Genomic DNA, 144,179 nt, shown 5'->3' on the forward strand with positions numbered 1-144,179 from the left:
GAGTGCAGTGGCACAATCATGGTTCACTACAGCCTCGAATATCTGGACTCAAGTGATTCTTCCACCTTGGCCTCCCAAAGTACAGGGATTACAGGCTTGCACCACCGCACCCAGCTATCCTTTTTCTTTTCAAGCAATAATTTTAATTCCTTCCCTTTACCTCCCAGTTTCTGTCCTTAAACTCTCACATCCTCTAGGGCTTGGCTATAAAAGTTAATGAGGTGGCAGTTGCAAACATTAGCAAGACCCTTTCGGCAGTTCACCAAAAGCCAGAGAGCCCATCTTGAAAAGAACATCATCACCCCTGCCGTCGTGAGTGGTAAAGCCCGACTCAGGAACACAAAGCAAAGGACAGCATAGCTCACACAGGAACTTTTGCCACTTTTGTATTTTATTGTGGAACTGAGTTTTGTTTTGTTTTGTTTTTTTTCCTTTACATCAAATATCCTCAATGGAAGAGGGGATATTGCACACAAATATCATAAAAGCACTACATATTACTTTCACTGGAAACTAATTTTCTACATTAGATATGACTGGATAGGATAGAAGTGATGCAGGATTATAAGACATAATACCATACACAGCTGCAGACTGACACAAACACCATTCAGAACAAGAGAGAGGAGTGTGAAGTGCTTCTCGGCCGGGCTCAAGACCACTTCTTCCCAGTGCTGGAAAGAGGCTGCATGCAGTGCAGGAAAAGCATGTCTCTGAACTGCCACAGGGTGTTCTCGTAAGGGCAGCCCGGTCTCGATGCCACTTCTCCGTGGCTCCCATTTTGGGGAGCTCCAAACAAGTGCAGAGAAGCTGCTTATTTTTTCCCTTCCTTTTCAGTTTTTGATGCTGCCTTTAAAAATTAACTTCATGAAGTCACAGATTTTTTTAACAGTAAATAGTTTGAATACCAGGTGAATAACCTAATTGCTTTCAAAGAAATGCTCATCCCTAGGCTGCTTTTGGTGTATTGTTCAGTTGGTTAAAAGATAAAAGCTTAACAGTTCCTTTCAAATGGAAACAGGATCTTTTCTTCTAAATCCGAAGCGCAAAAAAAAAAAGTTATTATCCTAACTCACAATATCATTACTGAGCAGGAACCTCCTGTGACAGGTGACTACAAGAGAGGCAAGAAAAGCAATTTCAAAATTGTAGCAGCTCCTAAGAGCTGAAATTTGGTAACAGAGGGAAAATGAAAGGTGGTAAGATTTCCATTAGCAAATGATTAAATCTTAATTAAATGAGTATTTGGAAAGCTCCTAGACTGTACGCTATTGGAGACACTTAAAACATTCATATACACTGGGGAACCATTCACTATGATATGCAACATTAAGAAAAAAATTTTTTTGAACTCCATGGAAAATGGTGTTTAAGGGGGGAAGGGGAAGTTAGTCATTGTATCCAGTCCCACCACAAGACTGAGAAAGCATGCACAGGGCTTGGGGTTTTGAGAAAGGGGACAGAATTGGTTAAAATTGAAAATGGAGGATCATCTCTAACATTTAGTCTCTGTAGAATTTTATTTAAGAATATTACCAAAAAGGTCATGATCATGAGTGCTATCTTGATAGAATCTCATCATTTAAACAGAGTATAAACTCCTTCCACTCAAATCTTCAATCTATACAACTGGATTAAGTAATCAGTATGAACAAAGCTCCTAGAAGTCTGTGTCGATCTTTTGCTCTCACCATGAAGGTGCATTGTGATGGCTGTAACCAAACTAATCGTGTATTTATGGAACTAGCAAAATTAGGTTAGTCACACAGGCAGGAAAGGTGTCTGGAAGGACAGGAGCAAGCTGTAATGCAAATATTGGTTTTCTTGGTATACTCAGGCTCTGTGGTTATCAGTGAGAACAATGGATGGAGAAAGGTACTGATAGATTTCATAGGAAAAAGAGCCAGCTGACTAGTGACAGTTTTTATATATTTTTCCCATTAAATCCCATAGCAAAAAAAAAAAAAAAAAAGTGAGAGAGAGAGAAAGAAAGGGAGGAGGGTGGATTGGTTGTAACTGAAGACTGGCTATAATTCTCCTAAAATGTTTATAGTTTTTAAAGTAAAATAATATATATGTTAAATACATTTAATTTGGGAAATTGGAAAATAACTTCATCTTCTGTCAAAGAAAAATCAACCAGAGGTCTGGATTTGGCAAGAGGCTAAATATCTGCTTTTCTTCCCATGCATTATGTAGACCGACTCAATTTAAAAGCTAACCATTAAATAATTATCTTGAGTATCTCAGGTTTTCTTATACAATAGGTTTGAAATAGATGAGTTGATACTCAGTGAAATTCATTTGCGTCACAATGACTTCCATCATGTGTTAATTTTTTGTACCCTTAATACGTTATTTTTCAAGGACTTGAAAGAAGTGGGGTAATAAATAAAAGCTGCATTTCTAGAGAAGCCTAACAAAAATAGAATATTAATTTTCTTTAAAAAATTAAACATTTGAAAAATGTAATTCACAGCATTAAGTAGACTGCACAGGTCCTCAGTGAAAGGACCCTGAAGAAGCATTTTTTAAAACCCTCATCGTAGTTAGCAGTGCAAAACACACACTTATCCGACAAAAATAAACTAAAATGTTAATTTTGAAATAAATAACTAACATAGAGAATAAAATGAGGTCATTGTTCTCTACTCCGTAGATCTTAAGAGTCTGTAAGAAATGTAACGTGACAGAGCACAGCACAGTTGTCACAGAGAAGTTTGCCGCATCTGAACACTGGGTGCATTGATCTGCAACTTGAACTTGATGTCAGTTTTAATCATGGTCTGGCTTCCCAGGTTCACAGTTCAATGATGACAATGATGGAAATTTTCTCTAAACTCTACATGAACCGTAGGAGTTGAGAATTCATTTGTTTTCAATGTAATTTTCTTTCTTTTATTTTTTTTCCAGAAAAGAAAATCCCAAAGCAAATTTGTGCTAGCTTTGAACTTGGCTCTTTTACCTCATGGTTGAAGATCTTGAAAGAAGTATGTAGGATACCACTGGGTGATGTACTCGTCAAGGCCCTGAAAAGTAGCCTACCATGCCATTCTCCCCACTCTCAAGAAGCACATATTCAGATTTTTATGTTATGGGAATCAAGGGGTGGGAGGTATCAATATTCCTGGTAGTTACGGGTTTTTAATAAATATCATCACTGCAATATCAGACTTCAATCTTGCTAGAACTTCAAAAAACATTATTCAATTTTTGTCTTACAAAACACTTAAAAAAAAAAAGGACTATCACTTGAGAATTTTCTTTGCAATTTCCTGTAAATGAAAATATTTGTTAAAAAGTTCATCTATGAAAAGTTCTCACATATCTTAAAAAAAAATTCTTCTGTACACTTGTTCCCATAATTATCTTGAAATTAATGGAAAATTTAAAAAGCCAATGTAAGACAAAGGAAGGTAAATACTGTACACTTGCTGAGAACCTCTTCCACCATAAGATTCACTGTTTTCCCAGTTCTGATCATAGAAGCCATTTCAGTCTTGAACTTGCAGTAGTAAAGAAGCTGTGAAAGGCACAACCTGTTTGACTGAGAGGCCACAGGTGCACGGAAGTGGGATTCAACATGCATGACTCAGCATCAAACTGTTGGACCAATCAGATCAGCTTCTAGACCCCCACACACGCTCACCCACGTGCTCCTTTACGTATCTATAATCCTATATGGATGTTTTATAAACTTGCTGTCTCACATTAAAAAATAAGTGCATCAAGTATCTTTGTACATTCAAGTCACTTCCTAAGGCAAATTGTCTACCGTATGTACTCCCAACTGCTTTGGTATTTGCTTCAGTTAATTGGGGTGGACTTGGGTGTTGCTGCATGCAGGTGAATCGACTCAGAGTGGACTACGTGGGTGGACAAATGCTGGGAGCATGCCTTAGATAAATCTACTTGTGTGTTTAGAGTCTGAGAGTTCTGAATGGGGCCCAAACCACTTGCATGGCCGGTCTATACTCACTACATTATGTCAGTGTGCAGGCTTCAAACTGAAGGAGCCTAATTCAGATGTGAAAATATCACATGCCCTCATAACAAATTTTGTTCTTTTTACTTTCTTCTAGACAACTTGTTTTAGAAAATTAAGACTCTTTGATGACTCAGACTGACAAAAAACAGAAAACTTTGCCTATGTAGACTGAAGAATGCCTACTGCCTGAGAAAATGCAGACCTAATAGTTGGTTATTTTCTCCTCCTTACCCCACCCTGCTCTCTCTTTTTCTCTCTGGGTATCTCACCAGAACTCTCTGTCATTACATCTCCTTCTCTTGCATTCCTTTTCTTTCTCATTCTCTCTCTCTCCTGCGTTCTCTTTGTGCTCTCACTCTCTCTCACTCTCTCCCGCGCTCTCTCTCTCTCTAAGACAAATGCCTCTACCTAGCAGAAGTCAGTTGGGTTGGCTAGTGCATGGTTTCCAAATGTTCAGCAGAGATGAACTGGGGTAGGTAATTTCGCAGGAACTTGAACCCTATTGTGGGAATACTGTTACTTCCCTTAGCAATCAGCAAAAACTGAGAAATTTAGTGACTTGCATCACCATGACACAGTATAGCATTTGGCAGGTAATTGTTCAGCGACTTAACTAGATGAATTGACTTTTTAGAAAAGGTGATTTCAAATTGAAGAATTTCTGGAAACAAAGTTCAGATCCTGTGGTGTGGCTGGCCTTGGTTTTTACAGTTCAATCTTGCATGCAGGGAAGGATTCATCTTGCATAACCACTGTGCTGCTGCTTGCTAAAACCATGATGTTGAGGTCTTGCTGTTTCTCATGGGTCTCCTGGTACCATTCCCTCATCACTTCTGAGTCATGAGTTGGTATCAGTGTCACCTGTGGGTAGAGAATAAAATAGCTATTTAAGGGCAGAAACAGAAACCGTATGAAAAAAATGGAATAGCAAGGTATTAGATCACTGGAAGAAGAAGGGAAATGAGAGAAAAGTTTTCTATTTTCCTCAAGAAATGCAAAGGACTTTTCAACATATATTTTCCAGGAGCCAGATAAAGCTGCAAAGAAAAGCTATTGTTTCTAAGGGAAGTTGAAGCCTAGAACCAAAAGCAACTAATCACTTGTCAATTAGTTCACCTAGATCCACTGTCAGTTTCTCAGTTCTTTACCGTTCAGAAAACTGCTTCTGTTAGGGTACAATTTCTTGTATTTCCTTTAACACAACTGGTAAGTTTTGAATAAAAGGTACTGCATATTTCATCCAAAGAGTTTTATCAAGCACTTTAAAGCCCTCAAAAGCCCACTCATTGTGTGTAACATTTTGTCCTGAGAACAGATCTGAACCTTTACTTTATGTATGTGGTTGGGGATAGAGATATGGGGTGGGTAGGTAATGTCCTGAATAGTATAAATTCCATCTAGTATTCAGTAAGAAGCCACTGGGTGGGTGCCTCTCATTAGATTTCATGTGATTAAATAACAAGTAATTCTGTACAATATCAAGCACAGTTTACTAGGTAATTCTGTACAGAACCACAAATAAAACTTAATAAGCAAAGATCACAGCTGAATTAATAATGGCTAGTTCTAAGAATCATTTAAGCCCAGGAGTTCGAGACCAGTCCAGGCAAAATAGGGAGACCTTGTTTCTAAATGAATAAGGAATGGTCTGTGGTCAGGCACGATGTCTGGGAGTTGGGAGTGTCCTGTAAGTAAGGGACTCTATTCAGCAATGCTCCTACTGTGGAATTTCACATGGACAGCTTGTTTTCCAAATGGCTATATTCCTCGCTGCAGTCTACTCATAAAACACAAAGGAAGAAAGGCAATTCCTCAGCAGCTCTCATATGGAAATATGACTGCTTTGATTCACACACACAATACTTTCGGCACACTGGAGGGACAATTAATCTTGGGCCCATTTTGCGAATAAACAATTTCTGCTTTAGTTAAGGTGGCTTTCCTCCAAAGCTATGGTTGGTGGTGGTGCCAAAAATATTATTTCAGACTACCTACTGTGTGTTAAACTGACTTTGTTCTCAGGATATTTCATGTGTGGCAGACACAGGAGACACATCCTGTGGATCCACAACCATCTACATGAGGTGCCTCTTTAAACATGATTCTGTCCCATTGCCTCTGGACACAGCTCGATCTGTGGTGCAGACACTGTTGAGGGGCTCTCACCTGCATGTTGCTGCCCCACTGGGCCTTTCCTTCCAACAAGGCGTCCAGGACAGCCCGGCTGGGCTCCTCAGCAGCAGGGTCATTCCCACTCACCACGTAGTAGGACGACCGCACTCTCTTGAAAAATTCCACATCAACGTTCTTACTATTGCTGTGGTTAGGAATGTAGCACAGGTCCAAATACACAGGGAGGCCCGGAGGCACCGCGGAGGACTTGGTCGTCTTGGTGGTTCCTGGTCCTTGGATAAATACACAAAGACAAAGCAAGGTCATAGCAAGGTGAAGAGACCATACATCCAGCACACCTTCCCTTTTCTATCATACCTTCCCTATTAAATCACAAGCAGGTGCTCTGGGACATGCAAAGAGATGACAGCATTTCCATCTTCCTGGTAATCTGTCAAGGGCATTTATACTAGCAATGTGAGAAAACATAACAAGGTTGTTTACCATCTCAATAGGAAAAATGAAGAATGGGACGGTTTCCCTTGTGGACAACCACCGTTAGGAAGCCTGAAGGCGTTTGCCAAGAAGGCACTAGATGTAATGTCCCTCCTAAAGAAGTTGCTAATGTGCTTTTTTATTTGATAAGTGATCTAAGAAGTAGATTTTAACAGTCAAAAGAAAACTTCTGAATTTGGCAAAACATTGCTAAGTGATCTGAGTAATCCACTTTAGGGTCTCGTTTGATAGCAATTTTGTCCACAGCTGGATATTATGCCCTAACATTCTACCTAGTAAATAGTTTTGATCTTAACCCCATATAATTTCCAAGGCCCTCAGCACCTCAATCTCATTCGTAAAAACTGATGAAACACTGTATTCTCTCTCCTTAGCACAGTATTCTGAAAAGTGATATTTCTTTCCTTAGACAAGGCTGGATGCCAAACTTGGGCAAAGGAAGGTTCAGAAAGACCAGGCTTTCTCTAACTAATCAGGACATATCAGACTGCAACCAAAACCCTCAGTCAAATCACAAAGGCCTGGGAAAACTTGTTCCCGTTGGGAAGTTTAACGCTTTTGAAACATTAATAGAACGAGCATTTTGAGGCAGTGGTTCTTCAGCCTGACCACATAATTAGAATCACCTCGGATGCTTAATGCTGACACCCAGGCGTCATTCTCTAGAATCTGACGACTTAAGTGAGCTTGGGTTGGGGCCTGGCACCGCTGTCTTTAAAAACCACCCCAGGCGATTCCAATATGTAGCTAGTTTCATTGCTGTAAAGCCAATTAAAACGCCAGTTAGATTCTATATGCTTAATCCTCTTTCTCCATAGGATATTTAAAGACTAGCATCCCAGATTCAAAACCACCAGCTAATTCTATCAACTGTCCAGTTTTATTTTTAGAGGGGTAAGGAAGTGGTGAGAATCAGCCAAAGTAATAATTGGATAAACTGATTCATTCTATGAATAGATCAGTAGGTTAGTTTAATGAGTCTGAGCTGAAAGCACTCAAAATATCCAATGGCAGCCTCCTAAAGGATTCTGACCTGTAGTAGAAGTTTGTGAGTTACAGTTCTTCCAGGAATTAAACATGTGTGCAATTTCCCCCTGTACTCTAAATCACTACCATCAACACCAAATGAATATTGTTCATAGAAGCACAAGCTTACAAAACTGCCCAAAGTTGGCCCCAGTTTGTTTTAAAAGTCAATTCGTACTGCAACTTTGCCTTTTTAGAAATCTAAAAGCATCTCCAAAATAAATGAAAATTAACTCATTTTCACTTATTACTTTGCCTTTAAATTATCTCTTTAAGTGTCCCAAAAAAAGGTTTTTTAAAAAAGTCAATCCTATGGGCTAGGGTGTATATGTTCTGGCAAATCTGGGAGCTAATTTCGGTTGGTTTTATCTGTTTAAACGGATTTCATGTTTTCTCCTAAGTGCAGTTCCGTTGTCAACTCTTTCAAATGAGGGTTAATTATCTGGTGGTTTTTCATTCATTTTAAACATGAAAAAATTCCGGGACTTTTTTTTTAATGCATGTAAAAAGGCCAAATGTGCTGAGAACTGAGTCTTAAAATTGACACTCTATGTTGTTTAAAGTAAAAATTTGCAGTTGTAACAAATGTATCCTAAAGTGTACTGAATTGGAGAGCTCCAAAGACTACTCTCAGATTTTCTCTAATAAATCAGGGCAATGTTATTTAAATTATGTTGTGCCTTGCATGTTTGGGTCCATTTATATTACTTTGTGAAGTGTAATCTAAAATCTCTGAACAATTATCTAAAGCAAATAACGTCTGAATGCCAATCCTTGTGACTGATGTGAGGCAATGAAAGGAAGCAATACTGCCAGAGACCAGTTCCATCAAAAGCCCGGGTCACTGCTGAGAACCTGACAGATCTGGGAATCATGACCAAAAATCAGGGATATCTGCTCTTGCCAAGTGGAATTTCATTTGCTTGTTTATTTAATTTATTTATTTACTTACTTTTGAGAGACAGGGTCTTGCTCTGTCACCCAGGCTTGGAATGTAGTAATACATACAATTATGGCTCACTGCAGCCTTGACCTCTTTGGCTGAAGTGATCCTCCTGCCTCAGCCTCCCAAGTAGCTAATACTATAAGCATGTGCCACCTCACCCAGCTAATTAAAAAACTTTTTTTTTTGTAGAGATGGGGTCTTGCTATGTTGTACAGGCTGGTCTCGACCTCCTGGGCTGAAGCTAATCTCCCATCTCAACCCAAAGTGCTGAAATTACAGGCATGAGGCAATGCACCCGGCCTCCAAGTGGAATTTTAATCTGAAATAGCATTGAGTCTCTACAAATGAGGCCACAGGGTAAGAGAAGGGTAAGAAAAGAGCCGTCAAATGTTTTTCTCTCAATTTTCACTGGGCACTCACTGGTCAGCTGAAACTATAGTATTTTTTGGTTGACAAGAAGATGGAACACTGCCTTTAGTGAGGATTTATCTCCAACTTGGTGATGTTTTAAATGAAAATGTTAAAATTTTTAATTTTAGAATTTAATTTTTTTAAAAAAGGACTCTAAATCTTGGGTCTAGATTGGTCACTCCATTCTTGGTGTGGAATCTCTGGTTCTCCTTAGGCCTTTGGGAGCTCCTAGCCTGTGTTACCCTGCTGGATTCTAGGGCCAGCATGGCTGAAACCAGTCTTCCAGAAGCACTTGAAAGACACATCCTTGATTCTGAAGATTTAGAACAGGGCTGCAGTTGCTTTGTTCCAAAATGGCACAAAATCAGGAATCTCATGTGATTAATCACAGCTGCTATGAGCCATACACTGAGGTATTTCCAAGCCTTAAGGCCACACTGGACTGAGATATATATAGCTTTGGGCAGAGAAGAAGAGTAAAGGGAAGGTAAAGCATCAATTGTGCTCCCTTATCTTCCCAGTACTAAGCCAAACAGGGTAATATAAAGGCTGCAAATGCAAGTAGGATGGTTGTGGCCTATGTCAGTGCCCAGCCTTCTTAACCTACCTGCCGTGGCGGTCTTCGCCGACTTGGATGCAGAGGCATTGGCAGCATTCTTTGTCTCCTTGTCTTTCTCTTCCCCGCGTGCAGCTTTGACCTCAGGAGTGGTGGTAGGTTTTGCTGCCTTTTCCACAGATTCTTTCTTCTTAGGAGAAGCCACCCTGGACACCTTATCTGAGGATTCTTTTAAGCCTCCTGGTTTTGGTGAAGCTGCCAAGGGCTTAGACTTCCCGTCGCTCTTTTTGACAGGTGAAGATGACTTGGTCTTTGTACCTGGCTTTTTGGTTTTGGTCTTCTCTTTCAGATCTTTCTTTAGAGCTTTGCCCAGGTTCTGCTCAATGGCCAAGGCCTCTGGGTCTACCATGGACACATCAGGGTGACGTGGCGAAGGGCTGCGATCTTGCACGGGAGCTGGAGGTGGGTCCATGTGTTTGTACGTGACAGTTTTGTCTGTGGGAATGGTTTCCGACTCATCTTCAGAGTCGATGTTGGCATCAGCCGTGATGGAGGGGCACTCTTCAGTCTCCGGGGGAACATCAGAGTCAGTCTGGGATGGGGCCGACTCGCTGACTGAAGTGGGAGGGGTTTCATCACACTGTCGGCCCTGTTGCTTTCCTCCTGGAGGTGGTGGGGCTCCCCCTGATTGAGTGAGGGGCTTTTCAGATTCTTCAGTGGGCTCTTCACTGGCAAACCACTCAAGAGGATTGGGATTAATGAAGGAAGGTGAAAGCTCTGTCTTAGGGTGCTTATATTCACAGGAGGACACGAGGCATAAATCGACATCCTGGCGAGCTTCTGAGGGGGACTTCTTTTCCGCAGTGTAGCATAGGTCTGAAGTCTCGTAGGAATACGTGGACGCCTGAGGGGTTCTACTGATTTTCTCTGTAGTCTCGTAGCAGTATGTGGATGTATCAGGGGTTCGTGTCATCTTTGCAGATGTCTCATAGGAGTAACTTTCAGACTCAGGGTAACTGGTAATTTTCTCAGTGGTCTCATAAGAGTAGCTGGGATCCCCAAGTGTGTGGCCACCATCCTCAGAGTCATCATAGCCATTGCTGATGTCATCCAGAAGCCTTCTAGACCTCTCAGTCTTTTCATAACTGTAACCACTCATTTCGGGGGGGCTGGTGGTCTTTTCACTTATCTCATATGAGTATCCACCCTCTTCAGGGGTCCGTGTGGTCTTCTCAATAATTTCATAGGAATAGTCACCATCTTCAGGGGTCTTGGTGGTTTTCTCAATGGTCTCATAGGAGTAGCCACTGTCACTTGGGGACTTTGTGGTTCTCTCTGTCTTCTCATAGTAATAGCTGCCCACATCTGAGGTCCGGGTGGTCTTCTCATAAGACTCATAGTTGTAATCTTCTTCATCTGGGGACCTGGTTGTTTTCTCAGGCTTTTGATAGGCATAGCTAAAGTCACCAGGTGTCTTCCCTCCACTGTCCTCCATGCCAGGTGTGGCCAAATCTCTATTCAAGGCTAGATGGTGTTGCATTGTATCGAATAACACTGAGGCACGGAAGCCATAGGGCTCTGCGGATGCTGCATCTATTGGTGGAGAAGAGGAAGTGTGGCAAGCTGCTGTTTTCTCTTTGACTGCAGAGGTAGAATCTGAAAAAGTAGGTGAATATAAAGGAGAAGACTCTCGTGGGGTGAGTGGAGAGATATCAGATTTTGGAGAAAGCTTCTCTCCTTCCAGACTTTGCACTTTTTCAGAGGTGAGTGAGGCATATAAGGACATATCTCTGGGAGGAGCAACATCGGATAGAGTATCTTCTTGGAGAGGAGAAGCGATCTGAGACGGGGTATGAGCAGAAGAGGTGGATGGGGAGGCCTCTACCTGAGATACGGAGATGAGCTCAGAAAGATCATTATCTTGGGTGTAGGATGGTTCCTCCATTGGTGGTATCTTATGTGATAAACTGGAGTCCTGCATGTCAGAAGGACTGTAGTCCACTTCAGTTGGCCCATTTTCAGTGATGTGAAGCACACCTGCACCCACTGTAGGGTGATCTGGAGATTGTCGACTGAAGTCCATAGCAAGGGAGTGCTCAGGAGATTCTTGGCCAAATTCAATAGACATTGAGGACTGTTCAGATCTGTGATCTTGAACTGGTGTCCTGGACTTTGCAGTTTTAGGGGAGAAGTCTGGTGGAGAAATTGACATCGGTCGTGGGCATTCTTCTTTAGAGGGAGACATTTCTGTTTCCTGGAATGTGGTAGGTGTTTGCACAACAGACACTGAAAGGGAGTCATCCACTTCTGTAGAATGTGGAGAGCCAACCTCAGCATGCAGAGAAGGAGACACATCATCTGTTGTTGGCTCTGGAAATGAGCTTGTAGCCACTGAGGCTGTGGATACTGAGGCCACACCTTCCATATGAGAGTATGTGTCTTCTGCTACTCCCTCATCAACAGGAGTAGCTGACTTGTCTGAGACAGTCCCTTCAGAAATGGACATCTTAGTGTCTTCTTTAAGAGATCCAAACTGACTGACATCTATTTGTGTTGGAGAAACATCTCCTAATTTCCTTTCATCCAGAGCCAGTGCTGGTTGAGCACTCATGGCCTCACCATCATCAATTTTCTTTTCTTGGCCAAAGTCTTCCTTTATTGGTACAAAGTCTGTGCTTTTCCCTTCCTGTTTGTCTTGGTAAAGACTAGTGGCAGTCGTTTCAGAAACTGGACTTATTTGGTCTGGAGAGCCTTGTTTTCCACTCTTTTCTTCAAAGGGGCTTTCGGCACCTCTACCGGAAGCCTTGCCATCAGCACTTAGAAAACGTTCATAGGCAGACTCAGATCCAATGAGGGGCGGGCTGCGTAAAGGAGACAAAACTTTTTCAATAGGAGACTCTGAGTCAGGCACGGGCTCATCCATGGGGCTTATGGAAGCCCTTTCATTCTCATCTTTGGCATCACTGAATTCAAAACTCACTGGAACTGCTGGTGGTTTTTCAATGACTTCTGTAGGTAGGTGACTGGATTTCTCCTCGGTGGGAGATTGGTAGTAAGGTGTGTGACCAGCACTGCCAGTCACGGACTGAGATGGCGACACCACTTCCAGAGTCTTGTCCTCGGGACTGGCACAATGTTCTTCAACTACTTCTTGGGTCACCTCAGGAGACACCGGGGCTACTTCTGCCTCTGCAGAGACTTTAATCTCATTGGGCGTCAGAGAGAAGTTCACACTACGTTCACCCAGTGGGGTCTTTTCTATGGGTGATGGTGGAGATGGACTCAGGGATGGGCTCTTTGATGGGCTGAGCTTGTCACCTGAAACTGCTGAGATGGCATCTTTGATGTCCAGCGTAGTGCTGGCTTTCACTTCAGAGCAGTAAGCATCACGTAGAGCAGATCTGCTGAATTTGTCTTCCTCCATGGAAGAGGGTGGTGATATGGTAGAGGCTGAAGCATTGTAATCCTTGCCATCAGTGGCATCTGTTTTTGATCCTTCAGAAAATCCATTGAGTGGTGTAACAGCAGCAGGTTTGGAGTATTCCTGAGAATACAATGAAGACTCGTATTTGGTGATGTTTACGAATTCCTGAGATGGGGACTCAGTCTCTTCATTGTTGGTCTCATCACTCATCACGTCTCGAGGGGTAGACATCTCATCCATGGGGGTGGGCTCACTGGATATCTCAATAGTAGACTGAGTGTAGCCAGAGGTGGCGGTGAATTCCTCAGGCTGGTCTTCTCGATTTTCCTCGTCAGAAGCGGTGGCCTCACTCTCTGAGCCTCCAGGTAAAGTCTCATCGTGAATTGAAGATGCAGGTTCTCGGCCAGGAGACTGGGCTCCTGGTTGCTTGGTTGGTGTGGTGAGGAATCCATACTGCTCCTCGGCACCACCAGCCTCTGCAGCCTTGTCGACCACAGCCATCACATAGTCTTCAGCTTCTATTTTTTCCGGCTCATATTCCTCCTCTCTGGCATCTTCAGCTTTGTCCTCCTCATCAGCCTCCTCCTCAGATTGTTCAGCCTCCCCTTTCTCAATGGCCTCATCCATGTCTTCTTCGGCTCGGTCGTCCCCACTGGCCACAGACTCCCTCTTCTCCCTGATGTATGCATCGGCCTCCGCCTTGGCACTTTCCTCATCCTCAGTGGGGCTGTGCTTGGAGGTGCTCACACACACATGTTCCTCCCCATCTTCTTCTGGCTCCTCAGCCTCCTCAGTTTCTGCCTTCTCTTCATAGTCTCCAGTCTCTGAGGATTCTTCGAAACCGGCTCCTTCGTCTTCAAATTTTTCAATGTCATCTACTCCCTGCTTCTCGACAGGCTCCAGCTCCTCAGGTGTCTGTTCACATTCACCCTCCCCTTCAGTGGTGGTGATTCCCTCATCTGGGGACTCGGCAGAACCTTTGGTGACTTCTGTCTCCTTCTGGATGACATACGCTTCGACGGGCTCGGTTTCCTTCAGTTTCCCTTCGTCTTCAATTAGCTCCAGCTGAGGCTTGATGTCCTTTGTTATATCGACCTCTTCAGCCTTTAACTCTTCGAAGTCCTTGGTTAGATCCTCAGGAGATGACATAAGGGACCTCTCGGCTTCGAGTTCTTTGGTAGGGCCAGTAGCCACAATTCCAGCTGCCACGGCTGCTGTGGTGGCTCCAGTGGCGACAGCCGCGGCGACAGCCTCTGCGGCCTTGCCTTCCTTCTTAATGACTTTTATTTTCCCCTTCTCCTTTGGCTTCCCAGTGGCAAGAGAATCTTTCTTGACGGACTCTTCCTTCTTGGGTACTTTTGGTTTTAAAGCAGCTGGTTTTTTTGCTTCGGACAGAGGAGTCGATGATTTCTTTGAGTCTTTAGGGAGCTTCTTAATTTCCTTTTTGGGCTCCTTTTCTTCCTTTTTCATGTCCTTCTTCTCTTCCTTTTTAACCTCCTTCTTGGCTTCCTTCGGCGGTGTTTCTTTCTTAACCTCTTTCTTGGGTTCTTTTTTCTCTTCTTTTTTGATTTCTTTTTTGACTTCTTTTTTCACCTCTTCCTTTTTTGGTTTTTCCTCTTTCTTGAGAGGTGTTTTGTCCTCCTTTTTAGCCACTTCTTTCTTTGGCTTTTCCTTCTCCTCTTTCTTGTCTTCAGGCTTTACCTTTGCTTCCTTTTTCACCGTCTTCTCCTTGGCGGCTTTGGGTTTGACATCTGTGGCTTGCTTCTCAGCCACCTCGGCTTTCACTGGAGATGGCTCTTCTTTGCTGGGAACCTCCTTTTCGGTCACTGAAGGTTTGGTCTCTGTTTTTACTGGCTTGTCTTTTTTCACTGTTACCTTTTCTTTGCTTTCAACTTTGGGTGGCTTTTCCACGTGATTCACTTTTGTGACCTCAGGCGTTTCTTCTTTCGACTCCTTGCGCACGGTTTTGCTTGGAAGTGGTTTCGTGGCTGGCTTCAGACTTTCTCGGCTGTCAGCCCTCTGTTTCAGCTTCGTTTGTTTCACCACAGGAGTGGGCACCTGGCCAGTGAGATCCTTTTGGGTGGCCAGTGGCTGCTTCAGAAAGTCTAGATGTTTGAGCTTTTCCAGTCCTTCCAGGATGTTGTATTGGGTGCTGTTTCCAGGAAACAGGACTCGGATGATTTTCTCCGCAGGGTTTGCTGGATGCCACACGATCAAAGATGAGACTGAAGTTAAGTAGGAAATAGGGAGATCTACTTCTTGACCATTAGGCAGGATGAATTCAGCCTTGTCTTTGTTGGTGCCAGTCCACTGCTGCATAAAATACTGCATTTCCTTACTGCTCTTAACTGGATTAAGCACATACATCTCAAGTTTACCCACTCCCATTTTTTGGAAAAGAATGACAGGATCAATAGTATTGCCTACACTTCTAAACAGAGGTTCCGGTTTCATGGACAATTTGTTTAGGTACTGGAGAGTGAAGCAGGCTTCTTCTATGCTTCTCTTCATCTTGATGTTTGGCTCTGGATTTTTGAGATTTTCAGGTACATTGAGAAATACAACTCCTAAATCAGGGGAGATGAGGTTTTTCATCCAGTCACTATTTGTGGTGGAGCCCTGTGACTGTTCTTCCTCGAGCTCTGCGATTTTCCGCTGTAGCATGCTGTTTATTCCAGGCAAATTGTCATCCCCAATGTGGGTGAGCAGGATGGAGTCCACTCGGTCTAAGTGTCGGATGAGCTTCCAGAAGCAGGATTTTCTCTCTGATCCACCGTTGATGAGCATATTGAAACCATTCACTGCAAACAAGGCAGAATCGCCCCTCCCTCCTGGAAAAATATAACAGCAGGGCTTGGAGAGCTTTAGAAATCCACCCGATGTGGGAGGTTCCAGGATGTCAAAGGGAGATGGGACTTCTACTGATTCTGAGAGATACTCAGTAAACTCAGAAAGTCCTTCCATTTCTGGCAAGATAGAAGCTGAATTGAGTTTAATATTGATAAAATCTTGGAGATTGTGTCTGTCAAGATTGGAGTTCTTCCAGTCCCCTTCTTCGGGACAGAACAGAGTTAAGCTGGCTTTGTTGGCAGGATGGGTGGTGCTTAGTAACTCCCCAATCTGGGTTTTAAAAAAAGAAAGAAGGAAGGAAAAGGTATAAGTGATTATCATCACTGATCCATCACCTCCAGCCTTAACTACGTGTTATAGGATCACAGGAGGCAATAGGACCAGTGTCAGACATGCACTCATGTAGCAATGCTGGTTGCTTAAATGTTGAAATAATTCCCTACTGGAGGTGAACTGTCTTGGTCCTGAGCCCAGCTACTACCGGTTTCTACCTCAACCAGCACCCACTCACCCCAGCACCTCCCCAACAACCCCTCCACCATCCATTCCTGCCCAATAGGGGAAGGCCAGAACTCTGCTCCAGTTCTAAGACCAGTGACCACCTGGGCGATTGAGGATTGTGCTGCAGTGGTTATGAAACATTTTGAATATTACCCCTAGAGACTTGCCATGCAAAGACGCCCTTTAAAAAAACATTAAACTATCACAAGAGAAAGCTGTCTGAGTTATTTCACCACTAATAAAAAATGTTTTCTTTTATTCCACTACACTTGGCAAAAAAGGCATGATTGACACATTAAAGAAATTCAGATCAACAGGGCATTTGTTGTGGCCTCCTTTTAGAATTTGGTGTGTAAAAAAGAAAAAAGCATGGTGAGTTTTTCCCCATAGGAGACAAGTTATGGATTGCCTATTACTACAAAAAATGACTGGCTTCTGGCATCAGTGCACACTGATTAAAACATGAGTGGTTCATCCAGCAGATTCTCAGCAAATACAAATGCTTCTTCATTAAAGCCATGACATTAAAGTGGTTGGGTAATTATAAAAGCCAGTGGCCAAATTCTTTCCTCATCTGTTCATGTTTAACTCCATGATGAGCCACTCTGTTCTCTTACTGCTCCCCTTCTTTTCAGGGCAAGTTAGGTGTGAGCAGCTAAGATCAAATGTGGCTGAAATGTTTTTCAACACATTGTTTAGTACTTCCTAAGGATGCAAACATAGAAAAGCAAATCAGGACCAAAATAGAAACTGTGGTTTAATAACAACACTACTTTCTCTCTCACTCCATAGTATGGCCGTATGTTTCATGGTCTTAGCCTAGCAAACTAGTGATGGAGAATCATGCCATCAACTCCAATCTTCTTTCTGTCTCAGTAAAGCTCACAAATCAGCTCAGAGTTTCAACTGAAAAGGGCTCTATGTCCCAGATGACAAATGATCAAGGGGCAAAGACAAGATATCATTTAGTCCAGGCATCCTTAAGCCAGTAGGTCTGAACTCTGACCTTCTAGTATTCGTTTCCTCTGTCTCATATAACCTCCTGACTGTAAGCATTCTGAGGCTACTATTATGTATGTGTGTAAGGGTAATTTATAGAATCACAATTTTCCTACAGTTGACTGCAATATTGCAGTAAAACTGTCATTTTGTTTTGTTAGTGTATCAGTCCAAAGCATAACATTTTATGTGAAGGGTCACAAAATAATAAAACTTTGTTGTTTTTCTGTGACTTAACTTCACAATTTTCTATTAAAAAAGATAAGAATCAACTCCTGTTTTAGGAGCTAAGAAAAGTGAAAAGGCAAATGGGAACCATCTTTGGGTGGAGGGAACAGGCAACTCTGCTCAAATGATTTTTCCTGTTCAAACACAGGGTACCAAATATGGTTTCTTGTACAATAATTAGCAGAGACCCTCATCATGATCACTATAGCACAATGAAAAGTCTCTAGATCCCAATTTTCACACAGAGCACATGCAAACTATTTATCTTTTATACTATATTTTAGGGGGGAAATCCAGGATAACTGCTGAAACTTTAATAGTGAAACTTAAAAAATTAAGTTTAGTTCATTTTAATTTTTGAAATTCCACCCTAGCTGAGAGGTGTGGCAGCCAACGGTATAATCCAGCTGTAAGGGACATTCAATCACTAGCTCTTTTCACGTAAAGTGTGTAATCACCAGGCTGAAACAGAAGGTAGAACGACTTACGGAATGTCTCTCTCCTTTCCATCTTTTCACCTCTATTCAGAGACTTTCGATTAAATGCAGGAAATGACCCAAAAACCAAATGAGGTTGCACAGAATTCTGAGAAGTCAGAGGTCATGAAAGATGAAAAACCGTGACGTAGAAGGGAAAGCAGAAAAGAAAGCCAGCATTGCTCAGACAGGTTTCTTTCCAGAGAAGGAAAATCTGGTCCCTCTGGAGAAACAGCTGCACACTCTGAATGGTAAGGTAATAATGCAGAGTCGGGGCTGGACAGAGCCCTCAGTCACAAAACAGACAGATGGAATTGGGCAGAGGAGAGAGGAGGAACAACTCCTACATTCTTGGAACTACACAGCAGAAGGAAGCCCCCGTTTTCCCCCACAGCCTCTTTCCAGACCTGTGGGCCAACAGGCACAGTAGAGTGCCTCACCGGCAAAGACCGAGTCTTAAGAGTGGCCAGCCCACGGCAGCACCCAGTCAAGCTTATTCAATGAATAGATGAGAAGCATAAGGAGGATCCAACAATGTTAGCAGCGGCAAGGAAACTTGTGACTAGTTCTTAGACTTGGAAACTGAGGCATCTTTTGAACAAATTGAGAAATCATCATCAGAGTAAACTATTATAACCCACTACTCTAAACATTTCTGATAGCAGGAAATATATCTTCTGCATCTTTGTATCTTAGCTATCTTTGTTTCCCTAATATATCATCAGGATCAGTAGATATTTGTTGATCTGTGTGCCAAACTTGGCTAGTTCAACACACGTTGTCTTCCTGGAGTGGGTACTTCAGATCTAACCATACTGACTGCTACCTTGGATCTTACAAAGTTGGATGACAGAGGCAACCAGGAGAAATACTGCTTTGGGACAAAGATAATCTTTTTTGTTAATTACTTTTTCCGATTAAATGCAGGCATACTGGAAGAGGAAGGAAGATATAAGAAATAAATGGTTTTGCTGCAGATGATATTAATGAAACAAGATTTGAATTTCAAAACCATGGTCCACTAACTACATTTCCTTTTTGATTAGGTTACTTGCTTGGCTGATGAGGAAATACAGTAGACAGTGTATCTCTGGGCTTTAGCAAGACATTTAATAGGATCCCTGAACAGTGTGATAGCAGAATTAGGTGGATTTCCAGCCAGCCATATAAATAGTGCTACTTAATGTCAAGCTGGAGGGAGGTCTATGATGGGCTGCCTCAAGTTTCATTTTCTGTCCTGTATTCACTTGGATGAAAATGGTGAAGTCCTGTGTATCCTATCTGTGGGTGGCATGAAAATGGGAGACATAGCAAAACGTGGGGTGGCAGAATTAAGGTATTTATAAAAGCTCTTGACATTGGGATGATGGTGGCTAAGTCAACTCTAACAGGATGGCATTCTAAAGGGATAAATGTAAGGTTCAATAAGCCAGCAGGGTAAACTACAGGATTGGGAGATGTGGCTTAACAATAATATCCATGGAAAAGACTCAGGGATTTTAGTTGACAGTCAGATGGATTTATCATGAAGCCAGAGAAGCTTAAACTTCAAGGTACCTCACTGGCATGGCCCTGTACTTAACTGTGTAATAATAATGTTTCTTTTTCTTAAAAAGCATCTTAAAAAATGTAAATTGCAGAGCCCTTCCAAGGCTGCATCTTTTCCCCATTGACATTTAATGGTGTATGGTGATGGTCAAAAGTCACTTTTAGACTTCTTTAATAGTGTATTGAAAACTGTAGACGTCATTGACTCTCACAATCCTAATCTGGTCAAATGACCCCTAATATAGTATGTCCAGTTTGAGTCATGACATTTTAGAGAAATTAGACCAAAAACAAACAAGCAAAAACCTGAAACAAGTTTCCCTTACTGGCTCCTGCCTCTTGGCTTTATGACCTCTAAACACTGGACCTGGACACTTTCTCTTCCACTAATATGTTTCTCACTCTAGGTCACATCACATATCTTCTTGGCTTTATATACGTCTAATATGCTAATGGATTCCAAATTAATATCTCCAGCCCAACTTTGAGTTCCCTGAGCTCTATTATCATAAATCCAACTGTCTGATTTCATGGCACTAAAACATGACCAGAACTAAACCCTTCATGCCCCTCCCATCTCCTCTTCTTTTTATTTTATTTTATTTTTTAAGTTTAAAGCCAAGTTGGTTTATTTTTTAGAGACAGGATCTTGCTCTGTTGCCCAGCCTGGAGTGCAGTGCAGATTACAGCTCAGTGCAGCCTAGAACTCCTGGCTTCAAGTGATCCTCCCACTTTCGCCTCCCAAAGTACTGGAATTACAGGCATGGGCCATGGCACCTGGTCTTCATCTCCCTTCCTTGACAGAGGAACAAGTTTGAAGGACAGTGAGCAGGGTTCTGAAGAACTGTGGGTAAAAGTGAAGATGATTAATCTGAAAGGGGAAAAACTGGCAGTGTTGGTGAAGGGTATCTAAGACACTGTAGGTGGGAAAGGGATCACATTCCTTCCTTGAAGACACAATGAGACAAATAAGGTAACACTTTCCAACACAGAGACTGAAAAATGTACCAGGAGATGATGATTTCACCATCCCTGGATTTCGGGGAGGAGTGGGGTTAGCCAGACAATTGTACCGTCTCTACTTCTGATTTTGTTAGTTGATCTCAGGTGATTAAGACTCCAAACCCTGAAGCTCAAAGTGTACTGATAGTTCTGTTTTTTCAGTCCATTTATTTTTAGCTGTTCTTGTATTTTTTTTTAAATGCATCATTTTTGTTTGTCTCAAATTGTGGTTTTTGTTTCCCTGGTTAACTAGTATGTTTCAAGGACTGGATAAAAGGGACAGAGCTGAACACCAAGTGGTCTTCAAGGTCTGTTTTGTTATTCAGTTACTCAACCCTTTTTCCAAGGCAACAATGGGCAATCCTAGCTCCACAAGGCTGATAACCACTGGTCCAGTCCAGTGATTTTCAATTCACTTCAGCTGTGGCATCCCTTCTTCAAAGTCCACAATGTAAAACAGAGGCCGAGTTGGTTTGGTTGGGGCAGGAGGAAGAGTGAATTTGACCCAGTGTCCTTCCTCTTCCCTTGCCTTCCCCCACCACACGGACACCACTGATCTAGTCTGATAGGGAAAATCCTAGAGATCCTTTCCCATATATATTAACGATTACTTTCTCCAAAGTACCAGCAAAGGGAGGTTCTGGGTGGCAGAAGAGAATATAACAGTCTCTGACTGTAATGAAACCTGCCTGAGTATAATGAAAATGTGTGTCCTCCAGAACCTACCCCAATGATTATAAACCCCAGGGTTTATAATCCCAGGGTTCATAAACCCCGGGGTTTATAATCATTGGGGTAGGTTCTGGAGGACACACATTTGATTCTGCCCTTCCATGGAACTCGAGTTCTTCAGTTAGGGCAATTAGTTTCTTCTGTAATTAGTGGCAAAATCTGATAGGTGCACATTCCATGATGCTAAAATTTTGCTTCCACAATCTAGTAAAAATGATGAAGCAGCAATATTCATAACAACCTTATTTAAAGAAGGGGAAGAGATATATTATTTGAGATGCAAATATGCTGAATCATGTTACTTCTTTATTTAAAATCTAAGCATGACAAACACTTTTCTTTATATATTTCCTTTGTTTGGTTTTTCAGCAAAAAAGACAAACCAGTGACTTGGGTAGAAACCAAGCACTAGAAAGTAACTACAGAACTGCACAGGAATGTGGAAAGGTGCCCGTGTGCATGTACATGAGCTACAAGCAGGATACTTAACTGCTCACCGTGTCACTGGGCCACGTCCAGCCTTCTGCAGCTTTCTCTCTTCCCTGAGGCAAGATGCTAATAATATGTGTGACCCCAGAGCTACTAGACAAATGCCCACCTGCCTCTGGGTACAACAAGCACACGGGGACATAATCTTGCAAAAGATTCTGGCATTTTAGTGATCAAACAGCAACTTCAGGATAGTAGGCAGAGAGAGAATTCTAGTCCTAGCTTTGGAATTTCAATGCAATCGAACAGTGGTTTATTAGGCCTTCACTATGTGCAGGTGCAATGGATACTGAGATGAATGAGATACATGGAGGGTAAACTCTAGCGGCTTCGGAGAAAGACAGGGCCAAAGCTTGCATTTTGAAGTGGTAAAGATGTACCAACTGTGAGTGAGCCCTGAAGCCTCCGAGAAAAGAGTTGCCTGCCTGGAGGATCCCGTCCTGGTGTGTGTTTCAAGATGCAGATGACACCACACCTTCTGAGAACTGGCTTCAAAATGTTCCTTTTCACGGGTTTGCATTCTCCCCTCCCCAGTGGCTGGAGAGTGAACATTATTATGCCATCTGATCAGTGGTTTGTCTTTTTTTTTTTTTTCTGAGGCAGTCTCACTCTGTCACTCAGGCTGGAGTACAGTGGCACGATCTTGGCTCACTGTAACCTCTGCTTCCCGGGTTCAAGCAATTCTTCTGCCTCAGCCTCCCGAGTAGCTGGAACTACAGGTGTAGGATGCCACACCCAGCGAATTTATTTTGTATTTTAGTAGAGACAGGGTTTAACCGTGTTGCCCAGGCTGGTTGTGAACTCCCAAACTCAGGCAATCAGCCTGCCTCGGCCTCCCATAGTTGCTGGGATTACAGGCATGAGCCACAGTGCCTGGCCTGATCAGTGGTGGTGGTGGTGTTTTTGTTGTTTTGAGATGGAGTCTTGATCTGTCGCCCAGGCTGGAGTGCAGTGGTACAATCTCGGCTGACTGCAACCTCTGCCTCCCGGGTTCAAGCAATTCTCCTGCCTCAGCTTCCCGAGCAGCTGGGACTACAGGCGCACCCCACCATGCCCAACTAATTTTTTGTATTTGTAGTAGAGATGGGGTTTCACCATATTTGCCAGGCTGGTCTCAAACTCCTGACCTCATGATTCACCCACCTCAGCCTCCCAAAGTGCTGGGATTACAGGCATGAACCACCATGCCTGGCCTGATCAGTGTTTTCAAAGAAGCCTCTAGGTGAGCCAGATGAAGTTGGGCAGTGTGCTTACAGTTCTTGCCAGTGATGAAAAGTACAAACAGAGCTCTCTGTGAACCACAGGACTAAGGAAGATTAAATGCAGAAGGACACACGTGGCCCTTCACAGTACACATGAGACAGATAAGCCACCATCTCAGGAAGACGGTTCTAAACAGACGTGGTAACTCTTCTTACCAGAGCACCCTCAGTCCCTCCATGTACAAAACTGCTATCCACCACAGGCAGGCCCCTACCTGCTATGGGGATGGGTCTGAATTGTTTCTGTAACTGCTATAAACAGATAAGCTAGATAAACAAGGTGCATTACTTTGGAAAGTTCCCCGGCCAGGATAAATTCCCAAGCAGAAATAAGCACATCAAAATACTTTATCTCATTTTACCAAATACCACTAATTTCACACAGTTTTCAATGTGTCACATGTGTCATCTTTGAATAAGATAGGCATTAGAAATACAAATGATCCAGCTTCGGTCCAGCTTCAGTCCAGCTACATTAGCCATCTTTTACTTGAGTGACAGACGTGCCCCATTTTCCTACGTGCCTCCTTTTCTAGAGCCCTCTCTCTTTTGTGAGCTGTTCAAAGAGTCCAAGTTCAAACACTGGAACCAGGCATTAAAGTAAGAGAAATCTGAAATAATTAGGCCTGGAAAAGGAGGTGCCAAAAGCCCAAGATGTCTTTGGAGTATTCTTTCAGAAAACAGGAAACATAGGTTTTCTTTCGGGCGCTGACATTTCAAGTTTCTCCATCATTTTTACCATCTGTAAAGTGTTGACTGTTCCAGCCCCTCCCCTCTATATCTCAGACACATTAAGAATGATTCCAATTAATTGTAAATGAGTGCTCTAAATTCTTTTGGCAATGAGCCATAGAACTAAAGTATTTTGGATCACGCAGTCTTGCTTATTTCAGGAGAGCTGCGAGGCTTCCTCCCCTTCTTCTGTCTCCCCCAGTGCTCTCAGAGAGTAATCTAAGGCAACCAAGCAACTAGAAGCACAGATGTTCTCAGACATGAACCTACCTCTTGATCAGTGAAAATCTCTATGAAGTTCTGGAAGGAGAAAGATCCGGACTGGAGAATGAGTTCTCCGGTATTTTCAAAGCACTGCCCGGTCAGCACGAGCAGCTTGTGTCGGGCGGCATCAGTGATCATTAGGCGCACCTGAAATAAAGCACAGCGCGTACCCTGAGCCATGGGCAGGGCTGCCATCCTACCTTCAGGACAGGGCTAGCCTTTGCAGCCATGGGAGTTTATTACCAGCAAAAAGCATTCATTCCCCAAAGGTCTAATTTCTCCTGGGGGCCAGAAGAGCACCAGGAGGGTTGAATGGATCCCTGGCTATAGGATCATCCACAAAGCCAAAAAGTGTAGTTATCAGTTTGCCCATGAATGCCATTTTCAACGTTTCTCTACAATGAAGACAGTAGTGATAGTTGACTTTCTCCCCCTACTCTCTTCCTCCTTTTTAAAGCAGTCTTCACAGCTGGTAATCATTTGTTCCACAGCTGTTCGGAAATGTCTGCTAGCAGCATGTAGTCTGCAAAATCAGGGAAGACGTGGAAATACCTCACAGGCTGAGTCATCATGTATGGTCCAGGTTCCCCAGTGGCCTCCTCAGGAAGAATAGGGTTCCAAACCAACCCCTCCCAAACAGCATCTCTTCCCTTCCAAGGTGTGCAGCAAGCATGCAGCTCCAAGTGCAGTCTCCAATGGCACCAGCAAGGTGCTTAACATTGAAGATAAAGAAAAGGCGGCCCCTAAACAGCAATCTTTAAAACAATTGCAAATAGTTTGTGCTAAAGAACTCTCTGTGAACTTTCAAGTGGCAGGAAGCCAGCTGTCCTTCAGCAAACACCACTCTAAGCACCAAGGTATCCGTTCTGAGCCTGGTTCATGAATGTGCAGAACATACTACTTGCCAGGCATCGTGTTAACCACTGAGGGGAGGATACAAAAGTAAACAGACCATGACCCTTTACCCAGGCACCCCATAGTCTAATCATGGAAAAACACATGTACCTAAGTCATTGTTTCAGTCCCGCCTGCTCCACTGGCAAGCCTGAATTCCTTTTATAAAATCCTTATTTTTCCTTTCTCACAACTCTTTCAGGCAGTTTGCCTGGACCTGTATTCATTCTCCAGCTTTTTTTCTGAGACAGGGTCTCACTCTGTCACTCATGCTGGAGTGCAGTGGCACCATCTAGGCTCACTGCAACCTCTTGCCTCCTGGGCTTAAGCGATCCTCCCATCTCAGCCTCCTGGAATAGCTGGGACCACAGGCACACACCACCATGCCCGGCTGTTTTGTATTTTAGGTAGAGACAGGGTTTCCCCATGTTGCCCAGGTTGTAATTCTCCAGCTTTTTTCAAGTTGTAATTACTTCCTGATTCTGTTAGTAACAGAGATTGCTATCCCATCACTTTCCTCAACTTTGCCGCAGCATGTCAGAGGTCCTGCTGATCTAAAGCAGGCAGAAGTAAGTCAGAACAGGTGACATGTGACAGCCAAAAAGTGGAAGCAACCCAAGTGTCCATCAACTGAAGAATGGATCCACAGATATGGGCTATCCATACAATGGCATTGCTCAGCCCTGAAAAAGAATGCAGTACTGACACATGCCACAGCAAGGGTGAACCTTGAAACCGTGAGGCTAAAATAAGCCAGACATAAAAGGCCACCTAGTACATCATTACATTTATATGAAATGTCCAAAACTGGCAAATCAGGACAGGCAGTTTCGTGGTTGTCAGCATGGGGAGGAAGGGAGAGTAACTAACTGCTGATGAGCTCAGGGCTTTTGGGGCATGATGGACATGTTCTGGAATTAGATAGAACATGTGATGGTTGCAAAACTTTGTAAATACACTAAAAACCACTGAATTACATACTTTAAAGGGATGGATTTTATGGTCTTTGAATTATAGTTCCATTAACAAAAACAGGATACAGTCACAGAGATGCTCAAAGCGTGGGCAGAAGGGATACTGCAGTTAATGGAGGCTCCCAGGGACTCTGGCTACTTTAATGTCCAAGAAGCAACTCAGTTTCAAAAGCACTCAACTATAATAAAGGAAGTGGAAAGTGGAGCAATAGCAACTCCTCTGGCCTGGATGATCAGGTGCTCTTGGCTTCAACCAAGTTCTTATGTCACACTGGGCTCCAAAATACCCAGTTACTCACTATAGCAACAATTTCATATGGTGGTCATAATAACAATCACAGCTAATATGTATATTTCAGTCATTATGTGCCATGCTCTTGTCCTAAGTACTGGGCACTTCTAAGTACAACATTAAATATGAGCATTAAATGTAGGAACTATTATGACCTCCATTTCACAGAGGTGCAAACTGAAACAAAGACAGTAAATAACTTGCTTGAGGCCCCCAGCTAGTAAGAGGCAGATGTGAGATTATGAACCCAGGCGACCTGGTGCCAGCCCATGCTCCTGACCATTATGGTACCCTGTCTTTCCACAGGAGTGTGCAGGAGAGCTCTGAATGGGGCTTGCATCTGAGACGCCATTCTTCTCCAGGTTTGTTCTGTATGTCCTGGCCTGAGGGCTTGCAGTCTATTTCCCCTAATACATCCCTACCAGACTCCATCCCGGCAGCACTCCCCACCTCCCCCCTCGCCCCGGCCCCAACCCCGCATAAATACCCCAAATTCCATACTCCCTTGCCTGGACAAAATCTTACAATTCTAGCTATTGTCTTCCACTTTGTCTTCACCAAGAGGAGCATCTGGGTGGCACCAATGCAGGGAACCAGCCTCTTATTGGGGGTGAAGAAAGAGCTCTGAACCCAGGACTTCTCTCTGTTGTGTCCCTCTCCTGCCCCCCATTTGCCTAGCCCTTCTAATCCGCTGGGTTCCTGTCCAGGGTGTGGGGCCCAGTCCCAGATTCTGCAGAGCTGAATGCTTACCTCGGTGCTGACTGCTTCATCGGAAGGGTTGATCAGGACAACCGTTTCTAAAATGTCACTTCGGTGATGAAGGATCTTTTGTCCTGCAGGCACAAAACACACACAAAAGAGGAGATCTTTAGCTTTTCCAGATGAAAACTGCCCTGCCTGCTCCTGGGACAGCAGAGGAATTTCTGCCTCCGAGGTGGTACACAGCACCGGGACTCTCTACATCATCCTGGGAAACACAATTGGTGCTATGAAAAAAGAGGGTGTAGCCACCAGCAGGTTCCTCCCGGAGCTGGGTTTGCGTGGCGGGGGCTCCTCCCGCTCTCACACTCTCCAGTTTTCAGGGTTGGTCTAGGCAGCCTCCTTGCAGTAATGGCGGTTTTTTCATCTGAGACAAGGGTGGGTGCCAGGAAAACTCAACGGGGCTCTTGACATTTCCTTTCTCATGGTAATTGGGGATGTTTCTCCATATCAGCCTTTCTTCTGGTGAGAACTGCACTGAGATTAATTAGGAGCCTTATTGTGAAATGAATGACATCTAGGAACCCCAGCTAACAATTAGCCCAACAACCAGAATGGCTGTCTGAGGCAGGCTTACAGTCTGCTGGAGTATTCATTAATTAATTCACTTGCTCATAGGAAACTGGAGGCACTGTAAGCAAATGGAAAATGAAGAACAACCCTCCCACAAAACAGAGTGGCCAAAGTGCCCCCTAAAAATATGCACAGTGGACGGAGAAAAACAAAGCAAGGCACTGCATGTGATGACCGCCTGTCTAAGATGGGCTGAAACCCTGCAGGGCTGTGGCTTTACATCCCTGACTCCCCACTCCCCATTACAGGTCCTAGGGTCATCTGGTGGCTGAATCAGCCCTTCAGCCAAAGGGGACAGAGACCTGCACATGACCTTCTACGAAGACTCTCCCTCCCTGGACAATGGGATGAAATGATCAGGCAGATGTGTGGCTAGAGTTGATGATACATGCTCTGGCAGCTGCTAAGGACAGGGAAGGGGGTGTTCCCTCTGAAATGTGGGAGGGAGACACATGGTTTTGAGTAGATACAAATATGTCTGCTGCTTGGAAGTACAGTGACAGTCAGGCAACAGGAGGAAATGGAACAGAATCTGAGGGAGACAGACACCAGAGGAGAGAAATACGAGAGGAGTGACCAAAAGCAACTGTTTTCCAGAAAAGTACTTCAGCAGTTCTTTGAAAAGCTAAAATAGAATTACTACATGACCCAGCAAATCCCACTTCCATATGGAATTGAAAGCGGGAACCCGAACAGATGCTCGTATGCCAGTGTTCATTGTAGCACTGTTCACAATGGCCAAATGGTGAGACAACCCAAATGTCCATCTATGGATGTTGGGTAAAATGTGGTATGTCTATACAATGGAATATTATTCAGCCATAAAAATGAATGGTGTTCTGATAATACCAAAACATGGATGAACCTAGGAAACATTATACTAAATGAAATAAGCCAGACACAAAAGGACAAATATGGTGCTTCCACTTATATGAAATCTCTAGAATAAGCAAGTTCACAGAGAGTAGATTAGAAGGTACAAGGAACTAAGGGAAGGGGAATGAGAAGTTATTGCTTAGTGGGTACAGTTTCTGTTTGGAGTGATGAAAATGTTTTTAAAATAGAAGCGATAAAGACCAGATATAGTATTTCATGCCTATAATCCCAGCACTTTGGGAGGCCGAGGTAGGAGGATTACTTGAACCCAGGAGGTCAAAACTACCCTGGGCAACAAAGTGAGACCCCATGTCTACGAAACATAAAAATAAAAAAATTAGCTGGGTAGGTGGCACACACCTATGGTCCCAGTGACATGGGAGGCTGAGGCAGGAGAATCAGCTGAGCCCAGGAAGTCGAGGCTGCAGTGAGCCAAGAACATGCCATTGCACCCCAGCCTAGGTAACAGAGCAAGACTGTCTCAAAAATAAATAAAATTTAAAAAATAGAGGTGATGGTTATACAATCTTGTGAATGTAATTAATGACACCAAATTGTACACTTTTAAAACAGATAAAATGCAAATTTTATATTTTATATATATTTTATCACAACTTAAATAATTAATAATATAATATATCAAAAGCATTCACTAGTATACTATAAATGGGTAAATTATATGGTACAAAAACTAGAGCTCAATAAAGCAGTTAGAAAATATGAAAACATAAAGCAGTCCAGGATACACTGGTTCTTTTTCCTTTAAATTGGGAAGGATCAGAAGCACTACAGAAACAGCAACATGTTGAAATACTCACTACCTACCACCATCACTGTTACCAAGCCCATTCTCCTCCACCATCTTACTTTCCCTAACAGCTAACATTTCCCAATAAATCCCACATCCCAGATAGAAGCCTAAACAGAACAATAATGGTGTCAAGCACTGTTCTAAGACTTCACACACAACGCTTCGTTTAATCCCCAGAGGAGCTCTGTGACATAGGTACTATGATTATCCCCCATTACTGTTGAGAGCAATGAGTCTACAGAAGATAATTAACCTCCCCAAAGTCACACAACTAGTGAGTGTTTGAGCCAGGCTTTGGACCCCAGTCATCTGGATCTAGAGTCCTTCTGCTTCACTGCCTTATGGGGTTGGCTACTGGAACTAGGATTTGGAAAAACAGACGAGGCACAGACACTAAATGCCAAGGGACAGTTAGGGAAAGGGCCAAAGGAATAAAATCAGAGATGCACTTACAAAAGCAAGAAACCAGAAAATATTAGAAGAAGAATATTGGCCAAAAAAGGCAAGGCTGGCAGAATATCCCACATACAAGAAGTTAAAATTGAGAGAAAATATGTGATGCCTTATTCCAAAAGCCTAAAAATAAATATCAAAACAGGACAAAGTCCCACAGTTTGAGCAGACAAAAAACTGAGGCTTAAGAAAAATAAACCACAGGAAAGAAATTTCATTTATTATGAACACTAAAGACTGTCATTCAATGGAAATTGCTTTCTGGCTTTTTGGTTGCTTTTGGTTTTAACAACCATGTACATTTAAAGCTAAAACAAAAGAAAGTCAAATTAAATAAGCAAATGATAAAATGAAAATTGGCAAAACACATGAAACTGTCCTCTTTCTAGGCCTTTCCTTCAGTGGTCTCCTTGAAACAAAGATTTCAAGTCTGCTGGAGTATTCGTTAATTAATTCACTTGCTCATAGGAAACTGGAGACACTGTAAGCAAAAGGCACCAGGTTGAGATGAAATTAAGCAAAAGCTTCAGATGAAGGCAAAGGAATAGTCATTTATTTGGTCACAATTTTGTTGTGAGCACCCAAAGCGTTTCAGGCAGCGCGCTATCCGGGTATGACTGTCATCATGTCTATATTCTGCAGGAATCCATACAAATAGACTTGAACAAGGTACATGAAGTGGCTCCCTCTGCCCCTGATGGCAATGAAATCAGAGCCTCCTTCTTTCTGAAATGATTCTACCAACACCTCAGCCCTACTAACAGCACCCTTCAACACCCACGTCCAGGCGACCGCAGCCCACCTCTTGCCTCTACAGCACGCCCTTCCCCAAACACACAGTGAGCTCGCCTGCTGCCGAGGTGGCCCCTGGCAAGAAGCTTCTTACCATCCACCAGCAGTTTCTTTCCTCTTTGGCTTCATCACTTGCAAACAAAACAAATGCCACGTGACAGCTGCCATTTACCTCCACTCCTTCCAAGTCAATCTTCAGACCAGTTTGCCCAGGAATCCAACTAAGGATGTTCTCTTTTGTCCATCTTTGGAAATATTGAGAGGAATGGCACAGACGTGCACCAAGATGCCATGGCTGCTCCTTCAACAAAAGCCTTTTTATAGGATCGGATTTGAATAAAGGAGGGGATTTAAAGGAAGAGAGAGAAGCTTCTAGCTCTTGTCAGGGCCAGACTGTTGGCCAGATTCTTTCCCGGGACGACGTAACCTGGGGCTGCGCCGCCCCAGCATCTGGCCAAGCCTGGCACAGAGAGGGGCCCTGACTCGCCCCCACCCCTGGCATCCCTGTGGGTGCCAGCTTTCCTGCGGCAGGCAGGCGGGTTCTCAGCGCAGGCGGCTGATGCTCACAAAGTTGCATATTTGAGGAATGTTTCACACTGGGAAACGGGCCAGGCATTCTGAAGGGAGGCCACCACCCGGGCCTGTAAAGGTCTCATTCAGTTGCTTCAGAAAAGAAGTTCCCAGGAAAGAAAGGCAGCCGGTTCCAGTCTCTCTCCCCACCATTGTCATCTGCATTCTCCTTTCAACACCTCACGGGGAAACCCTTAGGCAGCCCCATGAATAGTTAACTTTCCTCCGCAGCGGTCTGAGGGCAGCAAAAGCGGGGGCTCGACCTGGAATGATTGTGTCACTTATTGCTTCATAAGAAAAAGCCTTTGAGTGCTTCCCCCACAACTCGGCATGATTGTGAAGCCTCGACCTGGGTGGGGGGGGGTGGGGGCAGTGGAGAAGACTGTGTGTGACAAAAGGGGTCTGCGCCACCTCAGAATCAAAAGAGGACGGTCTGGGGACCCGCGACGCAGCAGGGGCCTTGCAGACAATGAGACTTTTGTTTGTGCTCTCCCAAAGCTGTGTTTGGAACTCAAAAGGAAGCCTGTAGTTTTCAGTTATTGCTGGGATTTTCTTCCTTTTAGAAAATGCTACAGATTAATTGAACCTATGTGTCTTCTAAGGTTGGGCTTTTTTAGTAGCTTATGTTTTACTATATTCAGGTGATTCTGAAATCTCTTAAACCAGAATATTATTTTCTATGTATGTAAATTTCTAGGATACTTGCAGGATCTATTCTCCACTGCATTTAGGATTTATCTACACGCACGCACACACACACACACACACACACACAAACACACCCCTCAGAGGCTTCACCCTGGTTTTGGAAGAAGGAAATAGAAATGGTAATTGAAGAATAAAGCCTCTGATTTCTCCTCAGTATGAAAGGGAAATGATGAGGAGGGTCCTGAAAAATTGGTAACCAGGGCTGAGGGGCAGGGCAGGGGCAGGGGCTTTAGCCAGGAGAAAAGCCCTCCTGCCCCCATCTCTGCCTCTCTGCTCTGTCAGCTCCTGCTGCCGCCCTGTCTTCACCTACCAACCCCTTCCAGCCCCCTGCCCAGATTCAACATTGGAATAACTTACAATGTGAAGATTCTGAAGTTAGAGAGAAAAATGTGTGAGATAAAAAAAGGATTGGGTTGATTTGGCTAAAAGTAAAATGTGGTTGATCAAGAAAGACCACAAGCACTAAATATATTGATTTTAAAGTCTGTTATCAGGCCGGGCGTGGTGGCTCATGCCTGTAATCCCAGCACTTTGGGAGGCCGAGAAGGGAGGATCATGAGGTCAGGAGTCCGAGACCAGCCTGGCCAACATGGTGAAACCCTGTCTCTACTAAAAACACAAAAATTAGCCAGGCATGGTGGTGCATGCCTGTAATCCCGGTACTCAGCAGGATGAGGCATGAGAATTGCTTGAACCTGGGAGGCAGTGGTTGCAGTGAGCTGAGATTGAGCCACTACACTCCAGCCTGGGTGATAGAGTGAGACTCTGTCGCCAAAAATAAAAAAGTCTGTTTTCATTAGAAGGAAGGAGGAAGGGAAGGAGGGAGCAGGGAGGAAGGGTGGCGGGGAGGGAGGGAAGGAAGGAGGATAGGTTGGGAGGAAGAAAAAAAGGGAGGGAGGAAGGAAAGTAAGAGAAAATGACAGTGGTCAGATTTATTCAACTCAACCTTTTCACCAATGTGGAATTTTTTGATAGGAAACCTCTAACCTCTAACCCCATATACAAAAAACCACTCCCGAGGCTACAATTTAGCCAAATGGATAAGAGCAAGAAATGAAAGGTGCTGGGCATAGCAACTAAGAATTATTAACTAACCAACAGGTCTCCCTGCAGCTTTTGATAGCAGCTTTGGGTGTGAAATCATATCCAGGCCTCCTTTCTGCAGAAACCCACATGACAGGTAGAGCAAATGTGGGGTTGATTTGAAGAGAATGGGAGAGGGTGAGGCAGAAGGGGAGACTCTTTGAGCAGCAGAGTTTTCTAGTGAATCTTTTCTTCCAGAGCCTCTCAAAGGAGTCCTCTCTATGCCTGGGAACTAATGTTGGGGCCCAGAGGCCTGGCAGGAAGACATCTCCAAAACTTCCTTTTCAAAGGGAGGAAAGGTACCAGCAAGTAAGGAAGCCTCACACGCAGCACAGAAGCCTGTTCCTGGGAGCCCCAAGGGGTTCTCCCTGTGCCCCTCTATCCCACCACATCATTTCTAAGCAAGGAAAACAGAGAGAAAGAGTAAAGGGTAAACAGAGGCTACCCAGTAACCATGCTCTGAGAAGCTACAATGAGCCGCTCTCATCCCCGGTACTGTGGCTTAGAGCTCTGGAGAGGGTCCAGGAGAACGATGGAGTCAATCCAATCTAACAGAAGCCTCCCTTGGCTCCCCTGGAGCAAGAACTCACCTCAGCCCTGAGGAGGATATGATCCCAAGGCAGGTGAGATGCAGAAGCCTCACCCCTGCCACAGAGGTGCTCTTAGAAAACAAAGGTGCTAGGAGACTTGGTTCTAATTCCATGGATCCCCAAAGACCAACAGCATCAGCACAGAAAACAGAAAGCCAGCTGTGACCAGGAAAATGCACAGAATCTGTCTCCAGGGAAGTAAAACTCCTAGCTCTGGAGAAAGCTGGATTTCTCAGGGGTCCACCACATCAAATTAACGACTCCAATCAACTCACTCACCTTTTCACATTCATCCGCTCTTGCATGTCTCAGTCGAGGCTTGGAAAAGAACCTCTTCTAGGCTGGGTGTCTCAGAGGCAACAGGGAACATGAGCAAAAAGGTGGCAAAAGCCTAATTCGACATGCATCTGGTTTTAAGGGCATGCACACATTGGAGCACCTGTGTGACAGGTGTCATTTCACCTGGGTCCAAAAATGACTGAATGCAAGGCTAATACACAGAAGTGGTTACTGACAAAATCTAATCCTTTGAACACCAGAGAGTCCATCACCAGAACACAGCAATATAACCTTACATGTGTGGAGTGCCTTAGAGTTCTTTGAATCCTTCAGGTAGTTCTTTGTTTAGTCTCACAGCATTCTTACGATGTAGTGGGGACAAATATTATCATCCTCTCTTCATGGACAAAAGATATGAGGTCTACTTACTTGACAGTGTGGAAGAACAGGCCTGGGGACCCTTGTCATGTTTCATGAGGCCACTCAAGGGCAAGGTCAGTGCTGTGACACTATTCCTTTCTATTTTCCTGATCCACTGCCATCCAAAATAAATATTTTCAAGTTGTGATGCCAAGATTCTCCTTTTAAGAGGTACGTGTGCAGCCAGGATAGGCTGCTGGTCAGCCAACACCTGCTGAATTGTGTGTGTGCGTGTGTGTGTGTGTGCATGTGTGTGTGCGTGTACCCAGGAGGGCACTATGGCCTCCCACACACACCCTGAGGCCAATTCCTTCTTGGTTTCTGCTGAACCATCAGCCAAGTTCTTTCCCACCTTCCCCCAATATTTCTAGAAATGACATTTGTTTTCTGTGTGAAATAAATTTTTGTTTCTGCATCTGTTTCACCTCTGATATATGTTCCTGAATCAATGATTCTCCAAATTTTGAACACTTGTTTTTTTAAGAGAATAAAAAACTCAAATTCCATCGTAAACGATTTCAGGAGACCGTAAATAATTTTTTTTAGTTTAAATAAATTGCATTGCTTGTGAGTTAGGCAACTATTTTTTTAACCTTGGATATCTTTTGTGTTACAGAGACTTTAGTTATCACCTAATATGAGTCTATATCTCATTTTCTCCACACTTCCTGGACCTTGTGGTTGTTAGTTTTCTTTTTTGTTGTCATTGGTTTCAGTTTGATTTTCCACATGCAGGATTCTCATTTGACCTGCTTTCTAAGTCCTTTCTTTGGTGTTTCTCTCCTACCCAGTCCCATTCTCTCAGGTTCTCCTCTTCCTTTTTATCTTCTCCCTTTCAAAACTTCTTAAAGCAAAGGGATGAGAATCAAGGCTATTAAGGGTTATGGTGAAAGACAGTGGAAGGAATAAGTTAGCTCCCTTTTCCCCTGTGTTATCCTCTGGCTGAAAGAAGTAGAAATAAATAATATAGATGGTCCTTCTCTGGAGTGACACCTAAGTAGAACCAGTAAAGCCTGATCCTGGCACCAGCTGTGGTTGATAAAATAGCCTGAGGGTCACATCTTCAACAAAGTACAGGAGCTACAGATTAAAAATAAAAATATAAAAGGCACATGTGAAGGGCGATGTAGTAACCTGTCAGGGGAGCCAACTCCAGGTCTCTTTAAATACAGTGACCAGCCTGGGCAACATGGTGAAACCCCATCTCTACAAAAGATACAAAAATTAGCCAGGCATGGTGGTGAACGCCTATGGTCCCAGCTACTTGAGAGGCTGAGGTGGGAGGAATACTTGAGCCCAGGAGGCTGAGGCTGTTGTAAGTTGAGATGCCACCACTGTACGCCTGGGCAACAGGGTGAGATCCTGTCAAAAGAAGGAAGAAAGGAAGGAAAGAAGGAAAGAAGGAAGGAAGGAAGGAAGGAAGGAAGGAAGGAAGGAAGGAAGGAAGGAAGGAGGGAGGGAGGGAGGGAGGGAGGGAGGGAGGGAGGGAGGGAGGGAGGGAGGGGGGAGGGAAGGAGGGAGGGGGAGGGAAGGAGGGAAGGAGGGAGGGAGGGAGGGAAGGAAGGAAGGAAGGAAGGAAGGAAGGAAGGAAGGAAGGAAGGAAGGAAGGAAGGAAGGAAGGAAGGGGAAGGAAATAGAGATCAACACCTGCTCGTATTGGTGTTTGCTTCACCGTTTGCAAAGCACCTTCTTCTGTGTCCACTCCCTTGGCTCTAACGACAGGGTTCCAAGTCTCTGATCTGGTTTCCTCCAGACTGACACAAGGTGGGATCTGTGAGTGCCCTGTTCTCTAAGTAAAATCTGCTGCAGACAAAGGAAAATACTCATGCCCCTGAAGCACAAGAAAGGAGTCTCTTCCCCTGCATGTAAGCTGTGCTGAGTCCAGCAGCCAAGAAAGAAATGTGCTCCCCGCAAGCCTAGCAGGATTTGTCATTCTTCCAGTGTAAGAAATCAGAATTTCCTCACCTCACAGAATGGAAAGACCTGCAGGAGTCTTGGTGACAATCTTGTTCCCTCTCTCCCTCTTATTTTACAGAAGAGAAAGCTGAATCTCAGAGACGTGCAATGGCTTGTCATAGGCATTTCCTATGCAGATTACATATTGTGGTCAGTTCTACTGGAGAGTGGGTACTAAAATACTAACGCCACCTTTCATTTGTGATGGACTTTATGGTTCATACAATTTTTTGTTTTCATATTACCTCACCTGCACATCACAAAGGTCAGTGCTTATCCTTCTTCCTATTTTATAGATGTACAAATAGACTCTACTAGGACAGATTGCTTAATAAGGGTTAGCTGTCTTGTCCAGCATCACAGAGACAAAATAAGCTACTGAACTAGGTTTTATTTATTTACTTATTTTGAGACAAGTTGCTCTCTCTGTCACCCAGGCTAAAAGTGCAGTGGTGTGAACATGGCTCACTGCAGCCTGGACCTCCTGGGCTCAAGTGATTCTTCCACCTCAGCCTACCAAACAGCTGGGACCACAGGCACACGTCTCCATGGCTGGCTAATTTTTTGTACTTTTTGTAGAGAGAGAATTTTGCCATGCTGCCCAGGCTGGTCTCAAACTCCTGGGCTCAAGCAATCCTCCCGCCTTGGCCTCCCAAAGTGCTGCGATTACAGCTTGAGCCACTGCGCTCGGCTGGAGCCAGGTTTTAAATCCAGTCCGCAGAACTCCTGAGCCTCACTCTCTTTTCACTTTCCCTCACTGCTTCTCAGATTGTTGTGTTTACAAGGTCCAGATCCTTAATTGTTAAGAATAAGATCTGAGATGCATTACCCTCAGAATGTTATAGAACGCTCCCAGCATTCGGGATATGGATCTAGGAATTATTTTTGTTTTGAAGAAACCCTGCAATATGCCAGGTGCCCTGTCCAGTATTAGGCAAAACCAGGAGACTACCAATATCAGCTATTTTACCACAGAAAAACCACTTTCACATAGTTCAACAATTAGACCTGACTTTCTTGAGACTAGAGTAGGTTTCAGAGATCTTTTAAAAAAAAATGTTAATGATCTTCTCCTGCTTTTGCATTCCCTATTTGTTAAAACAATATGAATTACTTATAGAGGACATGGTTTTCTGGAGTTTAATTCAGGCAAATTAGTGCTACGTTCATAAATGGAGCACGGAGATTAAAACATGAATGAGATATTACCCCTATCCTGAAGAGATACAGTTTATAGAGACAGTGTTTTGGCAGTTTCTAAATCAGGAATTGTAAGTCATAAGTAGGATCTGATACACAGCAGATGCACAATCAATATTTCATAAAGGAATGAATGAGAAAAATGGCTAAGGTATATTCAAGACCTGCCCTGGGTCAAGACCTGACTTAAGCTCTTTATGTCTGTGATCTGATGTAATGGCACACTAATGCCATGAGGAAGCCATTCTTCCCATTTCACGGAGGAGGAAAAGGCAGCACAGGGCAGTGAAGCAACAGCCCAATGATCTGCATTAGTTAGTAGTGGAGCTGGGATGGAGACCAAGAAATCAGTTTCCAAAGTCCAGGCTTTCAACTAATAAGCAATTCTACAGGGAAGCAGGTAGGCAGATGACAGAGTTTGCTTGGGTGCATGCTGAGTTTGAGGTCCCTGCAGAATCTCCAGATGGCTCTGTCCAATAAGCAGGCCAAAATGTGGCTCGCATGCTTGGAGCTAAGTTTGGCCAGAAACACAGATGATGAATACTTTACTGATCAATAACAACATAATAAGTGACCTCCTTCAAAATCATCCTCACATGGTATTTACGTACGACTATCCTAATACCTGAACATACTGCTAGCGTTATTTCCCTTGGGAGCAAATGTATCATTAAAGGCTCAAACAACTTTTCCCAGTAAATATTGATTCTTCCAGTCATTTGACAGGTTTATCTGACATTTAATTTGCCATCAAACTCCTGCCATTGATCAAATCTAGGGAAATGGCTGAACTTTCACCTTCATCTCTTACTATCAAACCAAATCATCAAACTATTATTCGGTCTCAAAGCCAGCTGCCTTTGAAAAACAAAAATCAAATTAGTCTTTTTTGATATTTGGCTATTGAAAAGAAAACAACAAAAAAATGCAAATGGCTGACATAACACATATTAAACCTAGAATCTGAGAAATAGTATGAGTTGATTTTTCCCCAGTAAAGCTGTGAGGAGGCAATAGCATTGGTAGTAGCAGCATCAGGCTGGGCACAGCAGCCAGCGTGGTGATCGGCCAGGAAGGGACTTCTTAAGGTCAAGATCCTAACCAAAAAGGACGTGGCTTAAGGCCTGAGCTCTGGTCCTGCCGAAGTGGTGCCTCAGCTGCCGCCATCTGTGATAAATAACGTACAGTCAGGTCCTGCACCCCAGCTAGGATGAGTAAATCTGGTCATATCGTTAAAGGATTTGACATAAAGCCTTAGCCCAACCCAAACAACCTGTGATTTTTGTTGTTTGTATGAATCGTGTTTATTCCTACAATTATGAGATGGAGATGGCTCATCTGTAAGTGCCAATGGAATCAGCACCTGTGCCTTTCCATATTACACAGTGCCATGTTGTTCAGTCATGGCTGGATGCTTGGCTGCCCACAATGGCACGCCCAGTTCCCAGTGACCTCGGTTCTTCCCTCTCCCAGGCGTGAAGGGTGATTCTCGGCACACCAGGGTCACAGCCCTGATTCCTCTTTACTTTCCCGTTCTTTACCCTCAGTTACAAGCCCTGTCCAGGAAACCAAAAATGATGTCTCAGTTAAGGCCTAATTCTCAGCTTTTCTCATTTGGGTTTGATTGAATCCCAAACACGTTTCCTCTACTTACAAAAAAAAAAAAAAAAATTAGCCAGATGGAGTGGTTCATGCCTGTAATTTCAGCACTTTGAGAGGCTGAGGCGGGTGGATCACCCAAGGTCAGGAGTTCGAGACCAGTCTGGCCAACAGGGTGAAAACCCATCTCTACAAAAATACAAACGTTAGCCAGGCATGGTGGCAAGCGCCTGTAATCCTAGCTACTCAGGAGGCTGAGACAGGAGAATCGCTTGAACCCAGGAGGCAAAGGTTGCAGTAAGTAGAGATCACACCACTGCACTCCAGCCTGGGTGACTGTGTCTCGAAAAAAAAAAATTTTTTTTTTGAGAGAGGGTCTCCCTCTATCACCCAGGCTAGAGAGCAGAGGCATGAGCATGGCCTTCTGCAGCCTCGACCTCCCAGGCTCAAGCTATCCTCCCACCTCAGCATCCCAGGAAGCTCGGACTACAGGTGCGCACCACCACACCTGGCTAATTTCTTTGATTTTTTTTGTAGAGATGGGGTCTCACTATGTTGCCCAGGCTAGTCTCAGACTCTTGGGTTCAAGTGATCCTCCCACCTCAGCCTCACAAAGTGCTGGGATTACAATTATGAGCCACTGCAGCTGTTCTTACACTGTTAAATGCCTTTCCTTTAAACTCTTGGCCCAGAGATAGTCTTTCAAGACCTCTACTGTATCTTCAGGCGCTATCCTTTGCTATCTTAATATTAAAAATAGCCCCAGAAAAGCCGTCATATTTGCTCATGTTTTCCTCTTTACCTTACTCTGACCAGGGAAGACTTAAGTCTTTTATCCCTTTCACTTTACCCTCTCCTACTCTCTTTATGTTGTCCTGACACATAGCAGCAGGAGAAGGGCATCATTTTTGAAGACTTTGATAAGCTACATGAACATAAACTTTGGGTAGATATTTTAGCCCTATATACTAAACATTATTTTTGAGACGGAGTTTCACTCTTGTTGCCCAGGTTTAAGTGCAGTGGCACAATGTCAGCTTACGGCAACCTCCTGGGTTCAAGCCATTCTCCTGCCTCAGCTCCCCGAGTAGCTGGGATTACAGGTACCCACCACCACACCTGGCCATTTTTTTTGTATTTTTAGTAGATATGGGGTTTCAACACATTGGCTAGGTTGGTCTCGAACTCCTGACTTCAGGTGATCCACCCACCTCAGCCTCCCAGAATGCTGGGATTGCAGACATGAACAAGTGCCCAGCTATATTAAACATTAATGAAGACCGTGCAACAAGGTCTTGGCAGGTTAACTGTTCTGACCACCTCTTCAGAGGCTGTGCCACAGGGGATAAAGGGAATCTGAGCCACTGTGTATGGGATCGTCCCAGCTCCTCTTGGTGGGCAGAAACAGGAAAAATCTATTAGAACTAAACCCTTCACCACTTCTCCCTCAACCAAATCCAAACCCTGTGTTTCAGCAGTAAAATATTTATTAAAAGGCTAAATAAAATATTTAGTAAAGAGTAAATTCTTGCATGAACTAGTGAGTATTCTCTTGGAAACATCACAGAGTTGAATTTCTTGCAAGCTTCCCTTCATACCATTGTTTTTAGAGCAGATAAAAAGATGTGAAATCCAGCTTGCTGCTGACTCAGGTCTATGGAGAATCATACTTTCATGGGTAGAATGCAGGCCCTTGGCTTTTAAATTAGCCATTGAGTTTTTCATTTCACCTAATAGGATTCAATTTAAAGCTTATGTGAAATAAGCCGGTAATTTGCAATGCTGATGTGTTCATTTAATTTCCACTAACAGGAATATAAATTTTTAGCAAATCAGATAGTCATGCCAGTTGGTCACTGCATTCATTTTTTGCCCTCGTGGGATACTTTGCTTGAAGGTTATTTTAAATAAAAGGTGCTGTTTGGTGATGGAATTTACTGTGCAACAAATATAAGGCATCATACCTACTTAAATCTAATCCATTCCTTATAGGTCCAGCTCATATTTTTATTTCCTTTAGGAATATCTTCCCTGTCCACTTCACTTCCCAGAGTTGTCTCTTACCCCAAATTCTGACAGCAGTTAATAGTCTCTATACCATATAACTCAATTAGAGGAAGTACACAGTATTTATATGAGCTATTGCCTCCAACCAACTAAGAACACTGTAGTTAACAAAATGCTTTCACATACTTTCATGTACACCTCATTGAACTTCCTGTGAAGGTGGCAATTTCTACGTAAATCTCACAGAGCCTAGCTCTAAGCCTTCCACCTATAGGGATTTTGGTGATGACACTCTTTTGCAAAACAGGACAACTAAAAATATAGATACTCGCAGTTACACACACTCACTCCACTTTGTGAAAGAGCACACACATTTCAGACACACATTTCAAACCTCACTATTATGTTAAATTCCACTCAGAGAGATTTAACAAGCAAAGTAAGCAATCAAAGTGTGATTTGCTTACCTTGTCTTTATAAGTAAGCAAATCAGGTAAGCTACCTTCAGGATCTGAAAAACACACACCTGGGCCATCATTAGCAGAAAGCCCACTGCCATGCATAAATAATTCAAAAGGAGACACTGCCTAGCTCTTTTCAAGTGATTAGGGCCAAAAACTGCCCCAAAGTGTCAGGAGTTGTTTATGTGTTTGGTTTTCTTACAAGCACATTGGATTCTGCCCGTGGTCGTTCTGCTACCCGTTAAGATCTCTTAAGGAATTAACACTGGGCATCATTAGAAGTAGTTCATTTTGATTTTATATTCAACTACAAGGTCTTCACAAGGTCACTGTTAATGGGGTGCCACAGCAGGTCTTCAACCACATTTTTTGCTGAAGGTTCATTTCTTACTTTAACAATGTATTTTTAATTTATTTTAGATGAATACCATTGACCTCTGGGAGATTATAACTGAAAGAATACATCTGTTTACTTAGGAAAATGTGACATAGTAAACCAAAGGAATTAAGTTCTGGGCCATATATTTAATTAATGGCTTACTTAACAGATATTTTGCTTTTGAGGCAATTCAACCAAATCTGGCCAATGGGCATTTTCAAGGCATTGATAAATGGACTGTGAACCAAAAGATACAGCTCCGCTGAGAAACAGGTCTGAAACCCATGAAGGAGAGCAAGTCAAACAAGCTAGTCAAATAAATTCTATCCTCTTCTATCTTCTTTTAAGAAAGACTAAAATTTCAGTTTAAAGTGAGTTTACGGAGGGAAGGAAATAATCTGGGGACTTTGGGGAAACTTGCCCTTGAGCAAATCGCCAGATTTTCATTTCCATGAGAAGTAACAGGTTCTCGTAAGAAAGGCAGCATGCATAAAATCACTTTCTACATTCCTGTCTTGCATTATTCTCTACTGGGTATTTTTTATGTATTTATATACTTGGAATATATGCAATTATGCATATGTATGCTAATAAAAGTTCTTACAATATATTACTCTTTGCTCTTTCACAAATAAAATAGTGTAAACTGGAAGCATATTTTGTCCCTGTAAAAATGCCAACAGGTTAGCCGGCCCTACAGAAAAATGGACCAGATCAGGCTCTGCCAGAGCTCCAGAGTGTAACTGAAAGAAACAGCACCTGATTCCTGCCCAGAAAGCAACACTAAACACCTCATTTATTCTGGAGCAGAGGCTGTCTCTGGAGAAGCTGGAATGTAAGATGGAGTATCCTAAGGTTGCAGAGGGTACCACTAAACACCTCATTTATTCTGGAGCAGAGGCTGTCTCTGGAGAAGCTGGAACGTAAGATGGAGTATCCTAAGGTTGCAGGGGGCACCACTGCTCAGTGTAAACTCAGATATCTGGAAATGCAAGGCTTCAACTTAAGGATTGGAAAGGCAGACGCTGAGGAAGCCTGAGGCTGTCCTCAGCTCAGGGCTTGGCGGAGCCAAGAGCCAGACAGGGGCAGGAGCCAAGTGGAGGAGCAGTGCTTTCTGTGGGTCAGCTATCCCTCCAGGGGAGAGCCTAACCACATTCCCCGTTCCAGTCCACTTTTTTCTCATGATTCTTAAACAACAGAAGATGATGCCTTAATGTGTTACCTATATCATTCTGAAAAATACCTGCACTGCCTTCTGTCATATCTAATCAGATTCATTATAAAATTTCCTGTTTCATATCTACAAAACTATTCTATAAGAATGTTAGTTTTTTATTTAAAAAATTAAGGGTTATTGGGGGAAAGATAGAAAGTCAACTTATCAATACTACTTTTGATTCCAATGACAAAAATATATTTCTCATTTCTGGTCCATCTTCGTTCAATATAAAATGTCTGTGCATTCTTGCTTCATTAGACAAAGCATTCCTTTAATATCTTGGTCTGTCTTTACTTGATTTAAAGAATGACATTTGCAAAAGGATATCTAACGGAACATGAGAGGTACACAGCTTGGCACATACAAAATATTCTGCGTGAGTCTTTCCTTATAGATGGATGATTCTTTTTTTTTTTTTTTTTGAGACGGAGTTTCGCTCTTGTTACCCAGGCTGGAGTGCAATGGTGCGATCTCGGCTCACCGCAACCTCCGCCTCCTTGGTTCAGACAATTCTCCTGCCTCAGCCTCCTGAGTAGCTGGGATTACAGGCACGCACCACCATGCCCAGCTAATTTTTTGTATTTTTAGTAGAGACGGGGTTTCACCATGTTGACCAGGATGGTCTCGATCTCTTGACCTCGTGATCCACCACCTCGGCCTCCCAAAGTGCTGGGATTACAGGCGTGAGCCACCGCGCCCGGCCTGGATGATTCTTTTAAGTGGGTTCAATTGTGTGCTCTCCCTAGCTTGCATCTGAGTCTTGTGGTCAACTGAGAAGTGTCTTGTTCAGAACAGTAGTAGAGAAAGAACCAACTCATACTATCTTATTAGTATTTTCTGGAAGCTCTGATAATTACTCTGGAGTTTCCTCTTAACTTGCTAACTTTCCAGTCCTTGGGGGTAAAATTTTTGCTTTTTGTTTTTAAAAAATCCAATTAACAAATTGCAAATCTCATCTATCTATGAGACAGATGCAGTGAAAATCAACCCAAATAAGAAATTCTGCTTACTTATTTTCCATACGACTTGCATGGACCAGGGAGTGCTGATTTAGCAGAACGCTAAGCCATCATGTAAATTTGGATCCCCTGTTTCCCTTTGTTCCTCCTCTCTCTGTGTAATGTCTGCATTTTGGCATTTCTGCATTGCCTCTTTGGTTTCAGAGCTTTCTCCCCAAGCCATTTCCCGTGGAAAAAAAAAAGGGAGGAATATAGCAATTAGCATACATTATGTGGCAGTATCAAACGCTATACTCACAAACATGTCTGCATGACAGACAAGTGAGCTGTGTTTCGTCTTATTTCCTGGACTGCCCTGTCCTGCCCATAGCCTGCCATTTGCCAACCAAAGATGCCACCCCTTCCCTTCCTCTGCCATCAGCTTTCCCAGCACTGCTTGGCCAGTCAGCTTCCCAGCTCAAAGTACTACTTAATGAGTTTTTAATTCAGTTTTGAATCTGGAAGCCAGCCAGCTACTGCTGCCTGGGGCTTGCATTTCCCTTTACACATCCTCAGCGAACAGTCATAAAGACAAGACGCTTCACTGTTGGATTGCTACAGGGAGGATTAGCTCGGCCTCAGGCCTCACATTATCGCCAGGCCTTGCTGGCTGCAGACAAAAAACAGGGCGAAAGGCAGTTATCTCACAGAGCCAGGGGGAGAATCAGGGAGACACTTCTGAGTGCTGGGAAGTTATGGTCTCCACCTTTCTAGGGAGTGAACACTGCTCTATTATCAGTGGGCCACAGTTCAGTGAGAACTAGACTACGGGGAATACTTTGAAGGCCAAATTCACACACATTTTTACAAACAGATGCCCATTGTGTATCAGGATCCCGATACTCCTCTCCACCAAGGTTCCTGTGGCCACTTATTTCTATCTCCAGAGACTGGAAAGGGGTCTGCATGCTGCCCTTACCTCCCTGGACTCTGTTGATGACCATAAAAAAATCAATGCTGCTTGGGGAGGCTCTGTATAAGCCACAGACGCTATACTCTAGGAGAAAATGTGGAGAAAACTCTGAGGCTTAAAGTGCTGGCATAGACTTTGTACATTATGTAGTTTCTCCTATATTTGCCAAACCACAGCTAGGATATTACAGGGTAAAACTCTGGGCCTGGGACTTGCAACCAGAAGACCTGGGTTTAAGTCCTCTTGCCACTAGTATCATTTGGAGCAAGTGACACTGAGCCCTGTCTGTTAAATGGCGATAATAATAATAATGCTTACCCTAAGAGTTGTTGTGAAGGCAGAACATGATGGGATCTCAGAGCCACCAAAATGTTTGCTATCACTAGGACTTCTCCCTCCTAGTCTACTTGGTTCTACAGTTAGGCTTTGCAGCTTGCTTCATCATAGCATGTAACATGCTGTATCACGATGTCTCCCAAAACGTGGTACATGTTCTACTGGTGGTATGCATGATTGGGGTGATCCACTGATGAGCTTTTTCGCATTTTAATAGTAATGCATATTTTGTATATAATGAATATGTTTATGGTTGTATGACACTGCTTTTTCATCTAGAGTAGTGATACAGTCCTGTTCAATAAATGGCTAAGTGATCTAATGATCATTACATCCTATCCTCTTGTTCAGTGGATGAGAAAACTGAGCCCAAGAGGCCCTGTGACTTGCTTGAGGTCCCGTTACTGGTTTTTGGCTGGAAACAGGACTATCTGTTTTTCTTGGTTCTTCCTCCTGGCCACAGACTCCTTCGGGTCCACTGAATGGCATAAGTTAACATCTCTATTCTATCACCGTTTTAACCAACTGATGTACAACATTTTAAATCCTGATTTATTTTAGATGCTGGGTCTGTGGACTTGACCTAAATTGTATGACCTAAGTATCTATTCAGTCATCCATTCATTCAACAAATATATATATATATATATATATATATATATATATATATATATACACATATACATATACATATGGAACTTCCTATATGCCAGGTCCTGGAGATATAGTGGTCAGCAAGACTTACATTCTAGTAGGGGCAGAAGAGCAAAAATAAACAAATAATTAAGAAAATTATCAGACAGTGATTGTCAAAGAATTAAAATATGGCCATGTGAAAAAAACAGATTGGGTGACTATATTTTGTCCAGGGGACCAAGAAAGATTAAGGTAAAAAAATCCATTGCAAATTAGCTGACAAAATTACCTTTTATTTCTAAAGTTTTTGCTTCAGTGAGTCCTGTACTTTGCTTTTAGCCTTTCAGGGTTCTCATGGTATTAAAACAGCAACAGTAGAGCAGTGTTTCGTAAAAGATATACATGTCCAGTTGCTAACAGGTGAACCCAGGTGAAAAGAGGGAATAAAACAAGGAAGAAAGGAGAGACTCTTCCAAGAAAAATAATAATTCATAGGTAAATATCACCTAAAAGAGAAAACTCCCTAACAAATAAATACTAAAATTGTTTGAACAAAATACGCTTGTAAGCAAAAGAATGCAGGGAAAGCAATGTTCACCCCGCGGACTGAGAGCTCTTCTGTTTAAGACCACAAGCCTTACCTTGTCCCTGAGGAAGCACAGAGGAGCTAGAACTGAGGTCCCGCCCACCTCAGAATGAATGTCTTAGTTAATCACTGAAGGCAACTGTATTGGCTCCCTGGTTACCCTGCACGTGATTTCCACGATCCTTTGCCACTGTCATATCAGGGCATGAGCTCTATGGCTCAGACAAGAAAGCTGGCACCAGCAAAGAGATGAGTTGGCAACATCACCAGGGAAACGGTTCCCATCTAGCCCATCATCAGTCCCTTTTTAAACCGTAAGAAGAGACCCAGAGAATAGCCAAATTAGTGTCATTCAATGAAGGAACCACTGCTCTTCAACTCAAGATGTCCCCAAAATTCTGATGCTGAAAATAAATTTCATACCACAGATGATGTCACCCTTGTCAGAGTCCTGGCCTAGATTATCAACACCCCTCACCTGATCTGTAAAACAACACTTCCTACCTGACACCTTGTGTCCAGGTATGCACCTATCCAATCCATTCTACAAACTACAGCCAGGAGAATGGTTTATGTACAGATTTACTCAGGTTAAAAGAGCTCAGACTCTGGAACCAGACTTCAGGGGTTTAAATTCCAGCTCCACTATCTACTGGCTATATCACCTCAAGATAAGTTACCTAACTTCTCACTAACTCCATCTCCTCATCTGTAAAATGGGAATAATAATAGTATCCACCTTGCAGGGTTGCTGTGGGGAACAAATGGATTATTGGGTAATGCCTATACAGTAGAATAGTGGTAGATAAGTGTCACCACTATGTAAGTGTCTGATGCAACCACTTCACTTAATCATGATCCTCAACATCACCACACTGCCTTTCTCCTTGGATAATTTCAGGCATTTCCGTTGCCTTTGCGATGAATCTAAGCTCTTTCACATGGCTCACAAGGCCCACCCTTACTATTTCAGATATCATCTCACTCCTTTAAGATGGAAAACCACAGGAAACCACTGGTACTTCTCTGCAGTTGCTCTGCTCTACCTGGCCTTTCTGGGTTTTTGCCTATGCTCTTCTTTCTTTTCCTTTTTTTGAGACAGAGTCTTGCACTTTTGCCCAGGCTCAAGTGTGGTCGCACAATCATGGCTCACTGCAGCCTCCAACTCCTAGACTCAAGCGATCCTCCTGCCGCAGCCTCCCAGGTAGCTGAAGCCACAAGCATGCATCACACATCCAGCTAATTTTTTTTTTTTTGGTGGAAATGGGGTCTTGCCACATTGTCCAGGCTGATCTCCAACTCCGGGGCCCAAACCGTCTGCCCACCTCAGCCTCCCAAAGGGCTATGATTATAGGCGGGAGTCACTGTGCCCAGCCCGCTTTGCTGTTCTTTGTCTAGAACATGCATCTCCTCCTATCTGGTTGTTTCCTACTTGCCCTTCAGGTCTGGGAGAGACGTTATCCCCTTTTGAGAGGCTTCTCTGAAGGCCCTCTCACCAGAGTAAAGGAAATCACTCCTATGGTCAAAAACACCACCCTGTTTCTCTGCACACTCAGGGCTGAGCCCAGCTCTGACATCTGGCCAACATGGCGAAACCCTGTCTCCACTAAAAATACAAAAAAGTTAGCTGGCGTGGTGGCGTATTCCTGTAATCCCAGCTACTGGGAGGCTGTGGCAGGGGAATTGCTTGAGCCAGGGAGGTGGAGTTTGCGGTGATCCGAGATTGAGGCACTGCACTCCAGCCTGGGCAACAAGGCGAGACTCCATCTCAAAAAAAAAAAAAGGGCAAGAAATCAGGTTTTGAGATGGCACCTGGTGCTTTGTTACAGCTAGTTGTTTGGCATTTATTTATTATTCATAATTGGAGATGACTGTGAGGAAAAGTCTAATTGAAATTGTAGTTTGAGGTTTAAAAAAGAGTACAGTGATACAGATTAAATAAATGGATGTAGAATAGTTAAAAAGAGGCTTGGCAAATGAGAAAGACTGGACCAGAGATTGACTTAGACCAAAAGCTACAGTTAGTATTTTTAAATAGTTGTATAAATGTGCCTCACATAAACTATAATTCCACCTATTCACAAATAACTGAGTATAAGTCATGAAAAATAGGTACCTGACTTAATATAGTCATTAAATAAATTACTATATTTTACCTACCTATTTTAAAGTGTTTGGATTTAAACACTTGTGAGGTAGTGAAACCTCGACTGTGGAAACAGGAGCCACTGGTCCACCTGTCAACAGTTCTAGAATGGTGGTTCCTGGTCCTGGCTGACCATCAGATGCACATGGGGTGCTTGCTAAATTTATATACCTTTGGGTCCAATCTAGACCTGTTGAATCCAAATCTCTTAAAGCAGAGTGGAAGCATATGATTAAAAAGCTCTGCTGATGATTCTGATCACCAGGCAGGTTTGGGAACGTCTGTTCTAGAGCTTATTCTAGTGCTCGGTAGAAGGTTGTTCTCCCTAATAGCTTCTTTAGGGGTCTCTTTCAATTCTAAGCTTCAATGACTTAGAACCACAATTACAATCACATTTGAAATTGAAATCGTAATAAGCAGCTCCTCTGAAAAAGTTCTCCTCTTATCAAATTCCATAATATGCTTTGGATTAAATGAAGGACATTACCTGTCAACACAGTGATCACTAGCAATCTGTTTTTTTCTTTATTCTTATTTTCTAACTCGTGAAAACCCTGGGAACCAGATCTCTGGGATGAAATGATGCAATCCAATTAGAAGTCTTATAGCAGGCTGGGCGTGACAGCTTATGCCTGTAATCCCAGTAGTTTAGGAAGCTGAGGCAGGAGGATCACTTGAGCCCCGGAATTCAAGACCAGCCTGGGCAACATAACAAGACTCTGTCTCTACAAAAAGTTACCCAGGGGTGGTGGTACACATCTCAAGTACACATCCTAGCTACTTGGGATGTTGAGGTGGGAGGATCACATGAGCCTGGGAGGTCAAGACTGCAGTTATCCATGATGGCACCACTGCACTCCAGCCTGGGTGACAGAGCATGACCCTGTCCAAAGAAAGGGAGGTGGGGGAGAGAGGGGGGGGAGGGGGGAGAGAGAGAGAGAGAGAGAGAGAGAGAGAGAGAGAGAGAGAGAGAGAGAGAAAGAGAGAAAGAGAAAAGAAAGAAAGAAGGGAAGGAAGAAAGAGGGAGAAAAGAAAGAAAGAAGGGAAGGAAGAAAGAGAGAGAAAAGAAAGAAAGTCCTATAGTCTGTGACTCAGGGTTACAGAAATGTGAATTTATATGAATCTATTCCAAATCTCTGTTTTACAGATGAGGACATTAAGGTTCAGAAAAGCTAAGTGACTTGTCCAAAGTGACCCAGCAAGATAATGGCAGAGCCAGGAGTAATGTGCAGGTATCCAGACACTCATCCTCCCCAAAGCAACCACTACAGAGACTGAGGTTGCTCCTGCAGGATCTCATGCCCTGACAGCTCTATGACCCTGACACCTTCCTCCTACTTTATCCCATACCAAATGGAAGCATTCTATTAAGATCTCAAGAGACAAAAAAAGTTATCTGATTCTTAAGCTAGACATGACGCAGATTCCTCATTGGAAGCACAGATGAACTGCAAGAGAAGCAGTTGAAGCTCAATTCTTAGTTTACCTATTTGGATCAATGATGGTAAAAGCCTGGAATCTCATCTAGTTGGCTACAAATGTTGGGCTAGAGGTGGTCACACATCCTCTCTTCTTTTGGAAAAGAAATAAACACAGCTGCCTTATTTACAAAGCTATTTAGAGTCAGGGAACTCTTCACACAGGATGTCCAGTAAGTCTCCTCTCCTTAGGCTCCTCTATTTTTTTTTTTTTTTTTGAGACAGAGTCTCGCCCAGGCTGGAGCGCAGTGCTCCACCTCTCAGGTTCAAGCAATTCTCCTGCCTCAGCCTCCCGAGGAGCTGGGACTACAAGTGCGTACCACCATGTTTGGCTAATTTTTGTATTTTTAGTAGAGGGAGGGTGTCACTATGTTGGCCGGGCTGGTCTCGAACTCCTGATCTTGTGATCCACCCACCTTGGCCTCTCAAAATGCTGGGGTTACAGGCGTGAGCCACTGTGCGGCCTAGACTCCTCTATATTTTTCTTTCACAGAGACCCCTCATGGCAAACTCTAAATGATGAATGAAATGAAAATCCCCACGTAATGCATTGGAAGGCTTCGAGCCGGGTGGCATAATCACTCCTGAGCAACACTCACTGTGCTGTAATTAATATTCTACCCACATGCATTTATAAAACTTAAAGGACTCAAAGTGGAAGGGAAGTGTTTTTTAATGATGATGGCTTAACATTTACTAAGTCCCTACTGTGTTGGGTCTCACACAATGCATCTAAGCAGCAAAGACCCTGGGGTCCCCAAGGTGACAGAATTTAAGCAAGGAAGTAAAAATCATGTGAACATCCTTGTATTTGTTTAGAAATTTTCCATAAGCACTAACATAAAATGATACCTGTAACCACAGGGAGCAGGTAGTAAGCTTTCTATAAGGAGCTTTTTCCTTTTGTTTTTTGTTAACTTTCTTTTTTAGGATGTCTTTCTTTTCCTTTTCTTTTTTTTTTTTTTTGAGATGGGGTTTCACTGTTGTTACCCAGGCTGGAGTGCAATGGTGTGATCTCGGCTCACCGCAACCTCCACCTCCTGGGTTCAGGCAATTCTCCTGCCTCAGCCTCCTGAGTAGCTGGAACTACAGGGGCACACCACCATGCCCAGCTAATTTTTTGTATTTTTAGTAGATATGGGGTTTCACCATGTTGACCAGGATGGTCTCGATCTCTTGACCTCGTGATCCACCCACCTCGGCCTCCCAAAGAGCTGGGATTACAGGCATGAGCCACCGCACCTGGCCCTCTTTGTCTTAGAACCATTTTATTTCATCTTTCCTCCAAGGAGCAACAGAAGAAGGAGAAAAAAAAGAGAGAGAGAAGATGCCCCCCCCCCAGTCATGTTACGGCCCTTACATAGAAGATTTTTCAAGTTAATCACTTTGAAAATATCTCAGAGGGAATGAAAAGGTCTTTCAATTGTCACACTGACAATGATTTTTACAGGGTAAAAATATTTCTGCCACTATTTTGGTTCTTTCCTTTCTCCCCAGCTCAGACACTCATCTCTTGCCAATCACACCCACCTTCCTAGTGGCATGACTTAATCCTTCATCACAGAATGTTAGATTGGCACACAGCATTGAGCTCAGTCCCCTGCCTGGCATGGTGTAATGTGTCTGCAGTGCTATCTCAGACTTGAAGGTCCTTTTCACTCTCTAGTGAAAATGTAGTACTAGTTCATCATAAGGTTTCTGAACTGGCTGTCAATTCTGTTTTTTTCTTTTCTTTTGAGATGAAATCTCTCTCTGTCACCCATGCTGGAGTGTAGGGTGCAATCTTGGCTCACTGCAACCTCTGCCTCCCAGGTTCAAGCAATTCTCCTGCCTTAGCCTCCGGAGTAGCTGGAATTACAGGCACCCACCCACCACTATGCCCAGCTAATGTTTGTATTTTTGGTAGAGGCGGGGTTTCACCGTGTTGGCCAGGCTGGTTTGGAACTCCAGACCTCAAGTGATCTGCCCACCTTAGCCTCCCAAAGTGCTGGGATTACAGGTGCGGGCCACCTTGCCAAGCCAATTCTGTTTTTTTTCAACACCGATTTTTTCAGCACACCATCAACAGAACCTAAGTGTAAGCTAAGGGAACAGAAGTCCCTCGGGGTAGAAAACTCAGGCAGAGGAAGTCAGAAATGCCACCGTGACTTTTCACCAACTGCAACTTCCCTGTCCCTCTGTCTGCAGAATCCTGGCTGTGGGGGGCAAGATGCCTTTTGAGTTGAAAAGAGACTCACAGAGAGCAGTGTTTTTCATTTGTTCATCCTTTCACTGGCACACCAGTACAGGTACTATTATCCACACAAGCCTTAACAGCTAGCATATATTGACTGTTTATTATGTGTTGTTAGAGTATTATTATGACATCGTTCCATTCCTCAGTGAAAGCTGTATGATTGACTTCGCTGTACACATGGAAAACCAGGGTACAGAGAGATTAAGTGATTGGTCCAAAGCCAGGTGGCCTGTGAGTGCCAAAGTTGCAACTCAAACCCACAGGCATCTGGCATGGAAGCTCATCTTCTCTGTCTGTCTCCTGAGTACTACTGGGTCAAATATTGGCTGACTCTGGGTTGCACTCTTCTCAGTCCCCTGGCCTAGGATCCTTGAAGGTGGATGTACCAGAATCTTAAGGAGAAACATGTTCTCCCCAGGCCCAAGGGTGCCACTCACTAGTCACATGATGGAAATGGTGTATACTTGAGTTAGGCACCTGATTTATACTATGTTCTGGGGTCTTTCTAGCCTATGAAATCCCCAGCTTTCTCTGGGCCTAAGGTTAGACCAACTCATCCATCCAGGTAACACGTTGAGCCCCAGGACCAGTGAACTATCACTTAGTTCTGTGGTCAGTCTAGCTTGCTCTTGAAGATTTCCAGAGATGAAGAAGCTTGTAGCAAGTCACAATGAGGATTCTGGTCCCTGAGGTGGAGAGGGTGGGAGCCTCACTGTTTGCCCTAGACTCTACTTTCTGTGGATTAGGAGATTTCAAAGACTAATCAAAGATTAGTCTTCTTTGATGTTGCCTATATATCTGTCTCAAGGAATAGAGCTAGCTCTATTCATTCTTCAGTGGCTTAAAGTGATGTACCATAGAATAAACTGATGATATCATGAGGCTACTGAATTGATATAAACAGAAGACACCATGGAACAACCAACCGCAGGAACATTCATGAACCCTCCCACCTAAGGGATTGCAAAAAATAAGGCTCATTTCTAAACAATGTAATCAGCCAGGCTATTCCCAGCCTACCCTCATTTCCTAGACAATAGTCACAGTTGTTTAAATAACATCAGCTATTTCGAGCCTGGCAAAATAAATACAGGCTTGCAGAAAAGTATAACTTGTAGTAAAAGACCTAATACCATTGCTCTTGATTAAAGATGTGATTCCTTTTTCAGAGTCTTTTCCAAAATGGAATGGATACAGAAGGTTTTTCTGGTTTGGAATTTTTTTTTTTTAATTTAGTTTCCAACATACAGCTGAAAACTGCCCTTTGTTCTCGGTTCCTGATCCATTATAACATCCTCCCTTCTGCCTTCCGATTTCCATTTATGCTCTAAGTGAAAATGGAAATACAAAATAAAGGGGAAGAAGATAAAGGAATGGCTAAAACTTCTTCCCTTGCTCAGTTCAAAAACACATTTTTACCGTCCTCCATTAAAAACTAAGAGTCATCACATTTTAGCTCTACAAGACACCGGAGGAAGACAAGGCCAAGAGAAGGAGCTAGTTGGGTGTGATTCTTACGAAGCCCCTATTCTCTACCAGGTGAACGTATTATTTCATGTGGCTGGAGGTTGCATGTACTCAACAACCATGAGTAAGGCCTGAAGCTCACACTATTCCGTCACGGAAAGTCGTTCCCTTTAAAAGTGAACTCAGACTCAAATGTGAACTTGGTATGAAGCTCCTGGTTCCTGGAGGGCCTCTGAAATCTTCATTGAATTTTTACAAATGTTCCTTTCTATATTTTAATCATTGAATGCCTTGACGTCTGCCTGCCTCTAAAATCTGTCCACGCCAACGTTTTATGGCGATTAAGAGAGTCTAGAAGGCACTTCTTCCTCCAGGGCATAAGTTAAATCACTGGTGTAATGGCGTTTATTAACAATACAACAGCAGATGGTCAACTTAAACAGGTATTTGTACATACACAGCCAAGCTTGAAGATGGCCCAGTGTTAACTGCTTGCTAGTCCACAGGAAGAAGGCACCTAGTGATATTTTTCATTATTTTAACCTACACTGTCTACCTTTTTAGTAGCTTCCAGACACCAGACATTTTTGCTGTATTCAAAGAAATTCCAAAGAATCGCCAAAGGACTCCTAAGAAACAAGTTCAAACGTAGGACTTATTTCTGATAATATGTGTAGACACATATTACACTAATATTGAAACACTCTTCTTCAATCTTTTCTTTTTTAGTACCCTTCTGTGAGTTCCAAAAGCAGCCTTTTTACAGTCTTTCATCAAGATCTGTTTTGTTTTTTTTCTTCCAGTCTTGATTGCACAAGATTCCTTCTCTTCTAGAGGCTCTGAAAGAGGCTTTGGAGACTAGCAAACTTAAAGTTCAAATCCCAGCCCTGCAACTTGCTAGCTAAGACCCTGGGTTGATCATACTCTCTCACCCTCAGGCTCCTCTTTGGGAAATGGGAATAACTGTACCCATACCCCATAGGGCTGTTGTGAAGATTTAGTGAGGTCTTACAGATAAGAAGCCTGGCATAATGGGTGTTGCTATAATCACTCTAGTGATTAGGCCATGTTGCCCAAATCTCTAACTTTCTGCATAAGTAAACCCTTTCAACATCAAATCATATACATGTATATAAAACCTCTCTGGGCCCAGATTCTTGTCTCTAGGTATGCTCCATTCAAATGTCTTCTGCCCACCAGCACGTATACTGAAACTGCTTCACCACATATGAGTCCTAGAACAAGAAGAGCATCATATTTTTATTATATCAATCCTACCTGTTGCCTTCCATATTAATTTCCACTGAGCCCAGGATTTGGATCTTATTAGGAAATCACCAAAATGTCAAGATGTCATTACTTTACCAATCAATGGTCATCAGTGGTCCTCTCCAAATCAGTCATACTCAAATCACACAACTCAAACACCATTGAAAACCTCCTTCTCTTTCAACCATAGAGCAGCTCCCTTTGCTGTGTTTAAAGGAATCTATTCACATTTTCCCAAACACCTCTCTTGTTTCTTTTCTCCAGTTGCTTTAATCACCCTAATCCTTGTATGTAGTGAGACAAGATTTAAGGTTCATTTAGGTTTGCATCATTTAGAGTCTCCCACTATCTCTTACTAATACATCAGATTACAAGGGCTATCATAAGAATCAGGGGAGAAGAGTGATAATAGCTAGCATTTAATAACTGCTTTCCATGTGCAAGGCCTTACTGAAACTGCTTTGCCTGTATTATATCCTTCAGCACTGTCATTTCCCACAGTCCAGAAGCAATTACTGGAAGGTTTAGAGCTTTGCTTTTACAGCAAGAATCTATTAGGGGATGGCCATGAATCTTATCAGGAAGGTACAGGCTATCTAGTCATTTTTCTCCACTGTCAGGGACTGAGATTAATCATTCCTTTCAGATTCTGCTGCCCATTTTCCCAGACATCCTCCCCCATCCCTGTAATCAAAGGTGTCCTCCCCAGTCAGTCCCCAGGGAGGGTGGGGAAGCCCATGGCTCACTGTCCCTGGGAATCCCAACTCCATCTCATCCCTTGGCTTCCACTGTCTGCATCCCACAGCTGCAGCTGTTGACCTGTGTTTGCTGCTATTTGCATTTCAAATAAGTTAATAAAAGCAACGACTAAATAATAAATCGGAGATTTGTGTTTAAAACAACAATGACAAAGGCCTTTGATTAACCCACAGTACCACAGAAAAGCGACTCAATAATACCACTAATGGTACTTTATGCACTTAAAGGGCCTCTCAGCTGAGTGTCTTGGGATTTCTACAAACATTACCCTCTCATTCCAAACTGAGTGAAAAACATCTTTGGGTAGGAAAAGTAGGTCAAGACAGATATAAAAGAAATGCACTTATTTGCATACGGTTACAATTAAAGTCAGTGAATCATTCATCCATCTGTTTAACACACATTTTCTAAGTACTGACTAAGTGCTGGTCACTGGCCACTTGGGCTGCTGTGAGGAGCTGGCTTATAATTTATTGCCTTCTACAAATAAACCTACAAGGATTTAGGCACTGGGAAGGCTTAAGGTCAACCAGCTTGTAATGATGCTGCTACTACTCAGTTCTGACTCGTGACTTACAGGGTCTTTGTGAGTTTCAGTTTCCTCATCTGTAAAAGTGGGGAACGGAGAGTGAGTTTGGACTGGCTACTCTTGAGGGCTCTTTTCTGCTCTGATATTCTGTGGGACCTCTGGGGTACTTTGGTCTTGCTTTGTGTCTGTGTGTGCGTCAGGAAACACTGCTTCCCATACTGTGCACGGCAACAGAAGCTGGAACCAGAAGAATCATGTTTGAGTCCCTAAGTCTTACCAAGTCCTGGTTTGCAAAGTGGGAACAATGACAATACTTACCTCAGGGTTGCTCTGAGATTTAAATGAGGTAACATATGGTAACTGTACTGGAAAGCACTGCCCAAATCTGTTATCACAAACATCCATGGAATTTGGGGTCAGAAGTGGATAGCTCATCTTTCTACTGTCCTTAAGCATCTCTATCATAGTTTGTGCTTTTACTGCTCAGTTTGCACATGGTAGCTCTTATTTTGTGGCCATGCTATTTCATTTTCAGGTTGCCTCATTTTTGTTTATGTTTTAAGAGGAAGAGATTTTAAAATGTCCTGCTTTGATCTATCATCTTTTTGCTCACTTAGACAGATTTCTATTTTTGCTCCTAAGTGTAATAATGCTTATCCCAAGACAGGGCTTAAGAAATTCAATCCATAAGGAAGTGAGGTTGAGGAGCAGGGGTGGTCAGTACATAGGCGTAGGTCAGCCTGGACCAGGCTGGGCTTTCCTGTTGCCTTCACTCAGCCACAGTCAGGAGTAGCAAGTGTGGGGGCAGGTGCCATAAAGGAAAACCAGTGATTCTGAAGCAGAGGTGAAAAACAGGAAAGGAGGGCAGGGACGTAAGCTTGGGGGGTCATATGCATGTTTAAAATGAAAATCAAGCCAGGAGCAATGGCTCATGCCTATAATCCCAGCACTTTGGGAGGCCAAGGCAGGTGGATCACCTGAGGTCACGAATTCGAGACCAGCCTGACCAACATGGTGAAACCCTGTCTCTCCTAAAAATATAAAAATTAGCCAGGTGTGGTGGCCAGTGCCTATAATCCCAGCTACTTGGGAGGCTGAGGCAGTAGAATCACTCGAACCAGGGAGGCAGAGAATGCATTGAGCCCAGATCACACCACTGCACTCCAGCCTGGGTGACAGAGGAAGACTCCATCTCAAAAAAACAAAAAAAGGAAATCAATCGATTACCCCTTGTACTCTTTCAGATTTTCTACAGAAAGGCTACTCAAAAGTAGGGAGGAAACTGTTAACAAATGAAGAGATTTTAGAAACTGTTTCAAAAACAGCCCTTGTCAGTTGTAACATCACCACTCTCCTGACTCCACTGATGCTGGGAACAGGATGTAGACAGGCCCCAAATGTGGTTGTATGTTCCTGGACAAACTGCATATTCTCACAGCGAAGGGCATTACCTTTGTGCAGACTTAAACATCCTGCTGTTTTTACTGAGAGATTTCCATTTGATCTGTCACATATTCTTATTGTTAGTATAACTACCAGAAACTTCCAGGGACAGTAATACACAAAACCATAACCTCCATTTTTGTGCCAACACACTCTCAATAAATCACATTCTCAGTTACTGCTTTTGTTAAGTTGGTCCATTGCTCAAGAACCACCAATGACTCCCCAGTTCCCTCAGGGTTAAATCCCAGCTCCTGGTCCTAGAATTTAAGCCATTTTGCCAGTTAGCTCTTTGCTATACAGTACTCTGGGAGGAGCAAAATGTACAAAACATGGAATCATTACTCTTGAGGAGTATAAAATTTAGTTGATGATGCCAGATTTTGCATATAAAAAGTTGAGAAAATATATATGCTGTTACAATCAAGTGCTAACAGTGAAGGGACACAGTATGTAAGGACATGGTAAGGACACTCCTCCAACTCACCAGAACGTCCAGGCTTCCCTTCGCAGGATATGCCCTCCTCAGAAAAATACCTAAGCCATTGTTCAATCTGGAGTCTAGAACAATCTAGCTTCTGGTACACCCTAATGACATGCAACCATCTGCAGTGCACCAGTATTTATCAGGGTAAAAGTTCCCCAGATAAATAATTCCTGACACTCTGAAGAAGTGCATAGATGAACAGGAATTACAAGGATGCTGGTTCACAGCACAAGGAAAAGTGCACACAGGGGAACCAGTGAGATGCTTGGTACCTACTGGAATCTCCAGATCTAGCAAATCTGGGGAAAGAGGCACCAGTAAACAAGACGCAGCTTCTAAATTTCCCAAGCCTGGTCACAAAGAGTGGCACAATCGCTAGGCCTGGTAGCCTAGTTTTATTAAAGAAGCACCTCTTCATCTGGTAGGGGACCTATGTTTGTTTATTCAGGAAAACTCTGGTTGGCAAAGGTCATGAGCTCAGCTGAGCAGGACTCTGGGGACCCCGTGAATGAAAAACCTCACTGCTCCAACACTTTGTTCTGACTCTCATCTGCCCACGGCCATTTGTATTGGCCAAATTAGCTAAAAGCTGTCAAACGTCCCTTTGTGTCATATAGATACTACTTCTGTATCTGATCACAAATAGATGAGGTTGTTAACAGTTAACTGGAATGGGATCAAAAACATTCAATAGGTCCCAAAATATGCCAAAATAGGTCCCAACATACCCTTGCAGGAAAGTCACTCAGTCTGTGCGGCATTATACGTGGGTACAGAGTGGGTCCATCCTAATTCCTTGGCCCTAAATCCTATTCCCTCTGGGAACACTTCAGATACTCACTATTTCTAGAAATCGGAGGGTGTCTACAGCATCTTCACTGTGATAGACACACGAGAATGAGCTAGGAATATGAGACAAGTAATAAAGAAAATGAACCCCCAATGGAATTTCAGCAAAATAAAAAAGCAATATTACCTTACCATTTAGTATTATTTTGTTCAATATGTGAAAGATTAAATGCAGGGTGTTTTAACCAAGAATTGCTTCCCAACTATAGTTATAATCTGCAGATTTTAGTCAGAAATTATATTTTGAAGGCAATCTTCCCAACCTAGGGAAAATAGATTTTTAAAAAGTGAACATCTCGATCTCCTGACCTCTTGATCTACCCGTCTCAGCCTCCAGCGTGGTGGCACACGCGTGTAGTCCCAGCTACTCAGGAGGCTGAGACAGGAGAATCGCTTGAACTTGGGAGGCAGAGGTTGCAGTGAGCCGAGATCGTACCCTTGTACTCAAGCCTAGGTGACAGAGTGAAACTCTGTCTCAAAAAAAAAAAAAAAAAGGCCGGACCCAGTGGCACACACCTCTAACCCCAGCACTTTGGGAGGCCAAGGTGAGTGGATCATGAGATCAGGATATCGAGACCATCCTGGCCAACATGGTGAAACCCCATCTCTACTAAAGTACAAAAAATTAGTCGGGTGTGGTGGCGTGTGCCTGTAGTCCTGGCTACTCAGGAGATGGAGGCAGGGGAATCGTTTGAACCCCGGAGGCAGAAGTTGCAGTGAGCCAAGATCCAGCCACTGTACTCCAGCCTGGTGAAAGAGCAAGACTCTGTCTCAAAAACAAATGAACATCATAAAAGTAACAGCATCAAGCTTTGAGGGGAAAGTCTTTGTGCAACACTCTGCTCATAAGGTCCCGCAGCTGAGAGCTGGAGGTGTTTTTGTCCTTACTCTTCTCATTTGTTATTCAAAGTTGATCAATGTTCTCTAAACAAAGGGAAAGGGATCTTTCCAGATGACCTGACTGAAGGCTAACAGAAAAAACCCAGAGAATCAAGAAGGGAAAGTAGACTGAATCTGCCATGTTCAAGGGTTTGTATTCCTAAGAACCTATCTTCTTCACCCACCACCATCACCACCACAAGCCACATATCACCCAGCGGTGTGATGTCCCACCAGGATTCAATTCCAACTTGTCATTACAAATAAATCACCACCACACTGACTCCCAGCCTCAATTCTGCTTGTCTTTGATTAACTTTAGGTAAGACTATGTGGAAGACTGGCACCCACAAAAATGGCAAGAGACCACTGCTTCTAACACATAGTTCCAGATTTTAGCTAATTAAAAAACTTACTGGGGAACAACACGCACTGGGGCCTACTGGAGGGTGGAGGGTGAGAGGTCAAGAAAAATAACTAATGGGCACTAGGATTAATACCTGGGTGATGAAATAATCTGCACAACAAACCCCCCATGATACACATTTACCTATGTAACCAACATGCACACACATACCCCTGAACTTAAACATGAGTGGTTCCTGTCAAATCCAGTGCAGTCCCTGCATATGTGAAGTAGGGTATCCAGCAGGAAGATGACATGGGTGTGGCACATGCACCCTCCCTGCCTGCTGTCTCTGAGATCTCTGCCCAGGGTGGGCAACACCGCCTGCTGCTGTGTAACCAAGCACAGCTAACCCGCCGCCTCCTGTTTTCAATGGGAAGGAAACAAAAGACAAATCCGTGCAAAACAAAGCAGCAAACACAGATCTGAAGCAAATACGAAGTGGCTCGGCAAACGCTTGACTATAGTCAGGTCGGAATTTACAGAATCTGACCCCAGACATTTCCATAGTGCAATGTCCTAACTAAACGTTATTTTCTTATGTCACTCCTGGGACCCTGGACAGGCTTTCTTCCCAGACTTCAGTAGGCCTTGGTTTCCCTGTGGTTCCTCTAGTAGAATTATTTTGCTGCTTCCTGTTCCAGCAGGCCCAGCAGGCCCAGTGAGCTCAAGAGCAGCCCAGATCCATGCTGCAGCCACTGTATGTCCACAGGCTCAGCTGCACGATGTTCTCCTCACTCACAACAGCACTTCTGAACAAAAATCATAGTGTTTAAGAAACCTGGTTGATTTATAAGAAATGCTATAAAAATACCATAGGGCCAGGCATGGTGGCTCATGCCTGTAATCCCAGCACTGGGGTGGATCTGTTGAGGTCAGGAGTTCAAGACCATCCTGACCAACAGGGTAAAATCCCGTCTCTACTAAAAATACAAAAATAACCGGGTGTGTTGGCTGGTGCCTGTAATCCCACCTATTCGGGAGGCTGAGGCAGGAGAATTGCTTGAACCTAGGAGGTGGACGTTGCAGTAGGCTGAGATCACATCACTGCACTCCAGCCTGGGCAGCAGAGCGAAGACTCTGTCTAAAAAAATAAAATAATACAATACAACCATGGGATTTTCCAGATGCTTTCTTTATTCTTCAGTTCTTCCTTCACGGACCTGGTGTCAGTCAACATAATGCTCAGAGTAGGATGGGGAGTGAACGGAGTCAGATCCCAGGTTTTGCAGAACAAAGAATCCCTTTTTTATTTAAAAAAGCTAGAGGCCAATTGCTTCACTGTATCCCTTTTCCAATCCTGGAGGAGAAAACATCCACTTTTTACGTAAATCAAACATATCCACAGGTAGGATAAATTAGGAACATACTCTGCTAGAATGCTGATCTTGTGTGTTCCTTTAGAAAGATCCCACATCTAAATACAATGTGGGATCCTTCATTGGATTATGGAATGGTAAAAGGACATTTAGTGGAAAACCTGGAGAAATCAAGAAAAAATCTGTTATGTAGTTAACAGCATGTTAATTTCTTAGTTTTGATAAAAAGTAGCACTGGTTTAGGTAAGTTGCTAACAGTAGGGGAAGCAGGGTGAAGGGGATTAAGAACTCTCTGTACTGTCTCTGCAGCTGTTCTGTACATCTAAAATCATCTAAAAATAAAAATGTGTTTAGAAAAAGAAAGCACTGTGAAATGTCAAAAGTGATTAAAAACACAACCCAGTCATGACACAGTGATTATTTACTATCTAAAGAACAGGGAGGGAGTTGCAAAAACCACAGAGGGAGAGGCTGGCCCCCGGGTCACCCTGGCTCAGCACTGCCAGTTTGGGACCACACCCATTTCAGTCTCACAGAGAGAGTTTTTCTTTAAAATCCTCTAAAAATGTATGAAAACAAATACACACCCATTGTGGACAATATGGATACCACAAATGAAGAAGCAGCTAGCAGCGGTGTGTAATCACTTTACCCAGGGACAATCATTCTTGTTCATCTTTGACCACGTTTCCTTCCAGCACTTGTTCCACACAACCATTTTTTACATAGTTGAGGGAACCATGGAAATACAATTTTTTGGTCCTGTTTTATTCACTTTATGTTCTATGATATATGGCTTCCCCACTGCAATGCTCTGGACATGATTTGTTTGTTCCTGCCAAATCTGATAGAATTTGATTCCCAGTGTGAGGGTGTTGGATGTAGGGCCTAGTGGGAGGCGTTTGGGTCGTGGGGTCTGATCCCTCCTGAATGGCTTGGTGCTGTTCTCATGAAGTGAGTGAGACCTGGTTCTAGTGAGATGGGATCTGTTCCCAGGTGAGTGGGTTGTTATAAAGCAAGGATCCTCCTTCTGTTTGGTCCCTTTTCAAATATGCCCACTTTCACTTTGACCTTTTCCTCGATGTCTTGATGAAGCACAAAAGCCCCCACCAGAAGCCAAGCAGATGCTAATGCCATGCTTCTTGTACAGCCTGCAGATCCATGAACCAAACCCACCTCCTTTTTTTTTTTTTTTTTAATAAACAATCCAGCCTCGGGTATTCCTTTATAGCAACACAAAATGGACCAAGATACCCCCATTTATCCAAAGCTTTGTAAACATGGCACTCAACAGTAGCCCACTAACTCCACTGGGCATCACCTCCACAGCTGACCTACCCAGACACCAGCTATTAGGGTGCATGAAAGTTATGCCTGCTTCATAAAAAAGAATGAGATCACGTCCTTTGCAGGGACATGGATGGAGCTGGAAGCCATTATCCTTAGCAAACTAACGAAGGAACAGAATACCAAATATTGCATGTTCTCACTTATAAGTGGGAGATAAATGATGAAAACACAAGGACACATAGAGGGGAACAACACATACTGGGGCCTATTGGAGGGTGGAGGGTGGGAGAGGGAGAGGTCAGGAAAAATGACTAATGGGTACTAGGCTTAATACCTGGGTGATGAAATAATCTGTACAACAAACCCCATGACACACATGTACCTATGTAATCAACATTCACATGTACCTCTGAACTTAAAATAAAAGTTAAAAAAAGAAAGTTATGGGTGCTTAAGGAAAAAATCTGTCCTATAGCCAGCCCTCTCTGGGCTTAAGTTATCCCTCACTGGCAAATTAGGCAGAACAGGTAGTTCCAGAATATTTGGGGCCATTTTGGCTTGCAGCCAGTCAGTGATGCTTAAAATATTAATGCATGCCAGTCACTACCAGAGAAAAATTTAAAACATGAGAGACGGGAAGGGCGTGGTGGCTCATGCCTATAATCCCAGTACTTTGGGAGGCCAAGGCAGGTGGATCATGAGGTCAAGAGATCGAGACCATCCTGGTCAACATGGTGAAACCCCGTCTCTACTAAAAATACAAAAATTAGCTGGGCATGATGGCATGCACCTGTAGTCCCAGCTACTTCAGAGGCTGAGGCAGGAGAATTGATTGAACCCAGGAGGCGGAGGTTGCGGTGAGCCGAGATCGCACCATTGCACTCCAGCCTGGGTAATACGAGCAAAACTCTGTCTCAGATTAAAAATAACCATGAGAGACAAGAATGCAAATTAAGTTCTAGGAGTAATAACAGTATAAAATATCAAATGGATCCCGAGTCAGTAATTCATAGATAATAAAGTAAAAACAGCAGATATCAAGACCTAGGAAACTATGGTGCTATTTTAATTGGGCCAATCTGTTTATACTGCACACCAAGTCAACATATTTATTTTTGTAAAAACTAAACCGGACTTAATATCAGCCCAATTTAAAAAAATGGGTAAAAACCTAGATATGTAAAAGATGCAGAAATGGCTGAGGCCTAGCTCTTATTCCAGAAAATGAGATCCCACATGATATACCCACTCAGATGCATACACACAAACAAATCCTAAAATAAACTTAATCCTGCTAAGGATTTTCCTCCCCATTGTGCACTCAAATGGCTACATCAATATTCAGGAAGAAAAACCAAACATGCATAGAGAAGCCAGCTTTGAGGAATACATTTAAATTCTTATTTCTATTTCATCTGTCCCATGTCCTCCCTTCTGGATACAGGATGTGTCTGGAAGTAGAAAATGAAGAGAAGTTCTTCCCTTTTGCCCTCACCTCCCGCCCTCACCCCATCCATTTTCTCTTCCAACCCATCAGCCCACTATCTCCATGGTTCTGAATAAAAGCACAGAGGGGTGACAGCAGAAGATAGCAGTATCCCCACTGGGCAAACAGATTCTGGCCAGAGGGTGTCCTGGAGACGCTCAACAAACTGTTTAAAAAATCAAGTTCTTCTCCAGCCTTAGAAGGTTGGGCCAGAGTCTTACTAATGAACTAGCAATCTTTTCAATAAAGCCAACAAATCACCAAACATGTCTTGTAAAATTCAGTATGCAACTGATAGATGATAAGAGCATATAGTCAAACAAATGCCTACTGGGAAAAAGAAAAATTGGAGATTTTGCTTACCACCCCTCCTAAGTCTAAACAGGCTTAATTAGCACATTTTTCCCAAAGGGGAATAAATCAGTTAGAAACAGGAAATTTGTTTCCAAGTTAGTCTGAGGGAACAGTGATGCTTAGGACCTCGGAGGTGGTCTACGACATTACTTTTAATGGCAAAAAACGCAATTAATTTTGCACCAACTTAATAGTTTTCTAAAATCTAGAAAGAGCCAAAAACTGTGCAGGGATTTACATGACAGTACTACACTCAATTTTTTAAAAAAAATAATCTTTAAAAAAGATTATTCTTAAAAAATAATACTTTTTAAAAAATATTTACATGCACCTACTATGTGCCAGCATTGTGCTAGGTGCTGGTGGATATAGCAATGACTAAGACATGGAGGGTGAGGTCGTAAGCAGATAATCACAAGCTTCAGGGTACATAACAGGGGACCTAAATTAATCCAGGTGTCGGGGAAGCTGGGTCCTGAAGGGAGAGTAGTAATTTTTTTTTTTTTTTGAAACGGAGTTTCGCTCTTGTTACCCAGGCTGGAGTGCAATGGCGCGATCTCGGCTCACCGCAACCTCCACCTCCTGGGTTCAAGCAATTCTCCTGCCTCAGCCTCCCAAGTAGCTGGGACTACAGGCACGCACCACCACGCCCAGCTAATTTTTGTATTTTTAGTAGAGACAGGGTTTCACCTTGTTGACCAGGATGGTCTTGATCTCTTGACCTCGTGATCCACCCGCCTCGGCCTCCCAAAGTGCTGGGATTATAGGTGTGAGCCACCGCGCAGCCTGAGAGTAGTAATTCTTAGCTCAGTGAAATTAATGGGGAAGAACCTCAGTAAGTTCAAGGAGAAAGATCAGCCATGTGAATGCTCCAAGTTGGAGATAGACACAGAGGCTGACATCTCCTGACTCCTCTATCTCAGCACACCACAGTATGGCTGCTCCCTTTCTACACAGTCCAAACTAATGACTAGGGCTCTTTTGAAAAGCATTACAGAGCAAGGAGTCTCTTCCTGTGCTACTGCAAATACATCTCCGTCCCGCTCCTGTTTCCTTTTCCCACCTCAACATCTCTTAGGTGTGTGGCAAGTGGATCCACATCCTAGATAGTGGCTTTCCAAGATGATAAACATAGGAATCATCTTGTGAGCTTGTTCAAAATGCAGATTCCCAGATACTACCCTGGAAGACCCTCTGGAAACTGTACATCCATAAATGCACTCCCGGCTCTGCCAAGTGGTTCTGATGCATGTTTTAGCTATCCTGGTCTTTCTGCATTTAATTTGAAAAGAGGAATATTCAAAACTGGCACGATAACATCACAGACAGGTGGCTGATTTCCTGGATGCTCTCAGCAAAGATCTCTCTGTGTACGAGCCTTTCTGCGGGTCTCAGCTGGTCTCCAGGAGCAGAGGGGCTGAGGGACTGTCCATCGAATTCTCAAAAGACAGGAAGGAGAAAGGATGGTAAGGAGCCCTGTGCAGCCTCAGGGTGAAATTTTCATGGAAGAAAGTTTCAGAAGTGTCTTGACTAAGCCGTTGTTTGGTTCCAAAAGTGCATTGCAAAACATGTGTTTTTAAAAGTATTTTATGAAATACTTTTCCTTTTTGAAATCTTCCTATGCCTCATGACTATCATAAAATTTATACTTAATCAATATAGATAATTGACTATAAACTGAGTAACACCTTATAATCGATTGTTCTGATATTTAGAGAAATTTACCATTTTCCTAATTTGGGTGATTTTCTTTCCTGTGTAAGTAAAAGAAATTTTAGAAACCACTGTCCTGAATTCTGCTTTGCATAGACTCCTTTAAATTTTCACATTAACTTGGATCCAGTAAGAAGGCTTTGTTTTTCTGTCTATAAATCTGTCAGGGCAAACAGCAAACTGGATCCTCCTCTGTTTCATTTTATAGTCAGCAAGTTTCTCAGGCAACAAGCCATCAAGCCCAGTCCATCAAATAGTCACCAATTTTCTCCCCTGACACATCTCCCAAGACCTCCCTCCCAGCTGGCCATCAGCACACCACTTACCTTCTGTCTTTACTGGAGAAGAGGATGGGTAGTCCCTGGGAGGTCACAGGAATACTGGCCAATTGATTGCCCAGCAAACAGATGCACAGCTGGGGAGTGTCCTCACAGGCCTCGCCCTAGGCTTCCAGGGACCAAACATCTATGCCAGGGGCTTGCCTTTCTTTCTCTGCATTTTGTGATTATCTGCTTAATGCCTCACCACCCCATAAGGGTAGAGACCCCTTTCTTTTTTTTAATTACTTAAAATGATTCATCCAGTGATGCATATTTCCTGGAATACAAATAGCTACAGAGCAAGTGATGAGGCATAGGTAATCTGCAAGATATTGGCCAAGTGACAAAGATGGGCCTTTCTGATTCAGCTTTACTGAGAAAGGTGCCAACTGCTTGGTTCTAGGCTTTGCTTTTTTTTTTTTTTTTTTTTTTTTTTTAAGATTTTGGGCCAGATGCAGTGGCTCATGCCTGTAATCCCAGCAATTTGGGAGGCCGAGGTGGGTGGATCACTTGAGGTCAGCAGTTGGAGACCAGCCTGGCCAACACGGTGAAACCTTGTCTCTACTAAAAATACAAAAATCAGCCGGGTGTGGTGGTGTGGACTTGTGGTCCCATAGTCCCAACTACTCAGGAGGCTGAGGCAGGAGAATCGCTTGAACCTGGGAGGCAGAAGTTGCAGTGAGCCGAGATCATGCCACTGCCCTCCAACCTGGGTGACAGAGCAAGACTCCATCTCAAAAAAAAAAAAAGATTTTGATAAAATGTATTTTTCCATCAGACGTGAATGACAATCTCCTTGCATCCCATAGCCAAGGAGGTACTGCTTTTGAAAAAGGTTTTAGTTGCCTAGAAAGGAACTGATGCTATGTGTCAAAAGCACATACTTCCTGTACGTGGAATGCATTTGCCCCAAGCCTACAAGGTACTTAGGCGCTCTGCCTGGGAAAACAGAAGTTCTTTGGTTAAAGAACTTCCCAGTGGTATTCGAAGGTCTTCAGAATTGAGAAGTGAGCTCCGAGGACCAGATTGCTGGGATCTGAACCCCATCTCCGTTACTCACTGACTGTGTGACCTTGGGCATCCTGTTTAATCACACTGTGCCTCGGCAAACTGGATCCTCCTGTTTCGCATGAGGTGCATGGTGGCATGAGGCGCATGGTGGCATGAGGATAATAATAGGGCCTCCCTCTTGGAAGCCTATGAGGACTACATTGGTGCATACACAGAAAGTGCTTAGAGCAGCACAGGGCACATGAGGAGCAGTTAGTAAATGTTAACTATGGTTACTGTTTATTCCCCTCACAAAGATCAATGCAGGCTGGTTTCACAAAGAAAAGGGGAACAAACCCAGACTGAAATGCCACTGGCTCTGTCTGAGAAACGCAAGGGCTCCTCCCTAGGATATGATTCACCCACAGAAATCCCTAGAAAGGTGGCCTGCCTGAAATTATTTTTAGCTTTAATGAAAAAAGCAATCTAGTCCAAATTAGATGAGCTGGTTGACTGTGAGATCTAGCCCTGGGGCACTGTTCAGATTTTTGGTTGTGATGTCACGCGGGGCTGGAATAAATTGATTTAAAAGAGTTAATAAAAAAATTTAGTCTTTCCTTCTTCCAACTGGTATTGCAAAGGTCCCTAAAACAGTTCAACTAACAGGCTACTTTCTTGTGAAAGAGACTCTCATAAAAGAAAGAATGTAAATATTTTTTACATAGCTTTGATATCACTCCCAATGTGTCTCTTCCTTAACCTATCTCTTTAACCAACTTCAGCCATCCTGGGAGGATTACTCTCAAATTGCCCACATTTCTGGGTCTTATTTCACTCCTCAATGACATTTAATGGGTTTGGCTGGTGGTTCATTACTGAATCCATGTGGAACAATATGTCATGCTTCATTCATAGTAAATAAATGACATTTCTAAAACAATAGGGATGAATATAAACTGAGATCCAGAGCAAGACCCTCCAAGTGACAACTGGGCATATCATAATTAACTAGTGATTTAGGACAAATCAATTTCCCACCATCATTGTATGGGGCCTTAAGGAAATCCACCAACACTTCACTGCTTCTTGAAGGAGATACTTGGAGTCTGAATGGAATATTGTCAGGTGAAATTAGGCCACTTCTGAGTTGTGCAACATTTCCCTTCAAAATCTTGGTGATTATGCAAACACTGAATAATTACACTGATTCATGTATTATTCTCCAACAGAATGACAAAGCATTAGCACTGGCACCCCATTTCACTTTGCTAATGAAAAACAGCAAGCTTTTAAGACCACCATCCATCAAGAGAGAAAAAAAGAGCTCATTCAGTGTAATGACAGGTGCATGACAATGGAAACATGGTTTTTTTTTTTTAAGCATATGGGCTGCTGCCAAAGATTAAAATCATTCTGTGTTTAATATCATTCTCTTTCTTTGTGTTCCTCTGAGGTTTCTTTTGGCAGAGAAATAAAAAGGTTGAAGCAAGTGATCCCAAATCCCAAGAGTATCTTTCTATCATTTCATACTGTGTTGGTGAACACTTTCCACCAGGGTTTCTATCACTGTCTTTAGAGACCAGTGTCCTCTCCTTCAACAGCCCAGGGAGCAAATCTGCACAAAGGTAGTTCTTAAAAACGTAGCAAACTCAACTGAGAAGGGAATTTGTACCAGACAGTGCTCCCCACAGCTATACAGAGCGTGATTTTCACCAAAACAGAGTATAATTCACAGGCAGCACCAGAGATAGGCAGGGATGGGGCCCTGTAGAATCTCAGACAAGCAGCAACAGTCTCCTGCAACTCAGATGGCCAGGGGAAGAGAAGGATCTGTGTTTCAGTTATAAGAAGGAATGTATTCTAGTACCTCTCCCACGCAGCCTCTTCTTGTGCATTTCTAGTCATGGCCTAGACTACCCCTCAGAAGCATTACTTAGCTAATTTTCTCCCCAGCACTCTAAAAAACTCTGTTTAAAAGACCCAGGCGTAACACTTCATGTGTCAGAAGTTCTTTATAAGGCAGCATCAGCTGTGAGAAACTCAGTGTGGGCCTGGCACAGTGGCTCATGCCTGTAATCCCAGTACTTTTGGGAGGCCGAGGTGGGGGATCACTTGAAGCTAGGAGTTCAAAACCAGCCTGGGAAACATAGCAAGACCTTGTCTCTGCAAAAAAAATTAAAAAATTAGTTGGGAGTGATGGTGGACACCTGTGGTCCTAGCTACTTGGGAGGCTAAGGAGGGAAGATCTCTTGAGTTCGGGAGTTCAAGGCTGCAGTGAGCCATGATCGCATCACTGCACTATCCTGTCTTTGAAAAAAAAAAAAAGTTTAAATTCAGCCTTCAGTTCAGTAAAAAAATAGAAGGCAGAGTTAGGGGAAGCCTCTGAGCAGGCAAAATAGATACCAAGTCAAAGTACTTACAGCTCAAAGACTTTATACCGTGGAAGACTCCTTAGGGAAGACTGGGATCAAAAGTCTTTCTTTTTCTTCTTTAGAGAGGAGGTCTAACAAGCTTAGTTACTGGGTTTTTCAATCCACAGCAGATTCAGAACAAAACAGAAGGAAGGTGTACTGGATTGAACACTATCCCCCCACAAATGTCGACCTGGAAACCTCAGAAAGTGACCTCATTTGGAAACAGGATCTTTATAGAAGTCATTAGTTAAGATGAGGTCACAATGGATGAGGGTGGGCCTTATTCAATGACTGAATAAGAAGAGAAAACACAGAGACAAACAGGGAGAAGATGCCATGTGACACTGGAGGCAGATAATGGAATGATAGATCTACAAGCCAAGGATGCCAAGTATTGAGGCTAGGAGTTCAAGACCAGCCTAAGCAACATAGCAAGATCTTGTCTTTACAAAAAATTTAAAAGAACAGCTGGGCATGATGGTGCACACCTGTGGTCCTAGCTACTTGGGAGGCTAAGGAGGGAGGATCACAGAAACCACTAGAAATGAGGAGAAAATCATGGAACAGATTCTCCCTTAGAGCCTCCAGAAGGAACCAGTCTTCGGCCCCTTGGACTGTAAGATAATAAATTTCTGTTGTTTACGCCACCCAGTTGGTGATACTTTGTTGTGGCAGTCCCAGGGAACTAATATAGATGAGTACTTAGAAACAAGCACACTGAAGGTAGTTTAGAAAAAAACTACCAGCAGTGTGATATCAAGGGAGGATACCAAGACAGATATGTTTTTTAAAAGACATACGAATTTAAAAACCAGAGCTGGCATCATTTTGTCTGGTGGCAAACTAATAGGTCCTTTCCAAGAAGACACTGCAGACATAAAGACATAATCCAATTGTGGATGATGTTCATAATCATGACCTTGAACTGGTTTTTAAAGCACTGGATTCTGTTCAGGGTGCTTGAACAAGGCCTCACTGTACTGCCTCACCCCATAGCCCTGAAAAGGAAATGTATTTGTTTGCCACTTGGATTGTACTAAACATTCTCTTTTCTATTTTGCATCTCAAATGGCAGTGTATTCTTTTGTTACTAACTTACTGGGACTAACATTTCACATTTTCTTCTCTGGGAATCCTGATGAAACTATACAGCTTATCTATGATATGTGCAAAGATGTTTCCACACTTAGTTGGTATTTGTCTTTCTATAGCAACTGCACACACACTCACACACACACAACATAAGAACACAACGGAAGAATCCATGATTAGAACTCTAGCATATGAACACCTGCGCAATCCAATGTTTTTCTATGGATTTCACACAACAACGAGAAAATCTTATTTCTGGACAATGAACTATGAAGCTGGGCTAAGAATGATTATATCTTGACTTCAAATCACTTAAAAACTCTATGCCTCAGTGCCATTCCCATCTATTAAGACATGGAAAATAAAACCCACAGTTGAAAATGCTTATGGACTACAGCCCATATAAAAATGACCCGTAACAGTTCTGCTTTACTCTTTAATCATTTAGCCCCACACCATGTACTAGAGTCAATTTACTTTTGTTTTTTTAATTGAAACTTATGCTGGAAAATTTTTCTTGTTCTATTTGGGGAGCAATTTTTTTTCCTGAAAAAAAAAAATCCCTTTTTTCTTTTCTTTCATATCTCCTTACTGAGTCCTAAATCTCCTTAAATCAACTTTTAAAATAAGGAGTATATAACTTTATATAAATATTTTTAAAATTGTCTTTCTAAGGTTTGACTTTACACTTCCACATAATTATTCCTCAGCAAGCTCTGGTCTCCTGGCTTAGAAACGCCTAGGTCCAGTTTCCCCACCTCTTCTCTGGTTATCAAAGTTCAAGTCCTCACTGTGTTAAACCACATGGAAGAGTTTTGCAGACTGCCTGCCTCTCCTTCTTGTCTGATGAAAAGAGGTGGATGTAGAAACACAGGCCCTCTCCAAAGGCAGAGCAGATCCCATAGCACAGTCCTGTCTGAATAAAAAGCAACTTCCCAGGACTCCATCCCACAGGAAGATCTTAAATCATTCTCTTCCACTCTGCCTTGAAAGAGCTCCAATTCACCTTCCATTCCCAGCCACCCTGGGGAAGTAGGATGACTGAGGGTCACAGGGTGGGCACCCAGCCCAGGGGGTGAGGGCCACCAAACTGTCACTGGGTGGGGCTACACAGGTCTCTTTTGCTTTTGCCTTGTCAGCATATTATGGTTTGGGGCTGGGGGCTGCATTCCAGAAATAATAAAAACCACCCATTGGAGAAACACAGGCAGGCTTTATAGCCTTTGGGCCTCCCTGCAGCACTGTGCTGGGAGAAGCAGGCAGACAGAGTTCCTTGCTCCAGGATGCAGGGAAGTCAGCCAGAACCAGTGGAATTGGATTTGCTATCGTCCCCAATGTGATCCAGAATTAGGGTAGAAATGTTTGAAGGAGTATTTTCTCTTTCTTTTTTAACCAAGCCTCTAAGTAATATGATATTATTGCCTTAGGCTTTTCTTTCTTTTTTTAAACCAAGATCCTCTTGCAAACCAAACATACAGTCATCTCAAAACCTCTCCATATAAGGAGTTTCCAGACAATCTGATTCTATGTGATATTTCTTGGGCTTAATGGAGAAAGTCATTCTAGGGCATTGTCCAGCTTTCTGAGTCATGCTATGGGGGTACTGAGAGATTGGTTCACTCAGGTCAAGGCCTGGACTTTCAGAGCCCCAGGACAGCCATGAGTGAGAAAGGTCACTTTGAGGCTACTGGTCCCTAAGCAATGCATTTACAATTTCAAGAAACCCTTTCAGCCCAGAGACAGGGCTGGTCTGACTATAAAATACCCAGTGCGAAGGCTCTGAATTCAGGACTTTCCATCTTTTTTCTAACTGGGCATCAAAGATCATTATAAACCTGCTAAAGAAATTAAAGCCTTGTAGCTACTATTAAGCTCCAGCTGCTTAAATCCTGAATAGGGTGACCCCTGGTCAGCCCCACCAGCCAGGCTCGGATGTGTGTCACGGCACCAGTGTCTCTGCAGAGCAAAGGCAGAAGGGAGGGGAAGAGAGGAGAAATGGGAGGAAAGAAGGAAAGAAGCTGGAGGGCAGGAGAGAAGTAAAGTGTGGAAATGCACCCCAGGAGGTAAAAGAGTTTGGGGTGGGAGTGAAACTCTGGGTGCAGGGAATGGCACCCTACAATGGCCTGGCCAATGCTCCAGAAGACACAGACAGTAGGAAAAGCAGGTGGGAGCTTCTGAACACGGGAGGCTGGTGGGCATTCATGGGCAATGAGTAGTCTGGAAGCTGTGGAAGAGGCGGATTATGCACCCCTGACCCAAAAAGGTTTCTGTCTAGAACGGTTTTATTGGGTGGTGATCCTTTGATTTATAACAACTCATATCCTGAGATGGGGACTCAGACAAAAAAAGAAAAATCCAAGATGGATGCTAGAAATAAAACCAGATTCACTTCAATCTTGGCCCTTTTATTTTTTTCATGTTGTCTAAAGTTGGTGACTTCATTCATCTGCACAGGTGTCATAGGATGGCTTCTATAAGCACAGCTTTACCTCTTTCAGATGCATTCCTCTTACTGGAAAATACTGGATATGTGTAAATCTCCTCTTTTCACATGTTCCTCCCACGTTATTTTTGTCCCGGTTTCTGTCACAATTAGCTTAATAAAGAAAGGATCTATTTTCCTTTCCCATGTAGCTGAAAATAAATTTATGAGTGATGCTTAATAGCTGTCAGGAGATGTAGTTGTTTTCCTCTCCCTTACGCATACCTCTTCAAAAAGCCCTTTACCGTAGTCTTCAAAATGAAGGCTGCAATACTTTACTGTGGCATGAAATGGAAGTAGTGGGTCAAAACCAGTATTTTTTAAAAGTATAGAATAAAATAAAACAGAGTAGAAAATGTCACAATGCATTGCAGATAATAAGGAAAGATATTTTTTTGTTAAACGTTTGTTTCAATTTTAGATGTATGCATGGATCAGCCTGTATTTTCTACACCGTGGTTAAGGTAAAAGAAGTTTGTAGGCCAGGTCCAGTGGGTCTTGCCTGTAATCTCAGAACTTTGGGAGGCCAAGGAGAGCACATCGCTTAAGCCCAGGAGTTCAAGACCAGCCTGGGCAACATGGGAAAACCTCGTCTCTACAAAAAAATACAAAAATTAGCTGGGTATGGTGGTGTGCAGCTGTAATCTCAGCTATTTGGGAGGCTGAGGCAGGAGGATTCCTTGAGCCTCAGGAAGTGGAGGTTGCAGTAAGCCAAGACCGCACCACTGTACTCCAGCCTGGGTGACAGAACAAGACACTATCTTGAAAAAAAAGGTCTGCAAAACATTCTTATACAATATATGTGTGAATATGTTTGTCTTTAAGGTTAAAAACTAAAGTTCTTAGAACTGAGCTCCTCTTATGTACCAGGTGTACAGGATAAAGATCTGCTGCATCTAAAGTCTCAATTTTAAAACTGTCTCTACACAGATGAGATGAAATTTAGTGTGACAGTAATTTCAAACTTAAATTTTTGTGTAAGAAAAAATACATTGTTAAATTATATACCAATTTTCTTCATATTCAGGGACAGATCTCTGCTTTCATTTTGTGACCTCCACAAGAGAATCAAACTGCCTTTCTTACCCTCCATTGTAGTCCTTTCCAAGAACTTACATCATGGGAACTTATTATTCAAAAATGACTGAGAACCAAGATGACTTCAGACACCTCTGATCCAAGGCTTGGCCCAAAAGGAGCCTCAATCTGCTTAAGCATTGGCCAGATACCCCCAGAGACTTACATCTTACCTTTCAGAGCTAGAAACTGCATCAGAATGCCAAACTCCAAAAATGAGTAACAATCCAGAACTGGAAGAAAACTCTCAGCTCAGAGAGTTTCGTGACTTGCCCAAGGTTAAGTACAAAATATATTTACAGAGCAGCCAGAACAAGAACCCAGGCTTCCAAGTTGCAGCACCCCCAGTACAATGCACTATGATAAAGGTTTGCTATGGAGGCACGGACCGACCCTAGAGGTTACCAGAGCTGGCATAGATTAGGAATTTTTTTTCTCTTATGACTGTTGTATGTATCTACTTTAACCTTAACTCAGACTGACATCCATGGCTTTTTGTGTCATGTCATTATTCTACCACATACTACTTTGAGGTTTCTGAGGTTAGTATTCATAAGAGCTTTCCAACCTCTGACTCAAATGAGCTCTATTTTCCCCAGACACATAACTTACTATTGAATCTCATTTCCATGAGAAATACAAAAGCGATAGTGATTCATGTCTCCAATGCTAGGCTTACCATTTTTGAAAATGTGTTTGATTTTTCCTGACTATAAAATACTATGTGCCTAGTGCATAAAACATAAAAAACTCAGAAAAATATAAGGAAGAAAATTAAAATAACCTGTTCGCCTACTACTCAGTGATATCCCATATTATAATTTAGGTGTCATTTGTCTATGAAAAGACAAAAATTCTTTTGGTACTAAATTGTGATCAAACTGAAAAATACCTTCATGAACCCTTCCCTTTTCACTCAACATTACACATCAGTAAAGAATCCTCAAATATATGATTTATAAAATAGGCCAAGTATTGAATTCTATTGATTAATAATTATTGATTACATATGCCCTATTAAGAACTTCAGGGTTTTTTTTTTCCAGTTTTTCACATGTAGAAATAATGTAGCAATAAGCATTTTTTTACATAACATTTCTGTGCATATCTCTGCTTATTTCCATAGAATAAATTCCTGGCAAGGAATTACTGGGTGAAGTATGTGAGCATTTCTATGACTCTTGATATGTATTAAAAAATATCATTTCAGAAAGGTTGTTTATATCCAAATAGCAGAATATGAAGGTGCCTATCTTGTACGCTTTGCCAGTGATCAGTGGTAACATTTGTTAAAGCCTTGCAACTTAGAGGCAAAGATGTGTATCTTCCCGTGTTCATTTGTGTTCCTTAATTTATAAAGAGGTTGAACATTTTTCATATGTTTACTGGCCATTTGGTGTGTGTATATGCGTGTCTTTCTCTACCTAACTCCCGTGTGTATGTAAATTGAATGTTCATTTCCTATACCCATTTTTCTACTGAAATATTAAGGTTTTACTTATTTATTTGTAAGAACTCTTTATATCATAAGGATGTTAAACCAACGACTTTTATATTTGGGGCAAGTACTTTAGGAATCACTTTCGATTATGTAACAATTTAAAGTAATAGGATGGGTTGGGTTTTACCTCGCCACCATCAGAGCAACAAGTCATGCCACCTGCTGGTAAAGAAACAAAATAGTTGTTTTCACGTTTCCAGGATACGATGCATATTAATACTTTTTCCATGTCAATTATTTTAAAACTTTGGAAATGAAAAATAAGTAACGAACCGAAACTATGTATGACATTTCATACACATGGATCCTATGACCAAGATCCCTTGATCAAGTTTAAATATTTTTAAGGTTACCTCTTCACTGAAATGGGGAGAAGAAGGCTTTGATGCTAATAAGAGAAAGTAAAGTTTAGTTCTGAATCATCTCAAAGCCATTTCTGTTGTCAATTCTGAGCATAGGAGCCTGTACTTTGTTTTAAGGAATCATAAGTATTGACAACATTTAACAATCAGATAAACAGGGAGAAGTAACTTTATTATTTATTTTCATGAAAGGCATTTTGAAAGACACATCTTCAAACCAGAGCTTCAGACCTACACAGATCATTTAAAATCAATACTTGCTTGATTTGGCCAAGTAAATTAAGGGAAACTGCTGCCATTTAATTCTGGATGAAGATGGGCCTGAGCAGTTAAAGAACATAAGCTTTTTATGTAATTCAACTAGAAAATATGATTTAATTTGTGGCTTACATAAAACAATAGTCATGGAACATGTTTATTGCCTATCATCCCTGTGGACTTGTCTAAGAAAATAATACACTCAAGGTTCTACAGAAACTTAGGCTGTCAAGATGATCGACTAACTATAGTAATATGGTCAAGAAGTCATTGAATTCACTCAAATATGTGGAGGTCAACACCGGTCTACATGATCTCTCAGCAAATGGTCTCACATGCCTAGGAAGATAAAAATGGAACTGCTGCTTTGTAATAAGCCATCCTTGTGAATGAACTGAATTGACTTTTTTGTATTGTGAATTATTACTCAACCCCTTAGAGTTCTGATGTAAACAGAAATGCAAATCATCCTAATAACCTAGCCAATTTCATGTGCTGTATACAAGCCTGCAGCAGCAGTGAAGAGCACTTGGCCCATTGGGTGGAAGAAGATGCAGAAATTTGAATCTCCCTGCAGCTCAAAATGACCAAATGTAAAATATTCAAAATGAAGTTCATAAATTTCTAATGATCAAATAAACCTTGGTATTATCCTGGCAAAAAAAAATAATTCACATATTATTTAAGCAGCCTTCTTAGCACCTCTGAACAAGATTTTCCCTGTAGTTTGACTTGGGCTCAGTAGTCAAAATGCATACATTTATAGTTTATAATGAGAGGAGGATACAACACAACTCAAAGACATACCCTAATGGGAGGAAAAGGGAGTGGCTGGCCAACAATTGAGTCAAGGGACAAAACATTAGGCTATGTGTGATTTGGGGCAGGATCTGACAGAGGGTAGTAGTAAAATAATTATGAAAAACAACTGAGAATGCCTCCCGGGTTATGAAATCTTGGTGGAGAAGGAGATAGGCTTTAAATTATGCCAGAGAACCAAACCCACAGATGAGGACAAGTCTTAGATGACAGCGCCATACTGAGAGCTTGGAGAGGACACAACTGAGGCAGTGGGAAGACGACCCAAATGCCCCTACAGCCACCCAGGAAAGCAGCATCGGCCATCTCCAGATGGCAATTTCAGCTTCCACAGTTAATTGCTGATTTCCTGTTTGTAATGTCCTTCCCTTGAATTACACTTACACTCAGCTAGCTTGTGGTAAGAGAGCTGTCCTGTATCTCAGATAGTTCAAGGAGTGCTGGGGGTGGGAATGGAGGTAACAGGGGCAATATTCCATAAGTTCAGGAGAAACTCAGGGGAGACCACGTCCATGGGTATGTTTGGTACAGTAACTAGCACTTTACCTAGTACCTAGGTACTCAGCACACATAGGTGCTCAGCACGTGACAGTGCCTTCTCCCCTCTCATTCCATGCAAGGGCAAGATTCAGATGGTCCAGTTCTTTCTAGAACACCCCAAAGTTTCCTTCCAACTAGATGACCAAATGCACTGACCTTGAAGAACTATAAATAGAGACTTCTGGTCAAATCCAGTTGGGCTACATACACCTCAAAACCCAGTGTGATTCAGAATTCTTTCTAAAGTGTCAGTCTCACAGGAGCAACAATCATCTAGGTAATTGGACATGAAAAGTCTGGTGAGGAAAAAGAAATAGCTCACCAGCTGCCTTTCAAGGCAAAACAAGAATGCGAATGGAAAGGTCCCAGGGAAATCTGGATGGAAAATTGTCACCTTGCAAGAGGGTCTGATCTGGATTGGATTCATCCTTCTTTACGGGGTGACTCTGTTCCAGGGAAACTAGATGCTAGGAACATTCTGGAATCCAAATATTGAGAAGGTTGTAAGGGTTTCTAAATACCTCCCAAGAAGAATTCACAGGGACTCTTTCTTCCAGTGCTTTGAGAAAATTCAAAAACCCTAAAATTCCAAAGCCAGTCTAATCCAGGAGACCTGAGGGTCTCATAGCTACTGCGTCTACTCCACAAAGAGGAAATCTAAATTGGCAAGAGTTGGCTACCTGACCTGTACTTGCAAAACGCTGACAGAAATGAGAGACAAGAGAAAAAGAAAACCACCACCTTTACTTATTTGAGTAATAAGGTCACCTTAGAACACTAGTCCATGTTTTGAAAGGAAATCATTTTTAGAGGTGAAAAACAATGGCTGATAAGTACCAGGCATAACCCTTTGAGATGCAGGTACTATTGCTGGTTAATGCCATTGGACAGATGACAAAGTTAAGGCTTGGAGCAATACTGCAAGCTACCCACAGTTACATAGCCCAGTAAAAGCCAGAGCTGGTATTCGAACCTTGATTTTCTGATTCAGGGTTACTGTTAGATTGCTTGAAATGAGGCCACGACTCCCTTTCCCAAGTCTGAAAATGATTTTCTTCCTATGCTATTTTTGTAGGAAGAGCTGGAAATGACTGATAAAAATTATATTCTTCCATCATCTCAGCTCTGGGCTCAAAGCATCTGAAACATCAGAATTCCACCTCACTCCTTATTATTTTTTTCATATAGAAAAGGAACTAAGAGCCTTATCCTGAGACATAAGGAATGAGACTTTAAGACATACTTGATCAATGCCATTATGAAAAAGCAAAACATTTCAGAGGTCTGATGGGACCAGCTGCCTGCCTTCCCTTTCCACTCAGCAGTGGCCCAGTCTCTGCCTTCCTTTTTCACGAACCCTCTGCAGTAGGGCCCAGGCCATTGTGAGCTTTGAGAAGAAGGATATTCTGCTTTTGTAAGAAAAGGAGGAGATTTCCCAGGCATGCTTTGTGTCCCAGACGCTTTCACTATTTGATAGAGTGCTGCTACGGAGTATATTTTTATTCATGCAGTCAGCACATGCCTGCTCCTACATTTTCAAGTTTTCTTTAAAAAAAAAAAAAGATTCTCCTATGCAGTAAGACAAGAGTTTCCATTAACAAAATGAAGCAAAACAAAATTCTTCTTAATGAAAATGAAAATGTCAATAGGACTTCTCTCTACATGCTAATCCCCTGTTTGACATGCAATGACATCATCCCATAGAAGCTGGAGACAAATGTAATGTCTGCTGTAATTACAGGGTTTACTCTGCAGAAGAAGGGAGGTGGCCATGACATGCAGGCAAGCCCTTCCCACTAGGCCCTCCTTGGGAATACAATGGAACCCACTAATACAGTGGGGAAGTCTTGCTGTGACAATACTAAAAGGAGCAGAAATCAAAGGACCTCACTGACCATCAATTCAGGCTTGATGCTCTGATGTAACGTTTATATCCCCAAGTAGCAATTTAAATAAAATTGCATTTTGCTTATTCAATCAAATCAAACTGTGGTGTCACAAAAGACATGTACACACACAAAACTCTCGCTCGCAAATGTGTAAAAACTAAAGTTAAAAAAGAAAGCCCTCATTCACAAGGTATTCACATAGTGACAATAAGAATGCATGTGGCAGTTCTGGGGGAAGCTGAAGGTTACAGGAAGGGATTTTCCACAATATCCACAAAAAAGAAAGGAATTAATATAAAGTTTGAAACGTGAAAGATTTTGATTAGATTGATTAGATAAAGAAAAATGAAAACCTCTGGCTCTTTGGAACTGATAATGCTATAAAGAAACCATAATCCTGAACCAATTATGGTTGAATAATACTGTAGACTTTATAGAGCGGTAAATGGTACAGTTGGTTCGAACACTGAGTAAAGATGAATCAGCTTTTCCTGCTTTGCCAACATTTCTTAGTCATTTCCCTGAATGGGAAGTTAAAAGCATTAATAGTTAATAAAGATTTTCTTTGTTTTTTTATAAAAGCGGTGTTATGTAAACACCTCTTAAAAATGTATTTGCTAAACTGTTGGTTAATAGCAATAAAAATAACTACATATTTCTTAGAATAAGAATAGTATGCTGTTTACCATGAATCCAATCAATTGTATCAGAGAATTTTTAAAAACAAATGATGTGTAAGCCTCTCTTAAAAATGTGATTTTGAAGTGTATCAAAATCAAAAAGTGGACCACATTCCCTAGGTATTACAGATTTTTACAAATGAAGATTGTATAATTTAATGATTGCTTTGGGTCTGAATCAGGAAGACTGGTTGGTTAACATGGTGGTAGAGTAGAAAACCCTAACATATTCTTATCTAAATTTATGACTTTTTGAAAAATTCACAAAAAACAAAAAACTCACCATGATGATGTAAAATAAACAGTTGACTAAATTCTGAAAAGTTTGTGGGGGAGGTTCAGGGGTGAAAAAAGACTACGTCAAAAGGAATTGAAATACATGTTTTCAAATACATGTTCCGCCCCAACAGTAGCTATGTTAATAACAGATGACATTTATGGAGCACTTAATATGTTCCAGCCACTATTTCCACACTTTGCATGTCTACTGAATTTTCATAAATCATCTGTAGATTCATAGATAAGGAAACTGAGGCACAGAGAACTTACGCATAAGGTAAAGCCTGTATTTGAACTTGGCCACTATAGCCCCTGAGCCTCCACCCTTAACCATTCTGCTGGACTCCAAGGTTGGAGAGGTTCTGACCTACTCTTCAAGTATCTGCCCCCAATCCTATGATGCAAGATAGGAAAAAGAAGCTTACTGCAGGGTATCCGATACCTCCTTTCCCACCACTCTCCACCCCTCCTCCAGAGCCTCACTCAGAGCCCAACAGAGCTGGGGGTAAAAGAGAGAGCTGTTCTGCATTATAGCCTGAGCTGAATGACTGTCTTAGGAAAAACACCTGTAAGTACAAGCAGAGGCAGGAGGATCCTGGAGAGGAGTACATGCTGGTCATGGTCTATAATATTTGTACAAAGAAGAAATGAAAGTTCTATCTAATTCTCCAGGATTGGAGGCAGAAGCTTTGACAGTAAAGACAGACAATTTCTTCCCAGGCTAGTATCCCACGTCAGATACATGCCTGCTCAGGGGCCATGGACCCAGGGTGGGGCGTATGCACCTGAATCTGACTTCCAGGTACCACATGAGAGAGTGAAATTGCCAGCACCCAAGTGGGCAACAAGACTTGTCAAGGAGTCCCTACAACCCTCTGCTGGCAAATGCTGAACCTGGACAGGCTTCTTATACAGGAAGGAGGAAACAAACAGAACTTTAAATGGGACCTTTAAAAAAACTCTGCAGCACAAGAAAAAATGAGCACTGTCTTGAGACTTGGTGGAAAAATATATCTTTAAAAATGAATTTCCATAGGAACAAAATAAAATTTTAGAAAACGATACTTGGCTCCTATAAAGGTGACAGACATTGTCTTTATGAAATGACAGAGAACAATAAAAACAGGGTGGACTGAATGACAGGCAGAAATTTACAAAGAAGTCCTCAGTGGAATGAACAAAAGAATTCAAGGAAATACAAATTCAATAGCAGAATTTAAATCTGCATTTAAGGCAGTAAAGAGCAGAACAAATCCTGCAGAATGCTGACTCAGTGATGTACAGGACAAATATGAAATGTTCTCCTAGAACACACAGAAGATCCAAGAGGAAATGATGAGCTGGAGGATGAGATCTAAGAACAAGTTCCATTTTCAAAATTACACATATTCTTAAGGCTGAAATCAGAACAGGAAGAGAAACAATGATAAGAGTATACAGGAAAGAACTTTGCTACCTGAAAAAAAGTCTTCAGGCTGAAAGGATTCAGAGCATTTCAGAAAATAATTAATGAAAAAATACCTGTATCTCAACATTTCCTTACACCATATTTTAATTTCAGACAGATTCAGTCAGATCAGCTGAGATTTGTGCGAATGCTACTGAGAAAGTTACTTTGTGTCTGAATTAGGAACACTCTCAAGTAAAATAGTACACAGAACAAGAAAATCTGCTCTTCATTAGATTTAATGGTGAAGGCAGGCTTTATTTTTTCCAGTAAGGGCCATTGGTTCCAAATAATATACAGGTTATTTGCTTCAGTAATATCCTCCAAGTAATAGAAGTATCTTTAAATACAAAAGTTGAAATTTTAGATACTTCGCACAGGACCAAGAGACAGCAATCAATATGGTAGAGATGAAGTGGATATTTCAACCAGAAAGTAAATGACATGTGCAAGATAATCAGATGTGATGTGAGAAGGCTGCGAACTGTTGGCCCGAAGAAAGCAAATACTCTGAGAGATAACTGGCCTAACAATTACCAGGTAAGGAACCCATAAGTGAGTACATGGAAGGAAGACACTGGGAGGAAGGTACTGAATGAACCTGTAAGCACCACGGACATAAGCTATGATTCTGTAGGGACTCTGGAGCCATAATTATGTGAGAACACAAACCTTTTCATTCTGATCTCAGAAATTTTGGTTGCTTTCCTTTCTCTATTTATCATCAGAATTTTTGCCGCCCAGCAAACTTGTAATCAATCCCCTGTTTTTAAGAGGCCAATGAATATTCAGATAGTTTTCTTTTACTGATTCTTAACTCAGAGCAGAGTAGTGGAATCCTCATAAGCAGCAGCACTTTGGGAGGCCAGGCAGATGGATTATCTGAGGTCAGGAGTTCAAGACCAGCCTGGCCAACATGGTAAAACCCCATCTCTACTAAAAATACAAAAATTAGCTGGGCGTGGTGGTGTGTGCCTGTAATCCCAGCTACTCAAGAGGCTGAGGCAGGAGAATGGCTTGGGCCCAGGAGGCAGAGGTTGGAGTGAGCCATGATGGCGCCATTGCACTCCAGCCTCGGTGACAGAGTAAGACTCTGCCTCAAAAAAAAAAAAGAATATCTTATGAAAATATTTTAAAATCATTCTTATTTCCTCAGAAATGTGCTACCATAACCTCACATTGATCCATATGAAGTCCAGGATAAATCTGCATACTCTATACATATAAAACTAGGCTGAATTGCTAATGTTGTATTAAAAGGGAAACATAAATACAGTGTCCAATGTTTTAAATGTAAAATAAAAAGCACTGTTCATAAATCTCAGCTCTACTTACCTGTTGCCACATCAGTTTTTTCCCTTACATAAATAGACAGCACCATATTTTCCCTCCTACTTAGCACAGCTTGTGATACATATTGTGTGACTATTTCATCAATGCTTGTCTCCTCACCTTGACCGAGAGCTTCATGGGAGATCGTATAGGGACTATGTCTTATTTACTTCTTTCGCTTATTTTTATTAGCCTTAGTATTGACACAGTACCAGATCCCATTAGACAAACAATATACTGGTGGAATGAATATATTCAGCCAAGCAAGTAATTGCGTTCTAAGAATCCAAAAAAAACTTTCTGCAAAACCATACATCTTGGTTTAAAGATCAGCTATGCTTGCCAACTTTACATGTGAACTATTTTTTAAAAAACATATTTGAATGACTTTTTTCACTTGTACCAAAGAATATCAATATAAATAGGACCTTAGAGATAATAAAACGGTTATTTAAATAGTAACCGTAACTTTAAATCGACTAAATCCCCCAATCAAAAGATATAGCCAAAACCTAACGGTATATCCAAAGATACACAAAGTCTCAAAACAAAGGGTTGGAGAAAAATTTACCAACCAAATGGAGAGCAAAAATAAATAAATAAACAAAAAGCAGGAGTTGCAATTCTCACATTTGATAAAATAGATTTCAAAGCAACAAAGATACAGTGGTAAAAGGATCAATGCAACAATAAGAGATCTTAATACCCAGATACATAAGACCCATAACAAGATTTGGACTCAACGAGACAGAAAATTGATAAGGATATCCAGTACTTCAACTCAGATCCAGAACAAGTAAACTCAATAAATATTTATAGAGTTCTCCATTTTAAATACACAAAATATTGATCGGCCATTATTAATACCCATTTTTAGAATGAAGCAATATTCCTGTTCTCTCTCCCTCTTTTTCTTCCTTTTTCTTCCTCTCCTCTCCTTTTTTTACTTTTCAACATCCTAGTTCCTCACCTCTACCCAATACATTCCTCTGAACACCTGAATCCTTGTGATTCTCCCATCCCACTGAAACCTCCAATCCATTAAAAAAAAAAAAATTTACCAAAGATGAATTAATTGGAATCTTTGGTGGTTGAACCTGGGCATTAGCATTTTGTAAAATCAATGCTAGGAATTCTAATCTATAACCAGAAACTAGAGCCACTGCTCTTCCTTTCACTTATCACCCATTACTGGAATCGTTTGTATGCCCATTTTCCTAACCACATGGCACGCTTACTAAGGATGTGGGCCACTCTTCTTTGTCTATGTATCTCTAATACCTAGCACAGTGCCTCGTCTTCAGGTGATAAATGTTTGGTGAGTGAATGAATAAGCCAATGCAATGTGTCAAAGTAAAAGGAGGGTTCTTTGCTTCCAAGGAACTAGGATTTATTGGTGAAAGCAGATGCACATGCAAATATAAATATGGTTATATCAGCTAGAAATAGAAGAGGGGGGGAGAAAAAGAAAAAAAAAGAGATAATAAAACTGAAGTTCATAAATGCTAGGTAATTTGTTCACCGTGGCACAAATCTACTTAGCAGTAGAACTGGGATTAAAGCTTAGATTTTCTGCCCCCAATTCCATTCCTTAAGCGCTCTGTCCATGAAGTTTCAAGACACTGGCTCTTTACCAGAGCTTCTAGACTGCCAACTCTCTGAAAAGTACTTGATAGTTGTTGTAAATAAACACTTTACCACATCTTAATGTTTAATGAAAATCTACAACAAAGAAATAGTTTGCAATACAGATAATGAATAAAAATTGTGAGATTTCTTATGCAGTTCATTTTTCAAACCTAAGAGCTAACTTCAGTTTCTCAAGCCCATGACACCTCATCACTCATTGTCATACACCTACTAAGCCTGGCACTATTCTAAGGCTCTTTATCAAGGGCCATTGGCCTAAGGCCTCCTTATTTTGATGGTTAAAAGATAATTGCATTCCTTTTTTCTTACAATTCAGTTGCCATTGAGCAAAAGCCATTTCTGAAAAGTTACGATTCTAAAAGATTAAACAAATTATCCCTATGATTATTTAAATTAAGCTCTTTCATCTTTTTGTTTAATTCTTTTGTTTTGGTTTGTTCATGTGTCTTTTTCACTTTTCTTGCTTTTAAACTGTAAGTTGGGATTTTTTTTTTTTTGGAACTAACTTCAAATTTGTGATGAATTTGCTTACCAAGCATAGAAAATCCATTTTCTGGCTAAAGAATTCTAGCAATAGAATTCTATCTGATGACGGAATCATATTTCTAGATGACCCCTAGAGAGAGTTAATTTGCCAAACTATTTCATTTATATTTATATGCTGGAATGTTATTCCACAGGCTCCAAAAAGTCTCTGTTCTATGTTTAAAACAATAAAATAAAGATAAGACATTGTCTAATAATTTGTATAACTAATACATAATGTAATACTTCTTTAAAAAGCAGACAGTGATCTCATGTTAGATGTTTTAAAATAAACCCAAGCCAGTGTTATTTGTAGACCACAAGGCTGTGATTGGTGATGGGGAGAACACAATAAGAAAAAAGAAGGAGAGAAGAAAAGCAAGTGGGAAATAGGGGACTGCAGTAGTGGGGAGAAATGCAAGTGATACCAAAGGGAAAACAATGGAAGCAAAGGAGGTAAACCCAGAGGAAATGTCACTTTTTTCATCAACAGACATTTACTTGGATCTTTCTTTCTTTTCATTTTTTTTTTTTTTGACATGGAGTCTTGCTCTGTCACCCAAGCTGGAGTGCAGTGGCACAATCTCAGCTCACTGCAACCTCTGCCTCCTAGGTTCAAGCAATTCTCCTGCCTCAGCCTCCCGAGTAGCTAGGAATACAGGCGCCTGACCATGCCCGGCTAATTTTTTGTATTTTTAGTAGAGACGAGGTTTTGCTGTGTTGGCCAAGCTGGTCTTGAACTCCAGATCTCAAGTCATCTGCCACCTCGGCCTCCCAAAGTGCTGGGATTATAGGCGTGTGCCACTGTGTCCAGCCCTATTTACTTGGATCTTCTAATGCTTCTTGAAAAGGGAAATATATTTTGATATAATATAAAAACAAAGCCATACAAACACACATGCACACGTGCAATTACATATGTACATGCAAAAGCCTACACAATTAGCTGTACAACCTTGTCTCTTCCTAGAATCTAAAGATATTCCAGATAAATCTTAGAGCACAAATAATCTCACTTCTTATCTCTTGTACCTTTTGATTGGGTTTTTGTATTTATTAGCTTATTTGGAGGGAGATGGTGCAACAGAGAAGGCAATTGTCAATTTAAAAAATTACATTTGCAGACACTGTAATCCCAGCACTTCGGAATGCCAAGGCAGAAGGACTGCTTGAGGCCAGGAGATTGAGACCAGCCTGGGCAACACAGCAAGACTTTGTCTCTACAAAAATTAAAAAATGAAAATAAAAAATTAGCTCTCTGCATTGGTGTATGCTTACAGCCCTAGCTACTTGGGAAGCTGAGGTGGGAAGACTACCAGAGCTCAGGAGTTTGAGGCTACAATGAACCATCACTGCACTCCAGCCTGGGCACAGAGTGAGACCCTGTCTTAAAAAATAAAATAAAATAAAAATTATGTTTTCATAGGCAAGGGGATACAGGAAGCAGAAAGAAAAAAATGGTTGGGACTTAGAGGTGGGTGCACCCACTGTATGTACATCAGGACAGTGTAAATGTAATAGGCTAGTGCATATTTTGCAAACTCAGATATTTTCTTCAAATAACCTAGAAGATTGCCATGGTCTCTTTTTTCTCTGTAGCAGTTTTGAGTGTTTTTTTTTTAAAACAATATCTGCATCAATGACTCTTTTTCAGAAGCTCTATAACATCCAGGGATATTTTTTGTTCCATATTGAAGCACAATCGTATTGGTATTGAGGACACCACCTCAAAATAAATGGTTTGCGCACTAATGTTGCAGTAAGAAATGGCTACTAATCAGCACACCCTCGTGTTTATAGTATAGTTATTACCAACAGGGTTCATCAGGAGGACTCTGAGGCACAGGGTGATGATCTTCCTCCTGAATCTTCCAAGGAAGATTCAATTCCATTGTTCTGAGTTTGGGTTCCAAGTAGGTAACAAGGTGTGCTTTCATCTAGCCTGAATGCATGTCTCTTGGCCTATATTTCAATAAAATGTCAATATATGCCTAAGGGGAACAATATTGCTTTAAAACAAAACCTCTCTTTGAAAATATTATTCTATTTGGGTAGGAGAAAAAATAACAGATTTGTAAGTTTATGTCTTCTATAAATAATATAAGTATATCCTGGGCTAATGTATAAATTTGGTTTAGAAAATTCTAAGATAAATTCTAGATAAATTTGAGGTATTTGTATTATTGGATTCTAAATGACTGTGTTATTGGATTCTAAAACTTTGAAAAAATAATAATCCCACAAGGGATTATTGGCAACTCTCAATTAGCTAGAATATTTGATTAACCAAAACTTATTTTCTATAGCGATTATTATCATTAATGTTGTTATTGAACATAAATTATTTCTTTGTTATTTTAGAATACTTTGTAAGATTTGCTGTAAAAAAGTTTTTTTAAACTTTTTTAAAATTCTACTTTGAGTTCTGAGATACGTGTGCAGAACATGCAGGTTTGTTACATTGGTATACACATGCCATGGTTGTTTGCTGCACTCATCAGACACCTAGATTTTAATGAGTGAATTAAAACTTTTTGCAAATATGACCAAATTAGAGATGGAACAAATTGAAGTTGTTACATTAAAGGTATTAAATATCAACAGTCAGTCATAAGATACATTACCATAAAAATCACTTTTCCTTCTGGATAATCATGACTTTCTGATAATGATTACCTGCATGTAAATTGTACACTGTCAGTAATAATTTGATTTGAAAATTGCTTCCTTCCCAAGGGTGTTCATATCTGCATGTACTAACTTGTTAAATTATGGTGTGCTAATTGATAGTTCACATGACAAGACATGCACAGTTGACCATGCTTATTAAAATTCAGGCCATCCACAGTTAGCGATAACAAACAATGTGCCTGGGACTTTTAACACCCTCAACCTGCAGATAATCCCTAGAACTCTTGAGGTTCAATCTTCAGCCTTCTTCCAAAGATCTGTGAGTAAGTAGCTAACCTAAGGCTCCATGCAACACCAGACACCAACATGGAAATTTTCATTTTAATGGGAAAAATATGTAGCTATTTCCTATTTGGCATTGTGTAGATAAAACACCCGTGAATTGACTTTGGGGATACTTTCCTGCAAGTGTTTGACACTGTGCAAACATGATTAAATTTTGTCTTGTTTGGTTTGTCTGCAACACTAGATCTGTAAAGACAGATGGGAATAGCCAAGGGCCAAGAATACCCAAATGCGGAAATTAGCCTGAGTGTCATAAAGCTGTGTATCTTTCCCTAAGATTAAGAATCCTCATGGATGGGACGGGCAGCTTTTTCCAAGTGAAATTATTTTATCGATATTTTAAAGCCTGGATGAAAAGCCATTGTAAGCTGATTGAAGTAGGACAAGCTCCCGTCTCCGTATGAGTGATGAGGCAATTTAGTAAAAATTCATAGAATAATGGAATAAAAAAACTGGAAGGGACTCAGCAGTCATTCATACCATCCTTTTCCAAATTGTGTTCTACAGGAATCTAGATTCATGGGAGAGAGTGGTGATAGAAGTAACCAGTCAAATAGGCTAAGGAAATGTATGGTTAGATAAAATTGAACAAGTTTATGTACATATAATTTATGCCTCCTCAAAAATTGAGATTATGTCACAGTTTTCAAACTTATGTCACCATGAAATTCTTTTTCACTGACTATTAATGTTTTGCAGAACTAATTGCTGGCGGAAAAAGTGAAGATGACCTGATCTAGCCTAATCCCTCTATTTTACAGAAAAGGAAAGGAGTGACTGCAACTTTTCAGGGTGCGCCATGGGCAACAGACTTTTCAGAGAGCAACATGGGCAGCTCAGGTGTGGCCCAGAGCTGCAGCACTAGGTCAGGCTTCCTGGGATCTCTGGAGGGGGAAGGATTCTGGAAAGCAGCTCACAACTGATGTCCCCTCCCTGCTTCTCCCTACACAGGGACAGCTGAATCAGACGCCCTCCAAAGTGCCCATTCTAACCTCAGGGCAGTGAACCAATTACTTCACATTTATTTCCTGAAACATTTCACTTTCACAATCTCTTCCCTAATGTCTTCAGAGTCTTCCAATGGACAATTTTCCAGCACTCAAAGATGAAGACAATCTTGAAATTAAACATATACATTCAGGTCAGGAGTTTTGTTCTCACATGATTTCAGAGGGGTGAATCCTTAAATTATCAATTCAAACTCTTCATCATCGAATTAATGGGCTTAATCTAAAATGTAGCTCCAAACTAGGAAACATTTTAATTCCAGTTGGATTCAAAATTCCCTGGTCACAAAGAAAATTCAGTACATTAGGATCTGTTGCATTTATGCCTCAATTTGCATGGATAACATTATTTTAATGCTATTTTTTATGAACATAGATTTTTAAAAATAGCCTGAACAAACAATTTACAGAAAGTTCTCCTTGCAAAATTCTCATTTGGCACTTATTATAGACTGACTTGTTTCATTAGTTTTCTAATTTCTATACTCAATTGTAAACAACTCTGAGGACAGGATTTACTTACAAGTCTTCTTATGACCAGCAGAGCTAGGAACTGAACTGTGCCTTGCTGCGGGAACATAAATATTGAATGACAGATTGGCTGATAATAGGACACCTTCTAAAAAGAGATACTATATAAAATGAAAGGATTGTCTCCTTTACAATAGATGTGAACGTGATAAGGTACTCTCTCTCTCTCATGTATGCAAGCACATACACACACACACACACACACACACATTATACTAAACTAACCACAAAGCACTTGAGCATCTTGTGAAGCTGCTGGTACTTCACACCAAATATCACTTCCAATTGAACTGCACAGCCAAAACCTCCTAGTATTTGAGCTAAGAAACAAACTGGAATTCTAGATAAAATCGCGGTTGCTATATCATCCTAAATAGGCATCGAGTTCAGTTAAAAAGAGGAAGAATTCTATTAGGTGTTTTTCACATCTTTCACACATCAAAACCTCCAGGTGAGAGGTTTTTAAAAGGCAGAAGGCACAACTGCTCAAAATGGCCCTGCACTAAGAAAGCGTCGTTGGCCTGGGTTGCAGAACGTGTTTGATCTTTAATCATATTGCACTAAGGATAACTTCTCCAAATGTGACATTTCCACTGATGGTCCTTCAGGATCCAGAAAGCCACATTTATGTAGAGTGGTGACCCTGGGGCCAGGTGCACTAGCAAAGTGTTGCTCCCTCGGGGGATTAGCTGTTCCTTCCTCGCACTATCCATGTGAGATGCCAACAAGAAATCTGATTTTGAGCCACAATGCTCCACAGTGGCGTGTTTACTCACAGCTCTTATTAAGAAAGAAATGGCCAGATTAATGGCAGAGTGCATGTTTAGAGGACTTTCCTCTATAACAACAAAGACAGTCCTCAGGATGTTCACATTTTGTCTTTACCCCTCAGGAATGCAACGCAGCAATTTTGAGAGGCAACCTCAGCTCAAGTGCTTCAAATACGGGGCAGTACAACTGCAGAGAAGAGCTACATTCAATAAAACACTACCCTAGCTTTTCAGTGTTCATTTCTAATTATATACTTTCATTTTTAAATCATGTGTAGACTCTCTTCTTGCATTTTCTATAAGCATTCATTTCACCAGTCCTGACTACAGGCAATCTTTTAACCTAGTAGAGTTTATTAAAATAACATTATTATTGTCTTGTATTTATGTTAATTTCTCCAGTCCCTGCAGTGCATTAAGTGTGCTTCCCCAGAGTACCTCTTACTTTCTCACGTTTCTCTCGGACCAAGGAAATCTGACTTCACATGCAATAGAAATTACCCTTAGATCACAGCCGAGAAAACAAAAGGGGTAAGTCCTGGAGTATGATGTTTGGGGATACTTGATGGTTGCCTAGGTAGCATTTAATTAGTCCTGGGTTGCAGCTGGGGGTGGGGTGCTGGTACCTGGGTAACGTTTGTCATTGTGACTAAACCCACGGTTGAATAATCAATAGGCGATGCTTATTATATTATCCATTCTCACCCCTTTCTTCTTTAAAAGTTGGACACACTCGCTGTCTCTCTCTCTCTCTCTCTCACACACACACACACACACACAGTTTGCAAATTAAGAGAACTCTCTTGCCAGGCAGGGTGACTCACACCTGTAATCTCAACACTTTGGGAAGCAGAGCCAGGAGGATCACTTGGGGCTAGGAGTTCAAGACCAGACTGGGCAACAGAGCGAGACTCCTTCTCTACAAGATAATTTAAAAATTTGCTGTGTATAGTAGCAGACTTGTAGTCCCAGCTATTTGAGAGGCTGAGACGAGAGGGTAGTTTTATCCTGGGAGGCAGAGGCTGCAGTGAGCTGTGATTGCACCACTGCACTAGAGCCTGGGTGACAGAGGGAGACCCTGTCTCAAAAAAAAAAAAAAAAAAAAAAAGGAAAAGAAATTCTATTTCTTTGTTGAACACCACAGTGAATTTTAAAGCTGTGAATGACTTATTTTCACAAATTATAAACAGTGGGAAATACTTTATTCTTCCAAATATTCCCTTAGAGTTGCTTGCTTATTAATAAACACTCAAAAAATTACTTGGCATTTTTAAAGTGATCTATTAGTTTATGCTTTATTCTTTATCTTCCACCATTATTTCTAGGTGCTGAACGAAAAAAGGAGGCAGAAAAAGCAAAGGGACTGTGCTTGCTTGACGGTTTGCTGTTGTTGCATACTTAAAAAAGCTTTAAAATAAATCTCAAAACCATGAGCTCTCTTTGGTCTCTGGAAATGAAGACAAAAGCACTGACACTCAGCATGAGGTACTATCCTTGGTTAGCAGCTGTTGTGGAACGCACTTAGCTGGGTTTAATGGAGGGGTTATTGACATCTAGTAAAATGACTCCTGGGCCCAGGCAGCCAATTTTCTGCTACCTTCCTGCCTATGCCTGTCTACGCTGAGTGGTTCCACAGTGCGCATTAGGAGCTGCGTGAGAGCCATTACAGTCAGCAGAGTAAAACATCCTTTCCACTCTTAAAAAAAAAGTGAAATGAATAGGTATTTCTAGGATGGTCTGAATGAGCCATCATTAACGACCCTGAGGAATGAGGAAGCCGGAACATGGCAGTGAAATGCCATTTTATTCCTTTCTGCAGGCCACACCTGCACCAAGGGAAAAAAAAATCACCTGGTATGTGAGGATCGGACATAAAGAATCCTGAAATTTGAAAGTTGACCAAGATCTCAGGAATTTTGCCTTGTGCTGTATACACTATAACATTCTAATCCTCCCCTTGCAAGGTCTGGCTCTTTCACTGCTACAAAAGGATGGGAGTGACCAGGCAGTTTGCTGCTTGAGCAGCAGAGTCTCAATGGGAGCACTGGAGTGAGAGCAGACAGCATGAGGAGCTGTCGATCACTCTCTCCCCTGCAACTGTGCCAGGAGGGCTCAGGGCATGAGGCAAGTGGGAGCAAGGCTAGGGATTTGCATTAAAATGGGAGTCTCCTTCCCAGGCAGGCAGCAATGACCTCAAGGAATATTAAACAGAGATCTGGTTACCTTAACGAAAATAATACTCTCTATTTGTCATTTTCTTCTAGCACACCAGGATTCCTCCCACAACCCTGTGTGATGATGCAATGAAGAAAGACGAGCCAAGCCACGTGGACTTGGGGACATGTACCTAGACCTGAGTGTCTGCACGGGCAACACAGAAAACACGAGGATAAAGGATCGGCTTTCCCTCTGAAATTGCAGGTTCCCTGAGGGTTAGTCAGCCCCTTGAATGCCAGGGGAACATATATTTGTGTGCCTTATTGTTTAAAGGTTGGAGCAGGGCTGAAAACACATTCATTATTCCCTGTCATAGGGCAGTTGATGTATTCTAGGCACATACAATTAAGCTATAATTCTACACATGACAGACTAAACACACAAGTCTAGACAGAGAAAGATGACTTAAAATAATCTTAGACCTTTTCTAAGAGCATTTTCTCATCTTCTTATCACTCGCTGGTAAATATTAGTTGTAAACCGTGCCTCATTAATGTCGAAGGGAGAAGATTCGCATGACTGAAATTCAAAGGGCTGATTTTAATTCTCTATCAAAAACCTATCTCCAGGCAAGATATTTTTAGCAATCACTCAGTACAAATCTAAAGTTGCTCAGCTGTGGTTTGTTTATTTTCTCGGAAAAGGCATTGGTTCTTACAACAAAACTGCCCACATACACATTACACTATCCATCACATTTTATGATGATTTTTGTGAATGTGATCTAAAAGTTATAAAACTAGTGACAAAATGTAAATGTATCAAGGTCTTGCTGTGCATTCAGCCAACTAAGAAAATAAACCACAAGAAATCTGTTTCTTAAACCTGGCAGCATTTATAGTCACCTGTTCATTGGTGAGAGCAGAAGAGAAAACCATGGAGGGAGTGACGACGATGGGTTGTCACAGTGAGAAAACAGCCCAGTCCTCGGACTGTGCACACGTTCCCTGAAGCCCTTGCATGGGCACCCACAGGAACATTTTGCAAATGGTCTCCAACCCTGCTCTCAAACTCTGCTATACCAGCCAGTACTTTAAAGCATTGCCAGTGCTTTGCTCTCAAGCCCAAAGGACCTTAGAAGCTCAGTCATAGAATGTTGCCACCGTTTACACATAAGCAGCAGCTCTGTGCCTTCTGAGAATGCTGAAAGCAATCGTTTCTCTGAGAAACATCTTTAACACAAATTTAAAATTACTACTAAAAGGAAACCAGCCAAATATCAATACCCAGTATTTCCCACAGCTAATAACAATCGCCAAATATAAAGGTCAAAAAGATTTTCCACAAGGGGACAATACTAGTTCACATTGGTTTCCATGTGACAAACACTGTTTTAAGAGCTTCACACACTTTCACTCATTTGATCTGCATTGAAACTATGAGGTTGAAGTGATCATCCTTAGTTTACAAACAAGAATACTGAAAACGGTTAGGTAACTTGTTCAACATGACAGCAAATCAACTGCGGGGTTACGATCAAACAAGGCAGTTTGACTCCAGAATCTGCACTCTTTCTTTTTTCTGAGACCAAGTTTTGCTCTTTCACCTAGGCTGGAGTGTGGTGGCATGATCTTGGCTCACTGTCTCCCAGGTTCAAGCAATTCCCTGCCTCAGCCTCCCCAGTAGCTGGAATTACAGGTGCCCACCACCACATCCGGCTAATTTTTGTATTTTTAGTAGAGACGGGGTTTCGCCATCTTGGCCAGGCTGGTCTTGAACTCCTCGTTATCCACCTACCTCAGCCTTCCAAAGGCTGGGATTACAGGTATGAGCCACTGCAGCTGGCCCAGAATCTGCACTCTTAATCATTATGCTAGGGTGTTGGTGAGGAGTCAGATGATCAAAATTTTTAATTATTTTAGTAGGCAGATAAAAGTGGCAAAATGATGGGAAAAAAATAAGAATGTAACTGATTTTCAGTCTGATGTCACCTGTCTTGGGAATAGTTTTTGTTTGTTTACTCTTTGTTTGAAATGGTGTCTGTCTACCACAAATAATTATGGGGTACTTCTTACAACCCCCAGGAGATATCCTTCTTTATTACTATATGTAGACAGTCCTAAAATTAAATCTGGGAAAGAAGAAAATGGCAATGGAAAATGAACTAAATCACGTATAGCATGGTAAGTCTAGCTTTACTTTTGTGGTCAGACTTAACCAAGATGATTCTCATCCAACATGATTAGGGTACAATAAACATATGATATAGGTAAACAAAAATTCTATAATAGTACTTAAATTCATAATTAAGGAAATATAAGATTGTTGTTCTGGCCAGGCACAGTGGCTCAGACTTGTAATCCCAGCACTTTGGGAGGCCAAGGCAGGCAGATTGCTTGAGCTCAGGAGTTCAAGACCAGCCTGGGCAAAATGGCAAAATCCACTCTTTACAAAACATACAAAAAATTCTCTGGGCATAATGATGCACACCCATGGTCCCAGCCACTCAGGAGGCTGAGATGAGAGAATCACTTGAGCCCAGGAGGTTGAGGATGCAGTGAGCCAAGATCACACCACTTCACTCCAGCCTGGGCAACAACATAGCTAAGACTGTCTCAAAAACTAAACTAAACAAAAAAAGACTGTTGCTCTATTTTGAAAAGACTCAACTTTACTTTGACAGAAAGATTAGAGAGTGTTCAGAAAAGAGCACCTAATTTTTTCTTTCAAGATAACTGTTCTCACTTGAGCCAGCTTAGATGAGGCCAGGAATGGCTTTATATCAAGGCAAATCAGCAGAGATCTTCCCTGGGCACATGCCAAATGTTTGCTGAATAATCTTCAGGCAAGGCAATGCTGCAATAGTAAGGCAAAGTAATAGTAAGATGGACCCAGGTGATTGACCACCCCAAGAATCATGGTATGCCAGAGTTGGACAGGGCTTCAAGATCACAGGACTAACATTCTGGGAGCTGAGGGACCTACCACCCACCTTCTGTAGAGAAAGGACTTATAGTCCAAATTCCTGCTCAAAGGATGACTAAGTCTTTCAGAGTGATCTTGAATGAGACCTACAATCCTGAAGAAACAGCCAAACCAAATCTCAAAACCATATTTAAAAACTAGTATAAGGGGTAAACTAGTACAAGGGAATCAATCTTGTGCCATTTGCACAATCTGTCAGTTATAATTTGAGGCTACCTTCAGTTTTTATGAGTGATCTCTATTATAAACAACAAAAGCTATAATAACCATCAGGAATGTAAGACAGATATATTGGTGACCTAAGCCTTAATTTACTTATATCATAGAAGGCAATGAATATTTTACCATAACTCTGGCCTTAAAACAAAACAAAACAAAACCCTAGCCAGGTGTGGTGGCTCATGCCTATAATCCTAGCACTTTGGGAGGCCAAGACAGGTGGATTGCTAGAGCCCAGGAGCTTAAGACCAGCCTGGGCAACATAGTGAGACCTTGTCTCTATGTTTTTTTAAACCCAAACCCCTCAAAGACTGTTTGAAGCCTGGATTTGATGCAAGGGGCTAGATTTTATGTTGGTCTGCATATGATTGCTAATGCCTTCTCCTCTCACAAGAATATAAGCATAATAAAGATGATGACTGTATTTGTTTTTTTCTTCACAGCGTCCTCACTTACCAAGCACCCTATACTGCCTGGCATATTGTAGGTGTTATTTAATGATGTTTTACCTGGCTGAAAAATGGCTTTATTTATTTAGGGGATCCATCCTTCATCTTACTCCTTGCCTCTAAATTAATTTAAGATTCTTGAAATTAGGCAGGTGTGGGACATGCACCTGTAATCCCAGCTACTTGGAAGGCTGAGGTGGAGGGTTGTTTGAGCCTAGGAGTTTGAGAGCAGCCTGGGCAACATAGTGAGACCCTGACTCAAAGAAACAAAGAAAGATTCTTGAAACTCTAAAGGAAAAGGTTCAGCTAATTCCCTTTTAGGGGAACTGAGGTACATAAATTAGCTTTTACATTATTTCAAGTGAGAGAGGAAGAGACCACTAGACTTGAACCCATTTAAAAACAGATTTCAAATTTTCCCATAAAACCTTTCCAGTTTGTTCAGGAAAAGCTAAAGTCTTCCTTAGGCCCAATCCAGTGATCATCCTATGATCTCCATGCATCCCAACCTCATCTTCTTATCCTCTAAGATCTCTTCTCTAAAACACACTTATCTGAAACTGAATCTGACATGTGCTTTTATCACCTTACAGTCTTGGTTAGAAACCTTCATGCTCCCCACCCAGGAACATTACTAAAATGAGTCTATTCTAGATGCTTAATTTCCAGAGAGGAGACTTGGCCTGTATGATGTACTCATAGGCTTGAGAGGGAAGTCATAATGTCAGTCCTTTCTGGAGTTGGCAAGATTAGTAAAGATGCTGTGTGTCCAAAGGCCAATCTCCAAACACAGCATCTAGCATAACAGTGATACAACTAGGTACGTAACCAATCCTTATTGAAGGTGATAGCAGGAAAAAGGAGAGGAGAATGGAGTACATTAGGCTAAAGTGACAGTTTGGGGAAATTTGATCTTCCTGCTCCACAAGAGCAATACTAGGTCTTGGGTATAGAAATGGTTAATTCTTCAGCAATGCTTGCAGCCTTTCATTTTGCAATACGCAGCTGTCACTCTATAAAGTCAATCCAAATATGAATGAACACAATGATAATCACATGACGTGTACACACACAGAAAAAGTAGTCTTACAAACAATCATAGTAAGAAAGCCAGAACAACCTACAGAGAAAATATAAAAGCCTGTAGTTTTACATTTCAAAACAATCATACTTGTTGGAAAAGAGCACTTCCCTCATTTTTTGTGTGTGAGATGGTTTTAAAAGTTATGCAGATATTGCAAGACAAAAATACAATAATAAAAGAAATAACCTTATACTGTACCTTTCCTTCAGCAAATCATGTGCTGTCTGACAGTCTCTGGATTCCTTTTTTCTCAAAGCAGTTACTTAAAAACTGATTTTTCATGTGGCTTTGCAGTAAGTTTAACTTTTTATAAACAATTCCTTGCTAAGCTTTTCTTAGCACATTTACTCAAATCCATACTTGATAGTTAGAATGCATTTCAATAACGGAGATTTATGAGATTTTATTCCAATATCAAACTCAAAAGGAAGAACCAAGACAGTCCTGTGGGCATACTACTGCAGCCAAATGTGATTCATGAAGGCACTGATGTCCTCGAAAAGTGATTTCCAATATCAGTGTGTACAAGACTAATAAAATATGATCTAATCAGTCAAAAAAGGCTGAACCTCATTCCTGATGTTATATCAGTGCCAATAAAATTAGTAATCATATAACAAAGGTATACGGACAGAAAATAGCTTTCTCTTACATAAAATTCAAGCGATAGTCAAGAAATAAGATGTAATGCAGTGTTTCTGATGGGTCAGTGGCAAAGGTCTGGAGAAATACATTCCAGGTTTAGAGTCATTATGGGCCAGAAACTCTGTCTCAGAATTCCCAAATGTGTCCAGATGGGAGGAATATAGGTTATGGCTCCTAAGAGCAAGATGAGACGGGTCAGCATGAACACATCCCAGCACCAGAGGCACGGGTCAGAGCACAACCCCAGAGAGGTGGAGGTGGCTGGGTAGTGGGAACATCTTCACATAAGACGAATTTTTGCATCCTTACCTTTAATTATTCTTTGGTATTCGTTTCATCTCTGAAAGAAAGGCTATTTTAACGGCAGTTTGTAACACCAGATTTTTTTACCCACACTAAGAAAGACAAGTGGTAATACAATGTCAGGTGATAATCCAATTATGAAATGATGCATATTTCATTGCAAAATGCAGGGCATGTTTCCTTTTCTTTTGCAGAAACAGAGTTCTGGGATCCTAGGAGCATCCAATTTGTATTTGTAGTTTTATCTGGGTAAGATAAAATTTATCTGGGTACACACACACAGAGACACACACACTCTCACACAAAACCCTAGAACTTAAAAACTTCTCATTAAGAATCCACAATACAGATAACCCACACAGTGATAATCTAGAGTGGCTTCCTTAACTGTGGCTGCTGGCTAACCTAGTTGATGGTAACAAATACAAAGTATCCTTTTAGCAATAAGAGAATCTTTCCGATGCCCCAGACAAAGCTTTCTAGCCTGCTCCTGGTCCTTTGGAATTCTAGGCTGGCTAATACTGAACGGGAAGCCTCACCTGGGACTTCAGGAGAGAATCTTGCAGAGTGTCGAGATACAAAAAGTTTGAGTTCTTGGTCCAAGTTGCATTCAATCAGGTTTGTGTCCCATGATCGGATTCCTAGGGAGGGAAAGAAAGACAGTTGACAGACTTCCAGTTAGTCATTTCAGAGCGGTTTGGACAACATCACTGTAACATTTCTCAGGCTTTCAGGGAGGATGTGGGAACTCCTTTTCTGAAGAGCTTGGTGGCTAGCAGTGGATGCCCACAAAATGGGAGGGCCAGGGAGGTCTCTCCACCAGGCCACGAGGGAGGGATAATTAGCAGTGTGGACTGAACTTCTGCCCCTCATAAAATGTAAATGCAGCTCTTCTGGAAGAGTCAAAGAAAACAGTTATTAGGAAAATGACAGGCTGTACTCTAGGAGGGACTAGAAAGGGCAGGAAGATGGTTAGTTCTTTAGCCCCTAAGAGGCCAACAGCCTAACTCTAGCTTTCATGGTCCACTTGTAGGTGGCAAGAAAATGTAGAATGAAGGCAAAGGAGGGATATGGGGACTGCCACAAGCAGAGGCCTTTGTTTCTAAAGTGATGTTCTGGGTGTGTACATATACAGTTTCTTTCCTTTATCCATCCCATTTTTGACCTTGGTTTCTGAATTCTTAGATATCATTCCAAGATTTGTGTGATTGTTGATAAGCAGGCTGGATCTCAACCTTCGAGACTTGGCCTGTTTGTCCTTCCAGGCATTTTTCTGTTACCTGAGTAGCTTGGCAAGCAGCTCATTTATTCATAATTGTTCATTGTATTGAATTTTCTTATCCAGAGGCAAAGAAAAATGGCAACTTTTTACACTTTATAAAACATTTATGGAGTTGGGGGCATGAATCAGTTATTCCTACAAAAGTTCAGACTTCCTTTCCCTAGGCTGAAAGGAATATCCAGGGTGAGAGGAACAGGAGGGCGAGAGAGAGGCAGTGGGAGGGCAGTTTCCAGTGCTCAGGCCCTAGTCTCTAGCCTCTTCCTTCTTCCTCCCGTTGTCCTCTTCTCTCCTGCTCTCCCACAGGGCACGGCCCAGCAGGAAACCCAGAGAGCATCATAGAAGGGAGGCCTGGAGAGTAAACCAGGAAAAGATGGGGAACCCGAGAACTCTGGTGTGTGTGCGTGTGTGTGTTACGTTTACATATTACATATTACATTTTTCCTAATAAGTTGTTCATGGTGGAGCCAGTATGTGGTATCCATAATTGTACCTTTGTATAGAGCTTTCTCAATTGCCAGGAACAAATCTCTGGAACAACAAACATTTATTGCATACCTCCTAAAGATAACACTAAAGGTAACCTAAAGGTAACCTCTAGGTATAACACAGCAGGTGAGCAATCTCTAAATTAACACTCAGTCATTTAATCATTTTTATTGGACATTAGTCATGTATACAGACTTGGCGGAATAAATAGCAGTATGTTATTTAAATACACACTAGATCCTTAATGCATATCTGTATTTACCCTTGGTTATGTTGTATTCAGTCTTCCTATCCTGTAAAGAATCAAGGTGGGTTATACTCATACATTACAAAAAAAGATTATGGAAACTCAGGTCACTGCGCATCTGAAATATCTTTAGATTACACACCAGAGACCTTTTCAACCATGAGGAATATTTTCAAATAGATGTGTGTCCACTAAATAGAGGCACAAATTTCTCATATGATCAATGGGAAGAATTCAGGTGTGGAAGAGTTAACATGCTTAAGGAGAGGTTAAATCATAAGGGAGAATTTTATGGCTCTCCCTGGAAACATTAATAGCCTCAGTTTGCATTTGTGCTAATGGAGTATTTAAATTTTAACAAGAAAGGCATGTTGAGATTTCACAGATCTTTTTAGTGCAGAAATGATAAATGGGTTCTTTTTGTTTCACAGAGAGCTTGACAGGTTGAGAGGTCTGAATTCATTAGAATATTTTACTTGAACGTATACACTATATACTGGTCTAGTGCAAAAAAAATGGAGTTCCTGTCTGAGCTGCTTAATTGGTATTGTTGACTGAATTCTCTATGTTCCAGGTCTGAGCTCCCCTTTGTCTTCAACCCTGTCAAGCTGGGTCAGTAAGTTAATAATGAGACATATGCATTTAAATTAAATTCATACAATTTTTCTGTCTTTGTTCTAAGTAATGTCTAAATTGGTACATTATTTGAATGACTTCATCCAGGGTTATCTGCAGACTTGCTCTTACATTGGTACCTGCCATTTTCCCTTGGCTTCAACTAACTCATCACGACACACACAGTCAAATGTTTGCTTTATATTTACATACATATTTTATTTTGCATAGATTTGTAATTTAGCAATAGAAAAAGTACTAAATGATAAGAAATCCACTTAGCAATTTTTAAATTATACTAATGCACAGCTGATAAAAATACTTCTCATTTTTACACTCTTAATAAAACTAAAAATGTAGGGTTCTTTTTTTCAAGAGAGCAATTTCCAGCCAAATTATTTCTTAGCAAAGCACAATCACTACTATGACTTATAAAAATAAAGGTTGCAATGGATTTACCAGCAATTTGAGTTGGAAAGGAAAATTTTGGAATTAGGCCACTTTCCATACCAATTTTAGAAATAAAATAATTTGTAATTACTTTATATCTCCTGCTGGATATATTAGTAAAGGCTAAAAGTAGTTGTCAATGAAGGTTCATATTGCATTTACTAGGTTTATGTAGCTCCCCTTTGTGCCTAACAGGGAGCCATCAGCGAGCCCTCTAAAGGTCATAGGACAGAAAAATCTCTTTGGCCCTTTCCATAGTCTCCTCTCTCTCAATCTGGCTGCTGGGGATCCTGGGGTGTTGGTGAAGAGAGAGGCTTTCAGAAACAAGTCATCCTGGTCTCTGTTTGGGGGGGCAGGGAAGCCCTCTTTCTGATTATCACCCCAGTATGCGCCAAGTCAAGCTCTTCCCTGAGGCTTTGTTTCTCCACCATTCTAAGACTGTACCCCTCTGGGCTTACCCAGGTGGGGGCAGAGTAACTCCAGGCAGTTGGAGGCACTGAGCTCTATTCTTCAATGTCTGGAGCCAAAAGGCATCCGTCATCCCTGAGAACAATCTGGGCCTGCTCTGTGGCTATTGCCCAGCACTGAAAGTGAGCTCCTTGGGACCAGGGAGCAACAAAGGACCTTTCCTTCTCAGTTTTCTGACCCCAGGTGGTAGCAGTACACAAAAGGGAGGCTAACATGCACATGATATACACAGATGAAAAAAGGAGAAAAGAATAGGTTATGGGGCAGGGAGGCAGAGAGGGGTCATCACAGAACAAGTCAGGGTGAAAAATGAGGAAGAGTCAGGTACTCTTGGTATATATAGACTAGATTGTTCCAAGTTTACCAATCATGTAAGCATTCTACAGGATTGTTTAATGAAACCAACAATTTTAAAAGCACCTCCCATTTAAAGGCTAAAATCCATATTTCTAAAGGTAACAGTGGATTGAAGAAAGCAAAATGAAATGACTGTGCATTGCATGTTGATGGTACATGGCTTCTATCTGACAGTTATTTGGGCCTTTGGCAAGTTGATTTTCCTTCATGGGATTTAATTGCTCTCTCTGAAAAACAGGCTTTTGAGTATTTTTTGCAAGTACCTAAATGATTAACCTACAATCATAAGATTACATTTGTAAAACTATGCTAAAAAGTAGTTTGAAATCAGATTGAAACCAAAAATAAATAAATAAATGAAAGGAAATGCTAAGTTTAGGAATGCTTTATTTCTCAGAGAAAAAAATTTATTTTTCCTTTGAACTCATCTTTAATTTGCTTTTTTTCTTTTTTTAAGGACAGCAACTTGATGTTCATAACATGTGTTATATGTGATGCAGATAATATCTTACATACAGAGCTCATAGTTTCAAAGCATTGATAATACATAATTTAGGTCTGAGATAACATCTTACAATTGAAGCAAATGAGAAGAGACTTATAATTATTTGCTTGTCTAAAAAGTTAGAACTTATTTCTTAAAGTAAGCCCTTAGAGAAAGTGAACAATGAATCACAGTTTAATGACCTTAAATTTGGGGACTGGCTTGTGTTTCAGCATGGATCACAAAGTCCTTAGTAGATAATACCAATTAAGCAGTGTAAGCAGGAATCCATCTGTCTTTGACTTTGGAAAGTATAAAGACAAATATAATAAATTTAAGACTCTAACATTTAATTCTCACCACATATGGTATTGGTTTCTTATTTCGCCTGTTAAAACGAAAACTAAACCCCAAATCTTTCCTGGGTTTTAAATTCTCTTAGCATCTTAGACTGAACACATTCAATTAAGTGACATCAGAATGTTACAATGTAATCAGCTAAAGTTTTATCTAAAAATGCAGAGCAGTAGATGTTATATACATTTATCTTTTCATAACAAATCTTGCTGATTCCTAATGTTAACTAAAGGAAAAGTTACAATCTAATGGTAATTGAAAACATCAGATACTTAGTATTCCTTATATGTTTTAGTTCCTTAAAAAAAAATGAAATGAAACAATGAAAACTTTCATAAGGCTCTAGAATTCAGTTTGCAAGGGACAGATGTATGTTTTCTATGTATTAAAACAAAAACAAGAAGGAAGGCTTTGCTGAAAATGAGAACCACTAGCTAAATCCATGTTGGGGGCTAATTAGGGAGGAGAAAAAGGTTCCAAAAAGTATTAGTTGGTGGTAGCTAAAACACTTTGGAATAAAGTTCTGCATACCTAAATAAATGAAGCTAGCCTAGTCTGAGGAAACACTATTGTTCCAAACTCTGGAGGAGACATGTCCAAAGCCTTCATTATGCTTTCCAAATACAGTTGAGAAAACAAGAGCATCTCTCTTCCTTGGTTTCAAGAAGCATTTATGAAGCATCCACATTGGGATGTTCCAGGCCTGTTGATTTACTGCATTACCACCACGTCTCTACAGATTTATAGATTATTTTCTAGGCTTCCCAGAGAGCCCTCAGTAATCAGATGGCAAGAATCCAAGTCACCAGGGTCTCCAAATCCAGATTCTCAGTTAAGGCAGGAAGGAAAATAGGAAGAAAGAGTAACAGATGAGGAACTGCTTTCAGAGCCTGCAGCACACAATCATCAGAGCAGGCCCCCTGGAGTGGCTCCATCTCCCTTCACACAACACAGCCCAAAGGCACCAGCAACAACAGCAGTGGCATCAGAGTGACCTCTGGAGGAGGCCCAGCTGGGACCCGGTGGCTGAAACAGCAGCTTGTCATGCACAGGAAAACAGGGCCAGCCTGCCCTGTTGCTAAGTCATTTCAGACTGTCTGAAAAGCTGCGAGAGCAGGATTTTCACTTAGCACTGTAAGGGCCTGCCATCTTAAGCTGCATCCAACACTCCAGGAGCTAGGAAAGCCATCTCCAGAGGAAAAGCAGCATCTGCTATGGTGTGTAAGGAAATGGCTCTGCTCACTCACTTGGTTGATTCTTAACGGGATCAATACAGTCATTTCAGAGTTCCATGCAAAAACCTGACCAAACTAGGGAATTAAAAATCAGGAAGGCATGGTGATTACTGCAAAGGGAACACAAGGTGGGTTTTGAGGGGGTTCCAGTAATGTCTGTTTCTTGATCTGGGTAATTCAGGTTGTGTCTGTTTTGTGAAAATTTGTTGAGCTGCATCTTTGATTTGTGCCATTTCCTCTCTATATAATTCTTTTAAACAATTAATGTCAAGAAGACCAATCTGAATTTTATCACTAAAGGCTAGTAGTGTAAAAACCAGTAAAGGCAGGGGGCCCTTCTTCATAGCAGTATGTGGATTCCTGTGTTTTGTAGCTTGAATAAACCCTCTGAGGAATACGGCACTAAAATGATCAGCTGAGTAACAAAGCAGGAAGGTAATTACGGTCCGAAGGTGACAGCTGAACCATCTCCCGGCATGGGGCGCTGCCCACAAGTGGATGGCCATACAAAGGCAAGCCCTGAAAACTGTCGTACTGAAACCTCCCTCCACCAACATCATGACAGGGTCAGAAAACGAGTGACGCTGCAATACCGGCACTTTTGTCACTTACGCGTGCTGTGACCTTGAGCCGGTTATCTTACCCTTTCTGCCTCTCTGGGTCCCCACCTCTAAAACGGGGTTGATGATCCCCCTTCTAGCACCGCCACATCTAATGGTTATGAAGATCTTGTAGATAGAAAAGCACCTCCTAATATATTCTTATCTCCCAGGAATGCCACTTACAAATAATTTTTTAAAGAAAAAAATCCGAAGTCATTAATTCCTACAATGGCCACACCCAAAGTCAATACGTGTAAATTTTTTCAAGGAGAAAATTGTGCAAATAAACTAAATTAGAACTGATCAGACCAAAGGCCTATAATCTGAAAATGGAGGGTTATTGAGATGTTCAAATAAGACATTACACTATTGAAATATCGCTTGTTCTTGAATTTTTGGAAATAAAATATCATGACTTGCAGCTCACATTTTTTTTTCTTTGTTTTTTTTAAGCTGAAAGGAAAAAATCAAGTGCTTTAAAGTTAAACAAAAGAACCAGGTCTGCAACTACAGTCCCCACCCTGCAGCCTTTTGTTCTGGGGACAAGTGGCCGTTTCCAACTGTAGAGGCAGATGACAAGCATTTATTTATTTATTTTTAAATCTAAAACAAGGTTTTTCTTTCGTCTTTTATTGGGGAGGGGGAGCGGAGAACGAGGGCTGCGTGAACGCCCTTTGTCCGCCTCGGGCTGCCGTAGAGACCGCAGTGCGGACTGCACCACGCCCACCAACCGGTGTCTCCCGGAGAAACACTTCAGCACCACCCCAGGAGAATAGAGCGCGGGCTGGGGCTGCGGAGGGTCCCGGCGACCTCTGTCAGGGGCGAGGGGAGGGCCGGGACGCTAGGGGATAAAGGGAAAGGCAGAGACCAGAGCTGCCCACCCAGGGACTCCCAGCGCAACAAAGCCAGGCAGAGGGAGAGGTGGGGACGCGTGGCCCCCGCCAGCCGGAGGCCGGGGCAGAGCGCACGCCCCGACAGCCGAGCCCGACTGGGGCGCCGCAGTGTGGGGGGGGCAGGTGCGTCGGGCGGTCCGGGGGCACTGCGGCAGCTCGGGTGGGGCTGGGGGCGGGTCTCTCGGTGCGCCCGAGGCTGCGCCCGTCGGACCCTCACGACCCCGCCCAGGGTCGCGGGCGAACCGCTATTCGGTCTCCGCAGAGAGCGCCAATGGTGCACGCACCGGGCGAGGAGCTGACCTACCCGCTGACGTCTCCCCCACCGACCCCCTTCAAGCTACCACTCCAGAGGCTGGGACTTTTAAAAGCAGCAGCCCCACCCCACAACTTGGGGTCCCATTGTCCTTTCTGAGAGCTGCAGCCAAGGCCCCAGGGGCGGTAGCGAGGCGGGCTCTGTCTAGTGGCAAAGCGAAGGCGGTTTTGCATCCCAGCATCCCGGGGGGGGGAGGGGGGGGAGCGGGCGTGGCCCTAGGACTAGCCTAGTCATTCTGAGGAAAGAAAGGATCAGAAGGTTTGAAATCGGAAAAGGCGTTTCTCAGGGTCTGAGTTAGCCGGTTGAGGATGAATCCCACGCGGGCCCTGGCACATGGGACTTCGGCCCCCGATCTGCGGTTGTGGGGGTCCCAGCCTTTTCCTGAGGCCAGAAGGGGGTTGAAAGGAGTGGTTGCATCAGGTCTCCTCGACCCTGCTGCCTCCTGCAGTTGCGGCTTTATTCTGGCCTCTGCTCCCCTGACACCTGCATTTCACTTAGCGGGAGAGGCGGTGGCCAACTCAGCAGAGGATGCGGACCCAGCGTGGTGACAGATCCCTCAAGGTTATTGGGAGACTCCCCCCGGGTCTCATATCTAGTCATTCGGATTATTCTTCTTAATTAGTCCGGAAAAGAGTCTGGATCAAGTATGGAAGGTGGTGGGGAGAGGCCTGGGTGCGCGGCACGAGGGAGGAGCGCGGTGACCGTCGCGCCTGGGTGGGGTCGTGTTTGCGCCTCTCTCAGCGCGCGTCCCTGGGGGCGTGGGGCCACTTACCGAGCTCGATATTGCCGATGGCGCGCCGCAGGTGCTCCTCGGTTACGATCTCGCCGACGACCACCAGCAAGTAGAACTTGCTGTCAAGGAAGCGGTGTGACAGGCTAGGCGAGGTGGACGCCGCCGGGTTGGCGATGCTGCCGGACGGCTCCGGCTCGGTGGCTTCCACCACCACTGTCGCCATCCTGCCGGCCGCTGTGCCTCAGCGAAGTGTCTCCCTCTGGCCGCTCCTCTCCTCTGCGGCAGGAGAAAGGATTATCTCCGAAGGTGCTGTCTCCGCTCCGCCCCCTGCGTCCCCCCTCCTCTGGCGCCGCGCGCCCCACGCCGCCTCCCCCTCCGCCCTCTCCTAGCGCCGTGGAGAGTGCGCGGCGGAGAGGAGCGGAGAGTGAGAGAGGGCGGGGAGGCGGCGCTGCTTTTATATGGAGACTAGGCAGGGAGCCGGGGAGGAGGAGGAAGAGGAGGAGGAAAGGACCACCCGGCACATCCTCACGCAGTGGCTGCCTCCGCTCTTCCAGCCGTTGGCCCGGGGCTGATGTCATCTGCAGCAAATCATCTCGCCCGCGGCCCGGAAGCTGGAGGGACGAGGTGTGCTGACAATGGTCGGGGTAGGGCCGAAAGCCAAGGGGCTGGGGAGCCCCCTGGGCTCCTGCTACAGCCTTGAAGGGGGAAAAAGCTCCCAGCCTATACACCCCCTGCCACGTACACACCCACTGCCCACTCCACACCCTCACCCTGTCTGTGCATGGGAATGGGATGAGTTTCCATTTTCAGAGTAGGGGTCTTTCCCTTGTCCGAGGTGCACTAGTCAGGCCTTTGCCTCGTGTGCCATCTATGATGTAGCCAGGTTCTCAGGAACTGGCATAGCCACAATGAGCAGACTCGGGACTGTGGGTACCCCGCCTAGGAAGATGGAACCTGTCTTTTCTTTGACCTTGTGGCTTTAAGAAGACGAGTTTACTGATATTTACCAATATCAGTATTTACCACCTTCACTTAAAGAATACCTCAAAGATGCAAAACTTAAGCCTACTGTTGTTCAGGCTTTGGATTCTACTCTGCCAGGGCCAGGGGTGAAAAAGTACTGGCTTTGTGGTGCCCATGGGAAATGAGAGAAATGCAGGTGCATTATCTCAGATACCGATTTCTTTCCTTAATATACTGAACAGATAGTCTCAGGAATTACAGAGAATAAAGAGAAGATACTGTCTCTACCCAGCAGGGTTACAGTGACTATAATGTACTTTTCAGTTCCTTGGTGAACACACAAGCAAATTTATCTCATGTGACGATGTCTTTTAAAATATATGTAGCATTTGGAATTTTTATTGCCTTTGTTTATGTTTAGAAGAACTCATAAAAATGTGTTGTTGTTTTTTTAAAGGCAGCCTATTTACAACCATTTCTCACAAATATACTGATTACAGCTTTTGTCCCAGAAAAGGGGAGGAGGAAAGAACAAAATGTGCAGACATAATACCACCATTAAAGATAGGGGATTCGAGCTTTAAGGGAGAGGAATAGATGGAAATTAGTCAACATAGCTTTAGTACAAGAAAGCATATTAGTAGAATATAGATGATAAATACATAATCACCTAGATATTCTTAAGATTTCCAAAATAACCCAGTGTCTTAGGTGTTAGCTGCCATCACTTACTGGTTATGTACTCTTTGCTCTTACATGTTTCCTGAAACCCTGGCACGGGAGACATCTGGGTAGCCAAGGGCTGGGGCAGGGGGTCCCATCCAACATGTCAATCTGATCAATACAGAATAAAAATACTGTCTGGCCCGCAGTATTTGGGATCCGTGACAGGCTCACTAGAGAGTTGCATTCACCAGTAAATAGATGAAGTGTTTCCAGATCATATTTTGGTTAAGATACTCAATTGCTGTTAGAGAGGTAAGCCCATCACCAAAGCCCATAATCAGGGTGAGGGGCAGGAGATATGGTGAAGAGCACTGTTTTCCAAAAGTCATCCATTGGATTCCAGCCTCCTGTAGTGTGTTTGTTTTTCCTTTCTTTGAACCACTCTTACTTTTCTGTATCTATTGTTTTCCTTTACTTGGTTTATTTCTTTTACTAAAATTTATTTTTAAATACAATTCTGTATTTCTATATAAATGGAAACACTAATATCACTTATTAATAGAAAGTATCCTTAAAAGCCAGTGCAGTGGCTCAAGCCTGTAATCCCAGCACTTTGAGAGGCCAAGGTGGGCGGATCATGAGGTCAGGAGATCGAGACCATCCTGGCCAACCTAGTGAAACCCAGTCTCTATTAAATACAAAATCTTAGCCGGGCGTGGTGGCGCATTCCTGTAGTCCCAGCTACTCCAGAGGCTGAGGCAGGGGAATCACTTGAACCTGGGAGGCAGATGTTGCAGTAAGCCAGTGAGCCAAGATCGTGCCACTGTACTCCAGCCTGGCGACAGAACAAGACTCTGTCTCAAAAAAAAAGTGTACCTAAAAATATACACAATGAAAATAAGATGTAATCAAAATCCTGCTACATACTGTTATTATTTGCTCAAAACTGAGTCCAAGGCTCTCCTTTCTTGTGAAAACAGAGATTAGCCAAGTGTTAGGTATTAAAGACATACTAACACCTAACTGAGTTGTTCTCCATGTTATAACAGAAGGTTGGATGAAAATTATATTAAAGCACTTTCTAACTGTGTGTGTCTGTGCAATTAAACACCATGACCGTGACCACCTAAGTCATCACCGACACTGAGAAATAGAGGCATAATTGGAGAACACAGACTAGAGATGCAGACTGCTACTTTACAGTTCTATAACTTTGGCAAGTGACTTATTCTTTTTTATCTTCCATCTGCTCATTTAATGAGAAGAATAATACCTTTATAACTGTTTAAGTAACTGTAAGAAAGGGAAATGATAGAATGTGTAAGCACCTAATACAGTGGTTGGGCATAGTAAGCAGTCAAGGGAGGGATGGTTGGTTAATTGACCTGTTTTCTCCCAGTTCCCAAGAGAGTGCAGTAAAAGCAATCTTACAAAATGTGCATGTGATACCGCTACAACACCTCTGAAACAAGAACAGACAATTACTTTATTATACTTCAAAACTAGAAAATCCCCTTTCCGTTCTTCATCCCAAGAAAATGTATACAATTCTAAGGAGGAGGAAAGGGGAAAACTAATATAAAAGAGCACCAGTACTGCCAGCTCCCCAGCTTACAACACCTGGGTATACCAAAGGCACGTGAACCTTGACATGCTCCAAACCCAAATCATCTTAACCCTCCAAACCAGATCCTCTCTCACTCTTGTTATTTCAATGAAGCATAACACCATGTAGCCCATGATGCAAGCCAACACCTCACAAATATCTTGGACTCTTCCTGACCCTTAACTTTGTGTGCAATCTAGCATGGAGTCTGGTCAATTTCACCTTCAGTATCTCTTCAGTCCATCCACTCTTCTCCATTATCACCACCCTAGTTCAAGCTGCCATCATTGTGAGAGGTACTCACACAATGGGTTCCAGAATCAGACTGCCTGGTTTTGAATCCTAATACTGTAATATTAGCTGTGCAACCTTAAGTAAGGTGCTTAACCACTTCATACCTTGGTTTTCTCATTTGTATAGTAGAGATGAGTACCCACCTCGTGGACTGGGGGACAGATTAAATATGTAAAGTGCTTGAAGCAGTGCCTTGTATATAATGAGCACTTAATAGAGTTAGTTGTTTTTTGCTGTTATTGTTTAACATTTTACCATGGAAAATTTCAAACAGAGAGATTAGAAAGAATAATATAAGTAACCCCCACATACCCATTATCCTCAGTCAATGGATTTTTAGTTTGCTTCTTTAAACCAAGGTTGAAATGTCTATATATTTCAACTGATGGATCAGCCTTAAACTCTTTTGATCTTTGTAATCCTACTATTTTTTTCCTTGTAATTTTCTGTTAAATAGTGGCAACATTTGTTCAGCAGAGTTTCACAAACCCTGAATTTTGCCAGTTGCATCCCCTGTTGTGTTATTTAACATGTTCTTCTATCTTCTGAATTTTCTGTTTACTGATAGCCCTACGGGCTTGATCAGATGCAGGTTTGATGTTTTGTTATAAGTATACTTCATAGGTAATATTGTGGTCTTCCATCAGAAGGCACCTAAAGGCTGGTTGACCCTCATTCTGTGATTTTAGCAACTATTGATGAACATTACCTAGATCCATTATTTCACTACGGATTGAAAAAATGATAATATTCTAATTTTTTTATTATTTATTTGACAGCTAGAAGACTTCTGTTAGAAGCATTATCCTGTCAGTTGATTACCTTGATGTACAGTATGTACAGGAAAAGAAGGACAAACACATGAATTTTTCTCTTTATTTACTAATTTTCAAAGTAATTAATTTATTCCAAATCATTTTCTAAATGTGACTAATTTTTTGTATCATTACAAATATAACTTATAGTTACATTATTCATGTTGATGCATTCATTTTTTCATCTTCGGCCAGTAGTATAAGGTATCCCCAGCTTACCTTGCGCATATCTGGCCTCAGAACCTGGAATTAGCCGTTTCTCTGTGGAATGCAAGTTCCATAAGTGGGTAATGGTATTTGGAGACCCCTGTATACCAGATCTTACTACTATCTTGATCATTGTTTCTAGATATTTTCAGTGGACAGAAATATGAAATAAATTGTTTTCAAGCATGACTTCATGCTTAGACCTCTAATTCAGAATCAGCACTACAGGGATTTTTCTTAATGTTTTATCATGCATCTGTATTTTCTTCATTCTACACCTCAAATTTCAATTTCCAAAGACACCAAAGGTGACAGAATTAGAACAGCAGATAATTTCCCATTTGTCTTGCTCTACAATATATACAAATTAGTCTCACAGTAGTTTTAGACAAAAAAGCAACACTTTTGCCAACAATGTGATTTCCAAAAACATTTTCAGGTATATAGTTTTTGTTGTTGTTGTTTGTTTTGTTTTGTTTTTTTCTTGAGAAACGGAGTCTCGCTCTTGTTGCCCAGGCTGGAGTGCAGGGGCGCCATTTTGGCTCACTGCAACCTCCACCTCTCAGGTTCAAGCAATTCTCCTGCCTTAGCCTCTTCAGTAGCTGGGATTACAGACATCCACTACCACGCGTGGCTAATTTTTGTACTTTTCATAGAGAGGGGGTTTTGCCATGTTGGCCAGGCTGGTGTAGAACTCCTGACCTCAGGTGATCCGCTGAGCTTGGCCTTCCAAAGTGCTGGGATTACAAGTGTGAGCCATGGCGCCCGACCTAAGGTATATAGTTTTAAAGTAATTAATTCTGTTACATATGATTATACCACTAACTCAATGTATAGTTATATTCATTTGTTTCATTTTATTTTCAGTTTTCATAGATTAATTTTCAAATTTTAATTTTGCTTTATAATAATGTAAAATATCTACATGGTTTCAAGGTGAAATCCACAAAACAATTTGTATTTGGAGAACTTTAGCCTCTATCCCTGTCCTCTCTGCTGTTCTCCCTGTCTATTCCTGTGGGTAACACTTTTTAACCTTGATTTAGCCTTTCTCTTTAAAAATGCAAGTAGCAGCATATACAGACAATTTTCTCCACTTTGCTTTTTTCATCAAACACTGTATTCTGACTCTAACTTTGTAATAATATATGTTAATATTTTTCATTTTTATTTATAGCTGCATAGTAACCCATTATGTTTGTTTACTATAATTTACTCAACCAGTCCATTGTTGGTGAACATTTGAGCTATTCCTAGTTTAATTTATATTGTAAACAGTAGGTCTAGCTATTTTTTTTTCCCTGTGCAACCTCAGTAGTCTACTGGCATCTGTATATCCACAATGACTCACCCAATCCATGCTTCATACCACTTGGACAATGATCTTTTCTGATCTGGTCATGTTACCCCATCTCCACTTAAAACAATGGCTTCCCATTGTTTTTAGGATAAAGACCAGACTTTTCAGTGTCACCTGCAAGTCTGGTCCCCATTAATCTCAGCAACTTCATCTGGCCCCTCCACTTGCCCTTGTTTTCCAGCATCAGTCACAATGTGTCAGGCCATCCTTCCTTCCAATACAGGGCCTTTCCCTTGCTTTTTCCCGTAACGAGAGCACTGTGTTCGTCCATTTTCTGTTGTTATAACAGAGTACCACAGACTGGACTTTATAAATAAAAGACATTTATTTCGGAGGCTGTGAAGTCCAAGGTGGAACTGAATCTGGTGAGGAACTTCTTGCTGTATCCTCTCAGGGCTGAAGGCAGAAGGCAAGAGAGTGCAGGAGTGAGAGAGCAGAGAGCGGTGAAGGCTGAACTCACGTTTATAACAAAGCCACTCTCTGGATAGCTAACCCACTCCAGAGCTAACAACATTAATCCATTCATGAGGCAGATCTCTCATGACCCAATCACCTCTTATCAGGCCCCACCTCCCAGCACTGTTGCGATGGGAATTAAGTTTCCAACACACGAACCTTGGAGGACACAGTTAAACCATAGCAAACACTGACTCGTTAACTTCACCTAATTAATATGTTCTCATTTCATAGATAGCATCTCAGCTATCACTTTCTTAGGGAAGCCCATTCTGACCTTCCTCACTAAGTCATTTAACCATTTTAAATGCACTTTTAATTCCATGCCTCGCTGACATTTTTTTATTATTGTAATTTTGCATTTGTATCTGCAATTTTAAAAATTTGTCTCAGACTTCACCATTGAACTCTGTGCTCTACAGGCACAAAGAACATGTCTATCTCCACCCCCACACACCCTCTTCACACCCACCCCACCTACCTTAGTATTCCTCTTGCTCAGCATAGGGCATATGCTCAGTCAAAGCATATTCAATGACTAAATGAATGGCTTCTATGAGCCATGTAGTGTGCTAGGTGCTTAAAGTACTTCAGTGAATTCACACAGACTTTCTAAGAAATTGGTATTATTTATATTTTTGATGGTTTAAAGTCTGTATTGCTGTCTTTTTTTAATTTCTGATCTTGACACTTTGTATTTTCTTTGTTTTTTTTTTTTCTTGGTCAGTCTAGCTAGGGGCTTATCAGTTTCATTAATCTTTACAAAAAGCTATATTTGACATTACTGATAGTTTTCTATTTTATGTACATGTATATATGTTTTCATTGAATCTGTTTTTATCTATGCTATTTTACTCCTAATTTCTTTGGGTTTTATCTTACTTTCTGTTTTAGCTGCCTGCAAAGTTTAAGTAATTGATTGTCAGTTTTCCTTCTTTTCTGATAAATATATTTAAGGCTAAATATTTCTAAGTCTCCTGCTTCAGCTGTCCTGTGCACATTTTGATGTTTTATTATCATTATCATTCATTTCATTATATTTTCTAATGTCATTGTGATTTCTTTTTTGCTGTTAGTTATTATTGTTGTTTGACAGATGAAAAACTGACATGGAGAAAAGTTAGACAATTCATCCAAATCACAAAGGTAGGACATCAAAAACTTGTGAAAAGAACTCTGCTATGTCATATTTCAAAGTCTGTGACCTCTCTTATGTGATAATTTCCCTTTAGCTATAGGAATTAAAGCAAATAAAGCAAAGCACAGCCCAAGTGTTGACTGGTGGGAAGAATAAAAGAGTCAGGGTAAATCTCACAATTAATGAGTCTCCAGTATTGTGTTGTTAGTTAGAATCAGAGTGATTATCTGGAGTGTAATTTAAGAAATATGTCATTTAAGGGTCAAGAAATAGTCTTGTTTATTCAGCATTCATCAGTCCTTTCTTTCCAAACTTGAAGCTAGCTATAGAAAAATTGCAGAGAGCCTGGGGTAAAGAAACAAAAGGAAAATTATGGAAAAAGCTTACAAGGTGTAAAGTATTGGAGAACAATTTAAAAGGATAAAATCTATATGATATGTTGTATCATTGATAGGTGCAGCCATTCTCTATGCCCATAAAATAAATGGGTCTAATTCTTAACAGTGGCTATTAGGTTAGTCAGAAGAGGGATATTTCTGAAAATCCATAGTGAGCTTCATAGCCAGAGGAACGTGTCTTATACTTCTTTCTATTTAATCATTTTTTACTCTGAAAGTGCCTCTTTTTTTCTTTTGGTGTAATAGTGGAAAAAAATATCACCCTGGAAGGCCAGTTGACTGATATCAAGTCCCTTTTCTTGCATGAACTGGGTCCTTCCCATCACTACCCTTCAAGAGCAAACAAAACAAAACACACCCTGTAAATATATAAATCAGGAAATACAAGTTTCTTCTTTGCTACCTCTAGTTCTATTCACCTTCCTAGAGGCTAAACTATTGTGTGTGTGTGTGTGTGTGTGTGTGTGTGTGTGTGTGGTGTGTGTTTATACACACATACATACTATATATATTCTTTGTGTACACATATAGGTAGGGGATTGTCTCTAGGACCCCTCTGTGAATACCAAAATTCAGAGACGCTTAAGTTCCTTGTATACAATGATGCTTATAACCTATACACATCCTCCCATATATTTTAAATCATCTCTAGATTACTTATAATACCTAAAACAATGTAAATGTCATGTGAATAGTTGTTATACTGTATAGTTTAGGAAATAATGACAAGAAAAAAGTCTGCATATAGAACAGATTCAACCATTCTTTATATTTACATATATATGTGTATATATATGTGTGTGTGTGTGTGTGTGTGTATATATATATATATATATATATATATATATATATCTGAATATTTACAGTCCATGGTTTGTTGAATCCACAGATGTAGAACCTGTGGGTATTGAAGGCTGACTGTATACATGTATCTTCCCCATATAAATGAAATAATATTTTATATACTGTTCTTCAAATGGCATTTTCCCTTTAGAGCTCTTTTCAAATATGTAAAAATCTATTTTAAAAACAGCTGCACGGTAGCTCATAGAATGAATCTGCCATAGTTCATTTACTCTTTCCCCTCTTGATGGTCCTATAGGAGGTCTTTGGTTTTTTTCTATTATAAATAGTATGCAATGACCATACTTGTAAATGCTTCTATACTCATATGTGTATCTCTGAGCACAGATGTCTAGATCTAGAAGCTGAATAGATGGGTTGAAGGCGATACCTAATTTTAACATTTGATGACTCCTGCCAAATTACCCTCTGAAAAGAATTTAACAGTTTATACTCCTGCCACATGATTGCCTCTTTCCTCACATCATAATGTAAGTCTTCTTATTTTTTACTCATCAAAGGGAGAGATATATTTACTGTTTAAAACTGAGCACCTTTTTAACTGATTTTTTTGGGGGGTTTAACTCTTTAAGATGTGTCTTTTTTCCTACTTCCTACTGGACTGTTGTTTTTGTCTTTACTGGCTTTTATAAGCTCTTTATATAATCTGGATAATAAGCTTTTGTCATCAATATATGTTGCAGATATTTCCTCTCAGTATGTCAGACTTGGTATTTGTGTCTATTTATTATGTTTATGACCATACAAATTATTACATTTCTTATAAGGTTAGGCCAAGCTTCTTTCTTTATGAGCTATTGGGAGTTGTCTTGTTTTAGAAAGGATCTCTCATCCTAAACCTTAAGACTATTCTCCTAATAATTTTAGATTTGTTCAACTGAGAGAGTGCTTAACTTGGGAGATAATAAAGGTTCATAGAGAAAGAAATATTTGAAATTGTCCTGGAAGACCAATATTTTTCAACAGGCAGAGATGGAGAAAGCACAATCTAAATGAAGAGAACAGCACGAGCAGAAAGAACCAGTAGAAATATAGAAATATACTGAGCTTATTCTTGAAAATAGCTAGCAGTTTATACCTCCTTCCTTTTGAATACTAACGGCAGCACACTAACAAACTGTTCTGTCATCTTGCTTTTATCACTTAACGTATCTTTGAAATATTTCCATAATCATCATAAGGAGTATCCCCATTGCTTTTGAGCAATGCATACAATTTCATTTTGTGTGAATATCATAATTTATCACTCTTCTATTTTTATCACTCCTCTATGATGACTTCTAGTCTTTTGATAATATAAACAGTGCTCTATTAAATTAAGTTCTGTATATGTCATTTTCCACAGGTTAGAGACTATCCGTAGTATAAATTGCTAGTAAATTACTGAGTCCAGGATATGCATGTCTATCATTTTGGAAGATCTGAAAAACTTGCCTCCAATAGGCACTGTGCCAATATGTACCAATATTACTTCAGTAATAGATGGGTAGGCTGTCGATGCCTCAAAATATAAGTATTTTGAAACTTTTAACTTTTAACCCACTTAGCATAATTTAAAAATTATGTCCCTGTGTGATTTTAGTTCCATTTCCCTTATTATATGTAAGGCTGAACATCTTGGCATATGTTTAAGGACCATCTGCATTTCCTTTTCTGTGCACTGTCAGCTTATAGGCTTTGCCCATATTTTCTAGTAGATGGTTAGTGTTTTTCTTATTGAATTGTATGTATTCTGTATTAGTCCTTTTCACACTGCTACAAAGAAATGTTTGAGACTGTGTCATTTATGAATAAGTTTAATTGGCTCACGGTTCCACAGGCTGTACAGGAAGCTTGGCTGGGGAGGCCTCAGAAAACTTACAATCATGACAGAAGGCAAAGGGGAAGCAGGCATAACTACACATGGCCAGAGCAGGAGGAAGAGAGATAAAGAAGAAGTGCTACAAACTTTTAAGCAACCAAATCTTGTGAGATCTCACTGTCATGGAAATAGCAAGGAGGAAATCTGCCCCCATGATTCAGTCACTTCCTGCCAGACCCCTCCTCCAACATTAGGGATTACAGTTTGACGTGAGATTGCTGGTGGTACACAAATCCAAACCATATCATATTCTTTATACATTTGGGAAATTAACTTTTTTCTGTAATATGATTTACAAATTTTTTCTCAGATTTACATTTGTTTTTTGACTTTTCATATTATGAATTTTGCTATGGGAACTTTTTCATTGTCATTAAATTTACCTGTTATTTCATCCATATAGTCTCTGTAAGCATTCATAAGTATTATACTTAGAAAGACCTTTACCATTCTGAGATTATATAAGAAAAATTCTCTCAGGGTTTTTTTTTTCTAGTAATTTTAAGACTTTTAATATTTTGGATTTTTCCACATGTAGTCTATAGGATAACAATCCACATTTTTTCCCCAGCTCTACAACATTTTGCTGCTAGAATATTTTACAAAATTTTGTAATTACTTATTAACTTATATTTCTTCCCCATTGATTTTGAAATCTGTAAGAGCAGAAACTTTTATTTTATGTTTTTATTCTCTCACATGCCTGCTCTTTAATGCACTTCAACCCCAGCCCCAAGTCTTGCCCAGTACTTGGCAATTAGATAGTTCTAATTCTGCATTTCTTAACTGCTGGGGAGGAAAGATTCCACCTGATTTAAGTCAAGTCCTTAACCCAGGATGTGGCTGCAAATGAGACTGGGAAGTTCTCGACCCGTGTCTTTTCATTAAACTCTGGCTTTTACCAAGTACAGTACCAAATGAGTCATACTGACCCATGTAGAGGATGGCATCCTGAGGGGAAAAGAATTGTAGTGGAAATAGCCAAGGCTGCTTGGAGACAAGCTTCTCAGCTGGCATGTAGAACAACAGCCACTGCTACAGCAAACAGCAAAACAATAACAAGCCGGCTTGCAGAAGGTGGGAAGCTGCCGACATAAATGCAGGCTCCCTTCCCAGGCTACCTCAGCAGTCCCTGAGGATGAACTATTCTAAATGGGCAGCAGTTGTGGCATCCTCCCAGCTTACAGGAACTGAAGATATCACTCACTAGCAGAAGTGCTCTGGGGCAGCAGTGAGGAATGCTGTCTTTGGACCCTGAGGGAAACATCTGGATGGCACCAGACTCAGGGAGACGTGTCTTGTGTGTCCTGATAAGCACTAACAGCAATAATCGGGTACCAGCAATCTGTCCCACATCATTCTAGGCCCTAGGAGGGCACAAAGTTGGTTCTTAGCCCAGGTTATCAGGAAAGTGACATAGGCACATACAAGTAAAGTATCCAACAGCAGAAAGGGATGTTCTGAACAGTCCAGGTTGCACAAAGGAGTGTGGAAAAAGAAGTAGTTGCATCCAGCTGGGAGCACCAGGAAAGCTCAGAAGGAGGACGCCTCCAGCAGCCAGTAAGGTGTACTCTGTCTGTCACAGGTGCCTTGGAGAGTGGAGGATCTGAAGGCCACTTTTTGAGGCTATTAGGAAAAAAACAGACAGTGCGGTTTGGGGGAGGAGGTGTGACAGAATGATGCCCTCACCCTCTGCAGTGTTCACATTCTGATCCCTGGAATGTGTGCATATGTTACTCTAGCTGACAAAAGGGACTTTGCAGGTGTGATTATGGATTTTGAGCTGGGGAGGTGATTCTGGATTATGTCATTAGGCCCAGCATAATCACAGGGTCCTTATAATAGGGAGACAGGAGTGTCAGAGTCAGAGATGAGATTCGATGATGGAAGCAAAAGTGAAAGAGAGATGTGAAGATGGAAGGAGGGGACCATGGGCCAAGGAATGTGGGTGGCCTCCAGAAGCTGGAAAAGGCAAAGAAATGGATCCTCCCCTAGGGACTCCAGCAGGAACAAAACCCTGCTGACACCTTGAATGTAGGACTTCCAACCTCCAGAACTATAACAAATTTATGTTGTTTTAAACCACTAAGAATGTGGTAATTTGTTACAGCAGCCACTGGAAACTAGTGCAGTTGGGTCAGACACTTTATAAGATGTAATTTCTTTGTGTAATTCCTTCTGGGAAGCTCCATGAAGCCTGGCATTTAGTATGGATCAGCTGTGCCCCAATCTTGCTCCATGTTACGGGCTAGAATATGGTAGAATCGGGCAGGAACAGACCAAAGACGGGGGCTGCTGTGAAGCCCCCTGCCTTGGCACCTCTCATCTTTGTGCTTCAAATTTGCAGCATGGTCAGCATATGCAGCATTCGCCCTCTAAATCAGTAGGAGCTGGGCAAGAGCATCTGAAAACCACTGGTTTTAAAATAGTGATACAATCGAAGTTGTGCTTTAGGAAACTGGGGGCAGTTTCTCTCAAATTCCATGGTCAACTAGTATCTGATTTCCCCTCAAATGGCTTTTCTATTTGCCATTTCTGAACAAAGCTTGGTTCTTTAGAATTCTAGTTGCTTATAGATTAGTTACTGCAGAGATGAAGTCTTTCTATGTGTGTGTGAACTTTTAAAAGTAAAGCCATATATAGATACCAAATGAAAAAAAAAGTTTTCAGATTGTGATATCTGGGCACAAAGGGATAGTCATTTATTTGGTCGTTCAGACATTCATTCAATCAACACATCTTTAGCAAGCATCTACCATGTAGCATATACTGCTGGAGTCGCTGGAGATGGGATGATAAGAAAAACAGACTTGGCTTCTGTCCTCATAGGCCTTACTCTCCAGAGAGGAAGAAGTGCAGATAGGGGAAACTAGAAAAAGTGGAGAAGGGGTATTTTAAACATCTTTTGTCCAAGCTTTATTGAGGTATAATTGACAAATAAAACTTTACATATTCAAGGTATACAATGTGATGATTTGATGTACATATACATGTGAAATGATTACCACAATCAAATTAATATCTCCAACACCACACACGGCTACCATCTGTATTTGTGTGTGGTGATAACTTAACATCCTTTAGAGGAGAATAAAGGAAAGTTCACTGGCCAACATGCAGCTTAAAAGATTGTGAAGTGGCACAGATTCCGGGTGGAACGAGATAGCTTCTCTCTTTCTGTTGTTGTTGTTGTTGTTGTTTTGTTTTGTTTTGTTTGAGGCACAGTCTTGCTCTGTTGCCCAGGCTGGAGTGCAGTGGCTCAATCTTGGCTCACTGCAACCTCCGCCTCCTTGCTCAAGCGATTCTCTTGCCTTAGTCTCCAGAGTAGCTGGAACTATAGGCACGCACCACCACGCTCAGCTAATTTTTGTATTTTTAATAAGAAATAGAGTTTCACAGTGTTGGCAAGGCTGGTCTTGAACCCCTGACATCAGGTGATCCGCCTGCCTCAGCCTCCCAAAGTGCTGGGATTGCAGGTATGAGCCACTGGGCTCAGCCTGACATGGTTTCTTGAATACCCCAGAGCCACAGTTTCTCCATCCACATTAGGGAGTGAGAATCTGGCCACTCTAGTGGCCGTGGCATCAGAAAGATTCCACTTGTAGTACAGAGTGTGAGGAATCTACCCAGACAGAAGCAGCATGAGATGATACCCAGACTCATCACAGCCCCTGTGTGTCCGGGATTAGTTCAGCCTTTCCCGTGTGCAGTAGGCCTCAGAAACATCAGGTCTGCACTCTCATGCTTGTGCACTCCAGAACACAAAACAGCACAGGAAGGTTGTAATGACTCTCACTCACAGAGAGAATCACAACCTGGAGAAAATGTCACAAAACTGTTGTTTCTTAACCTTTTAAACCAGATGCTCTCCTGTGGTAAATATAAAAATCTACTGCCTTTTAAGTATTTGAAACTTCAAAATATGTTAATTATCATGACTAAAAGCAAACCAAAATGAAACAAAGGGTAATTGGAAAAGATGGTTTTGGATTTGATATGGAAAGGTATTTTACTTTTATAGTGACCGCAGCATCAAATAGTGGCATGCAGGGTGTGAGTGTGGAAGAGGGGCTACTGAAGTCCTTGGAACATGAGGGCCCCTGTGCTTGTCTTCCACCCATGCAAGGTGTCCTCTGAGAGCTTGACACTGTCACTGGTGGAATTATCCCAGTAAGTGATTCTTGACAGCAAGGAAGTTACACTAATATTTGTGTACCTGACTTCTTTCCATACTAAAAAACAATTATTAAATATTCAACCAATATTTGATGGGAAAATGTCACGCTACCTAAATATAAAGAATCTCCAAAAAATGTCACTAGGATAGTGTTATAATATGTATAGTATGATGCAGAGGTTAATCAAGTGAGATTATAGTCAGGTTACCCAACTTTAAACCCAGTCCTGTTTATTAGCTATTAGACAAGGACAAGCTATTTACTGCATTATGTCTCAATTTTCTCATTTGAAAAACATGGATATCTGGCATCTCTCTGTCATAGAGTAGTGATTCATTCATTTACTCATGCAGTGTTTATTATGGACCCAGTGGGTATCAGACAAAATGCTAGTTGTGGGAGATACTGCATATTTAAATGTCTACTGTTTTAAAAATCTTTTGGGAGATATGTGCAGGGTTTACAGTTCCAGAGTTGATCTTATTTTCAAACTAGTTTTATTTGATTTGACATGTTTTTGATGCCATATTTTTTTGTTTGCTAATGCCTTAACATAAAATATAATAGACTGTAAAAACTGTCACACTATTATCCACCCACAGTTGTATTATTTTGTCCTTCAGAGTTCTCAGGAACTACAAAATATATAGACAAATAAATTAGCAGATAATAGAAAAGATATACTGGCAAAGCAACATGTATGCAGACTTACAAACAAGTCAACAGAAATAATCCTTGACAAAATATTCTCTAGAGTACCTTACTTACAAACAACATTTACAAATTAAATAGAGCCCCTCAGAAAAGGGTTATAAAATGTAGCAATGTGGCTTTGACCACTGCATTTTCCTGACAATGAGTCCAAATTCATAACACATAATAGCAGCCTGTCATCCAAAGGTTGCAGTGATATGATTATAGGTGGCTTTCTGTTCCAAGATATCAAAATACCAGACCTAACCTCTGAGTAAGAAATACCTATTTCTGTTTCTCTTGAATTCCCACCCAAAAGAGAAAAATTACTCGCAGAAGCCATGTTCCAGCTCAGGAGTGCCTGTAGAACAAGCCAGGGACTTTGAGTTTGGACGTGCCCCTAACACTGCTGGTTACCTGGCCTCATCTGCAGAGGGTACGTCTACCTTGAAATCTGCCAACACAGCACTCCTGGTGGAGGTTTTGGGGTCATTAGATTGAAAGATTTTTCATAGTGTGGAAGGACAAATACACAATTAAAACAGAACAGAAATGGAAAATCAGGAAACTAACCATATGTCAAAGAAGACAAAGAGCCCGCCAAGGCACGGTGAAGTCCATCCTACAATGCATACCACTTCTACAGGAAATCACTGTCGGCCATGACCCGAAGTCAAAAGTTCCACTGATCTGGGTGAAAATAGAGTTTTTATAAAGAATATGAGGCTTTAGATTTATGCATGTATTGTTTCCAATTCAAGTCAAACTTATTAAATATCTCATTAGAGTTCTTTTAAATATGAAAAAAAACTTTTAAAGAGAATCTAAATTTTGGCTTATATTTAGATACCATGGAATATAGATTACAACTTTGAATTATATATTTTTGGCAACCTATTAAGGTGGCCCTTTTAAACTTTTTATAAATGGATACAGTATACCAGAGACCAGGTCCAGCTTATTTTTTTCTTATTTGTATTATGTATACTTGAGACCAGAGTCTTTTTTTTACCCTTCACTATACATATATGCTTATTTTATTAAAACAATGAAACAATCTGCACAACCCAGGTTATCACAAACTATTTTCTAGCTTTACCAAATAACTTTTATTTTCATGAATGAACCATATTCTCTCTTTTCTCCAGAACTTTGCAGAATATCTTCCTTCTGATTTGGACATGCCTTCCCTCTTAGCATGCTAACTTCTCATCTATCAAGTTTTAGCTTAAAGATAGGCTTCTCTAGGGAGCTTTTTCTGACTCTCCAAGACTGAACTACGTGTCTCTCCTGTATCCTCCCATGTTATCCTGTGCTTCTTCCTATCACAGCCCTTATTGTAGTATTTATACGTCTAGCTATATCTTCTTAGAAGATAGTTCTCAAATGTTTTGATCTCAGAACCTTTTGAACTTTTAAAAATTATTGGGTATTGGGTGAGGTTGCTCATGCCTGTAATCCCAACATTTTGGGAGGCCAAGGTGGGTGGATCTCTTGAGCCCAGGAGTTCGAGACCAGCCTGGGCAACATTGCAAAACCCTATCTCTACAAAAGATACAAATTAGTCAGGGCTGGTGGCTTATGCCTATAGTCCCAACTACTTGGAAGGCTGAGATGGGAGAATTGCTTGAGCCCAGTGCTGCTGAGGCTGCAGTGAGCTGTGATCGTGCCATTGCACTCCAGCCTGGGTGACAGAGTGAGAACTTGTCTCAAAAAAAAAAAAATATTGAGAACATTGAATTTTTTTATGTGGATTGCATCTATTGATATTTACTGTACTAGAAATTTAAATTGAGAAATTCTTAAAATTGTTTATTTACTTAAAAAATAACAATAAACCTATTTATTATGTGTTAGCATGTAGGAACATATTTGTAGGAAATTAACTACTCTTCAAAATAAAAATTCCAGATAGAAAAATGGCCTTGTTTTATATATTTACAGTAGACTTTCCATATATACCTCTATGTTCAATATGTTGCAATAAATTGTTTCAGGTTGAAGTATATGAGGAAAATTCAGTATTTATACACACACACACACACGCACGCACACACACAGTTGGAGAAGGATATTTTAGTAACTTTTAAAGTAATTATGGATATTCCTCTTTGATACTATGCTAAAACTTGACAGGTGCAGATTTTTAAAGTTTAGCTTCAATGTGTAATCTGAAAGCAAATTAATGAACTCTCTGTACTCTGTTACATTAAAGTCCATCTATCCTATTTTTTATATTGAATGAATCTTTTATCCATGCATGATTTTGTAATGTAATGCTTTTTGGTCATTTGAAAAAGATGGGTCAACTGAGTTATGCACATCATTCTAATTTTGTAATTTTATCATATAATATTAAGAATCAATTTGTATCACTATGGTTTTTATTAGAAAAGTCTTTAATTATTGGGGAGCTGTAAGTTCAAGTTTTCAAAACCTCTAAATTTCACTTAAAAGATCAAATTTTATTATTGGCAACAAATACTGTCAGTTGTTTTCTGTAATGAGGCAGTCTCTCTTTGTTCATTTTTGAGAAAATATCTGCCAAATACTCAACTTTGAATAACCACAGTTTGTCCATCATTCTCTCAAGTGAAAATTATGTTCTGTGAGAAAAATGGTTAGTTCAGCTTGCAACTCAATCAAACAAATGTGTTTTTTCCAAATAGCCATTGTACTACACTATGCAGCAAAGTGCTTCATACGTACGTCCCATTTTATTTTATTATTTTTTTTGAAATCGAGTCTCGCTCTGTCACCCAGGCTGGAGCACAGTGATGCATTCTCAGCTCACTGTAATCTCTGCCTTTCGAGTTCAAGTGATTCTCCTGCCTCAGCCTCCCGAGTAGCTGGGATTACAGGCACGTGCCACCATACCGGATAATTTTTGTATTTTTAGTAGAGATGGGGTTTCATCATGTTGGCCAGGCTGGTCTTAGCCTCCTGACCTCAAGTGATCCACCCGCCTCAGCCTCTCAAAGTTCTGGGATTATAGGCATGAGCCACCACACCCGGCCACATCTCATTTTATTACACAGAATATTTAAAAAATATATACTTTTGGTTGAAATGTAATAAAATTAATCATTTTTTCTGCTTTGTTCTGGACATTTTGTGTGTGGCGGGGGGAGGTGAACAATACAACGGCTGCCAGCGTGTTTGGTGGTGTCTTCCTGATTCAGACAAAGGATAGCCACCACTACTTTTGCACCATGAATAAAATGCCGTCTTAATGTTTTTAGGAAAACAGCATGTATCTTCAAGATCCCTGGAAGCATCTCATGAACCCCTAGGGCTTCTGATCACACTTTGAAGCCTTCAACCTAGAACATACATTCCTTAAGAGCAGGATATGCTCTTGGTGTCCCCAAGGCCTGACGAGCACAGTACCTGGTACATAGGAATACTCACTAAGAGTTGCTGAATGAATGAATAACTCAATTTTCCCTTTAGCAAGCACCTGTTACTGGTCCTTTTATATATTTTGTAACTTTAATATTTTCAAAACACTATTTCTAAAATATCCTAAACATTTCTCTCTATGCAGAGAGTGGTTTTTTTTTTTAACTTTCCTATTATTAAACTTTCTTGTTTTTATTTCAATAATTTTGGGGGTGCAGGTGGTTTTTGGTTACATGGGTGAGTTGTTCAGAGGTGAGTTCTGAGATTTTAGTGTTCTTGTCACCCAAGCAGTGTACACTGTACCCAATATGTAGTCTTTTTTTTTTTTTTTTTTTTTGCTTGCAGAGAGTGTTCTAAACCCAGCTTACCTTTCTTTGATCATTTAGAGTCACCATTGTGAATATTGGCTGAAATACAGTGATGGAATATTGGGATGCTGCCCCTGTACTAAATTGTTCTGTATCTACTTCATACAGGAGATATTAGTTGTTGTTTTCTGGTTTCTTTTTTGTTTGCCTCCTTCATTGTTGATGGGCAGTCAGCCATCACTTACTGATGATGTTAACATTATGACCTTGAAGAAATACCCCTAATTGTTCCTCGTTTTTCTGTAGTTTACAATCTCTAAGTTTAGAATAGTAAGTCAAACAGATTCTAAACAGATTCTGAGTTGCCCCTTGAGTAAAATACATGAGCCTGCAGGAATTTTCCAAAATTTCTTTGGTTAACTGGACAACTCTTTTTATTTTGTTTCTGGTCCTGAGTCATTTCTTGTCCCCCTACAATTTTAGGGTAGCTGATTTCTGTATACACGAAGTTTCACTCTGTATATGATTGCAAAAAAATACCCCCAAATACATCAATTAATAATTTAAGTTTACATAAAACTATATGTTGTTACAGAGATGAAGGTAGACCTTACTCTGAAAAATATCCAAATTGTCATAATTAAATTCAACTTATTGGAAGAGGGAAAGAGGAGCTACTATGGGAGCATCAGAGATTCTGCTTAAACAGAATTTGAATGTTCACTGCTTCATCTTCAAAAATTTAATCCTGAAACCTGTGAACTCAGCTTATACTGTGTTAATTTACATAGTAATATTATTTTATAATGTAGCTACAGATTGATGCTTTAAACTCATTTTAAAATACCACTTTAAAAATTAACACCAACATTTTGTTTATGAAAATATTTTCAAACAGAAAGTTGTTTTTATTTCATATAAGTCCCTCAAAATTGTGCATATGGAATAATGACTGTGACTTCCAAATGAATGGACAGCAAACAGCAACAAACATTTTTGTTTAGATAAAGTTGTTTACATTTTCATGATTAGCAATTCCATCACTTCTCACGGCTACCTGACTTAGTCCAGAAATGCAGAAAGAAATGCAGAAATGCAGAAATGCCTTGGGAGGCCGAGGTGAGCGGGTTACGAGGTCAGTGGTTCGAGACCAGCCTGGACAACATAGTGAAACCTCATCTCTACTAAAAATACAAAAAATTAGCTGAGTGTGGTGGCAGGTGCCTATAGTCCCAACTACTTGGGAGGCTAAGACAGGAGAATCGATTGAACCTGGGAGGCGGAGAATGCAGTGAGCCAAGATTGCACCACTGCACTGCAGCCTGGGCAATGCAGCAAGACTTCATATCAAAAAAAAAAAAAGGAAACTTCCTGTCACAGATCTCTCTTTGCAGGGGGAACCTCAGTAAACTCTGCAAGAAGAGAGAATTATCCAGGTTTCAGGTTTGAATGAAGATAAAACATCTGAGTTGTGGTTGGAATTAGTCTAACAAAAAATGAGAAGGGCACTGAGTTCTAGCCTTCACTTTGCTTGTTTTTTTGAGATGGAATCTCACTCTGTCACCCAGACTGGAGTGCAGTGGTGAGACCTCGGCTCACTGCAACCTCTGCCTCCAGGGTTCAAGCAATTCTCCTGTCTCAGCCTCCCAAGTAGCTGAGATTACAGGTTCATGCTACCACACCTGGTTAATTTTTGTATTTTTAGTAGAGACAAGGTTTTGCCATACTGGTCAGGCCTTGAACTCCTGACCTCAGGTGATCTGCCCACCTTGGCTTCCCAAAGTGCTGGGATTACAGGCATGAGCCACTGCGTCCAACCTAGTCTTTGTTTTTCTTCTTACATTAAAGGAATCTGAGACATTTCCTAGTGGAGGGATTCCTTTTGCTGGTTAAGCATCATAGGTTTCCACATTTTCCTCAAGCCTTGAAGTCTCTTGGAGGAGGAGTGAGTTGGGAAAGCCCAGATCCTCACCTTGAGGTCTGCAATGAGCCTGGGCACACCGAGGGGTGAGGTGCCAGGAGACTGGGACGTGCAGCATTTGCCAACTCAGGGGCCCATTGGGTATACTGGTGAATTTCATTCTTTTCCAGACATTTGCAAATGCAGGAACATGGAATTAAAAAATAAAAATCTTGCCATGCTATTTCCAAAGCTTTGGAGATATGGCATATCTGTTATTTTTAGGCAGCTAAGTATAGCCAATTAGTCTGACAGGGGATTCATCCAGTTTCTTCTCACTAGTGTGGCTACACCTGGAAGAACAACATCATCCAAAGGCAATCAGTGAGCTTTGGGTAAGGAATTCACTAAGGGCTCAAGGTGCCCTTTGAGGGCTGTACAAGGAACTTAAAATCAGCCGAAAAGTGGGTTCTCAAAGGTCTTCACACCTACTTTCAGGCCACAAGTAGAGGTTGTGCAGGGTCACAAAACTGTTCAAATCCATTTTGGGGAAGGATGTATCTGTTCTATCAGAGGAGTCTCCTAAATATGGGATTAAAATTTAATGTGGCCTCCCATTCCTAAGGAATACTGTTCCCATTGGTAACCCAAAATATAGTGGGCCTGAATCTGAACTTCTGTCTTTTGAGAAAATCACATGCTACTCTAAAACTGCTGACCTCCCTGCCAGTCGTGTTCTCTGCTTCCATGATGTTCCCTGTGCATAGGAAACTACAGTAATTCACCAGAGAACAAACAGTCAGGAGTAGAAATGGATGGCAAGGCCAGGCGTGGTGGCTCACATCTGTAATCCCAGTACTTTGGGATGCCAAGGCAGCTAGATCACCTAAGGTTAGGAGTTTGAGACCAGCCTGGCCAAAATGGTGAAATCCCATCTCTACTAAAAATACAAAAATTAACTGAACATAGTGGTAGGCGCTACTCAGGAGGGCAGAGACAGGAGAATTGCTTGAACCCAGGAGGCGGAAGTTGCAGTGAGCTGAGCACCATTGCACTCCAGCCTGGGATACAAGAGCAAAACTCCATCTCAAAAAAAAAAAAAAAAAAAAAAAGAAAGAAAGAAAAGAAAAGAAAAAGATGGCAAATGCCACGGGAAGAACCAGATTGTGTCTAACCTGGGAGGATTTCTGCTAGACACATCTTGAACTGAAAAACAGTCAGGGTTCCAAGTGGTGGGTGGCCAGTAACTCTTTCTTTGAAATGCTCAAACTTTGACTATAATATAAATATATTTATCATAGCACTTATTAGTTGAGCCTTAGTCTTCCAGGTTGGCTCAGCAAAAATATTTGGTTACAATGAGAAAGTAATAAAGAGATAGAGTTTTTCCTAGATCAAGGTAAGGTTTTAAGGTCCCATCCTGCCTGGGCCTCTCTGAACTAGAAGCATACATAAGAACAGGCCTCACCCAGACCTCCTGGTATATTTGAGGTGTCCTGTGCTCTGAAACCCAGATCAAGAAAGGCAAGAGCTTCTACAGGTTCAGTGCCAAAAACTAAAATTTTAATAGTAACTGCACCTTAATTTTTCTTGAACTGTTACTTTGCATGGCATTTGTGCTAAGTTTATGAAAATTCTCTCATTTTAATATTCAAATATCTTTTGAGGTCATTGCCACTCATGCACTGAATAATATTGCATGGGGGCCATTTTGTAATTGTTGCTGGGTGTGACAGTGAACAAGGCTAAGGTCCCTGCCATAATAGTGCTTACTTTTATTGAAGGAGGGCAGACAATGCATGGATTCTTCCATCCAATAGATGCTACTGATTACCTAATATGTGTCAGGCATTGTGCTAACCACTGGGAATGCAGCAGTGACACAAGCAAACAAACAAACATACCTGTCTCCACAGAACTACATCTTAGTGGGGGAAAAGATGAACAAAGAATAAAAAATCCAGTAAATTATAGAGTATGTTATAAAATAAGGGCTAAGGAGGAAACTAAAAAAGGGAAGAAAACGGAGAAATATGGGCATACATTCTAGATAAGGTGGTGAGCTAAGGGAAGTCTCACTGAGTCAGTGCAAAATAAACAAATGAACAAGATGATTTCAAAGAGTAGCAAGTTTTGTGAAATAATAGATGCGAATAAGAGCTGGGAAACTTGGACTTTGGTGAAAAGGTACTTGAGACTGTTGAACCAAGGAAGGCCTCACTGAAAGGTGACGTTTGAATAAGACCTGCGTGGTGAGAAGACCCACCAGTCATGGGGAGAACTGGAGGAGAGCCTTGGCACATGAAGCTCTGGGGTGAGATTGAGCCCAATGTGTGTGAGAAACAGAACAAAAGGCAGCATAGCCCTGTGTAGATGAACACAGCAGGGGAACACGAGATGGAGTTGAAGAGGAAGACTAGGATTAAATCATGTGGTGCATGTTCTCATTGGCCCATCTTCCAGATGAAGAAACTGAGGGTCAAAGATGTGCCATCAAGAACACACAGCATTGGGATTCCACTGGTTCTAGTGCTCATGCTTATAAGCTATGTCAACACATGGTCACATGTCTATATATGCTCACTGTCTACAGGGGTTCACCCCATCCTGACAGCAAACAGCTCCTAAGTGGTTATAAACTATAGAATAGATATGTAAACAAACATTACATGCCAGTCCAGTTGCTCCATGGGGTATCTAGAGCATAAATACATCTAGGTTAGTGATTTCCTGCAGACTTAACTGGGATAGACCAGGGAGAAGCCTGGTTGGCTAGTCCTTCACCTTCACCGGGGTCCTTCAATGTTAATCTGTCCTCCCCAGCACCCATAACCCCGACCAGGAGAAAAGCTCATTGTAAATATGGTTGTCTCTAATCCTAGGCCAGGAGCCCTATAGCTCTTCATTCAATGAGCTCAGGCACATGGTGTTCACAGCAGGTGCAAGCAGTACACCCGGCAGGGCCCACACCTTCCTTCCTTGGCCTCCCCTGGCAGGGCTGCTCAGGGAACATGCATACTAGAGGAGAAAAAGCTTAAGGGCAAGAGGACCCACCTTTTGAATGTTGGTCTTGCATCCCTATCTCCCTCTTCGCAATGGAAAACACCTCCTGATCGGCACTCAGTAAACTGCATATTTTTAAAAAGAACAACTTTTCCTGAAATGGAGGTTTAGGTTTCCTGTTTTTGTTCAACCTCATCTTTCCTTCCTCCTCTACAGGGAAGCCCTCAGTGGCTCCTGAGCATATGCTTTGGGAGGCAACTTGGCTACTGCAGGAATTCTGAGTCTTGATGGAAGATGGTGAAGTCTCCCTTTTTTCCTAGTGACAAAGTGACACAAATGATCTGTAGGGCCCCTCCTAGTGACACTAACAGTTTGTAGGGCCTTAACTCTCCGAGTCAGGCGATGGAATCTACAGAGGGCCCAGCCTCATAGGGAGGCTGTCAGATGGCAGTACCCCAGGAAGCCTGGGCTGCCTGCCTCAGTCCTGGAGATGCATCTCTCTTGGGCACTGGTTAGGCCAGGTTCTTTCTCCTTTTAGTGCCTCCCGTGTCCAGGGGGAGTCCCTGACGTTCTTCTCCTTACCTCTTTCTTCCCAGTCTCCACCCCGCACATTTTCTGGAATAACCCCTTTTCTCAGCATACCCCTGCAGTTTTGCGATTCTAAACCTAGTTCATATCACCCTCCTGCCTGAATCTCCCTTTCACCCTAGTGCACCAGGAATCCAGCTGATTCGCTTTGCTGCTATTTGGGCCACGTTGCTGATTCCTGATCATTCCATTTCTGAGGGCTTCTGCCTTTGCTCTTGTTTTTATCTTTATTTTATTTGGCTCCTGTTAAAACTTCCCCTGACCTCACGCTTACCCAGCTCTAATTCTTTGGGAGAGAGAATTGATTAATTTTCTTTCATATCCTCTTTCAAACACCCTGGCAACCTAAACACAGAAAAGTTCATCATGGCAGAGTGAGCAGCAGGGCAAATGTTGCAAGAAGTGTCTCTTTCATCCCAGGCTGGAAAATGGGTAGTCTTTCCAAGGGAGGAACCACCCCTTACAGCTCAGAGGCACCGGGTTCATTCTGGGTCTTGGACTCAGCAGCTGAATTGATTATGGGCAAATTGCTTAACCTCTCTGTGCCTTAATTTTATCTCTAAAATGCAGTGAGAAAGTACTTATTTCAAATAAGTATTGAAGGATATTTAAAAACAACTAAAGTGCTTAGCACAGTGTGAAGCACATAGTGGGTGCTCAGTAGATGCTAACTATTGTTAGATGAGATGCAAAAAGGGTCCCTCCTAAGTCAGCACCTTCTGCAAGCCTTGGGCATTGGGGCTTATTTCTCTTAACCTCATTCTTTCCTGGACTGGATCCAGTGCCTTATGTGTCTAAGTCTCCACTACGCTTGATGATGGGGACATCGCAAAACTGTGAGTGTAGCTTTAGAGCTTCCCTGTCATCCTGCCCATACTTGGAAGTTATTTCTAGATTGCTTGTCCCAGACAGCTGCAGAAAGAGTAAGCAAAGAATACTTTCTTTTCCAAGTATGCCTTTGCAGTACACATTTCCAGGCTTCTGCGCTGGTCACAGTTTGGTAGAGCCTAACCTATCTGATAAATTTTGAGCTACCTTAGATTTCTTATGGGTTCTGTATTTAGATCTTTCATTAAGTCCAGTGCCTATGGTCGTCGATAATTTTCTCCATGAAGAACCCTGGCTTACCCGTGCTCCATTTTTCTACATCCCCGTTTTTGACCTTCAGTGTTTGTTTTTACTTTTTTGGCATGCTTTTCAATAATACAGGAATTCAATCCAAAGGATTTGCTATTTTTCAGGGACAGTTTGCAGTCCAAAGAAAGCCAGAAAGTATCTTTTGCTTCTAGAGGTTTTTTGCATTCAACAAAGAACTTTGTTTTTAAAACTGTCATCTGATTGAGCCTATTTTTTCTGTCAAAAATAAACTCACCTATTGCTAATTCTTCTATGTGCTTGAAATCAAGATAAAAAGTTGTTTAAATGCCCGTCTGTCCCATTAGTGTATAATCTTCAGAAGGCTGGGTGAGGGGTAGGAGGTCTAACAACAATATCTCACTGATTCATTTTGTCTCCCGTCAGTCCAGTTGGCTGATAGGAGGCTCCTAGTAACTGTTGAATGAATATGTGCAATTTTAAAGACTGGCCCTTTTATTTTAAACATCCTTTTTGGGAATATTTTGCATTATTTAGTCCTCTGGCAACTCTGTGAACTAAGAGTGGGTGGAAAGCTTTTTTTGGATGAAGTAAAGAAACTGACTAGAGAGGGTAAGTAGCTGATCCAAGGTCCAGGGTTGGCCAGAACCAGTCGATGCTCTGCCCCAGGCTTCAGGCCTGTCTGATTTGTTGAATTTCAGATGCATATTCACTGGGGGAGATAATCCAGTGCAGAAATGTTGGAAGCTATATATATACAGACTGCAATCAAGTCCAGGGAAATTAAAAATCTAACACGGAGTAAATAATGCCCCACTGGAAAGCCAATAGGTTCATCAAGAAAAATTTGTAAGATGCAAGAAAAGAAGATTAAATCTAAGCTAATAATATGTGTGACATATTTAAAGAAATAGTCTGTGTACATGGCAAAGGAGTTCATGGGTTTTATCAACCGCATTATTCACCGTGCTGAGTTTACAAAAATCTAGAAAGTTGATAAGAGTAATTAAGCAGAGAAATATGACAATACCAGAGCATCTAGGTGAGTTGCAAGGCATTGGGCCAAGTATTTTTAACCACCTGGCAGAGATGTTTGTTAGAAGAGCAAGAAGGAAGGAAGGAAGGAAGGAAGGAAGGAGGGAGGGAGGGAGGGAGGGAGGGAGGGAGGGAGGGAGGGAGGGAGGGAGGGAGGGGGAGAGGGAGGGAAGGCCTGTGTGTAGTTACCTCTTTTCACCCACTTTATATCCAACCTACTGCCATAATGACTGGCTTTGTTTTGGTTCCATAATAATATCCTGGTTGACAATTTCCTTGGGCTCAGAGATCAGCCAGATTTCAGGATTGAACTGGGCACTTAGGGAGGGTGTTGAAAGCATAGAAGCATTTGGAAGCAAATGGCTCTATGTGGCTGGATGTAGGGGACATGCCAGGGAGAGTAAAGCACAGCACTGCTTACATGACAGATTCAGACAACTGGCTGGATTCTGTGGACAATGGATAGCCACTGAAGGTTTAGAGTAAGAGAGCTAATGGGAGCCCTATCTTAGGAATGATAGGAAGTTATAACAGCTACAACCAGGACATGGAAGAAGAGAAAAAGGAAAAGCAGAAAGGCCAAATAATATTCTGTTTGAAAATTGAAGGGGAATGGATATGGGACCCTAACTTATGGGATAGGTAGAGGACAGTGAGAACATTATCAGTGGCTCCTTAGGGCCAAAGTCCAGATCTCTAGACATGACTTACAAGGTTCCCCATGGTCTGTCCCCTCCTGGTCTCAATATCAATATCTCACCGTTTTTGCACTGATCACGTTTCTTTAAGCTCCTTGAACATGCCATGCTCTTTCTCACCTCCAGACCTTTGCATATGCTTCTCTTTTTGCCTAAAATAATGAAGAAGATGATGATGATGCCAATAGTTGACACATAGCGTGCTTGCCATGAGCCTGTTACTGTTCTAAGTATTGACATCTATTAACTATTTTCCAGAAGAACCTCCAGTTTTTTGGAGCAGTGCTGTGTCTTCTCTCATCTTCTATGGGAGGCTAGTCTTATTGCAATGTGGTACTGAACTGAAATTATAAGCCTGGGGTTTTCAGCCCATGCTGATATCTTTACAGCATACACCTTCTTGCAATAAACTTTTATTAGAAAGTAAAAAAGATGGCTACTCTGCATTTTGGTATGTAAATTTCTGTGTCTACCTATTTTTAGAAAAATTAAAACTACTGAAAATGACCAGAAAATGATTTCACCATATTGTGACCTAAATGCAATGTTACTATCTATTTTGTTCATCCCCAACTATATCCACAGCATATAAAAGAGTTCTTGGCACATAGTAAGGACATGATATATATTTGTGAAATGAGTGAGTGAATGAATAAATTGATGAAATTTCTGTAGAGATATGTTGTGGTCCCCAAGCCAGCTCCTTCACACTTGGTTCTACCTCGTTTCTTCACTCATAGTTACACCCACTGCGACCACAGCCACCCACTCACAGTGTGGTCTTTTCTCCTGTGGTCTTCTTCAAGGGTCACAGGGACCACTGCAGAACAAGAGTAGTGAACCCAGGGAAATGTTCATGTTCTATCCCCTCATCATGCCTGGTTGCTAGCCCTCTATTGCCCAGGGTGTGGTGGGGCAGGTAAAATACTCTAAAGGAAATTAGACATCTCAGAGGACCATGCTTTGAGAGTGGAGATGTGGGAGAGTGAGAAAGAGCAGTGCTTGCCATGAGTCATCTCCAGTTCTTGTTGGTAAAGGTAATTCTAAGATTCTAATTCTAAGACTCTCTAATGAAGACTAGAACTCAGGGGATGCAGCCTCTGTTGATGGTAGTGTCCGTGTATATCTAGCCTTGGGTTTTGTGGACAAAGACATGAAGGCCAGCTGCCCTCCTTAGAACCTGAGTTTTTGTTTTGTTTTGAGATGGAGTTTCACTCTTGTTGCCCGGGCTGCAGTGGAATGGCATGATCTCAGCTCACCGCAACTTCTACCTTCCAGGTTCAAGCAATTATCCTGTCCCAGCCTCCCAAGTAGCTGGGATTACAGGCATGTTCCACTATACCCAGCTAATTTTGTATTTTTAGTAGAGATGGGGTTTCTCCATGTTGGTCAGGATGGTCTCGAACTCCCAGCCTCAGGTGATCCACTCACCTCGGCCTCTCAAAGAGTTGGGATAACAGGTGTGAGCCACCACGCCCAACTTTACCTGAGTTTTTGGAGTTCATCCTCCTCTCCAAGTGACGGTGAGAACCATGAACCATCATGACCAAAGGCACTTGGGTGAAAGAACATAACCATGTGGGTGAGACGGCTGGTGGGACTAGTGGACCTTAGAGATAAAACCACATCATGTGGGAAAAAGAAGCACTTTTGCTTGTTTTACCCATGTCTTACAAAAACATGCCTGGCACTAAGACTTCAATGACAGAAATCCGAGGCACCTGGCCTCAGTTCTCATCCATAAAGGAATCACAGCACACAGGCAAAGTGACCTCTCGGTTGGCATCTCCTAATGGCCTGTGAACAATTCAGTTACTTCACAGGCTCCTAAGAGTGAGCCCGGAAGCAGCACTGTGCTCTATGATCTAACTGAGAACATGAACCAGCTGTTTTGAGCCATTTATTTCAAGTCTACCTCTCCAAACTGGATTTCAGGAGGATGAGCTCTTCCACCTGTCTCCACTTCCCCACTGCAGCACATGTTCCAAGAACCTTTGTTCTAGCAATATGGCTGTGGGGCGAGATTCTGAGATCTATCAAAAATAGATGTTATTATGCCAGTGATATAAATCATGTAGCTCCAAAATGGGGGAAATGGATTTGAAGACTATAATTAAACATAACTCAAATGTTGTTTAAGGCTGATCACTACAGCTTCAGTTTGACTCTTTAAAGTTCTGAGTTAGTAGGCAATTAATCCTTTTCTACGGCATTAGAAATGCACACCATAAGGTAAAGGAAGGTTCCCTGGGTGAGTGCAATGGCAGCATGGAGAAGATGTCAAATGTGTTTTGGGGTTTAACATATTAACTATGGTGCTTTAAACGCAAATGTTAGGATAGCCCTTATTTAAGCACACATGGATATGTTTCTAAGTTGTTATCAAATACTATATTAAAGTTTTCACATTCATTTTTTAAAAACTCTGTAGAAGTGAATGAATCTTCTTAATGCCTTAGGGCCTGCTGTGGAGGATTCTGGAGTCCAGGTTCTCAGCAATCTTCAGCTGACATCACCTTTATTGAAAAGGAACTGTCAGGGACACTGTTCTGTGGGTACGATTTAAGCTTTCTTTTTTTAAACTTCTATTTTAAGTTCAGGGGTGTATGTGCAGGTTTGCTATCTAGGTAAACGTGTGTCATGGAGTCTTGTTGTACAGGTTATTTCATCACCCAGGTATTAAGCCTAGTATCCATTAGCTATTTTTCCTGATCCTCTCCCTCCTCCCACCTTCTACCCTCTGATAGGCCCCAGTATGTGTTGTTCCCATCTATGCGTCCATTTGAGAACTTTCATTTTTAAATATCTCCAAGTAGACAGAGTCCCAACTGCTCTCAGTGACTAGCCCAGATTTAAATAGCTGAACCATAGGAAATAATTGCCCTGCCGTAGGGGAGAGTATAGAAAACTAGCAGTACATTCACATGGTGGAATACTATGTGGTCATATAGAAGAGAAGGCTCTTTATGGACAGATGTCAAAAGACCTGTAAAATATACTGTAAAATGAAACAAATGCAAAGTGCGGCCAGGCGCAGTGGCTCATGCCTGTAATCCCAGCACTTTGGGAGGCCAAGGGAGGAGGACCTGAGTTCAGGAGTGTGACACTAGCCTGGCCAACATGGTGACACCCAGTATCTATTAAAAATACTGTAATTCCATCTACTTGGGAGGCTGAGGCACAGGAATCGCTTGAATTGGGAGGCGGAGCTTGTAGTGAGCCAAGACTGCACTACTGCACTCCAACTTTGGTAACAGAGTGAGACTCCGTCTCAAAAAAAGAAAGAAAAAAGCGAAGTGCTAAACGTAATGTGCTACCATTTGTGGGAACAGTGGGGAATAGATATATGTGCTGTGAATGCATAAAAGATCTCTAAATGGACACAAGAAGATTGAAACTCAGTGGCTACAGCATAGGGAGGTGTGAGAGACCTTTTATTGTCTACCTGTTTGAATTTTGATCCATGTGACTGCATTACTTACTCAAAAGTTAAGTTTAAAATAAAAGAATAATTCCTTATCTAAGGTAATCCTACATTTCTTATACTACATTTCAAATTTGATTTCCAGGCTTAAAAGTCAGGTGGTTTCACATGCTGTCTAAGCTTTCCCTTAGAAAAATAGACCATGGGGCAAGGTTCTCTTGATTTTCCTTGGCAAACACTATCTTTGAGAAGTTTCTCTCTCCTAGGAAAATTAACAGGAGGGAATTAGGGGGCATAGGGTCTTGATCTTTCTGGATCACTCCTTTAGTTTTCTCAGGAGAAGGGAAGATAGTGCCTGCCGGTTTCTCAGGAAGCTGCTGGGAAGATACCAGCACAGGAAGTCCAGCTGGATCTCAGGTCAGCTTTCTGAATCGCCACAATGATGGGCAGCCTTGCTGGAGACAGCCCTGGGCTCGCCCCACCCCTGTGTCTCCAGGAACTGCAGGGGGCAGAGCAGCGCTCCACTCTGTAAGTTGCTCTAGGACATCCTCCTGCTGGGGCTGAGGGATGACAGTGCAGGAGCTTGTAGCTGTGGCTGCTCAGCCCTTCCTAGCAGAAATAGAAACCTTTGCCCTCTGCAAGGGACAGGGAAGGAGGTCACATTACTGCAGCAGCTCACATAGTCCCGATGCTGACCAAAATGTTTCCAAAATGGAAATCTCCACACAGCAGCAGAGGCAAATGACAAACTCTTTTAAAAATTCTAAGATCTTTCATATTGAAAAGTCCCACCCAGAAACCCAAAACAGGACTGCAACCATCTTTATTACCTAAGAAAGAATTTCCTTTAGAATGACTCAAAGAGCTTCATAAATTGCTCCTCTTCTGTTTTGTGGACATGGAGGTGAAGTTTTGCCCTCACAGTGTTATGTTTACCCAAAATAAATAGCAAAAGATGACAGTGTCAATGGAAAATAAAAGACATTTCAGTTCATCAATAACTGGACAGTGATAAAAATAGGCTTTCAGAAGCCACAGCATAAAATATGCCCTCAAAGCTCTATGCTTGTGGGAGGAAATGGATTCTTTGGCTGGTATCTGAAAACTCCTCTGAGGTGGTTGTTCTTTAAAGAGGCCCCCTAAGGCCTCAGGCTCTTCTGAATGTCCACTATTTCAGCGTATCTCAGCACGTTCAAGAGCTCAAATATGATGCCACTGGTGGGCAATACACACAAAAAAGTGTCTGCTCACGCTTGCCGTCACCCCAGCACCAGCTGCTGACTAGGACATCTCACCCCTAGACGTTGTCACAAACAAAGCTGACATTCACAGAGATCAGTGGCTTGTCATTTCTTTCAGTAAGAATTTAAGAATCAGTGCTAGAAAGGTGAAGTTTAGGGGGCTGAAGACCAAGGCAAAGCCAGGGAGGTAAAAACAAATTGAAGAAGAAAGAAATGCTCCAATGTTCTGCTTAGGGTAAGCATTAAACTTCCCTGTGTATCCCAGCCACCTACCAGATTAAGCCCTCCAATCTCTATACTCAATTCCTCACTTGTAAAAGAGGGATAATATCAGCCCACCTCGCAGGGCTGATGGGAGGATTAACTAAGACAATCAATGTCTGCAAAGCACATAGATATTGCATGGCACAGAGAAAATGCGCACAAATTGGGAGCTATTATTTTTGTTATTATTATGCAGAAGTGGCCGGGCAGAGTGGCTCATGCATGTAATCCCAACACCTTGGGAAGCGAAGGCAGGAGGATCTCTTGAATTTAGGAATTTGAGACCAGCCTGGGCAATATAGTGAGACCTCTTCACTATTTAAAAAATAAAAATAGGCCCGGCATGGTGGCTCACGCCTGTAATCCTAGCACTTTGGGAGGCTGAGGTGGGTGGATCACAAGGTCAGGAGTTCAAAACCAGACTGGCCAACATGGTGAAACCCCATCTTTACTAAAAAATACAAAAATTAGCTGGGCATGGTGGCTCGTGCCCGTAATTCCAGTTACTAAGGAGGCTGAGGTAGGAGAATTGCTTGAACCAGGACCCAGTAGGCAGAGGTTGCAGTGAGCCAAGATCGTGCCACTGCACTTCGGCCTGGCTACAGACCGATACTCCATCTCAAAATAAATAAATAAAAATAAAAATAAAAAATTTTATTAAAAAATATGCAGAAGTCTGGGAAGAAGCAAAGTATAATGTTTCCACTAGCTTTGTGCTGGGAGAAGCCCAGGTTATATTCAGAGACATGATTATGTTTTGTTTTTTCAAGTGTAGGCCTGGAAACCAAATGGAAAAGTCAGCAAGAGGATGATTGTGCAGCTCATGTCCCTTTACACTAGCTCTTGGGGTTCATGGTGTCCCCACCATGCAGCCAATAACTCCCATGTGAACCCCGATCCCTTTGCATCTAATAACGACAGCCTTCCCTGTTTATCCACAGCTCTCTGCCACACGCTGTCAACTAGTTTATTCCAGAGTTGATTTGTATCCAACATGACTGTAATCAACACTATTATTATGCCATAAAACCCAAGGTCACAGGAAGGTGAAGATGGGCTAAAGGATGTGTTATATTCAATGAAAATAATATGAATAAATCATCTGGATTAAAAAAACACAACTATAGCAAAATGCATAAACCGAAACAACGCGTCACATTTTTATGTGATTTTATGACTTGCTTCTTTTCCTTTACGACTCGCTTTCCTTCCTTTAGGCCCCCTGGCCTTCCCTTGTCTGAGGCAGGGATTCTCTGCTGTGGTCTTTCATAACACTAATGGGGAGAGCTGTTCTTAGAAAATATTTAGGGGACTATATAATATTTGTAATGAGAATATGGGTGGATTTCAGTCAAAGAATTTCTTAAAAGGCACTTCAAGGCAAAAGACTGCTGCTCTCAGTTTTATGGGCTATAAGATTATTCCCCTGATAAGAGTTTCTAGCATCCCCTGAAAGATGGAAAGTCTGAATGCAATGACCTGGCAGAGAATGGGCTTCTTGTCCTTGTCCATGTGCAAACAAATCCCTGGGCCAGAAGGGGAGAAGGTTCTGTTGGACTTTTTAAAGGCCCTCTAGACAATGCAACAGTAATTTTTAATCACAAGCCCTTCCACAACTCCTTTGTGTTTTGGGCACAACACCTCTCTTCTTGCTGATGTGATTGATGTCCTGCGGAGAACACCAAGCCCAGATCCACAGAACACAGAGAAACAGTGTTGGGGTAAATATCACTTGACAATGTGCTGTGCGGACTACAAAGACAGGCAAACCAGCTTAAACAGAGTTAATGTGCTTGTGATGTTTGTTACCCAGATTGTCTGATTTACCCAGAACAATTCAGATGAGTTCGGAACCATACAGATGGAGGTCTTCCGTTGTCTTTCTGTTGGACAGAACTAGTTACGTGTTCCAGAATTCCTTCCAAACCTGATCTCTCTAACACAATGAAGCCTAATCATTGCCTTTATGCAACAGCTCTTTTTAAAGTCCTTTAAAAAAAAATAGTAGTGATACAAAGAATAATATCTTGTTTGTTTGTAAATCTCAGTGATATAGAAATACCTTTTTTGTTTATAAATAGCAGTGATATAGAGAATATCTTATTTGAACAAGCCTGTCAGTGTGTACCAAGCACTTTCACATGTATTTGTGAAAGACTTTAGAAGCATATTATAGTTTCTGTTATTACTTCCTTTAAATATTTGTATGTGCAGCCACAGTTTAAAGGTGTCTAAAGGGCCTTGTAGTTTATTTTAAAAGCAGTTTTAAATTAATCCAGCAGAAGACCAATGTAGCAAGATAAACAGATCCTAGCCCACCTCTGGTCCAACATGCCCCAGAAAGATAGCAGCTGCATAAATAAATAGCTCATACCAGCATTAGTGCTACCCACTTACACCAGCATCACATAGGGATGCTTCAGCATTCCAGCTTTACGCTGCACTTTCTGTTGAATAGCTCAGCAAGGAGTTGAGATCTGTGGGCTCTTTTTAAGGACCAGTGTTTTGCACAAACCCTCTGCCTCCAGCCTTCTAGCTTATTGGGGGCTTTGAATGAAAGGTGTTGAATCCTGGGTTAGCTAGATAGTTCTAACTTTCCAAGTGGTTGGGGATCAGTCATTATTTGCTGACTCTAAAAGGATTTTCATTTTTTTGTGTCATTGTCTGCTAGGGCCTAGGGATGGCTTTGGTGCCAGAAGCTCATAATTTCTCCTTTCCTACTAGGATTGTAAGTGTGAAAAATGACAAGCAGGGCCGTTTTATCTGTGTGGCTAGACATCTGACAAAATGTTGCTCTCTGCATTTGCATTTGTATAGGAGTCTTTATGAGAATATAAGATCCTTTAAGACAAACGAAGTCCATGGCCTGTAATATAGCTACTATTTTTGCATGAATGGCTTCAGTTAACTAAATTTGGTGAAATACTCTAATTTTGAGAAGAGGTATTCTTAGAAATTTTCTATCTGTTAAAAAAAAAAGTATCAGTTACTTCATATCTTCGTTTGTTTGTTTGTTTGTTTCTGCTTTCCTTAAAGGGCCACAGATAATTTTAAGCTTGAGCAAAGAACCAGGCCTCCCAACACAATGTAAAGAAGGGAGGCACCATGTGGAGGGAAGATGGCATACGTGGCACAGACCTCCCCCTCTGCTCACCACCACAGAAGAGCACTCCTGCATGGGCAGGCAATGGCAGCATCAGGAAGGGAATTCACATTTGCTTAGGTTGTTAGTCATTAGTAATTGTAATGGTCTTGTGCTTTCATTTAAAAAAGAATGACCAAAAAAATAAAAAACAAAAATGCAAAACCTGATATTGCAAAAAATTTAAGTGAAAACTACCAGCATAGGTGTCATTTTTGCAAAAGAATTTGGCACCTGGGTACCTTACAGGATGTTTACGTAGCACAGTGAAACTATATTCAAATTTTTAAAAAAGGTTTTGCATACAATTTGATTGGAAGACATTTGTCTAAAGTTTTAACTATATATGTTATGTATATTATATATAAATAAATGATGTTTTTGTTATTTATACAAATACTGCCTACAAAGCCTGATTCCAAGTGTTTAAAAATAACATGTAGTTTACCTTCTCTAAATTTGTATTGGGTGAGCGAGACCAAAAAACGTCCCATGTTCCAGTAAGATGAATCTCCTGACATTAGACAGTCTACTTAACCTCTACATGATGACTGATACACTGGATGTATCCATGATAAGCATTAGTGCTCTGCTAACAACGTCCTCTTGTGCACATGGTATTGATCTGCTTGGGTTCCAGTTCACCAACTCCAGCTGCTCCCTGCTATCAGGAAGAAGATGCTGAATAAGCAAGGGAAGGAAGGGACAGGCCGACGGGACTAATTCTTTTCTTTCACTC

General features: G+C 41.7%; 1 protein-coding gene across 3 annotated transcripts; it reads right to left on the reverse strand.

Annotated features, from left to right (window-relative positions):
• Positions 1–373: 373 nt before the first annotated feature.
• Positions 374–108,121, reverse strand: MAP1B (microtubule associated protein 1B). 3 transcript variants are annotated; one of them, XM_002806620.5, is made up of 7 exons: positions 107,881–108,121; positions 99,859–99,960; positions 26,973–27,055; positions 24,069–24,209; positions 9,607–16,099; positions 6,155–6,393; positions 374–4,849 (listed from the first exon to the last, which is right to left on the reverse strand). In XM_002806620.5, exons 1-7 carry the CDS (start codon positions 108,062–108,064, stop codon positions 4,694–4,696), a joined length of 7,398 nt encoding a protein of 2,465 aa, XP_002806666.4. In that variant the 5' UTR covers positions 108,065–108,121; the 3' UTR covers positions 374–4,693. The 3 variants fall into 3 exon arrangements, with proteins under 3 accessions (XP_002806666.4, XP_035147331.3, XP_078221493.1); XM_035291440.3 differs by lacking the exons at positions 99,859–99,960; positions 107,881–108,121 and adding an exon at positions 30,659–30,794; XM_078365367.1 differs by lacking the exons at positions 99,859–99,960; positions 107,881–108,121 and adding an exon at positions 30,581–30,794.
• Between the last annotated feature and the right edge of the window lie 36,058 nt (positions 108,122–144,179).

Source organism: Callithrix jacchus, chromosome 2 (assembly GCF_049354715.1).
Source record: "Callithrix jacchus isolate 240 chromosome 2, calJac240_pri, whole genome shotgun sequence".
NCBI lineage: Eukaryota > Metazoa > Chordata > Mammalia > Primates > Cebidae > Callithrix > Callithrix jacchus.

Coding starts and splice junctions, on each gene's coding strand:
- MAP1B (XM_002806620.5), bottom strand. CDS start 108,064: ATGGCGACAGTGGTGGTGGAAGCCACCGAGCCGGAGCCGTCCGGCAGC. Junction 99,961..107,880: donor CATCGGCAATATCGAGCTCG/GTAAGTGGCCCC, acceptor TTCCCTCCCTAG/GAATCCGATCATGGGACACA. Junction 4,850..6,154: donor AGTGGGGCAGCAACATGCAG/GTGAGAGCCCCT, acceptor CTCTACCCACAG/GTGACACTGATACCAACTCA.